Genomic DNA, 106,061 nt, shown 5'->3' with positions numbered 1-106,061 from the left:
CCCTTTTGTGCCTGAAGTGGGTCGTTGGGGTTTTTTGTTCTCCAAGAGTTTGAAGCTGCCCATTCCTAAAACTTGCCCCTGGGCGGGAACACCAAACCTCCCCTTCCAATTTACACAGATTATACTGAGTGCCATTAGACCAGCATAACCCCGCTCGTAGTTCCGGAGGACAGTTGATCATACGTTCGGTTCCTGTGGCAGTTCGACACTGCTCACACTTCCCCAGGGGACGCTCCCCCGGAGGTGCCTCGGGACTCGTTCCCTCGGCCAAGCACACGGCTAGACTCAGGACTGTCAGGATTCCCCACCATTGAATCCCTCTGCCACGCCCTTCGCCCGTATAAGAACATACGGCGGGGATTGCCATCTTCTCGGCAGCAAGGACTGTCTTCAGGGGCCCTTGAAGTCCTTATGGCGTACCTTCTCTTGAAAGCAGCCCACCGAGACGCTTTGATCGTATCTGTCCTACACGGTACTTTTATCGTCTTGCGACACTCGATTATTAAAGGTTCTGCTTTACAATCTAGTTTACCTCTCAACCCTTTTTGAAAAAACAGGAACCACTCGGGAGAGTCGAGTTCCAAGAGCCCCGCCTGGGTGGCAAGTATTAGGAAAAGGTTAGTTTGCTCTTGTTCCTTCTCTAGACACTTGGTACACAATCCCTTGGGTTTGTACCCTCCCAAACAGTGAGCCACCCAAATTTGGTTACAATAAGCACAATTGAAATGGACAAATGGAAAACAATAACAATCTGAATTAATGCAACTTATCTGCCCTTCACTTGTCATTTGTGGTGACGCCGGAGTTTAATTTTCAGCTCTCCCGGAGGGGTGGTAACTTTCCACTCGGAGGATTTGTAATCCGTTACTTTCTATGCCCAAGATGAGTGTGTCCAGCCCCTTTCGGTCGTCCGAACCGCGGTATCTGTTGTCAGGAGGACGAGAAATGGTCCCTCCCAGTGAGGGCTGAGGGGAAGCTCCTTCCACGCCTTGATCAGAACTTTATCCCCAGGCTGTATCTGGTGGATTGGAAATCCCAATGTTGCACTTTGGGGAATCAGTCCTCTTTTCCTCAGCTCCTGTAAATTTTTGTTTATGGAAATGAGATACGGTTGAATCTGCACATCCTCCACCTGAGGGTGTGCCACTGGCATCCCATGTTTATATGGCATCCCATATAACATTTCAAAGGGGGACAGACCTGTTTCAGAGTGCGGCATGGTTCTTATATTTAGTAGTGCAAGGGGAAGGCATTTGATCCATGACATTTTAGTTTCAATCATAAGTTTGGATAGCTGTGATTTTAGCGTCTGATTCATTCTTTCCACTTGTCCCGAACTCTGAGGATGCCAAGGGGTGTGATATTGCCATCTTATGCCTAATGCTTCTGATAGTTGTCTGATAATTTTGGATGTAAAGTGTGTGCCTTGATACAAATCGATATAATCTATTATCCCATATCTGGGAATAATTTCTTCTAACAAAATTTTCGACACCGTTTGGCCTGTGGCCCTTGCCCTGGGAAAAGCTTCCACCCAATGTGTCAACTTATCTACTATTACCAATAAGAATTTGTATCTACCGATTTTTGGTAGCTCAGTGAAATCCACCTGGATTCTTTCAAATGGCCTGTATGAGAGAGGGTGACCTCCCCAGGCTGATTGCTTAAATTTCGATCGATTTGTTTTCTGGCATATCACACATCCTTGCGCCTCTTGTTTGGCGAGTTCGAAGATTCCTTTGCACCCGAAAAATTTAAGAAATTGCTCGGCTAAAGCCCGAGTTCCCCAGTGGGTCTGTTCGTGCAGTCTCCGTAGTATCCCCCTTTGAGAAGGTCATCAATTACTAGTTTCAATCCCCTCCTCCCCTCCATCGGGATGGGATACTGTTTGACCCTTATCGGGTCTTCGGGGTCCTCTATTTCAATTTTAATAGGTTTAATATTTAGTTTTCCTACTTCCCCCTTTGAGTGCCACACTCTGGGGTTAATTTCCTCTTCATCTTTTGGAGTCAATTTAAATATCTTCACCAGCAATTCAGAATTTTTAACAACAATATTAATACCCAATGCAACAATCATGTCTCTTCCTAATAAATTGTAATCCGCCTCTTCTACAAGTAACAAATTTCCTCGGCAAATTTTATTTTTCGATTCTATTTCCACATCTTTTATTACAGACACCTTTAAAAGGATCTCCCTTGGCTCCAATTACAAAAACCTTTTCCCTGCTTGCCACAGACCCCTCTGGCAATTTTTGCAGAGTACTCCTTTCTGCTCCGGTGTCTACCAGGAAGCTTACCTCCTGCCATTGGGGACCCACTTTTAGTTTTATCAAGGGCTCCTTGGATGTTTCAGTCCCCAAATTAAAGAGCCCCAGACACCGCTAATCCTCCTGAAAGATCTTTTCATCTTTCATCCTTTTACTACAGTTTCGCTGAATGTGTCCTACCTTTTTACAATAGTAACACTCGGGAAGCTCTCTCCGTGGGTCAGGGGCTGCCTGGTGAGGACCTTTCTGTTCTCTGGGTAAAATTTAAACTTACCATGCGTTTGTTCTTGCTTCTGAACCTCTTTGACTGTGGCTACTAACACCTTAGCCTGTAGCTTTTGTTTTTCGTCCTCCCTTCGCATGTATATCTTTTGAGCTTCCCTCAGAAGCTCTTGGAGGCTTTTATCCTGCCATCTGTCAATTTTCTCCAGTTTCCTCCTAATGTCCTCCCAAGATTTTGCTACGAATTGTGTCTTGAGTAGGACCTCTCCCATGGGAGAGTTCGGGTCAGTCCCAGAGTATATCTGAAGACTTCGTCGTAGCCTCTCCACCCATTCTGTGGGCGATTCCTCTTTACCTTGGCATTCCCCGAACACTTTACTAATGTTTTAACCTCGGGGAACCGCCTCCCTTATTCCCTGCACAATTATATTTCTTAAATCTATCATACTTCACCTGCCCTCTTCTGTCTGGGCGTTCCAGCTCGGGCTCACACTGGGCCACTTTTGGTCGCCTGGTGTCCCCTGCAGATTGCGTCGGTTCCAATCCCTAATACCGGCTTGCTTAATCATTTCTCTCTCCTCCTGATTAAAGTGATCTCAGAATTGCCATTAGATCATCATACGTATAAATACTACTTCCTAAAAAGTCATCCAATCTTTCAGCCACCCCAAACAGCTCATCCAGCAACCGTCCTATCTCCTTTTTAAATGCTCGTACATCCCCTGAATTAAGGGGAACATTTACAAATCCAATTATCCCCGGGGCTGTCGGTATTTCCCTAAGAGGGAACAACCGGTGCTCATTCTCAATACTTTCTCCCCTCTACTCGCCCATCATTTTTGCTTTCAAACGAGTTCTACTTGCAGGAGGGGAACTGAGGTTTGTGGGGGTTTTTCCTTTTGTTGATTGTGGGAACTCTGCCGTCACCCGGTTACCAGTAGGGACCCCTTCAGTTAAAGTGTGAGGGTCCCGGCTGTGGCGGCCGGACCGGCAAGGACGGATAGAGCTGTCCCCAGCCTTGTGCCGGAGAAACCTCTGAGGAGACTCCTGTGGCTGCGGTGTTTTCAGGCAGGGAAAGGGGAAGGGCTGCCGGCCTTGCTGCCGGCACCAAGTCTCCCGCTTGAGACACATGCATCCCAGTGGGTTGGTCTCGGGGGCCCGAAGGTGCTGAAGGCACCACTTGATCTGGGGAGGACGGCCCAGCCGGTCCATGATACGGGGGAGGTAAGTGGTCAAGGGGTTCCCAGGATTCAGTTTTTGACTCACGTTTTTCTTTCATTGGGAACAGCCCTACACTGGCGTTTAACCAGAGCTTAGCATATTCCCTCTCCTCGGGGTCCTTGTTCTCCACATAAGAGAGCAACTCGTTACACGTCCACCTTTCAAATGTGCCCAACACAGGCCAAGTGAGGTGGTTTCTCAGTTCTTGCCCTCTCCAGACCTCGGTACAATACCAGATCATTTTTGCCTTAGATTTCTTTTTTCTCTCAGGGCAATTTTCCCAATATTTTAACATCCATCCCAAGGGACTTTCCGGTGGGATGTCCAGTGATCCCCTCTCTCTCTCAGAGGGACCCTTTTCATTACCCTTTTTCTGCATCTTACTTTTTCTTTGTCCCATATTGAGAAATATCTTACCTTTCCTGCGTTGTGTTCGTTCCGCCTTTACCAGATGAATCAAAGTTTTTGCTAATACTCACCTCGCAGTTAGCTCTACTGGGGTCTCTTGTATTCAGCACTTCGATTCTCTCCTGGACCTTTGCCTAGGTCCGTTGACTGAAAGGGTTTAATAATTCCCGAGCTCGATAGGACGTCCTCTTCCCCTTTCAGCCCCCTTGTGATCAGTCCCCCGGGACTCCCTTTAGTCCCAGGTTTTACAAACGTGTAGAGAGAGAACTTTCCCACACCGAATCGCTTCCTTCTCGGCCGGCCAATTCCCTCGCGGGAGGATGGAACCGCGGCCTTGAAGTCCGCACTCGCTCCGTGATCAGATCACGTCTCACACATGCTGCCCAATCACCAGCTCAACCCCACAGTACTTACAGCTCTTTTCCTGCGAGGGTGTCTTCATGCACTGTCGACTTTTTACGAGCTACCAAGCCGCGGTTTCTTGAAGGCTCCTCGCCTTCCCTGAGCTCTCTGTATCCGTCTCTCTCTCTTTTTATTTTGGTTTTTGCCTTAGCCTAAATTTGGTTCGGATGTCGGAACGAACTGCGGAGACTCTCGACTCACCAGGCCGCCGAAATCAGCGGGGGTACCCGTCCTGGACAGCGAGATTCTCCCGCAGCTTCTCCGATCCGAGTCACGGCACCAATCTGTTATAAATGCAATGGCAAAATATGATTAATATAGACAGTGATTTACTATAAAACAATTCAACCACAAACGTGAGAAAAAAACCACAATAAAATAGATCAGCGCAGCGCTGGGTGGACAGGGGTCTATGCCCAGAGGTACAGATTTACCCAAATCCACGATCGAGGGGTTTCAGGTCTGGGTTTTTATAGGGATTTTGTGTCCTGAGGCCAAATTCCAAGCAGGCACCATTCACCAAAGGTCCTTGATTGTTGGGTGAATGGATTTCCTGGCATTGGAGAATAGAGTTAATAGATGTCCGGGCAGAGTCTCCTCATATGTAAAGAGATTCTTGATTTCATTTTGGTTCGGGCCATCAGGATGGAGTGGTGGGATCCGGGTTGGAGCTGATGAATATCTTGGCTGGGCTTTTCCCTTTGTCCAGTCTGATTGCTTTTTCAACAGTGGTTTGCCGGGTGGGGTGTTCAAGTCTGGCGATGGGCATCTCCTCCGAGCTCGTTCCTTTGTCAGCCTGATTGCTTCCCCAACAGTGGTTGGCCAGGTGGGATGTTCAGGTCCAGAGATGGGTATCTCCTCCAAGCTCGTTTCTTTGTTAGCTTGATGGCCCGTGTCCTGCTCATTCTTTTCGGTTGATGGGCGCCGGCTAGGATCTTTATCTGGGTTTCTGCTTGTATTGTTATCTCCTGAATGGGAATTCACGACTAGATCTGGGAAAAGACTTTCTGGCCACACTGTATTTTCCATTTTATATTCTCTCATGTTATTATAAGTACAGATATATTTATTTAGGTCTTTACGAATTTTTATTCATAACTATATTTATTACAATTGGAAGGGTGGCAATCTGCATTCCTTGCACAACAGAGTGAATTAATCTGATGAAGCAAGGAATCAAACATGGGAGGAAGATGATTCCGGAAATTGAACAAGATATAAAGGACACTAACTTTTTCCACCAAGCCCCTTGCCCAAATATTTGGTCCCACCAGGAGGCTTGCAGAATCGAATTCCATTTTTGAACTGGCACGTGTGCTACTTTCTTTATTTCGGCAGCTAGTCTTTTTATTGTTTCTCCATAATCATCTATTTCCATGCAACACTCGGACTCATTGTATTTACCGCACACTCCTCCTTCCTCGGCTAACAAATAATCGAGAGCTAATCTGTTTTGGTACACAAAAGTTCTCATTTGTGAATGTTGCTTCGCTAGGAGTTCTAGGGCCTCTGAGGTGTGGTTGGAAACTACTTCTACTACCGCTTGTAACCTGATAAGCCTGTTGAGAAGGTAAATGGGAGTCCTGTAACCCCAACTGCCATCATTTGCCCAAGTGGCAGGCTCATAATACTTAATGATCCTTTCAGCAGGCCATTCTTCTTCTTTCCATTTCTGACTGCCTCCTGCCATTGGTAGTTCCTGTTTTAATTCCCTCTTTTGTCTATTTAATGTTTCAAAGAGGGGAGCTCCCAGCAATTTACTTTCTGTTCTGGGTAAAGAAAAAGGGCCTAATTATTCCGAGTGTGCAGGAGCCCTTCCATTTCTTAGGTAGCTCACCATATGCTTTCTTGCCACATATCCAGTAAATACTGTCAGGAGCTTCCCAGCCTTTGTTTGTTCTTGTCAGATCATCCCAATATTCTTTTAGGCCTTCTAGTGCATGGAAGGGATTGGCCCCAGAGTTTTTGTACCAACATAGTTCAATTATTTCAACCCATTCACAGTGATTACCCCGGGTGCGACTCCAATAGCCCGTGGGTGGTTCAGGTTGCCAAGTTTTTGATTTAATGTCAGAATTCACTGTGAGTGTGTTTATACATGGGGTATAACCTACTAAGTCTGTGAATTCTTTTCCCTCTCTGCTAATGCAGATGGTACCAATTATCCTTTGGTCTTTCACCCATCCCTCGGGTCTTCGTGTCGTTTTTGACATTTTTGAGCCCTCCCATTTTAGGAGTTGCTCTGGGGTGAGTCCCTCTCCCTTCCAAGGCCACCTTTAAACCACCACAGATCCAACAGTTAGATAGACCTAATTCTGTGGCTATTTCTTGCATTAGGTCTATGAAAAGATTCTGGTTGGGGGCTGGTAATCCCCAGTTGCTGTATTGTCTTTCTAATTGCTCACAGTGCTCACTAAGAGAGTTAAGTCTCTCTTTTTCTAGTCTCTTTTTCCGAATTTCTACTTCTCGCCTCTTTAATTCTAGGGTTAGTTGCTTTATTTTGCTTTCAGGGTCCATCCCTTCCTCATATCTCTGGAGAAGCAGAACACTTGATCAAATTGTAAACATACTCGGTCATCATCACTTTTTAACAAATCAAGAATTATCGGTTCATTACTAAAGAAGGCTTTTTCTTCATGTTTTAAATTTTTACCTTCCCAATACAATTTTCCTCCTATGGTACACATTTTTAAGTTTGCTTTATTGTAACACAAAGGGTTGACTTTATAATATGCTAAAAAGGTGGATTGTCTTTTTCCTCCTATCTAGACAGTTTTGTAGCATTGGCTACAGATTGGAATTGGAGGAAGCATTCCCACTTCTCTCTTATACCTGAAGTGGGTAGCTTTGGTTTTTCTTCTCATAGGAGTCTTAGACTGCCCGTCCTTAAAACCTGCCCCTGAGTGGTAACACCAGACCTCCCCCCTTTAGTTCACAGAGATTATACTGAGTGCCGTTAGACAAACAAAACCCCTTTTGTCGTTCTGGAGGACAGTCAATTATTCGTCCGGTATCTGTGGCAGTCTGACACTGCTCACACATCCCCAGGAGACGCTCCCCCAGAGGTACCTCGGGGCTCATTCCCTCGGCCAAGCACATGGCTAGACTCAGGACAATCAGGATTCCCCACTGTTGTATCCCTCTGCCTTACCCTTCGCCCGTATAAAAATATACGGCGGGGATTACCATCTTCTTGGCAGCAAGGATATTCTTCAGGGGCCCTTGTAGTCCTTATGGCGTACCTTCTCTTGAAAGTAGCCCACCGAGACGACTTGATTGTGTCTGTCCTGCACGGTACCTTAACTGTCTTTCGGCACTTGATTTTCAAAGCTTCTGCCTTGGAGTCTAGTTTATCTCTTATCCCTTTTTGAAAAAGCAGATACCACTTAGGAGAGTCAAGTTTTAAAAACCCCACCCAGGTGGCAAGTATTAAGAGACGGCTAGTCTCCTCCTGTTCTTTTTCTAGACACTTGGTACACAATCCCTTAGGCTTGTACCCTCCCCAACAGTGGGTTACCCAAATCTGTTTACAATAAGCGCACTTAAAATGTATAAATGGAAAACAATCACATTCAGGGTTGATACAACTTATCTGGTTATCACTGGTCATTTGTGATGACGCCGAGGTTTAATTTTCAGCTCTCCCGGAGGGGTGGTGACTTTCCACTCGGAGGTGTCGTAATCCTGTACTTTTTTTACTCGAGATGAGTGTGTCCAGCCCCTTTCTGCGGTCCGGACAGCTGTGTCTGTGGTCAGGAGAACGAGGAACGGTCCTTCCCAATGGGGGGTGAGGGGAAGCTCCTTCTAAGTTTTGACGAGGACTTTATCCCCAGGCTGTATCTGGTGTATAGCGAATCCTAGAGTGGCGCTTTGGGGAATTAGTCCTTGTTTTCGCAGGTCCTGTAAATTTTTGTTGATAGCAATGAGATAAGGTTGTATTTGCACATCCTCCACTTGAGGGTGTCCCACCGGCATTCCATGTTTGTATGGCATCCCATACAACATTTCAAAAGGGGACAGACCCGTTTCAGACTTAGGCATCGTTCTTATATTTAGCAGAGCAAGGGGAAGACACTTAATCCACGACATTTTTGTTTCTATCATGAGTTTAGACAATTGGGATTTAAGTGTTTAGTTCATTCTTTCCACCTGTCCTGAACTTTGAGGATGCCAAGGGGTGTGGTATTGCCATCTAATACCCAGAGCCTCTGAAATTTGTTTTATAATTTTTGAAGTGAAATGAGTCCTTGATCCGAATCAATACAATCTACTATCCCATACCTAGGGATGATTTCTTCTAATAAAATTTTAGACACTGTTTGGGCTGTGGCCCTTGCTCTAGGAAAGGCTTCCACCCAGTGCGTTAGTTTGTCAACTATTACTAATAAAAATTTATGTCTACCAATTTTTGGTAATTCAGTGAAATCTACCTGGATCCTTTCAAATGGTCTGTACAAGAGAGGACGCCCTCCCCAGACAGTTTGTTTGAACCTGGATCGATTCACCTTTTGGCAAACCACACATCCCTGTACCTCTTGTTAAGCAATTTCAAAGATCCCCTTGCACCTGAAAAATTTCAAGAATTGATCGGCCAGTGCCCGAGTTCCCCAATGGGTCTGTTTGTGTAGTCTTTGTAATACCTTCCTTGCCACTCCCTTCGGAATTAGTTCCCTCCCATCAGGTAACCACCATTTTCCCTGTTTCATGACTCCCCCTATCTTCTTGAATTCTTCAATCTCCCTCTCTGAAGGGAGCACAGGGATTTCAGGCGATTCCTCCGGAGTTACCTCGGGAATACTTACGGTGAGCAGAGCTGCTTGTTTTGCCTCTTTATCGGCTAGGTTGTTACCTCGGGTTTGAAACTGCAACCCCGTCTGGTGTCCTTTTACATGGACAACTGATATTTCTTCCGGCTCTCGGACAGCCTCTAGAATCTGTCGGATTATTTCCCCATGGATTAGGTCTTTTCCCTTAGTATTTATCAATCCTCTTTCTTCCCAAATCTTCCCAAAAGTATGTACCACACTGAAGGCATACCGTGAGACTGTGTAGTCTGCGCGTTCCCGGAACCTCTCCCTTTGGGTGAACCAAAACCCTTTCCCAAGATTTCCCCCCAAAAACCACTCTTACCCAATTTTGGGTTAACAGGAGTTGGGAATGACTCTTATGCGTTCCCCACTGGAACTTTCCCTTTAGAACTACGAGGTGAGCTGTGCTTCTTTCTCAAAAAGTCCCCCTCCTCTCCTGACAACTTTCCATTCGGGGTTTTTTGACAGGATTTTTTTGGGAATTTTCCACACGCTTCCCGCATGGCCGACCATTTTCCTCGCAGGAAGACAGAACTGCAGCCTTGGTGTCCACACTCACTTCATGATAAAATCACGTCTCATTCACGCTCAATTGCCCTGCTCAACCAGGCAATACTTACGGTGCCTTTTTCTTGCGTGGGTTCTTTGTGCACTCAGATTTTAAGAGCAAATTTTTGCCACGGTTTGGAAGATGTCCTTTTGGTCTTCTAGAGTTCTCGGAGAGCTCCTGAGCTAGCTCGTGACCTCTCTGGACTGTGGTTGTTCGCTGGCTGAACTTGGAGGAATCAGGGCAATAGAGATTGATTCAGAGTTCACCCAGTGCCGATCCCAGGCTCGACGCTTCAACCTTAACTGTGATGTGGTTGTTTCCATAACTAAAATTAACAAATTGTTCAATAAAATTATTATTGATAAATTTGGTTGCATTTCATTTATAACAATTACCCAATACCTCCCTGGTCATTGATAAAAAAATCTATAAATACTGGAGTCAGGAAAATAAAAGCTCTTTTTTTTCTATGACACCACTGAGACCTGTTTGTATGAATCAGTCCATGTCCTCTAGTGACACACTGCTACTCTCCAAGGGGCTCCATCTCTGCACTTTCCAAGATTCATGTATACTCCTGCACACACTGGTGTCTCCTAAGTCAGAGGTGCACTCCTGGATTCTGGACTATCTTCTTCCTTCAGTTCACTCTGAGAGAAAGCAGGAGCTGGGACCCTCTGAGCCACCACCCCGTGGAAGGGTGTTGAGGCCAGGTGGGCAGCCCTGTTAAAGTCACACGTGTCCTCTGGGTTGGCACAAAGGGTCTTGTTCTTGTAGGAGCCTGTCACAATTGCATCCTCAGCCAAACGTTCAATTCCATTCAGCTCATTCTGAAAAAAACCCAAAAAACATAGTGAAAGCCTGCAGATTTTATGACAAATTTTTCTTCAGTTAAAAGCTGAATATTTCCCTTCCCTCTCTTCCCCTTCACCTACATCCAACATGAACAGGACATTCAGTCTCCATGAAGTCTATTTATCATAGAATCCCAGAACAGTCTGGGATGGAAGGGACCTCAAAGACCATCACCCTCCACCCCCTCACCATGGGCAAGGACACCTTCCACATGTTGCTCCAAGCCCCATCCAGCCTGGCCTGGAACACTTCCTGGGACAAGGCAGCCACAGCCACAAGATGATATTTCCAGTATAATCTCATCATCACCCCTGTTCCATTACTGCCATGCCAGGCAGCACTTTGGAAGCCTTGCTTTTACACGTGATGCCACTCCAGCCAAGCTGACTCAGTGTGACAGCAGCACAGGCTGCCCTGGTGCCTCCTGGGCAGGAAATCTGCCATGGGCTGAACTGTTTCCTTACACAGGCTGCTGCTGCTGCTGCGCTTTCCTTGGCACTCAGAGAATCCACAGGCTTAAGAACAGCGAGAGGGGGACGGGCACTTATCTGGCTACGATCTGCTGAACAACTAAGAAGTTACAGTCAGTTACATTTTTATTGGAGCAGCTTCCTAACTCCAACAAATTCTTCCCAAGAGTTTAAGTCTATGGATCATCTCAGTCAACCAGTTTCTACTACAGAACTAACAGGAAGCCACAGATACAGCTCTCCAGAATGAGGGAAGGTTATAGAGCAGTTTAAATACTTCTAGGCTGAAGATGAAGAACAGAAGAGCATTTCCTCATCATGGCCTATGAGTAATTAAATAAAAAATACCAATATAAACAAAACAAAACACAACACACACCCCCACACATCCCTGCAAGAAACAGTTATTTCAGCTGCTACAGCAGGGGCTTTGGTGCTTCCGTTTTCCTTCCCTCTGAAATCATCTAGGCCTTGAATAATTCTACCTTATGTTCTGATTTGTCAAAGTAGAGGATTCATCAAATATAGAGAAAAATGGAGCAGCAGCTGGTAGGGGAAACAGACCTACATCTGTAAAGAAAAACCAAGAGGTTCTATCATATCCACAGTTCTTCCAAAACAGCCTATACAGCATTACTTAAAAGAGTTAATACCCAGTCTTAAAAGTCCTGTTCCTAGCAGGTGGCCAGCAAGCCAGGAGGAAATGGATTCAAAGACAGAAAAAAATGAAAAAACTACTTTTAAGATTTCAACTACATAACCTAAACCTACATAAGAAGACTCTGCCTAAGTTGCTCAGAGCTAACTTAGCCTGGTGTTCAGTTCTACCCACACCTTCCCTCTCCCTGCTCTGCAAAGCTGCTGCCTTTGGAGTAACAAATCTTCATTCAAGACATACCAAGAGATTTACCAGTGTGGCATCAGTGACTTTCAGGAGAAAGAAACAATCTTACAGTTTAAACAGGAATGCAGTTTCTACACATTCATCAGCTAAACAATAGCACAGCCAAGGTCAGAGCCATTCTGCAGCCCAAGTGCAATCCCTGCTGCTCACCACCCCTCAGCATTCCTTGATTCCATGCAATTCAACCTGTGGGAACTGTCTGCAGTTCCCAACAGCCTCTTCCACTCCTCTCTCACAAGGAGCCTGTCTATTCCCTGGCCATCTTTAGCCACAGAAAGGCAGAGCAACCTTGCAAAAGAATGTGTTTTCCTCTGCTCTAACTAAACCACCCCATCTCCTGGGATTTATCAGCATTTCAGGGAGCACTGTACAAGCAGCACACTCACTCCTCCATGACCTAAGCAACACTGTTGGCATGGCAACTCTGATAGCTTATTTCAGAATAAAACTCCAGATATGCTGAGCACAGAGTTCCCAAGACAGAAAAAATCAGCCACAAGTATGCCTCAATTTGGAGCTGCTTCACAGCAAACAGCACCCTAAGACAGGTAGCTTGTGGTTTTGTGTAAACACACTGAGTTAAGCCATTAAACTCATTAGCATATATAAATATGATATAGGCTTCCACATCATGAGCAGCATTGAACACTTCCCATGTCCTTATGCAACCTCTGCTGAAGCCTCTGTCATCAAGCTGCAGCACTAATTGCTTCCAGGCTGACAGATTTTTAAATTCTTCTAGCTTAGGAGAAGCTTAAGTACTTGGCAAAACAAGTCCCAATTTTAGGAAGCAGCTTTGAGAATTCCAAATGCAATCTCCCGTCTCAGACTCAAAACTCACATTATTTGTGGCTGAGCTGACTCGTCCACATAGGGGGTGAAACTGGGTAGGGGGTGAGCCACTTCCAAGCCAGAGCTCACAGTGCTGCGAGGACGCTGCGGAAGGAAAGGCAACATTAACAACTTCAGGATTCATTCCAGTCCCCACACCCCTCTGCACTCTGCCTCTCCCTTTTCCTCATCTTCTGCTCAGTTGCAGGTTTTCTTCTACAGAAAATTAAACTTGATGGAGACTTTGCCAGGATGAATTCCCTTCTGACACAGCCACAGCCCAGCACCTGAACACTGGCACCCAAAAGGCAAGGAACACTCCTCCTCCTGCGTGTCCTCACCAGCCCCGGTTCCTGTTATCCTGAGCCAATGTTTTATACATATTGAGGGTTATATACACACATTATCCTGCTCAGGCTGGGTATTCCAGCTGCTTCTTATTTTCCACAGATGCCACAGCTCTTATTTGACAGCCAAGGCAGTCCTAAGTCCATGATAATATTCATTCTCCAGTCCACCAACAACCACCAGACACAGAGTTTGTTTTTTTTTCAATTTTTCCATCAGAGGCTATCTCAGCACCATACAAATCCCTTAACAGCTTGTGAGGTCTGATGGCAATTGAGAGACAGGACTCTGTATGGTCCAAGCAAGAAGCATATTTATAGTTTCTACAGCTCAGTTTATATACTCCTACAACTTTGGGTAAAATTTTCCACTGCCAAAGTGATAACCACAATATTTATGTTTCTTAGCAACATAGGTTAACCAGTCTTGTGTGATTTTCTTTAGACAAAGCATAACATTCTTTCTGCTTGCTCCTTTACATTTCTGTTTGCTGTTCAAAGGGCTTCTGGACCACCAGGTGCAAGATGTTCATATCAACTGTACACTCATTTCTGCTCTACTGTTCAGCTGTCCCTCCACGGAGGTCCATAAGTGAAGAGAAGAGGTGGAATTCAGTCTGACAACACACTACTCGCATCTCACTATTTCAATTCCCTGAGATGGTTCGGCACAAAAAAGTTATATGGTGGGAACTAGCAGCGATTGAATTGATTCACTTGTTTCCATGCCAGAAGTTGATTTACTGATTGACTGTAGAGCTTAACATTTATACTTTTCAGCTGTAGCTAAAAATAGCTCATGGGCTGAAGCAATATTCATTGTAACAACCATATCAATGTTTCTCAACAATATTGCTTCACTATAAGCCATCAGGCCTGTACAGATACATACGGGTCTTACATGAACGAAGCCTACCAAGAAAAGCAGCCCAAACACACACATTTACACACTACTAACGGGGGCTTCCCTCTTCAGGGTACCACTGGCACGGGCCTTGCTGCCTGCCAAGGACTGAAGCCCAGCAGAGTTACAGCATCCACTCCTGACATGAGTTTAGCAGTGCTCTCACTTCTGCCCTCCAGCGGGGAGATTCTCCCAGGGAATACCTCACAAACTCACTCCTCTTGTCCATCATTTCCCAAACTGCTTCCTGAGACACCTTGAAACCAATAAGACAAACCCCTTCTTCCCTGTACAGGTTTTAGTAGCTCAGAGCAATCACCAAAGGTTATTCTTGAACTGCCCTTCAGTGGAATGGAATTAAACATCCTCAAATCTTCTGCCACAAACAGGATATTTTATTTCATTCAATCTAAGAAATTTCATTAAGAGGACAGCAGAGACTACTCTAAGGGCAGACATGAAAAGAAATATGGAAGCATTTGAGGACGAGAATTAATGTTTTAAGCAGCACAAAGAGACCGGTAAAAGAAATTTTATACTAATGATTCCTCATCGCTCTTCTCAGCTATATTAAACCTGTGCTTTACTGAACTTGTCCATTCATTTAACCAAACTGCTTTTTACCTGAAAAGAACGTTCCTGGAGCTTCCATAAATTTTAGCCTGGCTGCATCCCTCCCTCATTCCAGATTTCATTACCAAGCTTCACTTATAACAACATCCATACTGAGAAGATGAAATTATTTTCATCATCTTGATACCTAAAGTTTTCAGCTTTTATGTATTCTTCATTATTTGTAGATCTGTAGACTGTTAAAAGCCTCCGTGTAACTCCCAGTACTTTCTCACTTTTCTTTCCCACAGTGAACAGGCACTTATTGACACATTCCTCAAGTTTTGTTTTGTCTTGCCTGTTACTTCTCCAGGGACATTTTATTCTGCACCATGTCATCACTGGCACAATAAAGGTAGGGGAGGAGGGCAGAAGCCAGGCAGGAGATTACCTAACCCTAACCAACTGCTCCTCTCATTGGACAATATTGGCCAGATACTCAAACTGCCCAATCCTATCAATTCTAAACATCGAATTCTGAGTGCTCTTTTTTCCCATTTTGGGTACCTCAAGGCTTTCAAGACTTTGCTTTTAACATTATCATTCTAACATGGTCTGGAACAGTTGGTGTTCTGTTTCCAGGCATCAATCTCGTGACTTTCTATTCTTCTTTTCTCAGCTACAAGGAACATGGCAACACTGGGGGTTATCTGAGCACCTGTGAAACAAACCTGATCTCACAGGATTGATTCCCTTCAGACAGTGTCTTGCATCACTTCTCTAGAACAGCCCTAAACACCTGTAGCACAGCTGCTGCTTTTGATGCTTAGTTTAAGCCATTGGAAGCTACTTTCTGTCATCCTGTTGCCAGGATAAATATTCCATTGATACAACACTTGAATTCTTTTGATCTGCACTCTTCTGTTTCCTCACAAGCACTTCAAAACAAGACTTGCAGAATGCTGTACATGCCTTCTTTGCACAAGACAGACAACAAGGTCTTCCTTCAGGTTGTATTTTCCAATGTAATTCAACTCTTACACTTCTTTCTTACAGATTTAACTAAGGCCTGGCTTCTCTCCCCTTCCCTGGCTAACATTTTCCCTCTTACATTGCTCTTCTGCCCTCCAAACACTTCAGCAGGCCACCTCTGCCAATTCCTCTGCTTAGCAAGAACTTTCATTTCTTGATTTTAAAACTCCACAGAGATTTTAAACCTTATTCTAGCAATATCAGCTTGCTGAACTTGAACAGAGTACACATGGCCAGGGACTCATTAGAAGGAGAGTGATCGTTCACAAGGGCATGCAGTGACAGGACAAGGGGGAATGGCCTTAAGCTGAATGGGGGGTGGCTTTGGATAAGATACTGGGAAGAAATTCTTCCCAGGGACAGTGATGAGTGCCTGGCACAGGTTGCTCACAGAAGCAGTGGCTACCCCAGCCCTGCAAGTGTCCAAGACCAGGTTGGATGGGGCTTGGACCAACCTGGGCTAGTGGAAGGTGAAACTGGATCATCAACCCAAACAATTTCATGATTCTATCATTAAATCTGTATTTGCAACTGGCACAAACCACCAGCTTACACACAACTTCCTCTCTTTTCCCCATCCATTTTGAGCGTCCTTACCCTGCAAAAGATCTAAGGTCTTGCACTGAGTTCGTTCTGCAGGCTGGACATCACCTGCCCCTGCCTGAGGGGCTGCACATTCTCCTTGCTCAGCTCCCACTCGTGGCTGTCCTCCTGGGACATGACCACCTCTCCTTTAATCCTGCATTCACAAGAAACCGACACCTGTAAGGCTGGGTACTGACCTGAAACCTGACAGAGACGGCTTTCCTCAGCCCATTCACCCCGAATTTCCTGTGCAGCCAAAACACACCGCTTAGATACCAAACTTTTAGAGGGATTTCAGCTCTTAATTCCCCATTATGGGAAATCCCCATTAAGAAAAAAGAGCCAATCTTGACAATGAAGAAACGCACGCAGGCAATCTTGGCAGCAAAAGCCACTAAGATTAACCCGTCTCCCTCCCCAGTGATTGCTCCTTTCGCTCCCCCGAGACCCCCCCACCCTCCTCACGGGGGTTGCGCTCCGGCCACGGGGAGCCTCAGCCAGCCTTAGTCAGGATCCTCTGATCCTTCACCAGTCAGGCGAGGGGCTGCAGCAGAAGGGGGAAACAGCCGAGCCTCGACCCCTGCCCGGCAGGGACCCCCGCTGGCACAGAGGGGAGGCGAGGCTGTTGGTTTCCCGGGACGCACCGCCCCACGCCGGGACCGGGCACCCCGCGCTGTCCGGGCAGCCCCAGCGCCGTGCCAGGCAGAAAAAATACGGCTCAGAACGCCACAGCCACCCGCGCTATGTACCTCATCCCCTAAAGCCCCTCAAGGATCCCACACAGCCGCAGCCCCTCCGCCCTACAAGGCTCACCTCCCTTTCGCGGATCCCCCCACAGCCCCTCAGCCGCACGTACCTCACACCTTACAGCCCCTCAGGCCGCCTCTGTTCTCAGCCTCTCCCAGACCCCACACACCTCACAAACTACAGCCCCTCACGGATCTCCGAGCGCCCCTCAGCCCCGTGCACCCCACAGCCCTCAGCCACCCGCCCCTTACGAGTCCCGCAGCCTTCAGAGGCCCGCGCACCTCACAACTTAGAGCCCCTCCACCCCACAGGGATGTCACAGACCCCCACACCTCACGGCTCCCCAAGCGCTCCTCACGGGTACCGCCGCCACCTGTTCCGAGTACCTCGAAGCCCCCCAAGGACTCCCCCTGATCCACGAGGACCCTTCATGGCCCACAGCCCCTTAGCCCCCGCAGGGGCGGACCCCTCACGGGCCCCACAAACCTCAGCCCCGCGCACCTCACAGCCCCTGAGACCGCCTCAGTCCTCCACGGACCCCACAGCTCCTTAGGCCGCCTTAGCTCAGAGTCCCGCAAGCTCCGCGAACTCTTCGCAGACTCGCCCCTTACCCGACCAGACGTACCGCACACAATTCCCGGTCGGGGGAGCCACTCCCACCGACACACCAACTGCCCGCCAGCAGAAGGACTGGGAATTGCCGCCGCCTTAGTATTCAAGCAGCTCCCGCCTCCCCATTGGCCACGCCCCGAGCTCCGCCCCACCCCGCCTGAATGGCGCCGTCCTGCGTCGCCCCGGGGCATCACGGGAAATGTAGTTTTCGCTTCACCAAAGGCAGCCGGCGGGGAAAAATAAATAATTTCATAAACAATGCGTTCGCAGTTAATCTCATCTGAAAGGCATGCTCCTATTCCTGCTTGCGTGTATTCCTGCCCTTTCCCTCTGCTAACTGCTGTCACTCGCTGATTCTCTACGTTATTTTTCTGTTCTAAATTAATCCTCTTTTTTTTCCTGAGGCGCTCACTTCATGCAACTGGCGATGAGTTCTGCTTAGGTGTCACTAAAAAACTCACTTTTTGGGTGTCCCTGAAAAATGCATAGTTTGCCACTCCCAAAAGTGGCTCCCAGAAGTGTATGGTTGTGTTAATATGATGCTCAGGCCCGTTAATCACCTTCTCTCCTACAGGATTCAAAGAAAAAACTAATTAGTCTGACAGGCTGCAGTAACTTACAGGACCCTGTAAGCGTCCAACACCAGGTTGGACGGGTCTTGGAGCAACCTGGGATAGAGGAAGCTGTGGTTGTTATTGGTAGGGGCTGGAATGGGATGGACTTTAAGGTCCCTTCCCGCCCAGAAAATTCCAGGATTTTATGAATATCTCATCACTGCTTCACCACTGCCGGAGCACGATCGTGCAGTGAGACCAGTTTTTTCTTATTGACAGGGCAGAGGGAAGAGCTCAGCAATGACAGCCCGGGCAGAGGGTGAAGCCCTGAACAGCGCCACACGCTTACAGCCTGTCCTGCAGCACCCCCTCGTGCTCCTGTGGGGAACTGCATCGAGCCGGGACCGGCGGTTCGCCCCTCTCAAAGCTGAGATCTTCATAAAATCCAGCATCTACAGGGTCTCAGGAGTGCAGATGTCTTGCTCCCCTCTGCATTCAGGATCTGCAAAAACTGACGTATGAGGCAGCTGCAAAACAAAAATTACCATGGACTTGGACAGGAATATCCTGTCAGGAACATAGATCAGCTGCCTTCTGTTATTGGAAATGTGATGAATAACAGCGATATTTGACATAAAGAAAACTGAATGAGGAAATAGCATTTTTTTTCCACAACTACCCTTAACTCACAGACTCTGAAGGCCTTTCTGATGGCTGTGACTAATGAAGCTTTTGTATGCGCAGAAGAGACCAACTGCGACCATGGTGTTGATGGGTGGTTCTTTCTGTGTTACGTGGGCAAGAAACTCTTGACACACCCCGGATCGGGGACAGCGAGCGGGGCGGTGCCGGACGGGGCTCGGTCGAGCTGTGAGGGGCTCTGATGCGGCTGCACGTGTGTGTGTGTGTGCGTGTCTCTGTGTGTGCGATGGACAGTGACAAACACCGGTGCCAAGGGGTCGGAGGTGGCCGCAAATCAAAGTCGGCAATGCCTAGGAGGGCGACCCGGGCCGGCGGTGGCCCGGACCCGGCTGCTGCCAGCACACAAGATGGCGGGTTTGGGCAGAACTCACGTGATACCACACCTAAGATGGCGGCTCTCACCGGAAGTGATTCCTGCCAGAACACAAGCTAGCGGCCTTGGGTTGAAGTCACGTGATACCACATCAAATATGGCGGGCTAACCGAAATGGCTTCTGCCAAAACGCAAGATGGAGGAGTTTGGGCGGAACTCACATCGCCACACCTAACATGGCGGCTTATACTTACCGTGCCCTTTCCAATATGGCGGCACTGCGCGCATGCGCTTTCGGTAGGGAAAAAGTAGCGCCGGGAAAAGAGCCTATCCCGAGAAACGCGTCCCTGGAACTCTGAGTTAATGTTAAGTAAGTCTTGCCAAATTATTTTTATGAGGTTAAATTTAGTGAATCTGTACCAATAAACAGAAGCTCTGAAGCACAAGAAGCTGTGCTGCAGAACACATGCTGTGGCCATGCTGTGCCCCTGCCAGGACCTCTTCAGGTGTTCCTGTGGACCATCGGGTCCAGCTGCTGCCCCAGCACTGCCAGGGCCACCCCTGTCCCTCATCCCCAAGTGCAACATCAGGAGCCACCCATCAAGTGACAAGAATTGGGGCTGGGGGTTCCCAGAGGAGCTCCAGTGCCCCTTCCCTTCTCCCTGGCCTTCTCAGGGAGGATGGCTGCTCTGGAAAGTGCAGTGTGCAGGGGGAGCAGACCAAAGCCAGGCCTGGGACCATTTCCCAGCACTTCAGGGAATTTGTGCCCAGAGCACCTTGAACTCCTGTGCGCTCAGCACCTTTTCGTTGGGTTTTTATGCACTTGGAAACGGATTTCAGGATCTACCTGTGAATTCAGTGAATTGTCCTGGCCAGAGACCTTTTTGCTGACCTAAAAGTAGCTTTTAGACCTCAGACCCACAGGCTTGCAGTGTTTTCCAGTGGCAGTGGGAAACACGATGGAAAGATCCTGTTCAGTGATGCAGCTGCCCACAAGGGCCGAGTCAGCTGGGACAGCCCTTGCTGTCATGTGTTCTCCTCTCTCTTGGCTTTCCCATCTGGGATTGACTGAGGCTGCACAGTGCAATCCAGAGCATCTCCAGGCTGCTGGTGCTTGAGGCTGTGGTGCATGGTGCTCAGACAACATTCCAGCACATCTGCTCTGGGGTTGGATGTACATTTCCACAGGCACTCAGACTGGGAAAAGGTCAAGAATGTGGTGGGAAGGGCTTTCTCCCAGGCATGGACACACTCAAGGCAGGGATGATTTTTAAATTTGTTGTCTTTTGCTTCCCAGCCTAGGGCTAAGTTGGTGTTCCCTGAACTGGATGTGGAATGAGGAAGTTACTGTTGGGAGAGTGGGAGAAAGGGACACACTTGGCTGGTGTACCCCAGAGGGGCAGAGAAGTCTGACAGTGCCAATAAGAGTTTGTAGGTATTTAAGGAGCCCAGTGGTGCCAATATGTCTAAGGTGCCAGTGGTTCAGGGCAGAGGGGAGCAGGGGCTGATGGACACTGGCACTGGATGTTCAGTCATGGCTGGGAAGGAACAGCTGGACCTCCCCCAAGGCAGTGCTGGCTGTGAATTTGGGTCCTGTCTGGCCACAGAAAGGTGTGGCAGCTGGAGACTGGGCAGGTTTAAGGGCTGTGCTGTCATAGCCTCTTTAGTTCTTGTCCCTGTTTGTTCCTTCCTTGGAAAAGCATCCCTGGCTGGTCATTTCCTGAAAATGGCAGAGCCTGGCCCTGAGGTTCCTCAGCATTGGTGTGACCCACTGTCCTTGTCACCTGCCCTTGGCACAGTCACTGCCTTTGCTATTCCCTGTGGAAGGTAGGATCTGCCCAGAGCCAGGAGCACCCAGCAGGATACAGCCCCTCTTTTCCAGGAGGTGAGAGGTGGGGGGGGCAGGAGATGGAAGGAATGTTTTCCAGGCAGAGGGACTGAGGTCACTGGGAGAATTCCAGCTCCCAGCAGCTCTGCTAGTGCCAGGGAGACTCCCTGGGGCTGAGAAGAGAACAGGGCAGCACTGGGAACTCTGGGGCTGTGAACAGCTCCAGTGGACAAAGGAATGGCAAAACAATATGAAGAGTTTGAAGGAGAAAAACTAACCTGAAATTTGGCTTTTGGTGTTACTGTGTGTAGTCTGTCACCTCCAGGCATGAAACTGGACTTTGAACATGTCCATGGTGAGTTGTGTGTTCTGTTCATGGGAACACTGACCAGGTAAAGTGGGATGTAAAGGCTTGTGGCAGACCAGAAGGTGCCTTGACCCAGCAGGATCATGGTGAGTGTTGCCCTGGAAAACTCCAAAAGTAATCAAAATATGAACTCATGAAACTCGGGTTTTTAAAACTTTATTCAAGATAAAAAAAGATGGAGATGACCTTGGTAGAAAAGCACCTCTGAAGCAAAGCAGAATTAAAATACCTGTAACCAGAAAACCCAGGAGAAATGGCTGCTGGCTCCTGGAGTCCTGGTCTTTTTAGGCAGTTTTTATATTAGACTGAAAGGCAGTTTTTCCTTCTGGGAATGGACCTGCATCTCCCTGGAAGGGGAAAATGTGGGAAGAGTACAAGTGGGAAGACAGCTGTTGACATCAGCCCTTGGATTCTATTTGCTCCCAGCGGGTCTGTGCTGCTTGAGGTCCAAAGGAAATCAGTCCCGGAGTACCTGTGTGTTCACAGCCTGGATCTGGCCCAGTTTTCAGAGTTGCCGTGATTGAGGAACAGAAACAAGGAAAACAGGCTCTGTTTCTTTGCTCTCTCCATCTCTCTTCTCACTTCCCTGATGTGTTCCATGTGCAAGGGCCCTGAGCAGCATTCCTGGACAGCTGCCACCCCCTTCTTTACAAATAAAGGGCAAAGAACATCCTGGTGCAGAGGGGTCTTTAGGAAGTGCCAATCCCTGACTGTGTCTCCCTGTGCTTCTCCTGCCTGTTACCACCTGCACTGGAGAGACTTCCATGGCATGGGGTTATTCTAGGAAAGTGACCTTATTTAATTTGTCCAAAATTTATGTTCATAGAGGCTCAATTTCTGACAGAAAACACCATTTAAATTTTGCCTTTCCCATGTTGTTTCCAGCTGCTGCCAGGGGAAAAGATCTTGTGGCAAGGGGCAGCACCTGAGCAGGTGAAGTAGCATGTGGGGTCCCAGGGGAAACATACAACTTTCCTCTTATCAGTCCTTCCCCAGTGCCCCCAGAAAAAAGGGGGGATTTTTAGGAGAAAAGGCATTTAAACTGAGGGGAAAAACTTCCTTTCCCATAATCGTCTGTGTTTAAATTGAGCAGGAATCCCCTGTGATTTTAAGGGTATCAACTGAAGGAAACCCTGCCTTTTCCATGCTCTTAGGGGTATCACTTGACAGGGAATCCCCATTTTCCATTATTTTCCAGTTTAAATGGAAGGGGAAAGCCTTAACAACACTATATTATGTGTGTGAATTTAAAGTAACTCACCCATTTTCATCATCCTGAGGTTTGAATTGAGGGGAAAGACATGTTGTCCCTCCTTTTTAAGGCTTTGAATTGAAGGAAAAATCACCCTTTTTCTATCATTTGAGAGACTTGAAGTAAGGAAAATCCCTCTTTTTCCAATATTTTAGGGGATTCAGAGGGGAGAGCCCACTTATTACCACGGTATTGGTTTAAGAAGAGGCAAATATGCCCAGTTCCCTCATTTTAAGTTCAGTGGAAGGAAGCCTCCCTTTTTTCAGCCTTTTAAGGGTTTAAATCTGGACTTCAGGATGCTTTTACTTGTGCCCCTGCCCCTGATCTCTCACAAGGGAGTGAGCTCAGCACATACATAACCCTAAGGCTGCCTAAGTATCCCTTATATTTCTTATTTTTATTTACAATGTATATAGCACTAATTAGAGGTCCCAAGGGGCATTACATCATTTATACTGTTAACATTCCTCTCCATGATACTTAGTCACTGCTACTTAGTAATTACTAATAAATAGGACTTCAAGTTAACAACAAATTACTCAACTTACCTATCTACTCTGCCAAAACAAGCTTTTTTTTTGCCCCCTGCCTGGTCTAGTGGTCAATGCAGTTGTAGTATAAAAAAAAAAAAAAAAAAAAAAAAGCATCTATAGAGCCCTTTACTCACCTTGAAGTGAGAGGAGCCAAACAGCTACAGCTCTTCTCAGAGCTTTTATCCCTTATGGTAATTATCTCCTCCCTTTTCGTGAGCATCATGCGAACAAGAGGCGGGTCCTGTCAGGGGCATATTAACCCCAGCCCTTATTACATCTCTGGGCTTGACTGGCGAAAGGGCTCTCATTTTAATGAAGAGCCTCTTTCAGGTTATATCAGCGTTTTCTCAGGGAGCATTTAAGTTCACAATTTTGTGTTGAGTGTTCAGGGGTGGTAAATTGTTTTTGTAATTTCCTCCTTGGCCGGGCGCGCCCACTCTCCGTGAAGGGGGGCGGGAGAGGGGGCTAAGGAGAAGGTGCGGTGACAGGATCCCCTCGCGCCGCCTCTCACCGTTGGAAGTCCCCGGTGTCGGCCACCACCGTGGTGTGGTGCTTGAGCTGGTCCAGCGCCGACTCCATCTTCTGCCGCTTCACGGGGGACACCGACATGTCCGCGGCTGTGGGGGCTCGCGCGCCTATAAGGGACAGTGCGTGTCCGGAGGGGACCGACCTGCGCGCGCACCCGCGGCCCGCGCGCTCCCGCCGCCAATCCCAGCCCGGCTGCGCTGCAGCGACCAATCAGCAGCGCGGACACAAGACGGACGCGGCCGGGAGGAGCCGAGGCGGGGCAGCGGGAGAGAGAAAGATTCTGATTGGCTGGTTCGTGGGCCTGGAGGTCGGGTCGGGTGGTCGCCTTGGCAACCCTGGCGCCGCCACTGTCACCAGCGGAGCGTGTCCGGGGGTCTCCCGGCCTCTGCATCTCCCGGCCCCCGCATCTCCGGTCCCCAGGACCCCCCGGGGGTCTTCCCCACGGCCGGCACGGCGCCCGGCCCGCCCCCAAGCCACCCGTCCCTCATGGCCGCGCGGGGCCCGGGCGCCGCCGGTGCCGCAAGATGGCGGCGGGCAGGCCCTGAGCGGGGCGGCCGTGAGGGAAGGCTCGGAGCCGCGCCGGTGCTGCCCCGCGGCAGAGCTCAGCGCTCTGGTCTCCCTCCTCTGCCCCAAAGTTCGAAACGGCGTGTCGGCCACAGCTCCAGCCGCTGAGAGAGCCCCCGACCCAGCACGGCAGGTGTTTTGGACTCTTGGTTTGCCTGAAGTTCATTTGGGCTATAGAGGAGGTGGTCTTGTTAGTGTGGTGCCACTTGGAAATTGAACTCCCCTAAACATCTACAAAAGGCATTACCAATTATTTCAACTAAGTAACTTAATTCTTTAAGGAAAAGAGAAAACAAACCTTTGCCGCCTCAAACTGAGGATGGCTCTTAGCTGGAATTGTTGGAGAATCCATGTAACAGGCCATAAGTCAGGGGTTTATGCTGTTCCCTCTTTCTGTATTGTTCCACTTAGGACGGCTGCCACAGTAGTACCCCTTCCAGATGGGCATAAATGTGCTTTTGTACAGCCTTTTCATGCTTTCCCCGTTCTTAAAACACAGCTATCCAGGCTACAACATCCTTCCTGTTGAATGTCAGTCCCCAAATACAAAAGGAAATATGTAGTTTCACACATTTTGCTGAGTTTCTGAGACTCTCAGTGGCAAACCATTATGAAAACCCAGTGAAAGAGACGGAGATGGATTTATAAGTATAACTTAGCTATTTTAATAACTCTTGTACAGTGCATGGTTATATCATTGTCTCCTTCGCTCAGTTACATCAATGTACAGTACTTTATAGCAGTGTCTGCAGGCAGTATAAACAGAACAGATGCACAGCTCAGTCACTTGGAAATTTGTAAAAGTGACCTCTGCAATAAGGTCTGCTGAGATATCTGTTTTAGGAAATGCTTCTGTGGCTCCCAGCTTTACAGAGCTGTCGTGTACACTCCTGTTGAAATCCCAGATAAATGTAATTCCCTGTGATTTTCTTACCTCTATGCCCCAGGACTAGAAGGTGGTGTGTTTCCTAGCTCAACATTTCCTTTTATTTTCATTTTAGAAACTTTTTTTGCCTCCTGTGCTTGCCATCCTGCTTCCTTTCTCCACCCTAATCCAGAGCCAGGGCTTCTCAGGAGGATTGTCCTCTTCATCCCTCCCTGACAAGGTGAGTGCCCGTCTCAGATCCCAGCAGGGCTGTGACTAAACCCAGGATCCTCCTCCCCTGCCTGCACCCTAATTCTGCTGCTGCCAGCAGTGCCCTCTTTCAAATGAAGAAAGCAGATTGTCCATTGGAGACACTTAAGAATAAAGCCAGAACTGAGGTGCTCTGGTGTTCTCAGATTTAGACACAAGTTCCCCAGGTGCTGTTTTAAAGCTTTTTCCATTAAATGTGCAAGGACAGGCACAAATTTGGGCAAAGACTCAGCTCATGCTGAGGGAGAAAACCCAACTGTCATTGGGCTGTGGGCAGCTCTGGAGCTGTGTTTGCTTCACTGCTTTGCAATCAGGTTGGTCTGTCAGCTAAATAGAGCTAGAAATGCAATGTGCCAGACTTGCTGTGGACAGGAACTATGCTGCTTGCTTGAGTTTTGAGACTGTGAGTAAATTTTGGAAGCATAATCACTAATTCTGCCTCTAGGGAGAGAGATTTTCCTCACCCCTATTTACAGATTGTTATATACAAATACTTTATGAAGGAAAACAGGAAGTCAAGAGCATTGTCCTTTGCTAAGTTAGATTATTTTTTTCTTGAGCCCATTTATTTGGAGTTAAAGGTGCCTTTCCCAGTATGCTTTAGGATTTCAACTATTTGAGAATCATTTCAGCTGACTTCTTGCAGTGAAAATGTGAAGGTGGGCATGAGTGACCAACACCCCAGGAAGGGCTGTGGGTGTGCCTGGGTTGGGAGCAAATGGTCAGGGCTTATCGTGTCCTGGTTTGAGGCTGGGTTTGGCAACACCACAACATTCCAGTGCAGGATCAGTGCCCCAGGGAAGGGCTGCACAGCTGCCCTGAGCCCCTGCCTCTGCATCAGCAGCGGTGGGCAGGTGGAACTCACCTATTTCCACATTCAGATCCCTTTGTCTGTCACTCCTGCTTGTTTCTAGGCACTGAGAGCTCATTTCAGCTGTTCAGAGGCGGCACTAAATGGTCCAGGGATTTAAGGAAGCAGCCAGACTTTGGGAATGTGTGTTGCCATTCTAGCCTTGTCCAATGAGGGGGCACAGGGGGTCGGGAGGAGGACAGGGAGTTGTCACCAGGCCTGTGCTCGTGGGCAGCAGGGGACACCTGCACTGAGGAGGAAATGGAAATGGGGCTGCCTTAGGTTGCCCAGGGAGGTCGTGGCTCTCCATCCCTGGAAGTGTCCAAGGCCAGGCTGGACAGGATTTGGAACAACCTGGGCTTGTGGAAGGTGTCCCTGCCCATGGCAAGGGGGTGGAACAGGATGAGCTTTAATGTCCTTTCCTTAAACCCAAACCACTGCAGGGTTCCAGAGCCTCATTCCCGTGGGGCAGGCTCCAGGCCTTGAGGCTGGCCTCTCCTGTGCTGCGTGCCACGCCTGCTCTGCCAGCGAGGGGGTTGGAGCAGGGACAGCCCTCGGAGAAAAGCTCTGGGGGTCTTTGTTTGAATCCAGCCCTTGTCTACATCCAGCCCCGTGTGAATCCTGCTCTGATCGCATGCACGGAAAATTTCAGTATAAAATATATAGTTATAAAAAAAATACTTCATGCAAAATTAAAACACCTTTCCCAGTGGGACATGGTCTTATTGTCAACCCTTCCCAACAGTGTTCAAGGAATTGTCACTCTGATGGCAGCTGGACCCCAAGGGGAGCTCTGCTGCCTCCGGCCTGGGCCGGAAATCATTGCTTTCATTCCCTTTTTTTCTGCACTACTTAGGGCTAAGAGCTGAAATAAAGCAGAGAGACTTTAATTAGCAGAATCAATCCTTTCCTGGCGGCGCTTCATGATTTCTTGGAGCTCTGACTCTCCTCTGCTTTTCTGGAATGGAAACAAAACAGGAAGTTTGGATTTGAACTTCAAGCTGTAGTTAAATTACAGTATTTAATGAATGCTGCAGGAGTAGAGCTAGTTGCAGAGGGATAGTTGGTATCAGTAAAAAGCAGATGAATTAGTGGAAACAGGGAATCTTATGGATTTGGGGCCATTTTGCTTAAAAGACACTTCAGAATTTTTAGGTGTGTTTTATTGCTGGTGTGGGTTTTGGTTGTGTTGGGTTTTGTTCATTTTTTTTCCAGCTGTATTTCTTAAATTGGCTGTTTCATGAACTATCTGACACTGCTGGTGTCCATTCACCCCCACAGCCCCCACAGCCCCCCAGTCCAGCAGGAGTTATCCAAAAAAGCACTTACCTCCAGCTGGTTTTTCTCCACCGTGATCTTGCTGTACACTCTGTTTCCCTCATCACCACACACTTTCTTCAGCTCCTCTCTGTTGAGGGAGAAGAGCTGAGCTCCAGTGAGGATGCCCAGGTGTTCCACGGTCCTGGGGAGACACAAAGTGGGGAGATGATGGTTGTGCTGCACGTGGCCTCGTGCCAGAGGTGAGGAGTGGAGGGAGGAGGGAGATGGGAGGCTGGGAACTGCACTGGGACCATATCACAGGGCCTGGGGCTGTGCCAGGCTGCCAGCTGTGATTCCAGTGGCATGTCAGGCTGTGGGTTTAGTTCCTTAATTATTTTTCTCCAAGAAAATGTTTATAAAAGAGGAAGGGAGTGAGTTTGGGCTCTGAACATCCTGGTTATAGAGCCTGAGTTGAATAGGGTTGAAATCTAATTTGCAACACAGGCTCTGTGTAAATCCAAGTGACTTGTCCCAGGTGAGATGGTGCCAGCAGCCTCCCCTGCTCTTCTCCAGGGAAGGACGAGCATTTCTCGAGGCAATAGGGCAAATCTTACTCTTTGCTGAATGACTTGGCCTCCAGCCAGGCTTTGACTTCTTCAGTGCTGGATTCAAAGGTGAGGGGTACAAAAACTTGCTGAGGCTTTTCCACTTTGAAATTCCTGTGGGGAGGCTGAATTTTATTGTTTGTGATCTTCTTTAGCAGCTCATCATTCAGCTCATCCATTTGGTGAATAAGTTCTGTAGAAACAGGTAGGGAATGAAATCAGTTCTTCAGTCATAAATCCCATGAAATGTGTTTGTGGGGAAACTGTAAGGAAAATGGGGGTGTGGCTCAGCATTTTTATTTAAATTCAGCCCAGAAAAGTGGTTCCCATTTTTCTGTGCCCCTGTACTGACATTTATTTTCCTTCCATCACCCCTTGGCTGTTGCCTGATATGGAAGGACAGATCTGTGAGAATCTACAATTGAGAGCTGGGATTGAGACCTTTTCAGTCCTCTCAGCTACTTCTAGTCAGTAATTTGCTGATCCCAGAGCTCCAGGCTTTGCTCTACAGCAGAACAGAAGTGGCAGGAAGCACAAACTGGGAGTGAGCAACACACTCATGATGAGATGAGCTTGAAGGTCCCTTCCAGCCCAGGCCATCCTGTGATTCTATGAAAACTCCAGTGACACTTCATCCAGTGTCACTTTCCCCATGAAACTCCTGAGGACTGTGGAGAATAACTCGGTGTTATGAACAGTCATGTTCTTGTATTGTGGGGCTTTCCATTGTCCCAAAAGGGCTCCTGCTTCTAGGAGTGGACAGAGTGGGATAAGGGGTGAGGTGAGCAGGGCCCCTGGTCTCTCTCCTGCTCTGTGAGCGCCACAACATGTGCAGGGTGACGGAGGGATGTGGATCTCCTGTTTGGCTGGGAATTCTGTGGGACCACATGAAGGAACTGGCCAGGCAGGTGCTGTGTATGTGGCAGGGTATGAGCAAAAGGAAGGGGAGAGAAAGGGATTGACCTGAGCTTAGACACACTTAAATGTTTTGGAAGAGAAAGGAATCTCTCTCTGGGAGGAGGAGGAGGAAGGTCAAGCTGGAGGAATGAGATGATCACTCATTGCCCTGCCCATCCTGGGCTGCCAGAGAGCCTGGGAGGTGTCACAAGCTCCAGGGCTGCTCTCTTGGCTCTTGTCCTACCTGGAATGTCCTACCTCCAGACTCAGCGCTGCTCTATTTCTGATCACTGAAAGGTGCAGAGGAGCCCCTTGGGTAGGTCTGGACCCCAGAGCACCCAAAGCTAGGGGACCCCAGCATGGGACACAGAGTGGGACACACACGTACGTTCTTTGGCGTCCTGTGGAGAGTTGCGTGATAACATCTCACTGCCCCACTTATCCCCAGCGTAGCTGGCAGGCAGCTTATGAGTTGGACTGGATGGGCCATAGCCCCTGGGGCTCAGGTCTCCTTTGTACCTCTGGTTAGACTGGTTAGAAAGGAAAAAAAAGAAGTCAGGTTTTTTTCTGCTGTTTTTCATTTGCTTAAACTTTCTGCCTTGCACCCACAGAGGGACAAACTGCCATGTTGTCCTCATGCTGATGCAGGGCTGCTGAGACCGCAGGTGGAGCTGCATGGAAGAAGTTCACTTTGGGCTCTTCATTCCCAGAAATGAAGTCTGAAATTTGCACGAGGGAATTCCTAGACATGCGAAAACATGTTCAATCCCATTAGAAGGCAAAGCCTCACTGCTCCGTAGCTGGTATGTAAAGCGTGACCACTGCCAAGGGCCTGGAGCAGACTGGGAAGTTTTTTGACATTTTGATTAAACTAGCAAGGATTTATCTAGAAGCCTGCTGGGCCCCCTTAGGCTTTGTCCAAACTCTGCAATACCAAAATAGGGAAGCGATTCCATGCTTCCCTAGGATGTTTAGAAAACTCCAGCTCCACATTTCTGTAGTGCAAGTTGCAGTATTCACTTAATTCTTACTTTGATGGCATTTCCATCTGCCACCACTTGAGTGATGTGTACCTGCAGCTGAACTGAACTGGGTGAGGGAAGTGTCTGCTTTTAATTTAACCTCCAACAAAGATCCTGACAGGAAAAAATAAGGAAAACGGGAAGCTGCTGCACAAATTGGAAAGATAGATTGGGAAGACAATTGTGGCAAAATGGGAGTTTTATCACAGGAGACTCAGGAATCTCCTGACTTTTTCTACTTCTGAGGGTTCATCCTGGCTTGTGCACAGTATCCTAAGAAATCCAGGGAGGTCTAATGACAAGATTATTCCCAGAGGCAGATTGTGCCCTGCAGCTGGTACCAGTCAGGTACCACCTGACTACAGACCTGTTCGAGCTCTTCCAGTTTCACCACATCCAGGATATTGTATGGAACGTAACCAGCCTGGCCACTCCGGTTGAGCAACTTCCACCATTGCTTATTATCTTCCAACACCTGAGAGAGGGACAAAAATAAATCTGCTACTGGGAACATGGGATTTCAGGCATACTCAACCAGTGCATGCCTCTTCTTCACCCAGAAGGTGAAGTTGCCAGAAGGACATCGTTGCCATTTGATTAGATCTGCTGCTCTCAGATGCAATCCAGGATTGAAACTTTTCCTGGAAGGCATCAGAATTTATCATAAAGATGAATAGAAGAGCACTTCTGGGTGCTGAAGAACTCATAGTTGCTATGTAATGTCCCTGTTTCTCCAGATATTTTTTTCCCAATGACTTTCTGCTGTCTTTTTGTGTTAAATAAATAGCTATATTTTGCACAGAAACTTTTCCCCAGGTCACAGATCAGTGTTAGCCTGAGTCATGTCCCACATTCTCCAGCTGCAGGAAGAGGAAGGTTATGAAAAAGATGTTTTTCAGAGAAAACAATTCCTTGTGGAGGCAGGACTGGTAATAAGGAACACAGACCCAGCAGGGGATGAGCAGGGCACAACAGGGAGTTGTTGTCCTCCCTCCTCACTGTGGTTAAGATGGGACCAATGTGTTTGAGCTGAGGAAGTGACACAGCACAGCACAGGCAGCCTGTTCCAGCTTTGGATTGGAGCAAAGCTCCGTGTCACTGCTCAGTGACACCAGCAGGGAAAATGGAGCTGGTGCTTGCTGGTATCCTGAGCTCTCTCCTGCCCCTGGGAAGGGAACACACCTTTTCCCAGCAGTGGTCACGTACCTCCAGGATTTCATCCTTCAGCACCGAGAGCTCGTTGGCGTTTCGCGCGGTGAAATCGTAGCGGATTTTGGCAAATGTCCTGGGCACAGCCACTCCCTGGGCCTCGAAATTCCTGCAGGAGAGAAAAGCTGGAGTTTTAGAGGAGGCCCATCTGATTACAGGGCAAAGAAAATCGAGATTGGAGAAATGATCCTAATTCTTTCCTGACTGCACATTGCATCTGTACCACTTGATGTTCCTACCAGGACCAGTGATGGGGTGAATGATAAAAATAAGGTATTTTGCTGATATAATTGGATTTAAGGTATTTTGCTGTGGATTTGAACTCTTGTAGTAAACCTTATAAATCTTTCAGATTAGAACAGAAAGCCATGGAAAAACAATCTGGCTTGAAGGTTTTTTCCTAGACTAGAGCTGGTGACAGAAAAGTGGATGGTCAGCTGAAAAGTTGACTCAAATCCCTGAAAAGTGATGTGTTGAATCATGGCAGAGGGCTCATGTGGAATTTGGGAAGAGTTTGGTGGCACTTGGAGATGTGACAATTTCAAGGTGTGAGCTCATGTAAACAAGGAAGCAGGTGGAGCCTCTAAACTCTGAACTAAAGGTACTTTGATAAAGGTTTTGTTCCATGGAGTGACTGGTGATGGAAAATGAGAGTTGGAGTTGTTAAAAGGTGAAGAGCCATCCTGGAAAAACACCTGAGGCAAAGGGGTGGCCTGGTTGGTTCTGGGTTTGGAAGTGAACTTTCCAAGACTTCTGAAGAAAGGGGAGGGCTTTTTCCCCATTTTCTAGAATTCTGTCTCATCAGGAAGAGTTGTCTGAACCCGGTGCCCTGTCAGTTCCCTGGGGAAGAGGTGGCCAGGACTGGAATATATTGATTTATTCAGCCTCTCATCAGTGGGTTTGCCTTTGGTTGTGTCTAAAGCCAAGGAGGAGCTTCTGTTTCCAGTCAAACAAAGCTCCTTCCTCAGCTGAAATATTTTCCAGCAGCACTGGGAGCTCAGGCTGCTCTTCCCTGGCCCTATGTTTCCAACAGGGCGAGGTTTGTGTGTGCTCTTCTCTTAGGGCAGATTCCCCCTGTAGGCAGCTTCTGTCTGCAACCTGTGGTGGCTTTGGGATGAATGGAGAGGTCCTCAAGGGTGTCCAGAGGAGGCCAGGAGGGGGCAGGAAGTGCTCCAAGGGCTGGAGCATTACACAGACAGGCTGAGAGAGCTGGGAATGTTCAACCAGGAGAAGAGAAAGCTCCAGGGAGCCCTTAGAGCCCTTTCCAGTGCCTAAAGGAGCTCCAAGAGAGCTGGAGAGGGACTCTGGGGAAGAGTCTGGAGTGACAGGACAAGGGGGAATGGCTTCCCACTGCCAAAGGGTGGGTTTAGATGGGATATTGGGAAGAAATTCTTCCCTGTGAGCGTGGGGAGGCCCTGGCACAAGTTGCCCAGAGAAGCTGTGGCTGCCCTTCCCAGGAAGTGTTCAAGGCCAGGTTGGACAGAGCCTGGAGCAACCTGGGGTAGCAGAAGGTGACCCTGGCCATGGCAGGGGGGTGGAACTGGGTAATCTTTAAGGTCCTGTCCCACCCAGCCCATTCTGTACTTCCATGATTCCAACGTCTCTACACACACAGAGAGCCAAAGCGCAGTGCAGCATCTTTGGCCCCCGACCCTTAAGGTCACTTTGGTGGGCTGATCTTGGGAAACAAGACCTATGGATGGACTGATGAAGTCAGTCAATATTTTTGCCTCCAGTGGTGAAAACCACCTGGGATTCCTTTCCTTGCAGAGCTGCTGGGGGTTAAACAGCAGACGGTGCTCACGGGAATAATCCCTCGGCTGATCTTTATCTTCTCTTGGTGGTTATTAGTAATGGCAGGGAGTTGTTTCCAGGATGTCCAAACTTCCCAGTGTCACTATACGTGTCTGTGTGTGTTCACAAGGTTCCAAGGTAGGAGCTGAAGCTCCAGGGGTGCATATCCATTACCTATTGCCATGTGGAGTGACATTCTGTTTGAAGGCATCCCCAGCCTGTGTCTGCTCAGCCGTCTGGCCACGCTTGAGTGAGGAGTTCCGGTAAGGATATCCATTGGCTGAGGAGAGCTGGAAAGGCAGACATGGAGTCAGTGTTAGCAGGAAAGGGGAAAGCCAATTGGAGAAAAGGAGAGGGTTAGTGGGCAGCTTTTGGTCAAGATATTCTTCAGGGAAACCTGTGTCCCTGGAGCTCAGTGACATTGTAGGGTCCTGTTGCCTTGAATTGGGAGAGTCTGATTATTGCTGCCCTTTTCCAGCCTCATTTGCTTTCTGTATTTAACTGGAGCAACCAGATCCAACTGAGTTTTGAGCCAACTACTTGTTGCACACCACCACACCCCCTGCAGCTCCATCTCTCTGGAAAAGGAGGAGGGAGAGGGAAGAGAGTATCCTCAGGGACACAGGACTAACCTCCTCTTGCAAGTGTCCAATGTCTATTTCCCAGGGAGCTCCACGGAAGATTTCTGTGGGTGGTTCCCAGCCATTGCGGAATTTGGGGATGTAGGTGGGGATGTTCGCATCTCGGGGCCACTCAGCTCTAGGACACAAAGTGAGAATATGAGGTGACATTCACAAGGAATGTGTCTTTGAGAGCATTCCCTCAAAGGAGAAGCAGGAGCATCAGGGCATCCAAGCATCCTATCTGCCTGGAGAGCCCGAGGAGATGGCAGCTCTGTCCTCACCTGGATCTGGTCCATGTCTCCCCCAGGGAATCCCAGAGGTTTATCTCTTTGGGTGTCAGGTGTCCTCTCAGGAAATCGGTGGCATCTTTAGAGAGCAGTGGGCTGAGGACAGACCGGGCCAGCTCAGGGCCACCACAGCTATTGACAATCTGGGTCACACACAAACCAGACAAAGATGTCAAACCAGGGACACACAGAGGAGCAGTAATCAAAGACAAAGCTGATCCTTGGATCAGCTCAGTCACCTAAAGAAACATCAACCTTAGTCTTTGAAGGAGACTGGACAGCTCTGGGGAGCATGAGATTTTTTTGGATTGGAGTCAAAGCAAGATCGGATCTACAAATGAGCTGTTGTTACAGACAAGTGAAGTGTCACAAGCTGACACTTCAAAAAATGGAAAGTGTCTTGCTATTCCTGTGTCCTTTCTGCCTCCTTTTCCAAGTTGGGCTTTCTGCTTCCAAGCATTTTGAGTGCAAACAGTGAGCTGTGTTTGCCTGAAGGTGAGACCAGACAGATTCCCAGTAGGAATTCCAGCTGGCTGCCCGTTTTGTTCACATTAATTCTTTATTGACTGGATGGAAAGATTCATATTTGCTGGAGTTTCCTGTATTTAGTTCAAGCTGCAGGCCAGATCAGAGGCCAGAAATGACCGGCATCACTTCCGGATATCCCTGAGAAAGCTGTGGCCAGGCATGAGCAGTTTTCTAACCCTTCTGCACAATCTGTCTGCTTATAAGTGTGAAGTAGAAATAAAAGGAGAGTTCCCAATGAGACCTGGGAATAAGATTTACCAGTTCCAGTGGCCCAAATAGGAAATGCACTAACTCTGAAGCGCTGGGGTTCTGGATGTGCTTCCTTAATTTGGCCTGGAAAGGGAAAAGAAACACAGTTTAACCCTAATCTGAGTGTGCCTTCTCTTTTCTGTCACATGGGGGCTGTGTTGCTGGCTGATGAGAAGGGATGGGGGAGTAGGAATCATTCATTTTAATTTTGTGTCCATTTCTAATTCCTGATGAATTTCAGGAGGGGTGGAACACCCTCTCTGTTAAATCAGTGCCTTGGAAGGTAATTTGAACAGACACACAAAACCTTGGCTTATTTTGAAAGTCCTAGTGAGGAAAGGCCAGGCTTGTGGTTGCTTCTGCCTATTGCAGGGTTGAGAATCCCATTAATTCCATGAATGAAAACAACAGGATAGGTGTTTTGAGAGTCCCTTGGCAGATTGCTGACAAGGGAAAGTCTCCACCACAGTCTTGTCTGTGGCACCCGGAGCTGCCTTGGCTACTGAAAGGCTTCAAATCCACTGGTGTTTGAGGTGAACTGTGGCAGAATGGAGGAGCAAACACTTTACAATTTACTGTAAGAACTGGGTTTTGGTAGCAGCAATCAGCTGAGCTGTAGTGAGAAACCTCTCCAGTCTGTGCTTCCATTCAGCTGCTTCTCCTGTCCTGGTCTCCTGGCACTGCTGCCATGAAAGACAGGATCCTGCTCCTACTGAAATGCAAAGCATTTGAAATGCTGGAGTTTAAACATTAACGTGGAATGGGAAGTGGGAAACAACTGCTGGCAGTAAAGTGACCCAATGAACTGGCACTTCCCAGGGACTTAGCAGCCATGTGGTGAGGAACGTGGCAGGGTTCCACCATGGAGTTCCAACTCTGCTCCATGCTCAACCCTGGGCTCTTGCCAGATCAGCTGCGCCTTCTGATCCTGAGCACAAATCCTTCTCAAAGAAAAGGCTGGAGCTTGGTGTCCTGCATTAAGGTTGTTTACAATCTCTGGGGTTTCCTTATTAATGACTGCCCAGGAAGGAGCTTGGAGGACGTGTTTGCTGGACAAGTTTGGTCACAACTGACAGAATTCCTGCTGCCTTGTTAACCTCCTGATCTCTTGTGTTTCACTGAACAAGTTCAGTTCACTGAACTGTTCCCAGCTGGTAGCACTGGGAACATCTTTATGCTCTTGCTTTTCACCCCTTCCACAATACAGAGGGTCTGGCAGGGGAGAAAGAGAGGGGCCAGGAATATCAGGGAAATGGGGGATATCAGTTACTGTCAAGCAGAGACTTCCCAGGCTGGATCTGAAAAGACACAGGTGTTGCAACCTTCTGGCTGCTCTGTCCCATCCTGGACTTGATGCTTCTAGTTTTGTTTAACAGCTTGTCCCAGAAACCCTGCACAAGCCTCACACAGTGTTTGTCCTGAGTTCTGAAGAACCTGGAATTCGTACTCTTGTCCCCTGTCAATGTTTTCTGTTCAAGTTTCACTCTAAACACTCACTGTTGGGATAATGGGGAAAAACCCTGTCCCTGCTCCTCCATGTCTTACCAAGAGGTTAAAAGCCAATTTGGTTTTCTGGAAGCAGTCGATGAACTCGGCCTCGCTTGGGGGTCTTGCTCGGAGGGTCAGCATTCCCTCTGCCAGGAGAAGGGGCAGAGAAGGACACGTTAGTGAGAGCATCCCCTTTGGGGAGGTTCCATCTGCCTGCTGTGCAGAAGGTACAGCATAAATGGGTGTTGAGACCATAACTACTGAAATCAGGGGTTCAGGGAAAGGCAGATTCCCTCTCTATGCTCTGCCAGAGGTGCCCACACACAGCAGCACCTCCTGAACTGGTGTGCCTGGATCCATGGCTGTGCCACGGCATCGATCTGGCCCTGCTGGGCTAGGAGCTGATGTGTCCCCCCCACCTTCATGTGTGACCCCCCTGTGCTTCCTGTTTGTTGTGGTTTCTGCACTGCACCTGCTGGCCCTTTCTTCTTGTTCTTCTTCCCTTTTTTCCTTTGGTTGAGCTGTCGGAATGCCTCTGCAGCCTTCTGGAGCCGGGCGACAAACACTTCGATGTCATCCAGGGTGCAGTTCAGGATTTGCTGTGAGGACAGAAACCCAAGGGACCAATGTGAAAGCGAGCCTGGGCTGTGCACAGCTGGGAGCCTGAATCCCAGGGCCTGCTGCATTTCCATGGAGAATGAACTTGAGTGGGCAATCCAGGCATGAAATGCAGCTCAGTGCATCCCTCTGCAAGGGTCTGGCTGTGTGCTGTCCTTACCAATGTGACAAGTGACCAGTGCTAATGGATGGCTGGAAAATAACCCAGGGAGGAGCAGAGCTGGAATCAGCAGAGCTGCCTCAGGTCAGAGGACATTGTCACTGACATGGTGATGGAAACTTGCTTTTGGCCACCTTATCTTTATGCACAGGAGGTATCAATTGGAAAAATGCCCAGATGAAGCATTAAATGTCTGCTCATGGAGGGGCCCCTTGCTTCCTGCCTCTGCTCCTGCCCATGGACTGCAGTGTCCCTGTCACCCACCGTTTCCTTTTCAATCTTCTGTGCTAACATGGCACGGGATTCCTCATGGTCATGAGAGCCAGAGCTTCGTCGTTCATAGTCTGCAAACAAGGGAGAGAAAAATATATTTACTATCAGAAGTTGGAAATGGATTCCATGAAAGACAGGGATCCATGGGATGGTAGCTCCCAGCTTGGGTGTTTGTTCTGGGTTATGAGGGCACCTCAGGAATAATGTTTGTAATAGGTGCTAAATCCGAATCAACCTGCAAAAAACCCAACCTCGAGGTACCTCCCTGCTTCCAGAAGCCACACGCCCAGTATGGGGGGGATATTCCAGTGGGAACAATCACTGGGGTGGTCCCTGATAGAAAGCAAGTGGTGTCAGCTCAGGGCAGGGGTTTAGAAAGGGCTGGCACAGCAGGATCTGCCAAGTGGAAGAAATGAGGAGGCAATTTTGACAGAGGACCTTGACAAGTCCAAGGCATCTCTAAGTGTGGGGATGAGGTGCCTTATCGGGACAGGTTTTGTAGGAAAAGTGGGAAGGCATTCCATGGAGCAAGGATCTTGGGAAACAGGCATCACTCAAGGCTTTCTCCTGTCATCTGCTCTCCTGCCAGGCTCTGTGCACTCAGAGCCAGAAATTCTTCCTGGAGGAATTCCCAGCTCTGCTGATGTGCGCATCTTTGGAAGGGCATAGGTAAGAGTGGCTGCTTTTCATCAGAATAGAGATGTTTATTCATAGTCCAGCTCAGAAATAGAGATACTCCTTTTATGATGCAGAACTGGGCCTGAAATAAGTTCTCCATTCAACATCCAGAGCAGTTGCTTGGCTTCAGAAGCCATCCTGGAAAAGAAGTGTTTTGGATGTGTGATAGTATCCTATTACGTGTTTCCCTTGAAACTAGAAATGTATGCTAAGAGAAGGTGGTATGTTAGGCACGGGTAAAAAATGCTTACAGTTTGTTCATCACTTTGATCTTTTGTCAGAGAAAGAGCTTATTTCTGTTCCTAGGAGCTTATTTCTGTTACTTCTTTCTCCAAAGGAAAATACCAAGTTTTTTCAGGCCAACTCAAATGGGCTGAAGTCAGGATGGTGTTGGAATCAGTGTTCAGATGAGCACATAAGAGGGGTGAGTTCAGATCTGCATTTCCACACTTGACTTTACAAGAATTCATGAAAACCAGTTGATTTTTAAGGGTGAAGTCTTGGCCTCTGTGAAGTCAGCAGAGCCAGGAATTTGTCTTTCTGAACAAATGTCTTGTCTGTACATTTTAAGATCACCAACACCTGGTTCAAATTTCACGTGATGGCTTATGAGGGGCTTTTGCTTTTTTGGCATTTCTGTATCCCCCAAATAAGAGTGTTGTTACAAGGAGTCTCTGGGAGTTTTATTTGTTGAGCAGAAGATGCCCAGGGCATACACCACAGACCACTTCAGGAAGGTTGGCTGTCTGCGTTAGTCTCCCATCCCCAGCACAGACTTCCTGAGCACTCCCAGTACCTGGATCATGCTGGGAAGGAGGTGCCACCCTATTCCTGTTCATTGCTGAGCCTCGCATGTCGTGCTGGATTGGGATAGGAGCTGGTCCTTGAGGAGGGGGGAGGATGGATTGTCTCTGCTTGATCTTTTCCTGGTTTGCCCTACAAGGAAAATGACACAGAACAGCCCCATCAGCAGCTGCACGTCCCGTTTCCAAGAGACTGAGTGTCTAAACTACTGAAAACAGGGGTTTATTGTTGTTGCTTCCAGCTGTACCCCACAGCACTTACTTGAGTGTCTGTGGCCGTATCTTCTTCCCATGTTTGTGGTCTGCCAGGGCACTTTCTATGTCCTCATGAACCATCTCCGCCTCAAGGATAAAACAGGGATGTTTTTTAGGGCTTGGTTTAGGAAGGATTGGAGGAAGGGGGAAAGGGCAAACAGCAAGAAGTGTGTTTTGTTCTGTTTCACACCAAGCAGGAGGGCTCTGCTCACCTCCACCTCATCACAGTTGAAGAAGTGGATGTCAGGTTTGTGCTGCTCAGAATCCTGACACACGAGCAGGAGGATGGAGGAATAACGCATCTGATTGAGCACTGTCTGGCAGTGCTGCACTGTCGGCAGGGGGAAGTCCTCCAGCTCCTCCTGCAAGAGAAAGGGGAAGGTGTCAGGCAATGGGGATCTATTAAACTGAAGGGGAATGGTCCTGTGTGGGAACTCCTGGGATCCTTGGGCTGATCTTCCTTAGTTTGTCATTGCTAAAACAATCCTGTTCCCACGCTGCAGGGCTGACTCTAATCCAGGAGAGGATTTTGGTAGCGATTCACCCTTGTCTGTGTTCTTTAGGACTTGCCCCCTCCCAGGCAGAATGGAAAGGGCACTCACTGTACCCCACACTTCAGTCTGGGATCAGTCCCACAGGGCTCCAGGTACCTGTGTCTCACAGTCCAGGAGCCGGATGGACTTGTCATTCACTTGCAGCAGCATCTCCTGTGTCCAGATCTTCTCTTTGGAATTGAGCAGGATGAGTTTCCGGATTGCGTCATCCACTGTCGTGATGGACTCACTCTTGTCCATGATGAAGGTGGCCAAGTGCTGAAGTTGGGGAGAGAAAGAAGATAAAAACACATGCAAAATATTTGTTGGGGTGTGTAAATTGGTAATGAAAGCATCTCTAGAGGCTTCAACTACCGTTTGTAGTTTCTCAGAGCTCAGGAGTAAAGGCGTTGCAGCACAACACAGTTTTGGTGGTTGGTACCAGCTGGTTGTGGCAGTGAAAGATTTGGGTTTCATAATGGGTTTTCATAACCATTTTCACCACTTGTGTATTACTCTCATCAATTCCAGCAGGTCTGATCCCTGTCCAGTGGGGCAAATGCTTCACATACATAAGTTACTCCCCAGGCCCCTCTGAACATGGCTTGGAAGTAGAACTATGGCAGTTGAACTAATGCTTTGCTTGCCAAGCTATAAAAGCATTTGTATTTTGCTTGTCTTGTGTAGCAAACCTGCTTGTATGGGATTTGTTCCAGGCAAAGAGCTCACACAAGCCATGGGCAAGTGTTGGTCCTCTGTGCCAAGTGGGATCCATGCAGTGTGTGGGGTCCCATGCTCTGGGAACAGTTACTCTGAAGAGCTTCTATACTGCAAAGCCTGCAGAAGCTCCAAACCTGGCAGCTCACTCTACACCAGCCCTTTAAGCCCCACTTAGAGTTGGGGTTACCTTCCCCCCAGAAAGCACCCAAATCAGCCCTCACAGTAGTGAAAATGGGTGTTGCTGACTTGTAGCAAGCTTTGGTTGGTTATCCTGGTTTTCCTATCTCTTTTCACCTGTCCTGTAAACCCAGCCCATGGTCTTTTCCCATCAGCCAGGCTTCTGTGCTGTCCTCCCCTCCTTCACTGCCCCATGTGTGTGTGCACTTGGGCCAGGAGCAGCTCAGCTACAGCCTAACCATCCAAGCTGCTTTCCCATCCCTGCTCCAACTGCACCCTGAAGTGTGTGGTGATCCAAGCCTTGCACCTGGCACCTGTATGTACAGAGTTTGTGTAATGGGGCACCTTTGGGCTGCTCCTGGGGCTCCATGGGAAGGGAATGTTGGGCAGGGAGGCAGCTGTGGAAAGGAGAGATGTGTCACATCTGAATGTTTTGTGACCACCAGCAGTAGGTGAAGGCCACTCCACAAGTCCAGGTGGGTAAATGCTGCTCCCTGCGGATGGTAGAACTGATTGTGTCTGTTTGCAGAGGGGACTGCAAGGCAGGAAAAGCTGGGACTCAGAGCAGCCATGCTGTTTGCCCAGCTGCTGTCCCTGGGGCAGTGACAGCACAGCCAGGCCACATGTTCAGGTGATGGCAGGGAAGAAAAAAAAACAAAGGAAGGAAAATGAAAATGGTCCTGTTTCACCTTGTTCTTTTGTTGCCTAGCTGTGTTCTTGGTGAGAAGGGAAGGGGAATATGCCTGACTGTCAGAAAGCAGCTGAAGCTTTTACCAACTTTCTCCAGAGAAAAGCAGGAGGTTTTTGGATGGATGAGTTACAGGCCCAATCAAGGCATCTGTGCAATCCAAGGGCCTGCAACCCAGCCAGATCCCAGCTTTTTCTCTTGTCCCTGGAATACTGAAGGCCCATCTACCAGCATGACCCTCTCATGCTGGTTTCCTTGCTCAGTAGTGTACAGAACAGGCACTTCAGCAGCAGTGGCTAAGCTGGAGAGCCAGGAGCAGATTAACCCTTTAGGGACAGATTAACCCAGATTAGGGACACCTAGGGGGTAGAGCTGCACTGGGGGGCCAGGACAGCAGTGTGGCCACCCCAGAAGTGGTCCTGCTGGGCATTCAGAGTTTGTGGGGAGGACAGCAGTGAAATGCCTGCTTCTCTTTGATGCACACATCCTATAGTTTGGTTTCAAAGCAAGAGCTGGAAAAACAGGACGTGTTTTAAAGCAAGTCCTAAATTGATGGGAAATTTGTAGTAAAGGGATGAGTTTTGCCTGGATTTTCTCCCTTTGAATCCATATCTTCCTCCCTTCTCCAGTGATCAGACATAACCTTTTTAGGGATCAAGTAGCTTCTTTCTGGTGCTGATGCATTCATGAGCTGATTCAGTAACCCTGTGGGTTACTGAACATGTGCATCAGTGAGCCACGGAGGAGGATGAGAGAGTTGTTGGGAAAGAATTCCTTTCTCCCTGTAGAAGTCCAGGTAAATGTAAAGTGGGAAGCAGATTAAGAGGCAGCAAAAACTGATGCTGCTCCAGCATGTCCTGCTGTGGGACTGGAACCCTGGAGAAGCTGTGGATTTTGGGGTCTGACACAGACCAGATGGACCCAAGAGGGATGAGTGCACTCAGAGCACAGAGCCTTGGATGCTTGTGAGGAAGCACAAGCAAGAACTGTTGTTGCAGTTGGCTTCACACAAGGTGGATGCAGGGAAAAGCTTGGATTTAAAGCACTGGTAGACCCAACTAACTGGCAGAAAGTCTTTAAACATGCTCTTGGGCATTAGGGGTGAATAAGGGTTTGTGGTGACCCATTTGCTGTTAGATGATTCCCTTCTTGCAGGAAGAAGCAGAGGACAATGCAAGGCCCATTCTTGTGTTCATCAAGCAAAGGTATGGGGCGAGGCACTGTCTAAATAGAACTCCTGGCAGGTGTGCGAGCTGAAAGCTGAGATTAGCAATGCAATCACAAATGAAAAACATGCTGGGTGTATGTTACTGTAATTGTAAAATAGTGTTTGGGAAGGTATTTGCCAAGTCAGTTTTATCTGTACAGAGGTGACAAGCCCTCTTCTTTCAGAGCAGTGAGGAGAATGGGTTTACTTAAGATGACAGGCATTTTTATCTCTTTGATAAGAGATAAATTTTATTTTATTAAGAGATATATTTTATTTTATCCACCACCTTTACAAGCTTCATAAATTCCTTTGCTGTTTACTGTTCAGTTAGTTTTCATGGAGGGGGAGCTACTTGTCTGACTCAATCATCAGAATATTTTTCTGCTTTCCATTTTCTGTAGATATGGGTGGATTGAGAGGGAGAAGCTTGCTGCTGTCTTTGTTTTATCCCTTAAAACCCCTTTTCGTCCAGATGGACATTTAAATACAGCGGCTTTTACTAGAATGGGCAATGACTCCATCCACCATTAAACTTTGATCAGATTATTTCAAAGGATGTAAAATGCCTCCTATGAGAAAACCTCATTCTATCTCACTACCTGCCACCGCAATCCTGTTTGCCTTGGTCAAAGTTCAGGGGAGAGACTCACAAATGGGTGGCTTATGGTGTAATTAATGAAGAATTCATTTACATGTCACCGTTTAAAGTCCCTTCTCTGCATCCATGAGTGACTTCTGAGCCACTGAGTTGGTTTCTCTGATGGAAACCAGGACCTCTTTCCAAACAGACACTTTACAAGTCTAAATGTAGGCTTTTAAAGGGCCCCATCTCCTAAATATGAACCTCAGGAAGTGTTTTCCTGTCTCGCCTTGCTCAGTTTTCAATGATGAATGACCTCACCTCGTCCATAGAGTCCTGCACCTCCAAGTTGCATTACAGGAATTACCAAGCTCAGGATGGCCAGGCTGGCTTCTCTTTTTGGGGTGGGTGGGAGATGGATTTGGCTTACTGCCTGTCTTGTGTGAAGGGGTTTGTGTTACCTGAGAGGACACAGTAGCTGAGGAGAGCTGAAAGCTGATAGTCCATGTGGTCTCTGTTGTTTGGAAAGCTGAGTTCTGGTAACCACCACGGGAACTCTGCTTTTAACCTGTCTGTGCTGATCAGAAGGGTTTGAAGCACAGGGTGACAGGAGGGACATTTCCTGCTCCCCTTCAGATACAGAGAAGGGAAAACACAGCAGCTTCTACATTTCCTCTTTCCTTGTACAGAATTTCCCTTGTTGATTTAAATCTTTTTTTCTCCCCATTTTCCTTCACTCAGTGACTTTAGATTTTAGTGGTAAAGGGGTTCCCAACTCCCCCTTGGCCTCCTAAAGGTCTAGGACACAGGGACCCCATTACACTACAGGCACCTATCACTGACCTTGGCCTCTCAGCCCCTTTAGCAACTCAATTGCGTGTGTGTGCTCACCTGGACATGGTACTGGGAAGTCTCATGCATAATGACGTTGGAGTTGGAGTATTTTTTCCTTTGTTCTGTAAGAAACAAGAAAAGAAACATTGGTTGTTTTTCTTCGGGTCTGAGAATTACAACTCTGTGTCTTTCTCACAGTTCCTGAGCTTCCAGCTCGGGCTCCGCGGGAGTTGCCAGCAGGTGTCTCTCCAGAACAAGCACTGTATTTCCTTGAGCTTTGCCTTGGGGATTTCACCTTTCTCCTTGGCCAGCCAAGAGCTTTTAAATCGAGCTCCTCTTGGTGCACTGGGCTGAGCACAATCCTTGGTACTGATCACTCGAAGATATCCCAGCGATAAGGATCACGAAAAGTTGCCGCTGCTCTTCCTTGGAGCCTGGCAAGGGCGGGTAGAAGCTAATTCAAGCCGATTTCTAAAGCTTTTTAACACTTATCCTAACACTCTTTAGGCTGTGCCATCAGTTTGGCAGGACACACGAATACTTCACACCTTGTAGCTCCACGCCTGGCTGAAAACACAACACTGTTTTGCCTCTGTGCCTGATTGCTGACAGACCTGGAGCGGTGGCTGTTCCCCAGTAGAAGTGATTTATTGATTTATTGGTGGGAATATTGGCAGAGGCATTAATGGAGACTGCAGGGCTCTGAGCCCATGTCTCACCAGCACCAGCTCAGAGGTGGAGTGAGCATGGTTCAGAGGAAAGACCTCAGACACCCAGCCCAGTTCCCTGCTCAGCCATTCCAGACTGACCTTGAATAAACGAATTAACATTGCAGCGCGGCCCCTTCCCACCTCAGGCTGGCAGGAAAGGCTCAGTGGCACTTTCTGGTTGCTGGGGGTTTAATTGCAGTCTGTCCTACTTGAAATGTGGGGCAAGGTCTGGGATAGGGCACAGGCAGTGCATCCCACAGGGATTTGGGGCTGATGTGAGGCACTTTTTTCCTCTCAGTAACCTCAATTTCCTCCCCGAGCATTTCTCATGTAAATAGATGACACTGATGGAAATGAGAACACCGCATTCGTGTGGGATGGAGACAGATTTGGGTTTTAAGACATCCCTTCCCCTCCTTTTCCAAAGGGAGTGGAAAAGGATGAAGTGGGTGGTCTGGAAACAAAGGGAGTTTACATTCGGACAGGCAAATGTCTCCAGCCCTGAGAGGAAGGGTGCAGAGCTGTGCTGGGAACTGGTAGTCCCTGAGGGAGGGAAGGAATACCAGGGGAATGAGGTTTCCATTGGGAGGCTAACTGCTGCCCTGACCACTTTCCTGGTAGGAAAACAGCCCATGGAGCTGTAGCAGTGGCCAGGGCAGCAGTTGGTTGCTCCCAGACTCTCTGGGATCCCTTCAAATGCCTTTTTCCCTTCCTCCAAGCTCAAAGAAACTGCACGTGTCGCAGTCCGGGGAGATCTCAGTATGCACTGCTGAGAAAATGTTCAGAGAAGCCCTTGGAAGTTTTGGGGACTGGTCTAAACCTCAGAACTCTGCATAGCCCAACTTCCCATCACCTGCACTCAGTGAGTGCAAGAGAGCAAAGGCCGCTGTAGCCCTTTGCAGTGTTGGGACAGGGAGAAATGCAGATGTTTCCCCTCCCTCTGTTGATTTTTCCCTGGGGGAATTTCTGCATTACCTCCACAAGTCACAGAACTAGAACAAAGTGCCTCTATTTTGTCTACTGATGTCATTCAAGTGATGTCCCAGAAGCTGCCCAGGGCAAGAAGTGGGGTGTTTCTGTATGTTCTCCTGAAATCCCTTCTGTTTCCTTGGCTTCTACCTGGCCCCCACACCCATGGAAACTTTCCTGTTTGTTTTTCCTGCTGGCACCCGCAAATAAGACCACGAGGTCTGGAACCAGCCAGACTTTCTGGGGACAGCAGGGTGCCGAAACACCGAAATCTGCTTCTTTCCTAACACTTAGTTTTGATTTAAACACAGGAAGAATTAAAGATCCAGGCTGCAGATCATGAAAGAGTCAAGTTTGAGCCACATCTGTCCAAGGAGCATGGGTGCTTTAAAGAAAATGAGTATTTTTTTGGTTTATTTACTCAAAACAATGTGCTGAAACACTGCAAGGCTTTCCAAGATGCATCATTATTTGTCTTCAATTAAATCTGACTGGTTGGGCTGGGCTGATCCCAAAATGCTTTTAGGAAGAAGTTCTTCCCTGTGAGGGTGCTGAGGCCTTGGTGCAGGTTTTCCAGAGCAGCTGTGGCTGCCCCATCCCTGGACGTGTCCAAGGCCACGTTGGACCGGACGTGGAGCGACCTGGGATAGTGGAAGGTGTCCCTGTCCATGGCAGGGGATGGCATGAGATGGGCTTTAAGGTCCCTTCCAACCCCAACCATTCTGTGAATGATGCCTATAGCAAAATCTGTGGCTGTTTGACTCCTCAGCCAAGGGGATTTTCCCTTGCCCAGGTGAACTCCCTTGGCCAGCCATACCTCAGAAGGCAGGTCAGCTGTCCTGTGTGGCTCCACCCTGCCCTTCTGCACAGCCTTGTCCCTGACTTGCTGAATTTTGTATGAGTGCATGCTGGCCTGTTAGCAGCAGCAGCAGCAGCTCATTTCCTCTCACTTCATCTGACACCTCACACCGGGACACTTGGCATTTCTACAGCGTCCTGCAACAGGACCTCTGCACCTTCAGGTGTTATCTGACCCCTAACCTGGCCCCAGGATGTGGAGAATTTGCATAATTCCCATAATTCCCATGTGATAGATGAGCATTGCAGGAATATAGTGATGATTTCCCCAAATTAGCTCAGACACCCATCTGCACCTCTGTTTATTTCCTGCTATGACCTTCAGAGTCTGTGGCAGTGGAGGACTCTGGATATAACACAGGCAAAGGGCAGGGAGAGCTCCAGGGCTGTGGCACTGGTACAACAAACATCCAGAGGTGATAAAGCTGGCATGAGCTCTCAGTGACCACCACTGTCCTTTTTCCCTTTTGTCTGCCAAGGGAGCCAAAGAGATGGGAAAACAATACAGCTTTGTCCCGTCCTTTGCATGTCTGGCACGGAAAAAACCCAACTCATAGCATGGGTGTCCTGGCAGGTGCTGGTGGGATCTCCTGTGGCCTGAGGAGCAGTTGTGCTGATCCCAGACACTTGCTGTATGTATGGGATGGGGGATCCAAAAAGCTTTGAGTGCCTTGAGCTTGGATAACACATGGGACATGCACACCCACTGGTAAATTGTCTCATCTCTTGCCTCTCAGGGTCTGGCCCAGTGATCCCTAAAACAATCCTTTGAGAGGAAAAGCCCCTATAAATGGTTCTTCAATGGAATTCACTTCAGTTCTTTCCTAACCAGGTAACTTTAATCTTGCCTCACACTCAGAGGAGTGGGGAAAATGGAAACAAATGTTATCTACCACTGGTATCTTACAGATAAAAAGTGCTGTGGGAATGGCATTTCCATTTCAGGAAATGGGAAGAGCTGAGACCATTGCAGAGGTACAAGGTGGTACCTGAGGGCTCAAAACAGTGCTGCACTGAAATCCCAGCAATGATACTAAAATCTTGGCTGGCAGGGAAACAGTCCTGTTTGGCTTTATGTTAAAGAGTGGAAAGGATGAAAGAGAGTAATAAATGAGGAAAAAAAGCAGGATCAATGCACATCCTGGAGGGCTGGGGTTATCAGCTTGGTCCAGGAAGCCAAAGCACATCTTTAGTGCCAAGTTCCCTCCCCATTTCCATGCAAAAACTTATTTAGCAGGGAGCTGTGACGTGGCTGCAAACGCTCCGTTCAATGAGCACAGGAGATCAGCTAGTGGGATAAACTGCCTGTGGGACCAGCTTATAGCCAGGATAATTGGTTAAGGTCTTTGTGAATTATGAGCAGTGCCAAGGAGGGCAGGAGCAGGCTTGTCTTTCTCCAAGCACAGCTTCTGTCAAGTTAGAGGGGCACAGCACCCCCAGTACAACCTGTCAGTGGCCCCTGCCTCCCCTCCAGGCACATCTTCCTCTAATTAATTAGTTTTACCACACAGGATCCTACCTGATCCTCCCTGTCCCTCCCCACATTTGTTTACAGCTGTTGCTGGGCAAAAGGCACAGCAGAAGACAGGGGGATGTATAGACAAGTACAGAGCAGTCTTTGAGGAATGAGAGGTATTGGATTTGTTTTCTTTGGCAGTGCCATACCAAGGACCTCTCCTTCATTGCCTGATTCACACTGCTGACCTCTCCAGCCTCCACATCCATTACAGCAGCCTAAGGGAAGTCCTGGCAGTTACTTGAGAAGCTTGCCAGTTCCTTATATAATCTTTACATTATCTATACGTTATCTAGCAGTGCACAAGCTGTTTATAGGAACCTGCCAGCGTAGCATGAGCTGCTCTGTGCCAAATGGCAGGTCAGGACCAGTCTGCTGAGGAGAAATGGGGCAGCAAATGCTCTGTGTGCTCATGGCAGCCACAGAAACCTGCCAGGCTGGCTTACAGAGTAGCAGTATGGAATAACCTCCATTCCAGGATCCCAGTGTGGGGCCAGATGTGGCAGTTGAACACAGCATCTGCCACGTTCCTGCTTCCTCACACATGTAGGAGGATGGGATGTTCCAGATTACCCAGGGTTAGTCAAGGATCTGGTTTTGGGCCTAACCTGTTGTGCCTGAGCTCCTGACGGGAGAATCTGCAGTTCCTGCCTTGCTCCTTCCCTGTTCTCTATGGCCAGCACAGAGACAGCTCCATTTTGGGATATCTTTGCAGTTTAGGGAGCATTGAGCATGTAGCTGTTAGATCTGTGGTACTTGCTGAACTGCTGGAGCTGGAGCTGGTCTGTACTGGCACCTGTGGCACTGGGAATGTCTGCCTGGTCGGCTCTCACTCATTGCTGGTGTGTGCAGATGGATCTGGAAGCTCTTGGAGTGAATGAACAGCTCTCATTGAAGTGTGAATGGGCTGTGGCAGCAGGGAGCAGCAGCTCTGGGTTTCACACAGCTGAATTCCTGCTCGGCACGCTTCATATTTGCCACGGCTCAGCCCCAAGTGCTCACATTCCTGGTTTATTAGCTGAAGACACAACCCACTCTAGGAAAGCAAATAAAAACCTGGCTCAGCTCCTGGGTTGTGCAAGGACTGAGTACATGGAGGAACAGTGTGTGTTTGTGTTCACTGTGTCTGGCGGCACGGTGTCCATTGGGCTGCTTGGAGCAGGATAATCAGGGCATTGAGGAGCTATAGTTCACCAGTAGAGATATTTCCTTTCACCTTTACAACCAGACCTGGAAGAAACCTGCCAATTTTCACCAGAAAACCCAAAGTAGTGTTTTCTCAACTTTCTGTAGGTGGTAATGAAATTTTTTGAATGTTAGAACATAGTAAGATTGAGGGGAGAAAAAAATGCATAATGAAAAGTTCTTCCCTTTTTTTTGTTGTTATTTTTATAAACTACCACAACTTTCGATCCCAAACTACTTGGGCATATCCAAAACCCCAGTTCCTTTTAGGAACAGGTTCCTCTTTGTGAGCTCTAAGCAGTTACTCCACGCAAGGACAGAACCTGTGCTCAGCAGTTTCACGTGGCAAAGAAAAAGGGTCACTGGAGATGCTGAGCAGCATCAGAGGTAGGAGATCCCTCTCCACAGCATCTCTGTCACTAACTGCCATCCCAGTCTCCTGGCCAGCAGCACCTGGAGCAGTGTCTGCTCCTCCCAGCAGCTTCCCTGTCTCATCCATCACTGGGGCTTGTTCTGCAGGAACTAACAGGATTGTTGGCTTCCAGTTTTTCTTCCATCCCTGTTTCCAGTTGGTGTATTAAATGTCCAAGGCCTTGAATAAAAAGGTCACCCACACACTCAGTATCAAAGGGGAGCAGGATAATCTGAAGCTGGAATCTCAGGTGGGAAAGGGGATGTGAAGAAGGGAGCTGGAATGGCACTGTGGGAGAAGTGGGGGAGGACAAGGGAGTTATTCAGGGCTGGCAGCAGAGGACATGAGGAATTCATCAAGAAGGCTGAACCTCAGGCTTTTTCTCCAGTATGATGAAACCTTTGAAGACATGACAATGAGCGACAGTGTTCAGATGTTGCCCAAATCCCTGTGGATTTAGGCATGAACACGGTCCTCTTGACCCAGCAGTGTGGCTGAGTAGGCTTGGGTTTAGCCACTGTTCCTGCCAGGGTTGTCTCTTGCAGACAATACCAGTGTGTGTTAAATCCTGCACAAATCCTCTCTAAAGGTTGTGGGCAAGGAACGGTCCCTCCATGCTCCTGTCAATAATGATGTGACAGCCATGTGGCTTCCAGCTGGAACTGTGAACAAGCTCATTGGGCAGGGTGTAGGAGAGCCAGCAGCAGGGAATTACAGTCTGGGCACTGTGCTCAGGGCTGGAGGGTCTCATCTCAGAGACCTCTCCATGTGGCTGGGACTGGAGGCCCCACTGGGATACAAGGGAGGTCTGTGGAGACCCCCAGGAGTTGGTTTATGACCATTAAACATAATTTACTCCTTCTCCATTGGTGTGTTCTGCCTGGCCAGCACCAAGCAGCTGCCTGTGGCTCAGGGGTGATGCTGGACCAGCGGAGCCTCTCTGCCTGTGGCTCCCCAGGGAGATGATCCCTGTCCTAGGGCCACACTGGGCAGGAAGTGGCTCTTCTCTTTGTGATAGTGCCTCGTGTCCTGTTACAGTGCTGCAGCCTGGCTTGGGTTACAGGTGTGCAGTGTCAAGTGATTGGTGTCAGCACTGCACTTCTCCAGCCTAACTCATTGCTCCAAAACCCCTTTTCCAGCCCCCTGCCCTATCAAGTCTGGTTTTTTTCCCAGAAATGAGCGCATCGAGGATGGGTGGGCAGGTTGGAACCGGCTGGCTGGGTCTCACAGGCTTGGCATGGGGGGCTGGAAGGAGGCTGAGCACTGCAGGGACAGACAGCAGCCAAACAGAAATGAGCTGCTCCTCCCCACAGCCCTACAAAAAATCACTGCAATCATCAAACTGCCCTCAACTTCCCCTGCTACACTGCCTAATCCATCCTGAGAGCCAGCCAGTGCTGTTTGACAGCTCTGGAAGCAGCTGAGGGGAACACCTGCAGAAGCCCACCTGGAGTCACCCCAGAAAGGGGTGGCAGCAGCTTTCCTGCTATGGGAAGTGCTGTGCAGAAATGCTTCCTGCCAGTCCTTCCCATGGGTTCTTCTGGAGCCTGGTTTCCCCCCCCACAGGCTTTCATCTGGGCTCGGAACAGACGCCCGTAAGCAGAGAAGGAACCTAATTTATTTATGGTGTGCATTAACATTTATTCAGCTGGTGGCTGTGTGGGGAGAGAAGTGGCAACCTGAGAGGGGCCAGCCATTCCCTGCTGCCAGCTGAGGGAGGACTGCTCCCTGCAGCCACATACCCCTCCAGAATGTGGAGCTGAATGAATGTGGCGCTGTGGTACTAAGTGAGGAGGAAAAGATGAGTGTCCTGCTCCCATGACAGCCAGGAAACTCCACTGAGGATGGCAGAGCAGCTGGAAAGCATATAAAACTCTGGTAGGGACAGAGCCAGGGGAGGGTATCTTGGGGTTTTAAGCCAGTTTCATTGTAGAATTCCCTTTGGTCATCTCTCCACATCCTTCTGTGCTCACCACAGTGGAGAATACACAGTGGAAGGCAACATATTTGGTGATCAAAGCGATTTCAGCAGGCCAAGTGTGACACCAGAGCCTTCCCCATCCATCAGCAGCCGTGTGATGAGTCTGTGTCCTGTGAGGAGCTTGACACTATGCCCTGGAGCCCCACCAGAGTGAAACTCCACCTTCACCATCCAAGTGCCTTCTGTGCACAGCCTGAAGCTGCTTCTGTGTTCCAGCCTCACCATGACAATTTTAAATATCCCTCTTCAGGGCCCCCCTGAGGTGGGTTTAATATTCCCAGTCAGTCCCTGTTGATACTGGGGACACCTTGGCCCTCAGGTAGCACTTGTGTACTCACAGTTGGCATCCCTGTCATGTTAGGCCAGTATTTCTGTAGAAAAAGCATCTTTAGAAAGCTAAACCCAAGGCCTTGTTCACCTAGAAATAATATTTAGACACCTGTGTGCATTGGAGCCGTCATAACCCAGTGAGCTTTTAATGAGTGGATGCCTGTGGGATGGGAATTTGGGAGTCACTGCACTTGCTTCTTGGAGGTCTGGCAGTGTACACAGGCTGAGGGTCCAGCCTGATTGCACTGGAGGAAAATGGAAATGTGAGAAGTCTTGTCAGTTCCAAATGTCCCTCAGCAGTGTTGTAATCACATAATCAAGGCCAGCTCGGCTTGGTGTGATTTGTTTCATTATGAAACTTAATTCTCCCTGGAATTTTAGTTCTTGCTTGCCCTCTACCCCCAAATGTGCCAGCTCACAGCAGAAATTAATGCTGGGGGAGGGAGGATTCAAGTGGGAAAGGGACCAAGACATTTAAATATTGGTTTACACGTGCTGAATGTCCTTTGCTGAATTAGTGGGTGGGTTTCAAGTGGTGCCAAGCAAAATCCCTCTGGATGTGCTCATGCCAGGAGCTGGGCTGGCCAAGAGGCACTGATTTGTGCAGGGAATGCCTACAGAGCTTGTTCTGCATTTCAGTAGTGGCAGGGAAATAGCAGGCAGCTGCTTTACTCCTCCTGAGGATTTGGCCCAGGAACATACAATCTTCATTTCAGGTTTGCTGGAATTTGGTCAGAGAGGTCTCAACCCTGGTGAATTTGCTTTTGAGGTGTGTTCATAAAAGAAAATGTAGAAGATGAAATCCAGTGTTGAAAAGTGCTTATTTGAGAGCTGTGTTTGTTTCCAAGGCAGTCTGTCGGCCCTTCCCTGCACTGGCTTTTGTGGCACAGGATTGAGGGGTGCTCCCTATGCCATAGCACCATTAGATTCCCCCTCTGAAGCTCTGATGGCTGGAACCCTGGGCTGCCTGCACCCTTGGGTGCCAGCCTACAAATCTGCTTGGCTTTAATACCATTGTGAGCTCCCAGGTTCATTTTTGCACCTCTCTGTAGGGCTGTTTACCTGGCAACTACAGCCCTTCTGCCCCTGATGTGCTGCAGTGTCAGTGCACAGCCAAAGGAATGTGCACTGCCTTGGAGGCAGGAGGAGTTTGTCTGCATAAGCAGCCCTGTATGCACCCCAAATTTCCACACCTCATCCTCCTGCTTCTTTATCATGTGTCCTTCCATCTCCAGAAGTGACTGACACATTTCAAACCCTTCCTTGGCACCTGCCCACCCTGCAGCTTCCAGGCCACAGACAGCCCAAATTTCTGCTCTGCCATTACCCTCATGTTTAATTTCTTGGAAGGTAATTGACATTAACAATAGCCACTGTTTAGCACTAAGTGCAGCCCCTGCCATCCCAATTCTCCCCAGGTGAGGTTGGTCTCTCTGGACACTGCTCCACATGGATAAACCTCCAGCCAAAATCCAGCAAACAGAGTCACTTCCCAGGGACGGATAAACCACCTTGGCAGCTGCCAAAGACAATCTCTGATCAAATAGAAGATCTCCAAGGAGAAGGACACACAGCCTATGCCTTCCCAATAAAATACCTAAACGTGCTCAACCCAAACAAGCTGCCTCTCGGACTGTGCACAAACACCCATCCTGCCCATTCCCTGCACTTCCAGAAAGCCAAAGGGCACAGAATTTTCATGGTTCACCGAGTAGTTAGAAGAGGATAATCATTAACCTGCTGAGGACAGTTTTTCTTTTGTGAGGCCCTTTATCAGGTGATCTTGCTAACAGACCTAGGGAGGATCTGGGTAGGGGAAACAACATTCTGTTCCCACAAAATCCCAACTGTCCCCAGCATGGGAGGTGTCGGCACAGATGTGAGGTGTGTTTTTGCTGCCAGGTCAGGCCAGCCTGTTGTGTATGGAACTCTGGATTCATGTGGCTTTGATTGAGTTCCAGCCTAAAGCTCCCCAGCATCCACATCCAGCTTTCCAGAGCTGCCTTTGCCATGGGAAACTTTGGGTATGTTTGCAGGCACGACTCACCGTACAGGTCCTTTGCACTCAGCTTGGAGGCTCCCTCGGCTTTGCCCATGCTGCCACTGGAAAAGAAAGAAAGTGCAAATCAACCATCATCTCCCAAATATTTTTAACATCAGTTTTCACACAGCAGCTCTGCAGTTGCCCAGAGGGACCAGCCCTTCCCCTCTGTGCAAAGCATTTCCTTGTGGGCTGTGCCGATGGCTCCCTGTGCAACCCTACCCGTTATCCACACCGCAGGCACATGTCACTGAACCCAGCAGTGGAAACAGGACACGGAGCAGCCCATCCAGGCCTGTACCCACTAGAGTTACCTTCACAATGTCCCCTGGAAGGACAGCACACCCAGAGGCTGGGTTAAGGACAGTGGTTCCCAGTGTGCCATAAGTGGGGTTGTTACAGGGAGACCCCCTCCATGTTATTCCTGAGCCCACCTGAACCTGAGGCTGTGCAAGAGCCAAGGTTACAATCCTACCCCAATGGACATGTTGGAGATGTACCCCTTGAAGGCAGTGCTTGGATATAGAACATATCCCATGTAAGAATGTGGAAGGGTGGAATTGTGTGTAAACAGCTGAGTTTTAAGTGCCACAGGTAGGGCCACCCCCTGTGCCTGGGTTGTGGGTAGGAATGAGCACCCAGGATCTCCTGGGTGTTTTCTCTGGCAGAGGAAGATCCAAGCAGGATCTGAGGTGCTGCGGTCAGGCTGTCCTGCACAGAGCAGTGAGCCCATGGGTGCCCAGGGGCTGCTTTATGCTCTGTCACCGTGTTCCCCTGAGGGCAGGCAGTGGTTCAGGTGCTCATACCTGAAGAGCAGGAAGGAGGGAGAGAGCTGGTGGCTCTGGCTCCATTAGGAAGTTGCCATGGGCTGCTGTAGCCCGAGGCTGCAGGTGGAGAGGCTCCTGGTGTCCCTCTGCTCTCTCCATCTAATGTGCCACTATCAAACCCCAGTGCACAGGGCAGGTGATGTGTGAGGCAGTGCCAGCTTATGAGGTGCCCAGGAAGGGTGAAACAAACATCAGGGACTTTGGGGATGAGTGGGACTGCTTGGAGTATCCCCTGAATGGTAGGAAGGAGTGGTGCAGGAAGATCCTTACTTTGATGGGCTGGGGTTGCTGTTGAGGGATCCCTTGTGACTCATGTTGCTTCACAGGCCAGGCAACTGCAGCAGAAGCACAAGAGACAGGGTCAGTGGTTATAGAACAGGCTCTCAGGTGATTTATCCATGTGCAACCTGCCCTCCCTGCCTCCAAGCTGGAGTCTCCAAGAAGATGGAGCAGTCAGGTGAGTACAAGGCTGTTTCCTCTCTGCTCTCAGTCACCTCTCACTGCTCTGACCTAGGCTGAAGGTGACACATCCCACAATGCTTTTTCAAAATCTACTTCCACCTCTTCCTCTTGCTTTTCCATTCCAGGCACACCCCAACTTTGTGACATTCCAGCACACCTTTTTCTAGCAGCACTGTCCTGCCTAAGGTTAAACAGGGATTGAGATGGCATTTGCCTCCATGGTCTGTCCTGGATCCCTGTGCCCATGTGCTCATGGCTGTGTGTCCCAAGTAATTTTTCATGCCTAGAGTGCCACTAGCTTTTGTTATGTGGTAATTTTAAGCTCTACACCAGCTGTTAAAGTATCTTTACGAGGGGATTGCCCACATAAAGAAAAATGGGATAACTGAATGCTGTTCCACTAGCAGATCAAGGATGAAGGAAAATATACTGAGGTGAATGGTTAGTGAAAGGCAGACAGGATCAACATAGGTTATTTTCATCTTCTTTCCAATGTGAATTAGAATGTGGGAGAAGATGTTAGAGAGATCCAGGCACTGTTCTGACAGCAGAACTGCAAGGGAAAAGAAACAAAACCTGAAAAAAAGATTTAATAAGATCTCAAGGAATGTTTTGTTTTGGTATCCAAGCTCTTCCGCTCTGCTCCGTGTGTAAGCTGATGGGAAGCCAAAGCAAAGTCCTAAAATTTTTTAAGTCTCTTGTAAAATTCACGGGCACTTCTGTGCCTGCGTCAGACTGTGCTTACCCCATGATAAGGTTGCCAGAATTCAAAGGTTTGGCTTTGAAATACTTGTTGCTGGCCTAAAGGAAGAAATTCCTCAGTGTCCTCAGTGGGACTTCCTGTAAGGGAACTGCTGAGTGCGCTTGGCATGTGCCAAGGGCTGCCATGACAGCCATGGGCAAGCAGTGGAGCTTCCTCCAAGGGTTTGTCTTCACTGAATCTAGGCTAAAGTGTGTGTAATCCCCAGGGAATACTTTGGAGTCATCCTTGACACCTGGGATTTCCCCTCTGGAGGCTGACTATCTGCTGCAGGGCTTGTTGTATCATCAGCAGGGCTGCCCTAGATTCCTTACGTATCCGTATTTATTCCTTGTGTTGGAAGGAACACTTGTGGTATTTTTCTCTGTGTGTTTCACCCTGAGGTGAGGGCAGAGACAGTTTTCTCACTGATCTTATCAGAACTGTCAGTAGGATGTCAGAGGGATGCATTTATGGGGATGCTGGTGAAGTACTTGGCTGTGTGGAGGAACCCAGCATGTTTTGGGCTCAGCTGTACAACTTTCAGCCTGTTTTCTGTCACAGTAACACACTCAGCTCAGAGACATTTCTAGAAAGGACTCTTAAGAGCATTTTAGTAGCTAGTATGTTAAATTCCCCCTTGTTTCTTGTCTCTCTTGTGGTTGATACTGAAATCCCTATGCATACCTATAAGAGGTATAAATTCATATCTACATTAGAATAGAAACTTGGTGGTCTGCCAACCCCTCTGAGTGTAATAAAACCCATCCCTGTGTCCAGGCTTGGGTACCTGTGAATTTTTCCTCTGTTAATAGCTGTCTGCTGGTTTCCTTTTACAGTCCTCAAACTGTTCCTATCTCCTGGATCTCTTTGTGCATTAGCATAAGGTACCTGGGAAAGAGAACTTGGGCTCTTTAAAACCTCCACTCTGCTCTGTTTACTCTGCACCATCCAATCACTTTGTGTCCCACAGCTGAAGATAGCTGGGAGTATTTCTGCATATTAGTTCTATATGTGTTTCTGCATATTTTAGCTTCCTTTCTCTTACAGCCCCAGGGCCATGTCATAATGTACTGAAATCCAGGTTACTCCAGCAGGAATGTGTCACCAAGTTTGGCCCATGGAGCTCAGATCTGGTCCCCAGCCCCAGCTGTGAATCACCAGCAGGAACCAGGCATCCAGCTAATGTCACCCTGTTTTTTATTTCTCCTTCCTAAGCTGTGTCCAAAAAATAAATCTCTGGGATCGGCTCTGTGAGGAGCTCATCTGGTGCAACTGAAGGTGGCTGCCAGAGCTACAGACCCCATGGCAGTGGCAGAGGAGTCTGGCTTCATGGGTGAAGCAGGACCAGCTCTGAATTCTTCATCTCATGGTGGTTAATGAAGTACTGATGGGGTCAGCTGGGCTCCCCAAATGATAAGCTAACCTGGAAGGCCGTCCTCTCTTCCAGGGTGCCTGTGTCCCAAAGAGGCTGTGAAACTGGAAGCAGTGCATACACCTGCCAAGTTAGCAGGTCCTTATCATGCTGGGCTCCCTTTTCTTTGTTTATTCCTGCTATTTTCCTATTTGCCCTTTGCTTGGCTCTCTCTGCTGCTTTTGGTTCGTGGCTGTGCTCGGCCTTGTGTTGGTCACAGCGAGGGCGTGGTGTGGTGCTGGCCAAGTGAAACCAGGATGGAGCCTCATGCCAAAGCTTTTAATTCAGTGTTAATTGCCGGATATTAATTGAATTTGAACTGGAAGACTGCAAGGGGGAAGGGCACATTCCTAAGGGGTTGGAGACTTTCTAATGAATCTGCTAAATCAAGAGGCAACTGGGCTTGTGAAAGGTGAAGGAGGGCTAAGAGCACATCGCCTGAAATGTGGATAGAACCAAAGACATGAGAGATGAAGCCATGGGCTTCCTCTAGGTTCTCTCTCCCCTTGGAGCATCCTTAAGAGCTCCCACAGCCTGCAGCCTCAGCCAGATGTTGTCTTCTCCCTGCCCTGATTAGAGGGTTCTGATCTCCCCCTTATCTCCCAGCAGGCGTGGCTGCTGCCTCCTCCTCCAGCCAGAGGAGCGTAGGAAGGGAGGCGAGATGCAAGCATCACCATGCAATGTGTGCCTGTGCAGGTGGCACCTTGGACTCAGCCTAATCAAAGTCAATTTCAAGACCATCACCCCGCCTTTTGCTGGTGCAGGGCAGTGTCTCTGCATGGGTCACTCAAAAGCTGAGCCTTGCACATGAGCATGGTGTGGAATGAGTTACAGGCTCCAGGAGCTAAGCCAGGCTCATTCTGCTGCTGCTGCTGGAGCAAGGAAGCTAAACTGCATGGCCAAAGCCTGGCACCTTGATCTGGCCCAGGCCAGGAGGTCCCAGGGGACTTAGGGAGGCCAGCACAAATCAGTGCTGAAGGCCATCAAGGTGGATGAAGACATGTTGTACTTTAAAGCACAGGAAATCCCACTCCCTGACTTTCCGGCCACTCTTATACTTGGAGGTCAAATATCCTCCCAAAGACACATGGAGCTGTGACAGGAGCCTGGCATTGTCTGCACCACATTTCTGTACTTTTATAGAAAATGGAAGCTGGCCATGCATTGTTTTGGCTTTCTCTGAGTCTCTTTGAAGAGGCAGCTGTGACATTGGTCCCTCTTCTCCAAGGGTGGAGAAGTGCTTTGTGAAGGGAAAGAGTAATATCTCTTTCTCCTCTCTGGGCTGATCACTGCTATTGTTGTACTTTATTTTTGTTAGGTTCTCCCTTATCTGCTGTGGTCAGACTTCTTATAGTGTGTGGAAAGGACATGAAAAATTCTGGATTTGGGTAAAGATTGGATAATGTGCAAATGTGAAATACTAGTGAGGTTTTTAGGGCTATTATTATTTTCATCACTGTTAATAACAGCAGCATCTGGTGTTTGTGGGTTTTTCTCTTCATGGATCTAAGACCTTTAAGACTGAGACTGGGTTTGTTGGTATCAGAGAATATTAGGATGTGATTGTAGAAGCAGGGACTTATGCTCATCCAAACACAACAGTTTTTGCTGGAACAGTAGAGAAACATGGCAAAACCCCCAAAAACCTTAAGCTAAGTGACCTAGGAGTAAGAGAAAGTTTTTCCAAGCATATTCTAACCTAGTTCTAACAGACCTTGTCTGTTTTCATCAGTCATCCCACTGAAATCTGCCTGGGGCAACAGGACTTCCAAATCTCCAGAACTCCATCAGCCATGCTGAAAGGAGTCCCTGCACCAAGAGGGGATGGGGCTTGGGCACTGGTGAGATCCCTGGGATGGAAACACTCCCTAGGATCCTGCCTGGGGTGAGGGGTCCAATGCAACCCTGCTGTCTGTGTGTGTATCCTGTGCCAGGGGGATGGGCCAGGCAGAAATGCTGGATTGGCAGCAGCCTTGGGAGTAACATAAAGCGTCAGGGAGAAACATGAGCTGGCCACCACACGATGTTATCTCTTAGACTTCCCAGGCCCACAAAGCACCGTCTGTTAGGGCTGCTGGGTGTTTTCCTACAGGAATGTCACGCTGGAGAAAGCTGTTTGATGGGCTGTGGTGTAAACCTTGGGCTTCTTGGACTCACAGGAGAGCAAAGGGAGCACAGGCACTGTGGTGCATGTGTCCTGCACTGCTCCTGCTCCAGACAGCTCCCCCAGTCCCTGGGAGTGTCCTACCAGTTTCCACAATCCCTCCTGTCCTCTCTGATGGTATGGAAGGAGCTGGCAGGTAGGGAAGGCCACAATCCCACATCAATCCACTAACAAAACTGCTTTTGGGCATTAGTGAGGCGCTGGGATATGTATGCTCACGGCTCCTCATGACACCAAGAGTCCTAAATTCACAGAAACTGGTTTAGGTCTCTCAAACTGGTTGTGAGAGGGACCCCAGGAGCCTGTGGTTGACTTGAGGACTTCACATGGGTCTCTGGTCTGCTGGTCCAGCCTCCTGGAACCACCCTCCTCCTGCTTTTAGTTGCTTTTCTGAACCTGCCCGTAAGGATGGCTTCAGGGCTCACCAGAAGAAACTCAGAGTCCCTTCCAGGAACATGCACTCATAAATAAAAATAATCTTTGGGTTAGTCAGAAAGCATCAGGAAATGCAAATCCAGAGCAGAGAGGCTGACAGCCAAACAGAGGAACAAGTTGTTTCTCCTTGGAGAAGCAAGCCAGGATCTTGTCCCATCCAAAATTTCTAAACCCTGCTTTTGCAAAATCAGGCCCTGGTTGTTCAGCAGGACCAAGTCAGAACTTTACCACTCTGTTTAAATGGGGGTGATTCCTGCTTTGGAAAGAGGAACACATCTAGAGGACACTGCCTGGAGAGGCTGGTGGCCACAGGAGTCCCCATTGTTATCTGTGTTGTTTGAGATGCCTTTACAGCACCCCAAGTTTGGGAAAGTAGCAATTCCTCTGCTTTTTTCCTTCTTCCACCCTTTCAAGTTACCTTTACAGTGACTGAGCCACTCGGGATCATGGATCCCTTTGGAAAGACATTAGCCTATGGAAGAGGGGAGCGTGTGTGTGGAGCTCCAGGGTGTGTGCGGCTCGTGCCACGTTCCTGCAGAGGCAGTCCCCACGTACAACCTGCCAGGTGCCTGAAGGAAACACTCCCTGCTCTGCACATCAAATTGTTCACATTGTGGAGATTCTCCAGAAGACAAGCACCTGGTTAAATATAACCCAGCCCAACAGGTCTGGGCAGAGAGGAACTAAGTGTTCTTCAGCCTCCACGGCAGAAGTGGCAGCAGCTCATTTGGGCTGACACATCTCAGTCCTACAGCCACCCCCGTATCAGTTTTGGTGGATCCTGACCCCTCCCTTTGAATCCCATCTGGATTTACTGTTGGCCTCCAAGGGGCTGAAATTGAGCCTTGGGAGCTCAAAAAAACAAACTGACACTACAGAGCAAAAGCACCAATATTTACAGATTCTTGATGGGATATTCATGAACTACCTGCAGAGACAATATGTCCATGGTGATCTGCAAACAGACCTTATTTTAGCTCCCAGTCTGGAGTCCAGTGGCACCAGAGGCCCTTGATGCCCACAGGTTGGAGCAGGAAAGGAAAGATCTGAACCAAAAATGAGGAGCTTTTATGTTCCTGCCAGAAAGTAAAACCTTCCTCCCAGAACTACAACCAAAAGCAAGTCTGGACAGTGCTCTGCCTATAAATACCTAGGGAAAATGCACAAATAGCCACAGTCTCCAGGATCTTGGGAACAAAGTGGAAGCTGTCTCCACTACCCCTTGGAAAGACTTGTTTGTAGAGTCCTGGTGCTGCATCACAGCTCCTGGATTTACACCTTTCCTCTCAGTTGGAGGAATCCTGCGGGAGCAGGGTGGAAGGAAAATGGGAAGCAGGTTTGGGCTTGCCATATGTCTTGCCAGGGGTTCCAAGGTGAGCATAATCCATGCTTGGGCTGCAGCTTAGAAAGCTGGAGAGACAGGCCCAGAAACAGCACATTAAATATTAATGGATCCTTTTGGAAAGATGGAGGGAGATGAATGAGCATTCCTTACCTAAAACCTCATTAAATGGTTTAAATTAAAAGACCTCAGTTCAAAACTGCCTGACTGGGAGAAAGTGTCATGTGAGTCACTTGTACTCCCCAGGAAGAAAAACCAGCATGATGCGTTCCCTCGGCTTCCTGGGAAGAGAGGAGTTTTGTGAGGAATTTTGTAGCTTTTTCCCCTCTGTCCTGTTTTTGTTTTGTGTCCACACCTTCTGTGAGCTAATCCTGTCCCTAGCACCACCCAGCTCCTGGGAGGTGGGAGCCAAGGAGCTGTGGGAGACTGGAGCTGGCCATGGGACTGTCTGGGCAGGATGTAAGGGAAAGGCTGGAAGGCTCCAGTGCTGCCAGGACCTGTGGGTGTAGCATGCCTGGTGTCCAAAAAGTTCGCTGAAGAAAGTGCTGGTAGTTGTCATGCTGAAAGTTTCTCTGCCCTGCATCCTTATTCACCCCACAACCCACCAAAATTATCCCTTTTTCCCAGCTTGGTGCTGTACTCTGGGCACTGGATCACCAGCAGCAAGGGGTTTAAAGCTGTGATTTTTAGACATGGGAAGGATTTCACACTGTAGATGAAAGGGAAGCTTTTTCTTTTCTCTGTGTAAAAATCAGGACTCAGAGATCAGCCAGTAAAAATAGGGAGTGACTCTGCCTGTGTGTGACATATTCCAGAGCAGGACGGATAACAGCTGAGCCCAGCCTGGAGGAGGGCCTTGAATTGCCTCTGTGTTCAGGCAGAACACCAAAATCCTGAAACTGGCTGTGTGCTCATGTCCCTGGCTGCAGGTGCCGGCTCTCAGAGCTGCTCCTCACGTGCACTAGAATATTTCTGTAACTTTTCCAAGCTTGAAGACATCTGTGGAACAAGTGGGAGACTCAGTGAAAGGCTGGCACTGGTGGGGGTTGCAGGCTGTCCATCCCTAGAAGTGTCCAAGGCCAGGTTGGACAGGGCTTGGAGCAATCTGGTCTAAGGGAAGGTGCCCCTGCCCATGGTAGGGGGTGGCACTGGATGGGCATTAAGGTCCCTTCCAACCCAAACCATCCCAGAATCTGTGAGGATGGGCTAAAGCTGGGACTTCCCACAGTAATGTCACAGCTCTGATGGAGAGAAACACAGTGAGTGTTGTTTGTCATGGTGGGATTTCCAGGAACACAGCTCAGGACTGTCACATCCGTGCTGGAAGGAGGTGCTCTGTTTATGCAAAGCACCCACAACAAAACTGCTTCTTCCAGAAGCTTCAAAGATGTGTGGTCCAGCAGGGACCATGCTGATATCCCCTGGGTGATCCTGGTTTGTCTGGTGGGAATCAATCATTTCTCACTAGGTGTGGGTGTATAGGTAGGGGACAGGTTGGCCTTGCTGTTTGAGCTAATCACTCAAGTGTCTTAATTTTCCATTAAATGATTGCTGTAATATGTAAGTACACAGTGCCCTCCTCACATCAATCTTGTGTAATCCTATGAGCCAGCCTCAGCAATCCTGCTTCCTTACTCCTAACAGGACAGCTGTAAAGCCTGACAGATGCATTTAGCAGGCAAATTCATTTTCCAAAGTAATTCCCAACCTTTAGCTCCAGGCGGAGCCTGATACACCTGACCATCCTTGTCTGGCTACTGCCACTCCAAACTGGGCTGAAATGCACCAAGCAAAGATGGGGGGTATGGCTGGTTCCTCATCCCCTAGGAGGAGCAAGAGGGAGTCTTGTTTGTCAGTGCACTCCCCTGTGCTGACTGGTTCATGAGCAAGACAGAGCTGCTGAGATGCAAGGAGCCTTTCCACCACCTCCTCCTAAAGGAAGGGCATTTTTGGTCACTCCCTGAAATGCTGATTCACTTCCCTGGCAGAAATTCAGGCATGTAACAGGGCAGTTGGTGTGCCAAGAGCTTTTTCTCTATCAGAGAAAAGCTGTTATTAGGCTGAGAGCCACTTTGGGTCCATGTTTAGCTTCAGTTTGTCTCCAGAAATGTCAGCTTAAAGTCTCTGGGGTTAAATGAGGATTGATAAATCTGCACTAAGTAATTGGTCAATCTGAACTAAAAATCCTTTTCTGCCAATGTAGGAAGGTCACAGCATCCCATCTTTCCCCAAAGAAAGGGAGAGGGCCACAGCCCATCTCCCTCTGCCTATACCAGTGAGGAGTTATTCCACTATGCTCCTGTTCCAAATCTCTGCCCAAAACAAAAGGGCCTTGGGAAGCATCAGTAATTTTCATTACTTGCTGTAAAACTCATCCTGGGCTTTCTGCTGGGAGGGTGAGGCAGAAGATTTAAGGGAGGAGATTCATCTCTTAAAAATCTCATTTGACATTTACAGCTTTTCCAGCCTTTTTAAGCTAATCATGACAACATTCATTGCTATCTCTTCCCATCCTATTTTGTGCTTCCTACTCATATCCTGTCCGGGTATTTTTGGCTATTTGTAACAATTCATTTGAGCTAAAACTTGGCACATGGGAAATTGGCTCTGAGTGTCACTGCAGGAAAACAGCCTGACACCAGTTTAACCAGCTCAGTGGTGGCTCCTGGAGACATGGTGGGGCTCAGGTCAACTTTTGGTCTGAAAACATCACTTGAGCTTTTTTAGTAGTAGTCTAATGTAGCTTTTTCCTTCTGTAGTTGGTATTTTCATATATATTTTCATGGTAGATAAAATTTTAAATGGAAAAATGGTGATTTATCCCTTCCCATTCACCTCTGAAAGGCAGAAATGGCAGTTCATGTTAAAGGACTTCTGCTGTCCATCATTGATTTGTTTTACATGCAAAATGCTGAGATTTTTGGAATTTCACAGAGTTTCCTATAGGAATGATAATATTCATTGATGGTACAAAACATGTTCTGCTTCAAAACACACCCAGCTGAAGGATGCCCTGCTCTGTTTCTGGGGTCAGAAGACAAGATGTACAGTCACAGGAAATCACTAGGTTGGTTTCCAATGTTTGGGCTTTCAGTAAAGCTGTGGATGAGAACACAGAAGGGTTTTTCAGCTTGAACATCCAGTTACCCAGTAACCAAAACAGTCCCAGGAGAGATCATTCCAAAACCAAAATAAACCCCATTCCCTTTGCCCTTTGTTTTGTATAGAATAGAAGGATGTGTGAGGCTGGGTTTATCAAAATAATTCAAATGGCAGTTTCTAATCTTGCGGTGCAGAAATGTTTTAACAATCTTGCCACAAAAAAAAAAAAATTAATCTCTTGCAAGGGCGAGGAGGAAAAAGCACAATTGGTCCATGCAGAGGCTGGGATGGGAATCTGAGCTGGGCTAGAAGGAACCAGACTGATTCCAAGTCTGGGAAGGGGGAAGAAGAGTTTCTTTGCAGTGCCTTAAAAAGGAAAGGCTTCCCTGGCCACTCCTGTGTGCCCATAGGGTCTTTGGCATGGAGATTTCCAGTCCCAAAAGGCTAAAGCTGTGCAGGGCACATGAAGGACAGGGTTTCTGCTGTGGGAACCACGGCACTGTGGAGCAGATTTGTGGGAGGTTGTGCTGTCTCATTCTTGGAGATTTTCAAGAACAGCAGGAGTGAACTGTGCAGCTTGTTCTGATTTCAGAGCTGACCCTGGTTGAGGTTGGACTGGAGACCTCCTGAGGTGCCTTCTGGCCTGGATAACCCTGTAATCCTCAGAGGAGAGGGGAAAGGAGCAAGAAAGCCCTTTTATGACAGGTGGGCAAGGTGTGTATGGAAGGATCAGGAACTGCTGGCATGCAGTGGGGCCAACACAGGCCATGTGGGTGCTCCTGCAGCCAAAGGGGTGCCAGGTTGTGCTTACCATGACGTGGGGTTTAAAAACACTGAATTCTTCTTGCTGGCCTGACTGTCATTAGGGTCTGATCTTTAAATGAGCCACCTTAAATGGTGTGGTGTCCCCTCTGGAGCAAAGAAAGGTTGGCAGAAGCAGAGTTGTACCTAAACATGCACACTGGAGAACCTGGTGTATTCTGGCAAGGTCGTTCTGAAGGGAGGGGCAGGCAGCCCCGAGAGCACAGGAGTACCTGTGGTTTGAGAAGGACAAAAGGCTGTTCCTGGTGCTCCCCAGCCAGCTGTTCCTGAATCCTGCCCCAGGGGCCTTCAGCTGAGCTCACGGATGCTCAGGGATGTCATGATCTACACAAGTCCTCCTTTAACTTAAATTGTCAGGAGAGGATTGCAAGAGAAGAACCTGTGTGCCCATCACCCACACAGCGCTGGAGTGGAGCACGGCCTCTGTCAGCAGCATCCTGGCAGCCACAGGCACGTGGGAAGGGCAGATCATGTCGGAGGCAGCTCTGGGAAAACACCAGGGACTGCTGAGGGTGGTGGCAGCCCAGATCTCCCCCGCAACCTTCTCCTGCTTTACATCATCCTTCTCACCTCTGACTGCTCATCAGGTGTTGGCAGGCAGGGAGAAGGGATCAGGGAGCAGAAGTGTCTCCAGGCTCGTGCCAGGCGTGGAGCAGATGTTCTGGGACCTGTTTGGTCTAGTTTGCATATGGCTGTGGCATGACTTTGGCTGCTTGGCTGGTTTCAGGCCTCCCTTCCTGGGCTGAGACTAAACCTGTACAACTTCCACTGAGCAGTCAGTAAGGCCAGAGCTCCTCTCCTCCCTTCCATCCTCCCCTTGGCTCAGAGGAGCCAGGCACAGCTGTCTGGATGAGGGGTGGTCCATCACCTCTCCCATCACCTGCCCTTAGTTCTGCTTGGTGGCAAGTTGGGGGCACACACAGCTGCAGCATTCACAGATACCTGGACAAGAAGCCAGGAAGAGGATGGGAGCACAGGAAGCCTCTCTGCAAATTTTCCCAGCCTCCAGCAGTGGGAGTGAAGAGCTCCTGGTACCCTTTTCCATCCCTGAATTTCTCCAGCTGCGTTTGGCCAAGCTGTGTAAACTTTGGACATCCTGAATGGCCTGTGGCAGGATGTTCCATGCTTGGCTCTGCATGGTGTTCTCAGCCACCTCCTTTTGTTCCTCTGCACTCACCAGCTGCTGGTTTCATGGGATGCCCCCCAGCTCTGTCAGCAGGAAGCAGCTGTTCCCTCATTCCCTGTCTCTGTGCCACAGGCTGTATCACAGATCTCAAGGAGAGCAGCACCTCAGTGTCCCTCTCCCAAGCTGAAGAGCACTGGAAGTTTCAGGGCTGAAGACACAGATACAGGGCCTGTTCCTGGTTTTCTTTTTAAGCTCAGAACAGATACAAGAGGTGCTTCCTTGTCAAGAGATTGCTTGGGCAGCCGATGGCTCAACCACACCTTGGGTGTTACCTGCTCGTTCTGGCACAGACCAGCAATGAGCACAGCTCTGGTACATTTGCTCTCAATTTATCCTGTTGAACCTGCTCTTGCCTCGCTCTGTGCAGCAGCTTCTCTGACAGAGACACAGCTTTTCTGTCTTTTCTTAAGCTACTGAAACTTTATCAGCTTATTTTCCAAGCAGCAGCAAACCTGACAGTCTTGAAGTTATCCCTGACAGCCTTTCATGCTACTTTTACACTCCTGCTCTGCACCTTCTGTTGCAAAAAAAAAAAGGGGGGGGAGAAATTCAACCCAATATTTTCCTTGTGTTTTGACTCTGGCTTGAATGCCATGTTGGAGTGAGCATGTACCTGGATGCTGAACTAGAGTCTTCCTTCACCAGCTGGGTTCCCTGCTCTGGAAACTGCAGGGGCAGCTGGACATTCCTGACTTACTCTCTTTGGGAGTCATGGAAACATATAATAAGTAGACAGAATCACAGAATCAGCCCTTTGACTTCAGTGGGTCAAACTGTCATTTCCATGGCTCAGATGTACCACTCCCCTCCTGCAGTCTGGCAGGGTTTCTGTTCTCCTGAGCTGGAAAAAAGAGGTGAATCAGGAATGTGCCTGCCTGTGTGACCAGCTCCCAAACCCATCAGGAGATCAGGCAGAGATGCTGGTGTGCAGGTGCCCGGTGGTACAAGACTCCTTCCCCCACCAGCCTGAGGGCGTGGATTCTTCTTATGGGGAAGTGGATCACACCTGTTAAAGTCCACATAACTCAAATCAGAGGATTTGTTTGAGTGAAGTCTGGGATACCCTCTCCATCTCAGAAATCCTGCCTGTGTCACATATCAAGGGATAGCGTGCAAAACCTTTTGTGGTGGTACCTGGACTGAGGAGCTACCCCTACTACCTAACCGTACCTCCACACCTGCACAGGCTGCCTGGGTACATGTTATTCCTCTTCCTTTTTCAAGGACTTTTGAAAGTCCTGTATCTCAGCCCAGAAGCAATGCTGAGAGCACCAGGTACCAAAAACAGGACAAACTGCCTGGCTGTGTGAAAGTCAGAGTTACAGGTTAACCTGCGGGAATGGCCACAGACAAGGCCATTTGCTTCTGCCCCAGAGGAAGACATTAATATCTTCCCAGAGAAAAGTGGTTTTAATTAGTGCTCCCTTCTGCATAGAGCCAGGCTCTCCTCCTCTGTCTCCTCAGCTGAACACAGCTATAATTAGGAGGCAGCAGTGTCAGGAATGAGAGTAGGCTCCAGCCTATGATTTATTAAGGGATATCGTGGGTGCAATTACCTTTCTCTCTTCTACTCTCCCTGGTGTTTTTATGAAGTGAATTTACTGATGAAAGGATTGTCTCAGGCACAGGCAAATGGACACCTCTGTGTTTATCTCAGCACCAACAGCAAAGTCACTGCTTTTCCTCCATAGAGTCACCATGGAAAGCCTCAAGCCTGACTTATCATAATACCATAAATTTGATGGTTTGGGTTGGAAAAAAGTTCCATTTCCCTGTCATGGGCGGGGACCATGCCCTGTCCCTCCCTTCCACTATTCTAGATTTCTCCAAGCACTGTCCAGTCTGGCCTTGAACACTTCCAAGGATGGGGCAGACACAGCTTCTCTGGGCAACCTGTGCCAGGACCTCAGCACCCTCACAGGAAACAATTTCTTCCCAATGTTTAATGTAAAGCCACCCTCCTTCAGCTTAAGGCCATTCCTCCTTTTCCTGTCTCTCCATACCCTTGTGATAAGGGCATGGAGGAGTTTGGAGGACTTGGAAGAGTTTATGTCCACAAGTCACTGTTCTGGCTGGCAGCAGTGGTGGGACAAGGATTGACCCAAGGGAGTCCTGATGGTGGCAATGAGGAATGAGTGGCAGACTAGAATGAGCCACTGGCATGTCCACAGCAGTAAGGTGTGTCCGGTTTGGGATTCACTTTGTATTTGCTGGTGAGGGAATCTGGAGCTACCCATGATTTTAGGAGTCAGCTCTAGTTCCAGCAGCCAACACTTGTAGGGCATGAAGAGATTCTCAGCTCCCAGATGATTCCCACTTCTGTCCATCTTGAGCGACAGGGAAGTTAGGTGTAAACACTCTGGGGGAGGGTGGTGTTGACTCAGCCTGATCCTAATCATCATCCCACCAACAGCACTATTTCACTTTCTGAATCGGCTGTGGTGCCTGAACTTTGGTTTATTGCTGTTCAGATGGGCTGCACTTTACTTTTGTAGGATATAAATCTAGAAAGGCTGAGACTGATAAGACAGAGGAAGGAAAAAAGAAGAAAGAAATAAGGAAGGATTGAACTTAAATTCCAATTATGAAAGCTTTTGGGGGTCAGTGCCCCAGCCAGAAACCAAAAATAGGGAAGAATTTGCTGTCCCATTCCAAGACAGTGCTGAAAGACCTCAGCCCACAAATGTGGAGTGTTCCTGTTCCACCAGCTGTGGAAAGTTCTGCCTTCACCTGGGGCAAGGCTGGGTTGGAGGCCCATGAGCTGTAAGGGTTCATTTGTGCCACACCTGTCCATCATGACAGCCAAGGCTGTTGCAAAATTCCCATCCCATCATCCCGAGGGTGCTCAGCTCCTCCATTCCAGCTGGAATTGCTGCTAGAAGCTGTGGCAGTGTCCAAGGAGTGGGAAAGGAGAGGTGAATAGGTGGACTAATGCCTCGACAGGTGAAACCCCAAGTGTGGACTGGACTGGGGAGTGTGCCCCTGGCACCGCAGATGAGGATTTCTCACATGTGAGATGTGTTTGCCTGTTTCAGCAGAACAAGGAGAACCTTTGTGGGAGATGCTGGTGAGAGGGGTTGATTTGGACCCTCCTCAGAAGGCAGGGATGGAGGTAAGGGCATGGAGCATCCCAGGCAGGGTCTAGCTCCATGCCAGACAGGCTGGAGCAGCCCAACCTCTGCCATCAGCCTCTTGCCTTGTGAGGGTCCCCTGATCACACTGTGCCTGCAGGAACAGGCACCTCCAGGCCTCACTTGGTGCTTCCAACCAAATCAGGGCCCCAGCAGCTTGTCTGGGCACTTCAGTCCCTGTCCCAGGGCAGCTGAGCAGGCAGAGCCTGTGATTCCCCACTTCTTCTGGGGGTTGGAAGCTTTTGTTCTGTTCCTTGGCAGATCCTCAGTGGCAGTGAGCACGTTGCAGTAACGCCCTTGGGAGCACTTGGGGAATGGGAACAAGGGCTGGGCTCTCTTGGGGAATTGCAGCTCAGGTGAATGGGAAATATCTCCAAACTGGTCCAGCTCAGCTACACACCCTTCCCTCCATTCTTAACTGCAATCCTTCCTAATTTATCTGGATTACCAGGAAGTAAAATGACAGGACTTTTCTGGTTACCCCCCTAGCATTGTGCATTTCAGTTTTGGAGGTGGTACTGTCGCCAGCCCAGGAGAAAGGAAAACTCTTGCTGCCTTGGGAAAAGACAAACCCTCACCTGTGTGCAGAGACAGCCATGTCCATGTGGGAGCAGCTCTCCCTGGATCCCTGGATTCTCCCTGAATCCTCAGGATTCCTTTCCCTCTTAATATCTAAATATTTTAGGGATGGGTGACAGCATATTTTTCACTGAGATTGACATTTTAAACACAGTGCAAGCAGAGATGCTGCTCACAGCCTCCCCACTCCATGAAAATCTTTCTGCTCTGCTGAGCTGCTGCTACAGTCTTGTGGGCAGGTGGAGATCCAGACCAAACTGTGCTCTCAGGCCTTCTGGGTCTCCTTGGATCTTGTCTCCTGCATCTCTCAGGTGCTGTGCAGTGCTTGGCACCATTTCTGATGGTGCAAGGAGTCTCCCACAATGCAGTCAGATGAGCAGGGAGGGTTTCTGGACCCTTCCCCTCCCTTGGAGTGGGAAACATGAATACCTCCTGGGCAGGCAGGTGGGTATTTTTCTGGGCACTTGCTCTGCCTTGGCCAAAAAAGTGGCTCAGGAGACTGTGCTGGCAGAGCCAAGTGCTGCTGGATCTGCCGGCATTCCACGGGAGCTGCCATGCCAAGCAGACTCTGAGCTGCTGGTAAAGCTCTATCGGAGTGCAGAAGGTCATCCCTGTCGCTCCAGGAAGTCTGTGGACTTTACTTGGCACTTCTGCTTGGGGGTCACTAGGCTAGGCTCGAATATTTTCCAAGGGTGATTATTTTATTGCCAATGGCACCAAACTCGCAGGCTAAAGGCTGTGCATTCCTGTCCACCTGGGAGCGAAGGGCAGCGTTGCTGACTGCACTTGCGGAATGGAGTCATGAGCCCTGATCAGCCCTGTTCAAGGACAAAACCACTGAGTCTTCTTCAAAACCACAAACCTGCCCTGACCCAGCACTTTGGAGACACCATGGCATGGAAGGAAGAAAGCCAAGAGTGTGACAGAAAGTGTTCCAAAGCAGAAACCCCGGATTCAGCTCTCTGGGAATAATACTCCAAGAGTCCCCCACGCACTCAGGACTTATTTCATATGGATGTTTCTCAAGCCCACACAAGCCAACACATTTGTTCTCCCTTTTTCACTCCTTTCTTTTTTGCCACAAGGACTGAAACCTCCCAAGTCCTGCAGTGCATTAGTGTCTCTTCTGAATCTTTCTTTTCCAGAATGATCCTGGGACCCTATAAAAAGCGTTTTGTTTTCCAGCACATTCCAAGCCATCTCACCCAGGGACAGATGCCAATAAACCTCTGGCAGGTTTGGCTCTGCAGCCATGCCCCAGGCAGGGTCTCGTCTCAGGACCTACAGCCTGGTTGAGTGACCAGAGCAGAACAAGCAGGCCAAGGTTCCTCCTGTATAACCCTTCCCTGTCTCTTCATGCCCTTAGATGAATCCAGGCAAGCAGCCATGACAATTTGCCACAGCCTGACAAAATGGTGGCTGCTGTGACATCACCACAGACAGCATCTGCTCTGAAATATTCCTCACAGAATCATCATGGTTGGAAGAGACCTTCAAGATCTTCTAGTCCTACCTACCCTTGACCTGTCACACCATGTGAGTTGGACAGATGGAGACCCAGGAGCAATGATCTGCAGGGCTATTTCAGGCTCAGGGCTGGGCTTTGAGGGTCTGCCTGATGGTGAGTGGTTTGCAGTCAGCAAAGGTGGGCACTGAAGGCATATTCTGTCTGCTCCTGCAATACTTATCCTGTGGCTCAGAAGACATTTCCTCCTGGTGCAGAGAAGGATCCGGGCTGCCCTTGTCTCTCATGGTGTCTGTGCCCACCCTGACATCAGGGGTGATGGCAGAGGGGCAGAAAGCCAAGGACTCAAAGCTTGTCTTGGCAAACTGCTCGATGGCCCCACGTGGGCAGTCTGTGCACGTCACAGCCATTCTCCAGCGTCACTCACAGCTGCTCCCTTCCCGGGACTTCACCAACAGACAGTTCAACAATGCTGGTGCTAAACTTTTCCTCAGGTGCCCACAAACATCCTGGGCTCCTCTAAGCTCTGTGATTATATGACAAACCCACCCTGCCCTGCTGAGTACAGTGGAGTAGATCCTGCTCTAGACCACCTGGAGGGCTGGGATACAGTTGGAAGAGCACCAGTTCCTTCCCAAGGCTTCAGCTGTGGAAACCACAGAACAACGTGGGCCTGACCACGGTAGAACTGAGCTGTAGTGCTGTCCCAAATATCAGTTCAAGCCTTGGTTTTAAACATGGCAAACGAACAACCTTTGCCTCTCACAGTCACCTTCCCACAGTGGATCCCAAGTCCCTCTTCCCAGTCTTGTTTTAAAGGGCTTCTTGATCCAGCACTGCTGACTGCCCTTTCTGTCAGTGAAGGACTAATTTTCCTTCTTAATCAACTGAAAAGTCAATCACGGAGCAGAACGGAGCCAGGAACGCGCTGTTGCCTGCGGCATCCGCGGGTGAAACCCTGCTGAATCAACTGGGGGCTGAGCCTCTGGCTGTCACTTCTTTACCTCAGAAAAAGTCCTTTTTTGGGGCCCATCCCAGGCAAGTTCTGGCACTCCTGGATGAGCAACTACCGATGGATCTGATCCCTGCTTTTGGAGCAGCCCAGCAACACAAGTGTTAACTCCCTGTTGCCCTAATTACAGCAGGGAAATCACCGGATTTTACTACTGTGCTGTGTCACAGTTATTTCCAGTCTTTGAAAATAATGTCAGTCACATCATGTGTCCCTGAGCCTTGTCGGTCACATCATTTGTCCCTGAGCCTTGTCCTCAGTGGAGTTTGCACCGGCATTTTCCAGGAAAATAAGAGAAAGGGGACGGGAATGCTGTGAGTCCTTAAGGTAGATGAAATCTCTTCAGAAGGCAGAGCTGTCACGCGAGGGAACGGGGCAGCTCCGAAATCGGGTGATTTCCGTGCTGAAATCGGGTGGCGGATCCTGCCAGGGTGAGGGGTGGGGAGAGCTCGCCCACCGGGAGCAGCAGCTCTTTGAGGGGCCCCGCGGGATCCGGCCGGGAATTCTACACGTCCCCAAAAGAGGAAACCCCGAGGTTTGCAAACAAACAGCTGCTCAAAACTACGTCTCCAGACTTCATTAGGAGCAGAAAAAATGGCTCGTTCTGTGCCAAATGGACGTTTTGCTGCCAAGAAAGTGCCACCTACTGGATCTCACCCGGCGGGGAATCATCAGGACGGGAAACAAATTCAGAAAACACAATGCTGGGAAAAGTACGTTTTTTCATCTTTTTTAACTAAAACAACATTTAACTGCATAGATATTGTCCCAGTCACAGCCCCTCTCCAGCCACGCTCTCTCCACAGCAGAGTCAGACAGACTTTTGAAGCGGACAGAAGTTGGGGAGGGGGATGAAGTTTTAGGATTTGCAAGAGAAACTCACCGGTGCTGAGAAGCCGCTCTCGTCTCTCGCAGTTCGCTCAGCTCCCGTGGGTTCTCTCCCAGTTTTCCGTGCTTTCCTAGTTAAATCCTGCTGCCATTCTCCAGCAGTCAAGCTCCCTGTCCTCCCTGCACAGGCTGTGAGCCCGATGCCCCGAACTGAAGGAGAGTGGGAGGCAGAGCCCACCCGGCACCCCGGCCTGGGGGTGTCTGTGCCGTGGCTCCCCGCTGCCCTTTCCTCCCGGTGCCGCTCGCCCCGGGTGTCTGAGAGCAGGTGACAGAGGTTCCTTGGCAGAGGAGAGAGGAGGGGAGGGATGTGGAGGCAGCGAGAGGTGGAGCTGGGACCCGGAGCAACAGGTTACTGTATAACCAGGAGCCGGTGGCCCCGGGAGCGCCGGGGGCTGCTGCAGCCTTCGCCCACTCCCCAGGCAAGGCGACCAAAAGCCCAGGAGCCCAGGACGTGTTAGGCTTTGGGTTCCTCGCTCCGGAGAACATTTTGTACCCAATGGGAAGGTTGAAGGTGGCGAGGGGAGGTGAAGGAGTGCTTGGAGCTCAGTTTTCCATCGCCGGTGAGGGAGGGGACGTGCTGCCCGACCGCCTCATAGGGGGAACAAGGCACCTTTTGTGCGGCCCAGGGCTCTCCTCGGCGGCTTGTTTTCCTCCAGCATCGCCCCTGCCTGCTCTCTGTCCCGACGTCTGCGGCAAAGAAAGGTGTTGGGAGATGGAGAAGGCAAAGCGTCCTTTCTCTCACAATCCCCAAAGCAATTGGGGGTGCGGAGCAGAGTCCCCTTTGGGGTACCCCCTCTGTGGCACTGTGCTCTTTGGGTTTATATGGCCATAAAGCTCCTTGTTCTGCCCCAGCTCTTCCGTGAAAGACGGTAGGTTTAGATGGGTTATTGGGAACAAATTCTTCCCTGTGGGGATGCTGAGGCTCCGGCACAGAGAAGCTGTGGCTGCCCCATCTCTGGAATCGTTCAAGGCCAGGTTAGACAGGGCTCAGAGCAGCCTGGGATAGTGGAAGGTGTCCTTGGCAGGGAAAATACCATCTGGCTCAAACCGATGTGTCCACGGCAGGGTGGGATCCTTCTGGTTAGCCATTCCTGTCCCAAAACAGAGACTTTTGAGAGTGTTTTATGGAAGTGCACGTGTCCGCAGGCCTCCCCACCATGCCCACACTGTGTGTCGAGCCCCTGCCATGTACATGTGAAGCGAGACCCGGTGTCGCTGGCCCTGCGAGGAAACAGCTGTCACTGTGACACTAGGCAAAGAAACAAGGAAAAGCTTCCCCCTCCGGACTGCGGCCTGGGAGAAGCCCAAACTCCTTAGCTTGACATTTGCCGAGTTGCCCGCTGCTGTGGGTTTCTCTGAGGGGCTTATGCCCAGCGCAGGGTCTGGCCCGGGTCCAGGCGCTGCACGGAGGAGCCGCCCCGGTGAGTTCCTGCGGGAGGAATGCGGCCGGGTGAGCCGGGCGGGCAGGGGGAGAGCAGCTCCCTGCCTGACAGTCGGGATTTCGGCAGCTCGGGTTTGACAGGACCACGACCTCTCCTGCTGCGGGACAGCACGAACCGATACTCGGTGTGGCACTCCCACCCAGTGCCCCGTCATCCTCCTCGCCGGGATCCCAGGAGATACAGTGTGAAAATACGGCCAGCCCTAGGAGAAGCAGGATATTGTGAAAACACGGCCAGCCCTAGGAAAAGCAGGATTTAGGGAATGCCTGCCGTACCAGGCAGGAGAAGGGATATCAGTCCAACACAAGGGAAATGCAGTAGGAATGTCAGCTGTGCTGGAGCCTGGTGAGCCTCAGCAGCCGGAAGATTTTGTGCAGGACATCCCTAGACCCTGAAATGCATCACTGGGGTGTTTCAGGAGGATTGCTGGTCTGGGCTGATTTTCCCAGAATGCAAACAGGGAATTGGACAGGACTGTGTTTTAAGGCACTGCTTCCTATCCAGCTCCACATTCTCAGTTAAGACAGGGCTACTGTGAGCTGCTGTGCCCCACAGCAAATCTCTTAACTGCTCTGCAGAGGCAGCAACTTTTCCTCTGGGCAGGGAAGAAAACCACAGGGGAGCTTATTACACCTTCCCTGCTGTCCCACCTGGCAGCTGACAGTGCCGGTGGGGGTGGGCCAGAGGCAACTGGAGAATCACGGAATGGTTTGGCAGGAGGGAATCACCCTGTGGTATGGTGGCAGTTCCTGACGTGGCTCCCAGGTGTGGAACCAACTAAGTGCATGTCCTCAGCCTCCCTCCTTCACTGGAGCACCAGGCCATTCCAGAGGGACATCATATATTCATGGGGCCATAACACCCTATCTCAGTATCTCAAATTTGGAAATCCTGGAAGGCTGACTTGCCTTTCGGGATCAGCCTTTTAAATCAGGCTGGCAGCAGACACCCCTGTGATGGCTCGAGAACAAAGACTTGTCGAGTAAACACCACCCAAACCCAGCTCCTCAAAATATGTGTTCCTCTAAATTTTTAATGCTGTTTGCATCCAACTTGCTTGTCCTGTTTCAGAAGGGCTGGGCCTCGTAATTAAAAGCTCCAGCGATTGTATGTCTGGCAAATGTCATCAATGGCTTCACTATGTGTGCCCTGCTTCTCCAGGCAGTGGGAACGGTTTGGAAAGGAGCTCCTGGTTAGGGAAACTCTCTGAAGCTGATTCACTTTGGGTCTTTGTACCAGCTCAGCATTGAGAGATGCCTCCATGCAATCAGGGACACCAACACAAGGACAATTCCCATTGAAAGCCTGGAAATACCTGGGATGAAGGAATTGTCTGAAGCTTCCAGACTTCATCCTTCATCAAGGAGCACAGGGCTCTCAGCAGCAGCAGTACCCCATGAAAGAGTTCACGGACAATTTTATCTGGAATTGGAAAACTGAAACCAGACCTGTCCTGCCCTTGTGAGAATGCAAGTCCAAGTTGGTGCCAACTGACCCCAGCAGGCACCAACAGCCAGACAGGACTCTGAACAGTTGCAGCCATCAGGCCCTGCTCTGAAACGAGCCCAAAATTCATGTTTGTTATCCTATGTGCAAATTTACCCCATGCCTCTCTATCACCAAGTATTGGTACTCTCTGCTGATCCTTGTTTTGGGATTCTGGGTGATAGGGAGGGAGCAAAGGGTTCACCATGTTTTATAATTCGTATTTAGTGTTTATTTTGTTTGTGGTGATCACCCCAAGAAGGTGAAGCACAGGGGCTGTGACTCAACATTAACCTGTGTGACCCTGTTTGCTCTATCACCTGCATTCAGGTAAAAATTCCACTTTGCAATATTCCCTTTAGAACCTGTCAGTTGTTCTGTGGGCAGACCTTTGTGTAAGGTAGGTGCAAACACCAAGAAAAGTTTGTGCTTTTTTTTTGTGCCCATCCAGGAAGTTTTGCTTGTGTGCTTTGATCGTTTATGGGGCAGGGACAGCTCGGTATGTTGGTCACTCCTTGGAACAAGCATGTGATGGCACATTCCATCATGCCAAGCAAATCTGGAAGGACAAATAGGTGGGGGCTCCATTCAGGCAGATTAAGCACAGAAACATTTGGTCGTTCAGTTTCCGGGGTGCTCCTTAGCCCCAGTTCTGCTGCTGTGTTGTTTCTGTGTGAGCAGCAAAGGGTGGCTGTGCCCTGGCTTAGCAGGACCTGTCCAAGGGGATTTGTGCCAGTGGGTACTCTGGTTGTGACTGCCAGGTAGTGTAATGTGGACAAAACTTGCTGTTACCTGGCCTAGGAGTAGAAAGGTTAGGGTTGGAAGGGACTTAAAGCTCATCTCCTTCCATCCCCCTGCCAAAGGCAGGGATAGCTTCCACTAGACCACGCTGCTGCAAGCCCCATTCAACCTGGCCTTGGACACTTCCAGGGATCCAGGGGCAGCCACAGCTTCTGTGAGCAACCTGTGCCAGGGCCTCAGCACCCTCTGAGTCACAAATTTCTTGTTAATATCTCATCCAAACCAACCCTCCTTTCGTTTGACAGCACTTCCCCTCATCCTGTCACTAAATGCCCTTGTGAACGGCCCCTCTCCAGGCTTCTTGTTAGCCCCCTTTAGGTACTGGAATCCTTAAGGTTGGAAAAGCCCTCTGTGATGATCAAATCCAACCACTGAATGACTGAGGAATGAAACTGGGCCCTTCCACAGAACTTTTGTGTCTTTTGCCCCTTTCTACCTCCACCAGAAAGCAAAGAGCAGCATGGCTGAGGTACCACAGGCCTGCACCCAATTTTCAGGCCCTTGTGAATGCAAATTAGCTCAGACCTTCTCAGGGCAGGAGAAGGGGCTACACACAGAAGCAGGATCAGGATCAGAAGAGGCTTTCACACACATCCAGGCTTGCCCAAGTCTTCCTCTGGGTGACTTAGCTGGAGATCTGAACAAGATGCTCTACATTTCAAACGCTCCTTAGATCCAAAACATCATTTATTTGAATGAATAAATAAATATAAAAATAGGAAATTCTGAATAGAAAATAGGCTTCTTCAAAACACCAGGAACTCCCAAAGCTTTCCATTACAACATATTTTTGAGACAGTAAAAAACTCTGCACTTGCACCAGTTAGAAAAGGCTTGACTGTACTAATTTTTGAAAAGTTGCAGAAATAAGCACATTTAACACCAAATAGAAATAAAGCTGCTAACATTCTGTTGGACTTTTAAACAGGACAGAAGAGAGAATGGTGAATGGTTTTGTTCATATTAAAACCATCCTGTTTAACCAAACATCCCCTCAAATAATGTGTAAGAACTGGCTGCCAAACCTTGTGGCTTGGCTCTCCAGGTATGCACAAAACCCAGTTCTACTCTCCCCCACTGGGATACATCAGGTTCTGCCCTACTAAAGTCAGGGAAATTACCACTGAGGTCTGGAAACACAAATGAGAGCAGCAGAGCAGCCATGCCCTCAAACACGGACGTGTGCGTGGCAAAGCACAAGTGAGCCCTGGCCTGATTTGTTTCTGTGTCATTTGGGCTGCATGTTGCTGCTGTGCCATGAAAATTCCCACCATGCCAGCAGCACTGGCTCCTATCCTGTGCTGGGAATGGATATTTAGTACTGATCCCTGGTGAATGCCAGAGTGTTAAGTGTTTTGCAATTAATCCCTTGCCTTTGCCATAAATAAGCCAATGGTGGACAGCATCACACAGCTCCCAGGCAGGATATCTATGTCCCCAAAACTTCTAATTTAAACAGATAGAAGCTTTACAGGGTATTTACATACATAGGAATTCCATAGTGGAAATAAAGCCCCACTCATTCAGAGAAGGAATGTGTGTCAGGTATGTGGGAAGGGGCCGGGCTCAGCTGACAAAGGCAGCGATGGCCGTGACCTTGAGCCCCGACTCGAGTCCGTAGGCCGAGAGCAGCAGCGCATTGAGGAGCACATCTGCCCACAGCACGTAGGTCTGCCACAGCAGCAGGTACACACACAGCACCACGCTGCCCACCGTGAGCCCCAGGCTCAGCCCCAGCGGCGCCTCTGCTTCTGTCAGGTTACCCTTGAAACCTGCAAGGAAACAGAAACCCAAAGTCCAGTTTGTTCTGACAAGAGCTCAAGCTGTAACTCGAGAATATTCCTGCTCAAAAAAGGCTCTGGTTCAGACCTTGCTCTTTCTAGAGTCCTAAAAAAGCTCAAAATATGTTGAAATACCAGCCTGAATTGAGGCTCTTCCAGCAAACAGAAAGCCTAACACCAAGGGACAGTCCATTTCAAAACAGGAAAACTAACCAAAGTTAATCTAAATAAGTTCATCAGTTGATAGAGACAGCCAGGGCACTTCTTCTTACCACAGAGAATCACTTCTGAAGCTGCATCCTTCTGAGCATTCAGTTTCAACCATCAAACTCGCCCTGAGCTGCCCAGCCCTGCGTTCAACAGGGTGACCTTGGTGGTCTCCTGGATTCCAATCCTCACTTTCAAGTCTTATTCCCTGCTAACCTATTCCTGTTTCAGATGACTGTCATTGTAGAGAAGCTGTCTTTCTCTGTTTCCTGCAGCTTATTTCCAAGCCCAGCTCAGTAGATTTTGGTGTTTAACTACATTAGAGTTGAAACCCACTTCTTTATTCATGGATCAGGCTCCAAGCAAATACACAGAGAGCTTAAAGGCATTGGAATAAATCCAACCCTAGAGCTAGTCAGGGGCCCTACCCTGTATAAATGTCTTGAGAGCATTGAGCAGATTTTAGAAGTGCTTTGGGTTTTTTAAAAATTGGACTTGAAGAAGTTTTAGCAAGGTCTGGACAAGGTCAGGAGGCACTTCCCACCCTTCTGTCTTAGTGAAAGGAATGTGTTGGTGCTTGCAGGTGTCATCACGAGTGAAAGGAAAGGTGTAGGGGGTCTCCAAATATCTGCTCAACTGACAGACTCCCTTTCCAAATGATTCATGTTTACAGATTACATTCCATTTGCTCTGATAACATGACCTACCCAAGTACAATCGAGGCACTTCCAGAATGGCCATAAGAAAAAGCACAGTAAGATCAGGAGCCAAAAGATCATCTGGATAACTGAAAACTTGACCTGGAGAATAAAGCAGAGTAAATAAAGCAGGAAAACAAAGCAGGACAAAACCCAGCTGTGCATCAGCACAGCTTGCTCTGGGGACAATACCTGCGACTTACTTTTGTAAATAATCATTGCAAGAGTCACCAAGAAGTAGAAGATGTAATAAATCCCATTTACATAAAGCAGGATCTGTAAGGGAAGCGATGACAGCTGAGAACGGTTGTTAAGGATTTCTCAGTGACGAGGTGGGATCTATTCCATAAAATCACCATTTCCCAGTAACCCCAAAATATACTGCACTCCCTCTTTATACTGAATGGTCCAGCTATGCCTGGCCTGTCAGGAGGGTTCAGGAAGGAACTTGAGGCTGTGAACACCACAGGCTGGGATAAAAGCTTGCTGTTTCGGGCTTGGCTTTAGTTCCTTTCTTAAGGAATTTTATTTGGTCTGTAGTGGGGCATCTGTTAGCCTGAGGAAGTGGGGGGGATGCATGTGTACATTGCCCCAGACCTCTTAGTCAGCCTTAAGGAAGTTGACAGAGAGTTGGCAAACTCCATCAAACTTGTGTTTGGAGAAGAGGTGGCTCTGTGTAGCAGCCAGGCCTTGTTCCTGCCCACAGCATGGAAATGCTGTGCTCTGTACCTGTCTGAGCTCAGCTTTGAGATGCAAATTCCTAAGAAACAGCCCCAATTCACTCCCCTCTCTCCCCCAGCCCTTTTCAAATCATACGAATATCTCCAAGCAGGGATTTCATCCCAGGCATCTTTTACAGGAACTGCCCATCCCGTTTCTAAACCCACCCACACGCCGTGGATGGATTCCAGTTCCCAGAGCAGCTCATTTTATTAACGTAGAACCAGGTTTTGGGGTTTTTCCAGTTGAAGGAAGGTGGAGCAAAAAATTACTAGATAGGTTCTAAGCATGGAAATCTCCAGAGCCAAGGGTGTCTCCTCCTAGGAGTTTACTTGGATCTCAGCAGGAGTAAAGGTGGGGTGACTTACCATAAGAGAGGAGGAAGTTACTACTGAGAGCTGCTTTTACTACCCCTTGTCAGCTGTGTCAGCTGTCTGTGAGCTGTGATGCAGGGGGTGTGTACACCAGTCCATAAATACAATTTTTAACCTCCTTTCCTAAGAAAATGGGTTAAGTCATGACTGCAGAGGGGCTAAATGGGTTTCTGCAGGAGTCCCTCAGGGGCAAATCTCAGCTAAACCCACACAAAACATCTTCCCTTGGAAGCCATGAGGTCCCAGTTGTGCTTCCTGGGGATGACACTGATGGAATATTCAGGAGTACAAACCCAGCGCTGTGCAGAGTTACTGGGCAGAAGACAGCAATCCACTTGAGGTAGTCTTTTCCAGGATTCTTGCATGGTGGGAGCAGTGGTACAGAAAGGATACAATCTCTGATGTTCTTCCTTTCCACGGAGAAGGAGAAAATAAAGAGAAGAAAATAAGTCTAAATCCAGAAACATTCTAACAATGGTATCTAATTCTGGGAGCAATCTCTTTTTTCATCTCCCAGGAACATTTATTGTTTTCAAGATCATGGTCTTCAGGTTCTATTAATAACCTTTTCAACTAGATGAAGGCTCAAATAATTTGGGGAAAATCCCTACTGGGAAAAGCCCCTTTCAGTGAGGAACTTTAGGCTCTTTTAAAGCCCGAAGGAGTGCACAGACATTATCCAGAACTTGTTCATCCTGTCCTTTCCTAGCAGATGACACTTCATCCCCTCTAACTATGCAGGAAGGAGGTGAACATGGGATCCATTTGCTTGTAAATTGTGAGAAAGTTTGTGGAGAACACAGGGCTCCCAGGCTTCTCTAAATACCATCCCTCCAAATGTCATCCCTCCAAACCAGTTCCCTTCACAAAGTCATTCCACATCCAACCTCAGTGTGTTCCGATGGCCCACAGAAATCAAACCAAGTATTTACAATGATCCAACCAACACATGTCGCTTTTTTCCTTATTATTTTCTGCAAAAATCACAAAATTCCCGTGCAAAATTCCCATGATGCCACCAACCTATTAAAGCACCTCTTGCATTCCACATTAACATTCTCGGTCTCTCTCAGACATGAGGAATTGCACAGTTGGGATTTCTGTTCCAGGAAGAGTAAAACCTGTGGAAGTCCATTTCATCTGTCTCCTCAGGGACAGCTTCTCATTGTCACAACACCATTCTCATCCCTGGATTCCAGGGTCAATGCCCTCTTCACCTCAGAGTTTTATGCATTTAGGCCCAAATTAAGTCCCCCTACCTCCAGGCAGCTAATTAAGGTGTCCAGTTTGGGAACACAGTGGGAACAGGCACATGATTTTAAGCGATTCATGTGTCTGTGATCCAAAATGTCTCCTGGACCTGATCCTCTCCTCTCTGTACAGGGACTGGGGGCTCCCAACACTCACCCTGTCACTTAGGAATGACAGGACAAGGGGGAAATGGCTTTGATATTGGGAAGAAATTCTTCCCTGGGAGGGTGCTGAGGTCCTGGCACAGGGTGCCCAGAGAAGCTGTGGCTGCCCCATCCCTGGAAGTGTCCAAGGCCAGGTTGGACAAAGCTTGTAGCAACCTGGGACAGTGAAAAGTGTCCCTGCCCACGGCAGGGGGTGGGACTGGATGGGCTTTAAGGTCTCTTCCGACCCAAACCATTACATGATTCCATCATTCCATGTTCACTCAATATCCGAAACTGCAGCTACACCGCTGATGCTGAATTGTATCACAGTCAGAGTCATGGGATTCCCACAGGGAACTCCGAGTGAATTCCCTCAGGGCAGTTCCCCAACTTTATATTTGAACTCTTTCCTTAGTTCTTTCCTAGGAGAGGGCAGTGAGCTTCCTGCAGCTGTTCCAGGTCAGGATGGCAGCCACTGCTCCTGAGGATGTGCTGCCTCCCTCAGAGCGACTGGGACATGGCACAGGGATAAACCCTGAAACCCCACAGCACCCCCGCCAGAGGGACTCCGAGTCAAGAGGAATTACTGTATCACCTGAATATATAATTTCAGTGCTTTACCCAACAAAATCTTGGTTATCTATCCAGGCTGGTGTTGATTTTAGAGTGAGTGACACTGAGAATGGAGATCTGAGATGGAACATGGCCCATTTTCTAACAAAATGGTTTCATTTTAAACATAAAACTATATTAAAGGCAGCAGCTGTGGTTAACATCACCCAGAGCACCTCATTGTACAGACCCGGGATTAGGATTTTTATTAACAAGTTCGGCAAAAATTTTCTAAGCCACCTTTACCTACCCAAGACATAAATTCACCGTTTTGGAAGAAAACTCTGACCTCTGTGAAAGACTTGGAAATTAATGATTTTAACCACACTAAGGATGATTTCTTTCCCCTCTTCATTCCAGCAGTTCCTAAATAGAAGCAAAGATCTGGATTTCCCGGGGTTAAGGTGCTCCTCAATCCGCACATGCGCCAGGCCCCTGCTCACGGCGCCACCGGGATTTGCCTCAGCTTCTCGGGGTTGTCGCGATATGCCAACGGGGCCGGGCTCGATCTCGGCCCCGCCTCGCTCTAGTCGTGTCCCCCCGCGAGACGTCACCTCTAGCACGGTGGGAGACATCCCCCCGGTGCCCCGGAAAGGACTGTCGTGTCGCTGTCGTGTTGCTATCGCGACACGGCTCACCTCGGCTCGGCACCGCCATCTTGACACCCCCGCCCGCCGGTCCTCCGCCGTCCCGGCAGCCCGCGCGCGGCCACTCGCCCCGCCCACCCGCCTTCGGGCGCGATCGTAGCGTTCGGCCCGGTTCGGTCGCTTTCGGGCGGATTCGGGCGCTGTCCGTTCGGGCGTCTCCGTTCGGGCCGGCGAGCGGAGCTCGTGTGCAATCGGAGACGACTCGGCACACATCGGCGCTACTCGCTATCGCCTTCGGCTGAGATCGGAAACGGCTCGAGCGCGCTCGGGACTCTTCGCCTCGCCGGGCCGCACCGCTCGGGGACTCGGCCGCGTTCGGGCGGGCTCGGGTCTCACCCGATCCGTCAGGTACCGCTTCGGGCCGCGCCGCGCGGACTCGGCCGCGCCCCATTGGACAGCCGGCAGGGAGCGCGCGAGCCGGCCGCCTTCGCACGGGGCCCGAACGGTTCGGGCCGCTTCGGGCCTCATCGGAAGTCGGTCGGAAGGCCCCGAACACGCTCGTCAGCGCTCGGGCAGGCTCGGCGGCGCTCGGCTCGCCGGTCCCCCCCGCCCGCAGGACCCCCCTCAGGCGCGCCCGGGGGGGCGGCGGGGCGGGCTCGGCCACCCCCGGCCCCGCGCATGGAGCACAGCGACCGCGACTCGGCCGCCGGACAGCTCGGCTTGCCCGCGGGACCCGGGCAGCAGCAGGAGCCGCCACGGGCAGCGGAGAGGGAGGCGGAGCCCGAGGAGGAGGAGGAGGCGGTAACGGTGATGGCGGCAGACGCCGAGCACATCGAGATGGGAGCGCCTCCAATGCCAAGCGCCGACGAGGCCGCTGCCGCCGCTGCCTTCGCAGGTCAGGGCGGGCAGCGCTCCCTCAGCCCGCCCGGGGCTCCCCCAGCCCGGGCTCCGGCCCCCACACAGCCCCCGAGGCTCGGGCTGGGACAGCGAGCTCCCTCAGGGACAGCGAGCTCCCACCCCCTCACCGAATCCCACACTCCGCCCCTTCACACTCAGTAAAGAGCAGGAGCCGCCCGGTGCGCCTGAGGCACGGCCCCGTGTCCCGTAACCAAACGCCCCCAGTCACGCAGCAGGGTCGTGCAGCCGAGCTGCGGTGCCACAGAGTCCAGAGCCCATCGCCCCGGCTGTCTCTGTCCGAGAGCCTCTTGTTCTTTCACCCTCACCCCACGTGGAAACCCAAAGATTTGAGCCAGACCAAGCGCTGTACATCACAGAAACGCTGGGCTCTACGTCCGGGCAGTTCTTTACTGGACAAAGTGCACAGGCCATGGCACCATCAGAGTTAGTACATGACAGGGGCAGAGTCTGTTGTTCAATCTATCCTGATGTTTGCCAGTCGTCCCTATTTAAATAAAAGCACCACAGCTTGGAGTATCCCTACTACAGGTGCAATACTACTTTATTCCTTCATCACATGCTGATAGTGACTGCCCTGGTTTCAAGGAGGTTAAAGCCTGTTGAACCCAAAGATTAATAGAAATCAGAATGATAGTGTTCATAACAACTTACAGGTGCCATTAAAAATAAAATTAATTTTGAATAGGAAGGAAGAAGGATTGTTTTGTTGTTGCTGTTCAGCTGTTCATCAGGCTCTGTGCATGCAGCAGAACATTAAATTAACCCTGTTTTACATTCCAGAAGTCACCACAGTGACAGTAGCCAACGTGGGGGCCTCTGCAGACAATGTTTTCACCACATCTGTGGCCAATGCAGCTTCAATTTCAGGACACGTGTTGGTAAGTCTGTCCTTTCATTTGAGGGCATTTGACAAAGTTTCTCAGTGTAAATGAAGATCCATAGTAAGGTCAAAGGCTTGTTTTCATTGTAATATCCAGGCTTTAAGCCACAAACCCCATTAGCTGGGGGGGTTTTATTCCCATTTTTTTACCTTTCCACCCCCACATACTCATTCTGTAACAGAAGTGGTGGCCTGAAACATGAAATCTTTGAATTTGCTTGTCTGAAAACTCAAAAATTAACCTAATAAATACCATACTGATAGGAATTTTGCAGTACCTGTGGGTTACTGAAATCTATTTGTGTTGAAGTATTCTACTCAATTTAAACTCTTTATTTATTCTGTAGTCTGGGAGAACAGCCCTCCAAATTGGGGACAGCTTGAACCCTGAAAAAGCCACTCTGATAGTGGTGCACACAGATGGCAGCATCGTTGAAACCACTGGGATCAAGGGGCCTTCAGCACCTCTCACACCAGGTATTAGACAGTCTGCTTATGGTGGGTCCCTCTTCCAGAGGGATGGCTTCTATTCCACTCTACTTGTCTTCCTGGAATCTAAAAATATGTGCATAATTTTATGAGGATGGTTTGCCCTCTCTTAAAACCATAAAGTTGTTCAGGTTGAAAAGCCCTTTAAGATACCGAGTCCTCACACAGAATTTTGTGTATTTCTTGGGAATGAAAGAATGCTTTTTTTTAAAAAAAAAAAAATTCTGGTCAGAAATGTGTTTAATTTTCTCATTCTTTCCCTCAAAAAGAAGCTGCTTGAAAAATCTTGCCCTGCTACTGGGCTTTCTACACCCATCCCACCCCCAAGGGCACACGGATCATTTTAACATGGTTAATAAAAATCCGAGTCTCCCAGTTCTGTGCGTGTTCTTTCCAGGGGTTCTGGAACATATTTTCTTGTCGATTCAGGCCACTGGCTGACACTTTAGTGTCGCTGAGGTTTTGTTTGGGGCTGCCTGCCAGTTTCCTTGCTGCCCACGAGATGGCAGAGCAAACCTTCAGTGCTCTAAAACTCTGCACAGGATGTGCTCGGCAAAGGGGACTCTCCAGCTAGCTCCTTACACCAGGGCTTACAGGTTGTGTAAGGATCAGTTCACAATCTCAGCATTTATTCCCTGTTAGAGCCTGTTTCCTCAGGTCCTCTTTGCTTAATTATCAGCCCTTCTCAGTTTGTTCAGGCTGAGTTTTTTGTGCTGCTCCAATGTGGGGGGGTTCCAGCTGCTCAAGTCAACTCCCTGGCACCTCACCCAGCTGAGCATGGGATGGAACACCACTCTGCCTTTCGGTTGCTGTCACCTTTCTTTTCTCTTTTCTCCAAGGACCACAGTCTCCTCCTACCCCTTTGACAGCTGTCCAGGGGAAGAGTGGAACCAAGTACAACTGGGACCCATCTGTGTACGAGAACGAGCTGCCGGTGCGGTGCCGGAATATCAGTGGCATTCTGTACAAGAACAGGCTGGGCTCAGGTAACTGCCACCCGGGCTGAGGGGTGACACAGCTCCTTCTGTACTCTTATTTTAATCAGGCTGTTCTTAAGGGCTGATCATGAGAGAAAAAAAAAAGAAGAGAGTTTCTAAGCCAGTCTGGTGCCTTTTTGATTTTTATTGTTCCCTTTTGTTTTGCTTTTTATTCAGAGGCTTTTTAGCTTTTTCTTAAACCTGTGGACATCCAGGCTGCCAGGCATTGAGTCTCCTCAGTAACAGGCCAACTCCTCTAGTGATTTTTTGTCTCATGAGTAAACTTGTGTTTTTGCAAAGCTCTGAAGAGTCCCTGCTGGAATGCAGATAGAGAGTTTGTCTCTTCATGGAGTTCCCGAGCTCCTCCTCTTGTCTTTTATCCCTGTGGGGAAGTAGCAGCAGAAAGTGCCAGCAGCCTGGCTGCCCAGTGGAGTGCTTGCTTTGTGGACAAAAAGTTTTCTTCAACACAAAAAAGAAATTTAAGTGCAACTTGAGAAAAGACTTAAATTTGTGGTATTTATCCAATAAAGAATTTTCTTTTTTTGTGGAGAAGTAAATTTTTAAGACCCTGAGTTGGAGCTCTGACTATGCCCAGTCATTGTCACAGCCATAATAATAAATGGACGTAGTTACCCCAGAGCAATGGGAAGCAGCCAATGGGCATAATGGTTCTTACAGATTACCTGCTAGTTTGCCCAGCAATTTCTATGCTTTCCTCCTTAGAGAAGTGGCAAAATTCCCCTTAACCTGGACTAACAGTGTATTTTGGTGCTTTACTTCAGGAGGCCGTGGCAGGTGCATTAAGCAAGGGGACAACTGGTACAGCCCCACAGAGTTTGAAGCCATGGCGGGGCGAGCCAGCAGCAAGGACTGGAAGAGGAGCATCCGCTACGCTGGGCGGCCCCTGCAGTGCCTTATCCATGTAAGGTTCAGTTTGCTCGCTCCTTTCTGCAGGAAGGGGCAACTGGAACCAGGTGCTGATGGCACCAGGATGCTTAGCTGGGTTGAGGATCAGTGATGTAGGGGAATTGTTTGTGATGTGTCTCAAATTCAAATAGCACACTGGGAATCGTGCTTATACTGGAAAGAGTTTCTGCAGGGTGAAGCCTAGCCCTGAGCTCTGCTGCAGGAATTGAGCTCTCACCCATGATGCTGTAATTCAGTAACCTGATCTCCTTCAATGTCTTTGCCTGCCACTTATTCTTCACTTTCACCATACATTATTTGGATCCTTTATTTGAGTCTCCTGGGGAACTTGGCATTGGAACACTAGGCTGACAGTTGATTTCTGTGTGGGCAGAAATCAAGTCTCAGATTCATACATCCTGGCCTTTGGGTATGGAAAAGTTTGGTTTTCCTTTTCTCTCCTTTGACCCTCTCACCCCATTGCTCTGGTGTGGGAAACTGACTTCTCTGTTACTGTACAGCATCCAGGAGGGAATGGGTACCACTCCAGGAGCCATCCACATTTTTTGGCAGGATCAAGGTGTGCTTTGGATGATTTTGGTGGCTCTCATACTGAACTGGTCACTTCTGATTCCAGGATGGGATTTTAAATCCCCATGCTGCCTCGTGTACTTGTGCCGCTTGCTGTGATGACATGACACTGGTGAGTGGGAGGCTTTACATCCATTACTTTATTTTTGTTGGACAAATTAACCAGTCGAGCTGCCACAGCCCTTGGGTGAGCAGGTCATGCATGTCCTGGGAACTGAGTGCCTTGACACATGAGTATTCAGAGACAAGTGCTTTGTCCCTGCCCCATGGAGAAAGGAGATAAGGAACTGCTGACATTGTTGCAGAACAGCCTCAGTAAAGCTAGATCATACTTACTGGTTTTTTCTTTTTTTTATTTTTTTTTTTCTTTCTCCTTTTCTAATTAATATATCTATGCAAAATGCCTTTTGGGGATATTAATGCTATTTATGATTTTGACTCGAAATTCACAATGTTTTGAATTGGAAAAATATTTTTGTAAAGAAGTAACATCAAAATCTTATGATGGATCAATATTTTAATTTTGAAACTGCTTGGGGTTTTTGGTTAGTTGATTTGGGGTTTGATTTTTTGCTAGTTTGTTTCAAAAATGAAGTTTAGGTCCTGAAGTAGAAGCAGAAGACTTAACTTGACCTGGTGCTTTGCCTTCCTTTTCTGCTATGAACTGACTGATGTGCTTGTTTTCTAGCCTGGAATTTCTTCCTCTCTTCTCTTCCCCCTTTTTCTCTTTTCTTCCACCACCTTGGCCAGCAGTTGATTATCTATCCAGTTCTACTCCTTGAATAATAGTGGAAAGAGGTTGAATTTGTGCCTCTTCAGCTGGAGGGAGCTGAGCTTAACTTTTTTTTTTTTCAAAGTTCTTTTTGTTTGGAAAACGTTTAAGTGCTTTGGTTTGTCATTGCAAACCACATATCATCCATGGGGATCTGTGCTGCTGTTCTTGGAAAGATGAGAGTAAACCCAAAGTCTCCAAAGAGGTCCCTCAGCTAATGCCTTTTTCTTTTTTCTTTTCATTTTCTTTCTGATGTTTTTCTACCCAGAGTGGCCCTATACGACTCTTTGTGCCATACAAAAGGCGGAAAAAAGAAAATGAAATACCTGCAACTCCAGTGAAGAAGAATTGCTCCAAAAACATCACTCTGCTTCCAGCCACTGCTGCAACGACGTGTAGGTTCTTTTCTCCTAGTAAAAATTGCTTCCTTTCTTTGGAGAGTTGCCCTTCTAGGTGTTTTGTGTCTGTTAGTGGCCCCTTGGAGATATTCAGTTGAGAAAAATGTCCTTTTTTTTGGTCACATGCTTTTGAGTGGATAGTTTTATTGGCTTAGTGTCACTTCCTATTTTATAGAAAGTAGCACAGTGTTGCCACATCAGGACACAAGTTGAATAGGAAAAAGTGCAGCTCTAGACCTCCAGGAAACTCAGGCTTAAGCATCATGACATTCTTGTGCTATGAACAGTAGGCTTCATATTTTGTGCTGAGAGAGGCTTGGATTATGTCCTATGCCTGGAAGTGTTCAAGGCCAGGTTGGATGGGGCTTGGAGCAACCTTGTTTAGTAGAAGGTGCCCCTGCTCATGACAGGGCAGTGGAAGGAGATGACTTTAAGGTCCCTTCCAAGCCCAAGTATTTCAGGATTCTATGGTTATAGTCTATGATTATATTTCCCCCTGTACCAGACTAAGTGGGAGAAAATTATGGGGTCCTGGCCTGGATCCATAGTGGATTTCAGGTAGTTTTTTTGCAAGTAACAAACTTTCCTGTTGGAAATTTCCGGTTGGAATTAAGTTTTGGGGGAGGCTGGCCCTTCTCTGCTCTGACAGAAATCCCCATTCCATCCCCTGAGCTTCTCTGTGTCCCTTAGAAGCTGGAGTAAGATTTGTGTTATTCCTTGCAATATGTAGAAAAAAAGCCTGTAAGCAGCTGGAGTGAAACCCCCAGCCTGAAAGTCGTTAATGAAGGAGGCAGAAGGTGTTGCTTTGATCTGCACATCCCTCTCCAACATTCAGCACACACTTTGTTACTTACTGGTTTGATTGGCAAATCATCTGTGTGAGAACAGGAATTAATTTGCAAGCTGATCCAGCTCACACATCCCCAGTCACATCCATGTGTCCTGCTCTCTGCACACTGGCATAATCTGCACGGTAACAGTACAAAGGGAGTGAGGAGGAAGCAACAGAAATCTAAAAAAAGAACAAAAAAAGTAAGCTTTTGATTAGATCATCAGCAACAGTAGGAGGAGAAACACACAAGGATTCTGCAGAGTTGTTTTATGGCTTTGGTTTTTTTAGTCCCCAAATAGGTTTAATCTGTACTGGTTTGTTATGTGAAGTGCTGTGAGGCTGCTCGTTCTCTCATGCTGGCACTGGAAGAGAGAACTTGTTTTGGTGGCCACATACTTCACCAGCCAGGAATCTGTAGCTACTGTATTCTAGGATTTAATTATTGTGAGCTACAGAATCAACCCATCAGCAATTAATGGTACCAGTTAAATAATCTTCTTTAAAATGGGTCTTAAACATTCTGAAGCCACTCAGGTATAATTATCCAGAAGGATTTTGTGCCTTGTTCCTTGCATTGGCTGAGCATATTCTATCACCTCATGTAGGTAAACAGCTAAAATTGTCCAGCTATCATGGAATCAGCTGTAATCCACAGGTTGTTACGTTGGTTTAAGTAGCAACAATCACTCTTGCTAAAATTGTCATAAAGCAGCCAGAAGTTGATGGGGTGTGTGGCCTCACTGAATCATAATGGGAGGTTTTAAGTTACAGTTTATAAAGTAATTGGAAAGGTGGTGATTTGGGAGGTATTAAGTTGTAAATTAATATTTTGGCCTTGTGCCCCCAGAGCCTTGGAAGGACAGCAGAGCCTTCCAAAGCCCACTGGGGCTTTTATTCCCTTTCCAGCTGCACTGGTCACAGGTGTGATCCAAACTCTGTTATCCCAGGCTGCTGATCTGTGAGTCTTCTGGGCTTGTATGGTGCAGCACAGGGATATCAACAGCTGGACAGGCTTGTCCTCTGCACTGACTGTTAACTATGAAAGTGCTTTAATGTTTCCAGTCACCGTGACTCCCTCTGGACAGATCACGACCTCCGGGGCGCTGACCTTTGACCGGGCGTCCACCGTGGAGGCCACGGCCATCATCTCAGAGAGCCCGGCACAAGGGGATGTTTTCACTGGAGCCACTGGTAAGAGCTCAGGTGTCTCCTCAACAGCCATGGGGAGGAGTAAAAGAGGGTTGGATGCCCACTGCTGTACGAAGGAACATTTTGAATGCAACACAAAGGATTTATTTCTCAAGGGAGACACTACATAAGGCACTGTCCTTTCTGTGAAATCATTTCAGCAGTTTGAGATCTTAGCAGTTGCACCAAAGGAGAAGCTTTGCCCTTGAGAGCTGCTAACGTTCACCTCTGCTGAGTTCCTGGGATTTATGTTCATCTCTGTAATTTTTTTTTTTTACTCCTCATTTAACCTAAAGTACTACAAAAAAACCCCCCAAACTAGGTGAGGGTTTAAACAGAGTGAAAAATGCCAGGATAAATCAAACAAAATATAAATGCATGACATACATTTGAGTTCTCTGTTTGAGTCATGCTTTGGGTTGTGAGCTCTTCTGGGGAAATGATCCTGCTCTGAGAACCAGGGTTTGGAGCCCCGTGATGATCATGGATCTTTCACTGTGTGGGATGGAACCAAGGAACCTGTGGCTCTAAAAGTGAAAGCAGAGCATGGTGGAGCCAGGATCAGGATTCCTTGCCTGCTGACTGTGAGATCCTGCTGCTGTTTCATATTTTCAACCCTTGGGAATTACCAGAGTGTAGGAACTTGTATAAAATGTAAAAAAATAGGGGTGAATGCAGTGTAAGAAACACCTGCCAGGTGTGTTAGTGATTCCCAAGGCCCTTGTTCTCCTGCAGTTCAGGACACCAACGTCCAGCAGCCTTGCCGGGTGTCTCATCCAGAGCCTCACTATCCCAGTTACCAGGACAACTGCCAGATCTCACCTTTCCCTGAGGCTGCCCTGCCAACGTCTCATCCCAAAATCGGTACGTTTTCTCACTGTGCTTTAATTTCCTCCCATCTTTCTCAGCAAAGGTAAAGATTAGGGCAGAAAATTAAACTTTGCTCTATTTTGCTTGTGAGTTTTACAGATGCTAAGATTTAAGCAAGCAGGTTTCCTCTCTGTGGGAAGTTTTTTGCTCTTTATTGAGAACTTTGATTTGTTTATTCTGCCAGAGGCAGCTGCTGTGATTCTGCATCATGAGTCGTCTTGCATTCCCTGCCTGTCCTAAACTGCTTGCTTCTGGATTTTGGTCCTCTTTGGGCACTGTGGCTGAACATTTATTTAGTGTTTGGTCTGAGGAGAACAAACCCCATTAAAATCATGTCATAGAAGCTTTTCTAGACATCCTCACATGGCTTTATGGCTCCAGTGGTGCATGCTGGGGGTACTTGTGGGCAGGTTTTGGTGTCAGTTTTCAATCCCCTCTGTATGATCTTTATTTATTTGGAGCAGCACAGGATGTTCCTGGTCTCGAGTCAGATCTTCTTAAGTTTAAGACATAGTCAGATCTTGATGTTACTAATTAAACATTGATTTTTTTTTCACCGGTGAATACTTTCTCTTGCCTGATGTACTTGTGCCAAAATGAGGAATCGGAAGTAATTCCTGTTTGATACGTTATCAAATGCCATGCAGGGATAAATATTGTTCTGGAAATGGAGAGTGGGAAAGGCCCTTGTGCAAACAGACACTGATAAAAAAGACTGGTTTATCTCGTACTCATATCTAAGCGCAAATAGTTACATGCCACTCATTAGCAAATTCACTAAAATTACTGTTTTAATTAAGGGTATTTTGAGGTAAGAAGTCTGCACAACCCTGAAGCTGGTATTACCTTCTTTTTACTAGTAAAGAATTCAGTGAGGAGTGTCGAGGTCAGTGTTGGTAGATGTGAAAATCTTGGACTGAATTTTATGGCGGATGGTGAGTATTTATTGCTAGAGTTACATTTTGGAAAAGCAAATTCAGATAACACTTCTTCCTGGAATGTTTCCTAAGCTGAGCTTACACTGTGTATGGTGGAATTCCGGGGTCTGGATTTAATTTTGTCCTACCTTGATTTCCCAGTGTACATTCAAACCTAATGTGAAAAGTAGCTGGTTCAGCGACACAATAACTGCTGGGTTGTTAAAGGGCTTCCCAACCCATGGTTTTGGGAAGTCCACCTTTGGAATACACTCACTTGAGGGTAATGGTGGCTATCTCAGGTTAAGTCCAGTGCTTGGCCAGGGTTATGCAGAGGTCAGAATTCAGGAAGCACAGAGAGAGTGATGTGGATCAGTACCTGAGTTTTGTGGTTTTCAACTTGAGCGTTGACATCTGGGTAGGAACATCAGGATGTTTCTGTAAAGTATTGGGTCACTGAGTGACTTACTCTAACCTTACCTAGCCATGGCTGAGGGTAACGTTGTTGGCAGTGGTGGAATTGTTCCTGGGAATGCTTCTTTCACTGCATCATGGTGCTTCTCCACAGCAGTGCTGGGAGGTGTTAAACTCTTCACAATCATCCAGGTCAAGAGGAGGCATTCTTGTCCGGTGGGTTTGCCAGTGCCCATGGGCTTGTTTTGCACAGACCTGCACTTGATGTTGCAGAAGGAATGATCTGTTTTCTGTCTGTATTTTCTCTTTTGTTCCCTATGTCCAGTGTTGACCTCTCTGCCTGCCCTGGCAGTGCCCCCTGCGACACCCACCAAAGCCATGTCGCCGTCGGTGGTGAACGGGCTGGAGGTGACGGAGCAGCGGAGCTGGCTCTACCTGGAGGAGATGGTCAATTCCCTGCTCAGCACAGCCCAGCAGCTGAAGACTCTGATTGAGCAGGCCAAGCAGGCCAGCTCCTCCTTCCGTGAGGCCGCTGTCACACAGGCCAAGATCCAGGCTGATGTGGAGAGGAAAGAGGTAACTGTGCCACAGGGGCGAGGGGGCTCAGCCATGGGCACCTTTGGGGCTGAGTGGTGGAGGGGAGTAGTTCCTGGCTGGAGCAGTGATACTGGAAATAGTTTCTCCAAGCCTTTAAAGCAATGTTAGCAAGAGAAATCTTCCCAAATTATTTGTATCATGGGGAAAGGAATAAAGTGCTCTGGGATTTCAGGAGCTGTGGGCAGCAGGCTGGTTGTACAGACTGCTTGGTGTCACGATCCTGAGCTCTCCCATGAGCTGTCCATAAATTTATGGGATGTGGGCACTGAATCCTAGTCTGAAAAAGCTGGTGGGTGTTCAGCTGTGCAGTGGCTGCTGTCAGGTGAGTCAGGCTGTTGAAGCCTTTCAATGGGATATGTGGAACAGCTTATCCCAAAGTTTATGGGGAAGTGTTCTGTCCCAGTGTAAAAGAGGGAGTTGGGGAGGATTCTTTTTGATAGATTTCTCAGATGAAAATAAAGTGCAAATGTGACAATATTATAATCTGAATATAAAGAAGGGTAAGTGTCCTACTGAAGGGGAATAGAAAAGAGAGCAGAGGATGGAGAAAGAAACAGAAGGCAGGGACAGCGTTACCACAGGAACTCCGGCGCTCTGTCAGCGCCAGCTGAGCAGGCGGAGGTGCGAGCTGCAAGCCACGGTGAGCCCCCGCCGCTTTTATGAGTGGTTGGGCACAACCTTCCACGGGCAGCGGTGGCTGTGAGCCGCCTTGTGCGGCCCTTGTGAGCGGCAGCTGCAGCCTTGGCTGCGCCGGTCGCTGCGGGCTGGTGCTGTGGCAGGTTGGTGGTTGAGGGGGTTGAGGCTGGGTGCAGGCGGGTGCAGCTGCGCCTGGGAAACACGGTGGAGGCAGCTGGCAGCGCCCCCTCCCTCGGGGAGGCAGCGGAGCACGAGGTGTTTGTGGAAACAGTGAAGCAGGGCAAAGCAGGGAAGCAGGACCACAGGGAGGGAAAAGTGAGGGGTGGGGGGGAAGAAGGACCAAGGTGACCCTCCAAGTGAGCTCTTGATGCCTTCAAGACACCCAAAGCAAAATGGCTCGCTGTTTTGTCACAGCGGCTTTTATGTGCTAAGGCTCCTTCCACAGCCCAATTTCCTGGGCATTCTTCGTTGGTGTCTGGGTATTTCCCCCAGTGGCAAGTAGGGCAAGTTGTTCACAGCCTTATCAGGAGGCTTTTTCTGTCCTGATTGGCTGTCAGGGGAAGCCTTCCTAGGAACAGGGTTGCCGGTACATGTACGGTCCTTACAGGAATCCTTCACCTCATGTGGGAGATTCGTTGAGGCATAAGTAAAAATCAAATTGATCCCTCTCGGGAAGATAAGCAGTAAAGTTTAGAGGTGCCTTGCTGAGAGCTGTGCAAGCAAAGCTGACTCACACAAATCCTGTGGTATTTGGCAGGCTGCCTGGCCTCATAGGAGCTCTGACTGGTTCCCATCTTCTCTCTTGTGGCCAGGGATTATCCACAAGGACTGCCCTCTTCTCCCTGCTCTTCTCTGTAACTGATACATGGTAGGGGTCTCAGATCCTTCTGACCACCAGTTCATGCATGCACCCAAGTATGGCTCCATACTGAATGTGCTCTCCTCTCCCACAGATCCACAGCTGCTGGTGTGGACTGGGGAGAGAGAGGTGGGGGGCAGTGCTGGACCTGGTGTTGCCGCCGGTAGCAGCTGAACTCCCTTCCCAAACACCACATTCCTTCTGGTGCCATCAGCACTGTGCTAATGTCAGCTTTCCACTGAATCCATAGGCAGGAGTGTGCAGCAACAGGCCTGGAAGAGAGGCGTGGGAAGACTTTGCTGGAAGCTGAGGACCCCTAGGACAGTCCTTGCAGCCTCTTTGGTATTCTTTGCCACGTTGGCTCTGCTAAACTCTTCTGTACGCTGCATCCTTGATGTGCAGGTGTGTGATATATTGGGAGTCTAATCCTTCCCTGCTTCCCTCCTGCAGAACAGGTGCCGGTGCTGCTGCCCAGATTTGGGCTGACTACTGCTAGAAAGCTGCACAGAGTGTGGGACACTGAAACACTGGAAGCTTTGGCACAGTTCAGAGATAAACAGCTGCTTTTGTTTAACTTCACTCTTTTTCCAGTCTGTGTGCATCTTCCCTTCTGTTTATCCTCACAGTGGTTTCTGGAATGGTTGTTCAGTCCCTTCTCTACACCCTCTGATCCAAAACCAGCTTTCTTTGATGTTCTTCTAGTTACTTTTTGTCCTGGGAATGGGAGTTAAAATCCCTCCTGCATATGGATCAAAGCTGACTTGACATGGGAAGGATGAGCACGTGATTGTTTCCAGGGGAAATCCCTTTCCCAGGAACTACTGCATCCCCAGTTACACCACTTGTGTCTCACCATTCTCAATGTGTAATGGGGACCTCCACACTTGTGCAATGTGGTGAAACCACATGCTCATGGTGGTATTTTTTATCATCCAGACAATTCTAAGCTGTGCTAGCTGCTGGAACTATCCAGGCAGTATCACAAGTATCTATCTCTGAATGAATTCCTGCTTGTGAAATCCGTATTTGGACAAAACTCTGTGTTTCTGGATACAGGGAAGCAATTGCACTAAAGGTCAAAGAATTGGCTCTGTGGTTTTGTGTTGGTTAAAGGGCCTTTCCCAGTTTCCTAGTGATTGTAACATGAGTCTCTTTCCCACTCTGAGTATGTGTGTGGTCCCACGGCTTTTTGGGCAGTGAAGGTATATGAGAGGCAGATAGAGGGGTCTTCCTGCCCTTCAGATTGGGGATTTTTTCTGGACCAGTTTAATACAAAGGAAATGGGTGCTTAATCACCACTTTCTTTGTTCCACTGACAGAACTTCCAAGGGTGAGCAAACAGGGGGAAGCTTTTCCTGGGGGTGTCATTGTGTGGGAGCTGCAGAGTGAGGCTGGGCCACAGATGAGATGATAACAGTGCTGCAGACTCAGCTTTTCCTGGAAGAGTGACTTAGTACAGAGCTGTATTGTAGAGATCTGATAAAAACAGGCTGGCTCCCAACTGGATACACAAACCTAGTGTCATGTATGTTATACATCAGTCACTATAGTGTGTTTCGGTATTAAATTTGTTATTTAATGAGCTTTAGAGTCATTAAATATCACAAATGAGCTGTCCTGCTCCTATAGGGCAGCAGTTAGGTTGCCTTAGCTTTAAATATCTGGAGCTGTGCTCTGTGCGGGTCAGTGTCGATGTGTGTGGGACTCACACAACTCTGAAGTGTGTCTGACACGAGGGGTTTGCACTCTGCCTCCCTACTCATATCATCTCAGCCCTGTTTCAGGGCCTGGGGACATCTTATCCCTTCTGAAGGAACTGGTCCAAGTTCTGGAGCTAAAGCTTCATCAGCAGGGAGGTTTTTTGGCACGTAATTTAGTAATTTGGCAGTTCTGACATGCACTCAGTTGCTCTCTTTGTACTTCTTAATCTCTGTAAATTTGTTCAAGGGTCATGGTTTGTGGGGCAAATTTCAAGACTGAGGATCTCCTTCAAATTTTGTTTCCATCTTTCCCACAAGTCATTTTGGTTCCCCTGGGTAAGTCCTTGGCCTCACTGTGCCTCAGATGAAAATAACACTTCTTTCCCAGAGAGCTCATGTGCAAGTTTGCAAAGTGTTATATCCTCTGAGTAAGGTTACATTTGTGTAACTTAGAAGTCCTGGGGAATGATATCCCAAAAGAAAAACAAACCATGTGCCCTCCAGCTCCATGTTTATATGAACTTCCAAAATGTGTCATGATATTACAAAAAATGGAAATATGGAGACATTTATAAGGTTTTTCTGAATTGCAGCATTCTGTGTGGGATGAGTTAACTACAACTTCTCTGGTGGAATTTCATGTTAAAAAACAGTTCTTGAGTATCATTAATAATTAGGCTGTGGCTGAGTATCGAATCCCTTGGCTAAAATCTCCATGTTGGCTTTACTGCATTTTTTAGTAAGGGAAAGCATTTAGGAATTTAGGGTGAGTGGGGAAACAAAGGCTGGGTGTCTCTTGCAATAGATATTTGACATTTGCAGATCAGCCAAAATGAGGAGATTAAAGGCAGAACTGACGTGTGATGGTGTGCTTGGGCAATGTAATTTTTTTGAGTGTGCATTAATCCATTGTTTATATCAGATAAACTTTTGGATGGGGATATTACACATACTCACCAAATTCTGTGCCAGAATTGCTGGGGGATAATAAAGAGATTCAGGAAATGTGTTAAATGGGTTTTCTGTATAAGTTGAAGAGAATCAGTGTTGAAATCCCACAAATTTTTTAATTGGAATAGCTTTCTGTAAAGCAGGGATGCTTCTGGAGCCCTGCTCATTTGAAAGCAAGGTGGAAAATTAAATCAGCAAACAGCTGGGGCATCTGAATGCTTTTTTAGAAAGATTAAACCAATTCAAGGCTGAAGAGTATGAAATTAATGTAAAAAGAGTTGGACAGTTAAGAAATATGTCTCTTGTCAGCAAACAGTGGCTTGTCTACTCCAAACTAGCAGTGATACTATTGGGAATTGGGTGTTATGGGTTTTGTGGAGCTGTTTCTGTGAGAAATCTGAATGTGTCTGGCTTGCTCCTCTCATATCACACCTTTTCTTTCTCCATGGTTTGTGCATGGCTGGAGTTGCCTTGTCAAATAGGGAAAAACCAAATCACACCCTGGCAGGCCAGAGCAAGAGGTTTCCCTGCATCCACCTCCATCTACCTGGAGTTTTTAAACTTAATTTCTGTCATGGTAATATCAAGGTTTTGAAGGTTGTGGTTTCACAGGAGAACAAATATTGTGCTCTCAGGTCATACACTTGTAAGTTAAGCCTTTAATCTCCTTATGTGTTGAGTCAACTCCTGGATGAACCTGCTTGGCCTGGAGGAAGGGGTTCAGCTCTTTTTGGACTTTTTAACTGTTCCAAATACGTTTTATCCAGGGTTAGCACATAATTAATTTAGGATTGGATTTGTATTTCATTGGTTTGGGACTCCTGTCCCCATTGCTGAGCATGTTGCTGCTGCAATAGGTACAGCAGCATCTGGTTGGACTTGAACTGGTGTGACATGATTCTGCCAGGCAGCCAAAGCGGGCTGTGAACATCACCTCCAGAGGAGTGATGGAGTCACAATGTGTTCTAAAGCCCTCTCACTCTTCCGTTGCAAAGAGGAGTAATTGTGGTTAGTGCTGCTCCTAAAGTCTAAGGTGTGTTAATTTTGTTCAGGCTTTTTTCCCTGCTAATCCTTTTTGTTGGCCTGTACCTTCCCTCCAGACTCCTTTACCTCTCAGTGGATTAGGACCATGGACTTTACCCAAAATTTGGCCCCGGAATGTGCCACTTGGCCCTGTTACCTTGGCATTTTCCTTGTGTTTCCTGTGCGAATTTCCCCAGTTCCTGTGTACAGGGGGGTTGCAGTTAAACCCCCCATTTTAAGAACAAGTGTGTGGCTGGATGGAGTGGGGAGCTGGGCTTGGAGGAAATGCTGTACTGGACTGGCAGTTTGTCACCTCAGGCCATTTTCTCACAGGCCCCTTGCCCTGTCTCCACATCAGGTGACAGTGTTCCTCTCCTAGAAGGGAGAACTGAGGGTCCACCCTGTCCTCTTGCAACTGCATTGTCGGGTTGGGCAGACACAGCTCAGCATGGGGACCCTCTATCCCAGCGCCCTTTCCAACCCCTCACGTTATGCTCCAGCCGGGAAATGACATGTCTGGTGTGTTTTCCTTGCAGCAATACCAGAGCCAGTTATTCCAACAAACAGAGGATGTGGATGGGAAGACAGAAATCATCATCAAGGTAGGCTGGGGGTGGTTTGTGTTGTGAAGAGCCTTTTGGTCTTTGTCTTATTAAAGACACAGAGGGTTTTGCCATTGCTGTGGAATCCTGTGCTCTGTGTGTGGCCTTCTGGCAAGGGATCTGAGCCCTTCATAGTAGGGCCAGTGCTCCAAGCAGTGTTTCCTCTTTCCCAAGCATTCCAGTTTTCTATGCTCCTTCACTGTCACCTGGCCAGGTTCATCAGTCTCCCTCATCACTGAGTGGTGGTGCTGCAGCTCTGGTGAGCTGGTGTTACAGAGCTGTGACAGGAAGAGAACTTGCTTCCTTTCTGTCCTGTGAGCTGGTTTTCATAACTCTACAATTTCCTCTGGCTTTTGGAATGGGAGTTAGTTCTGGACCCATGACTGAATCCCTTAGAGCTATGTTGCTCAGTTGCCTTTCAGATCTCCAGGTACAATCACGCCTTGTGTATTTAACACATTTTCCAGTAACTGTACAGGTTACAAACAGCCCCAGTCAAATGTCCCCTCAGGGCAGGCTTTGCAAGTCCCAGATCGAAGCTTTAAGCCATTTTTGGTGTGCCAAATCCACAGCTACACATCAGGAGCACAAACACAGTTCAGTCTCACCAGCTGCTCACTGCAGGTACATGGAAAGGTGTGAGAGGGGGTGTTAATCAGAGCACTGATTTTTGGTGTGGTTGTGCTCAAAGAGAGAAGGAGCCTGGAGAAACTAAAGAGCCTACGATACAGCCCAGCAACACTTCCTGTCACTGCTGCTGACGTGCTAATGATTTGTCAGGAGTTTAATGAGCTGGAAGTGGAATGCTCTGTGAAGTGCTTATTTTGGTGGCAGTTCAATGATGTTTCCACCTAAATATACAGGTTATGTTAATTGATGTCAACAAGATAAGATGAAAGCGATAGACACAAAAACATCCCTTAAAGAGCAGGTGTGATTTTTCACCTGTGTATCCCATCTCACCTTGCTTCTGGATTTAAGTCCTTGCTCCTGTCTTCTTAATTTGACTCCTGTTTCCCTCGTGGTGCACTCCTTATGTAGTCATGACCAGGAAAGGACCAAGGAACGTATCCTGTAGGAGCAGATCCCTTTTTCCTCTCTAAAACTAGGAGAAAATACCTGAAGGGTCTCATCTGTACTCTTAGTCTGTTGTCCTTCCTCAGACCTTCTCTTGGACATACACAGGATTATAAACCAAACAAAACCACCAATGAAATCTGCCTTTAAACCTTTAAATTTGGGATAAACTCAGAGCTTGTGTGTCAACAGCCTGTGCACAGCCTGACTTGTCTGGGTGGGATACACCCAACTCCTGTTGTTACCTGACTGATGGATACCTGACCTATCTGGAGGGAGGTTTCCATGGGGTGGTAGGGATGGATTTCCATGACCACTCAGTGTCCACACTGAGTTTTGGAGGGCTTTCTGCCCAACAGAAGGAAAAACAGAGGTGCATTTCATTTTCCAAAGTGATCCCTGCTACAGAGCAAGGAGAGTAGGTCCCCGAGGGTGAGGCCACTGGGCCTGTTTGTTGTGGGTTGGTGTGCTGTTTTGGGAAACGGGAGCTTTCCCATTGCTTTGGTGTTCCAGCTGGTCACAGCAGCTCTGTTGCACCTCAGTGACACCTCAGCCCTGGTTTGTCACTGTGTGACATATCCCTCCATCCCTTCCCACAGCAATCCTGCGTCAACTGTGGACGGGAGGCCACCAATGAGTGCACGGGGTGCCACAAAGTCAACTACTGCTCTACGTTCTGCCAGCGGAAGGTATCAGCTTGTGACCTGGGATTCAGTTCCCTGGAGAGGGCTATGTGACCCTGGGGACAGCCAGGCTGCTCAGGCAGCCTGATGGGTGTCAGCACGGAGGGAGGAACAGGCAGCAGAGCCAGGCAGTCAGAGCAGAACCTTGCATGGGCCAAGCACTCCAAACCCACCCTGCCAGTGGGATCACCAGCAAGGCTATAGTGATGGGACAGGTGTGCAAGTCAGGACAGGGTTAAAAGGGTAGAGGAGATCCCCAGATTTGCATACACCTTCCCAAAGGTGATCCAAAAAATCCAAGTAACAATAGAAATGAAGCATGGAACTGTGGGGAGCTTGGAGCACTTTTACAGCCCCTTCCTGCAGCTTCCTGGTGAGCTGCTTACTTCCTTCCCTGCTGTTCCTGCCATGCCACTGAGGACATAGTTCTCCTTTCCATTATTTGTGATGCTGTAGGTGATGCAGTGGGACAGACTCTACAATTGTGAACTTGGGAGGTGGGAAGAGGTGTGAAGTACACCTGGAAGCTGCTGTGTGTCATGTTTCAGACCAGTTCCTTACAGCAACCATTGGCCCCTGCTTGGAGAGAAGGATGGTTCAGTTTAGCCAGTTACAGCTCTGCTGGGTGGCCAGGTTCAGGCTGAATCAGCTGTCCTGAATTCAGTCAGTTCCAGGAGGAATCTGTTCCTGTCCTAGCTGAGCTAAGATCCTGGCACAGCTGTCCCTCGGGAGTGCTCAGTGTCGAGAGCTGCCTTTCAGGAGAGGCTTTAATTTAAGGTTCTGAGTCAGTTTTAGTAAATTTTCCACCTGACTGACACTGATACTGTGGATTGTGGTTTTTGTGGAGATGGCAGCATTCTGCTTAGTCCAATTCCACCTCTTGTAGTGATCCAGTGTGTGGCTCCTTTGCCCTTCATTATTGGTCTGGTTTGTGGAGAGAGAGTTCTTCTCACACAGTGAGGGCCCTTCTCCAAGAGCCCATTCTGCTCACAGCCTTTCCCTCTGCTCTCCCCTGGCAGGACTGGAAGGACCACCAGCACATCTGTGGCCAGACAGCCACGGTGACAGTGCAAGGGAGTGAGGTGCACGTCCCGGACAATGTCATGGAGAAGGTCACTGTGTGAGTGCTCTACCTCCGCAGCCGTTCATGGACACACGGGGCCGAATGGATCGGTGACCAGCAGGAGCGGTCTGTCCTGTGCCAACAGCACTCTCATCACTAGCAGACTCATTTTTCATTGACTTTTTGATACTGTGACAGCATTTGTCTATTCCCAATCCCCTTCCAAAGATTTGGATAATACAGAGACTGTGAAAATCTCATCTGGAGCCCTCTCCCTTCCGTCCTGGCCCCGACTGGCTTTGGGAGGCTTTGCCTTTGCCTGACTGGATCCTCCACCATGTGGATTACAGCAGTCTCCTCATCTCCCTTGAGATGGATCTAAAGTAGGTGCTGCAAGGAGATCTGCCAGTGCTTCCTCCTACCAGGACCTCCCTACCTCTCATTAGAGAAGAGAAATGAATCTTTGGTTTATTTAATTGCCTTGAAAAGTTGGTACAGGTTCTTAGTTTGGCATTGAAACACAGTTTTTCCTGTGTTCCTTCCGTGCTGGGCAAATCTGGAACACATTGGAACTTCTCCACTTAAATATAATTGAAAAATAACATGTTGTTAAATAAAATGCGATGAAAGCACAAGTGTGCCCAGTGGTTCCCCTTAATTCCCAGGGCAGCACTTTGTGGTACAGGTACCTGCACAGGTGAGTGCACCAACAGGCACATGTGTGTCTACTGTCTGTCTACCTGGGGGGTATTTTCTCCACAGGGAAGCACAGGTTCATTCCATGGCATGCCTGGAATGTCACTCATAGCATCCAGCTGGCCAGAATCAGATGGAATCAAGCCCAAGGTGAGCACACGTGGATACGGGGCTGTTCTGTCCCTGCCCTATTGGAGGTGCTAATTAGAGATGTGCTGATCAATAGGGAGTTACTTGCTTTGTTCACTGCAACAAAATAATTTTAATTATTAATCTACTACTTTAATAATTAAGTTAGTCCTTTGTTTGTTAATTAAGTTGTGGTTGGAGACTTCAGAGGAGTCTTGACAGGCACAGAAGCCTCTGATTGTTTGGTTGGGTTTATTTTTATCTCCAGGTATAGCCCCCGTTAGCAGTCACAACCCCATGAAGGGTCACTATTGTTTGCTCTGGCTGAGGGGTCACTTGTCCTGCCTCTTGTTTGCACCAGTTTGGTGATGATGGATGAGGGAGGATGGTTGTTCAGCTCCTGCTCCAGGCAGGGTCACCTGAACCACAGAGTGACCCAACCCAACATCACACACACTGTCAAACGGAGAAACTTCTATCCTGCGTTACGGGAAACTTAGAGAGAAAAATGCCATGGAAAAGACTCAAAGGTGAACTCCATGGAAAAGTTTAGAGGATTCTGACAAATCTATTCCTTCCCCTGTGCATGTTAAAGGTCTGTTAGGTTGCATTCCATGTGTTCCAAGGCACTAGGAGCTGGTTTGCCATCTCTTTCAGGGTCTCAGAAGTGCCCTTGGTGGGTTTGCCAGCGGCACCAGCTCCCGAGGGACATTGGTCACGAGTCTCCCATGGAGTGAGGTGACAGGGCTCCCACAGTCAGTGACAGGTGATGAGTGTTACTTCCTGGCTGTCTCCTGGGAGTTATTCCTCCTAATGCAGAGCTGAGCAGGCCCAGGGGGCATCACTGCAGTGCCATCGAGGGCAAGGAGCTGGTGGCCACAGAATGCAGCTCTTCCAGAAGGAAACCATGCTTCCAGTGAAAGCCAAGCAGGAACTGAGGCCGGATGTGTATGAGACGCTTTGGGGTGTGGATGGTCCGAGACACGGCAGAGACCTCTATAGTCGAGTTAGATGTTAGTAGTTTATTTCAGGGCGTGGGAGAGAGAGAGAGAGCCTGCTATGAGCCAACAGATAGAGCTCAAAGCAGGCTCAGAGGGAACAATACAAAAGGGGGTAAAATATGAATACATGAGTTCAAGACTTAAGATTGCTATGAAAGAGAGTAACAGAACAGAAGTGAGAGAGCTGGGAAAAAAGGGTAAAGAAGAGCAGGAAAGAGCAGGAAAAAGAGAGCAGCAAGAGTGTAGAAAGCGTGAGGCAAGAATGCTAAGAGAGAGAACTCTCTTTTACAATTGCTTATATAATCTATACATTGAATATTCTATTCCTTCACTAACCAATCTTTCTAAGTATACTAATACAGTAATATTTGTGTGTGACCTATAGAAATTGCTGCTTTTGCATGCTTTTAGTTATCTCAGGGTCCTTCAGAGCTTTCCTTATAAGGCTGGGGAGAGGGGTCTTAGCTTAGTTTTACTGGGGGAAAGAATGTGTTCTGGCATACCAGAGTGGTTTCTTTGAATTATTCAAACCGTGCTTTCATTTGTATTTCTTCCTTAGCCTTTCTGGCTAAAGAGTCGTATTTATAATTTCTTTCTAATTCTACCTTCCCAACAAGGATGGGAACAGAAATTACCTGTGATACTCCTGGGAAGGAAAAAACAGGCAACTCCTTCCATTCCCATAGCAAAATGCTTCCCAAAGTAATACTAGAGTGTTTGGAATGGTTTCTGCTCACAGTTAAATGCAGATTGCCTGTTGTCTAAAACTTGGAGACAATTAGTTAATTGGGAAGACTGTCTTAACTGAGCCCACAGTAACACATCTCATTTACTGGGTTTCTTGCATACTGCATTCAGATGCAGCAAAGACAGCTCCAAAGTAGCACCTCTGGAAAGCCCCCAGTGCCCTGCTATCTGGGGCAGCTGTGCCCCAACCCAGTGAATGACAGCTCAGAAATGCACCATATAATCATGTGGGAACTGTCTGTTTGCAGATGAGAAATTGAGCACTTGCTGTTTTTAGAAAAAGGACCACTCAAGACATCCCTTTTCTCTTCTGCTTCCAAGCAAATTCCCTCCTGGAAAGCAACAATCCTGTACAAAATCATTACTCATAAGACTGTAATTTTCTGAAATATTCTTTTTCTACTCTCCAAGCCTCAGTGACAAGCATCACCTGTCCCAGTGGCTGCTGTGTCTGTCGCTGCATGCAAGTTTACATAAAGGTATGAAGGATTTTTTCCTGAGGCTGGAAATGGTTTTTGGCAGGAATCATGTGGCTTCACAGGAAATTCTGGAGCACTAGCAATAACATTATGGTGCCTCTGTAAGACCCTTGTTAAACACGAGTGAAATCAGTTTTTGGGTTTAAAATTATCAGG

General features: G+C 48.5%; 4 protein-coding genes across 26 annotated transcripts; 1 reads left to right on the top strand and 3 right to left on the bottom strand.

Annotated features, from left to right (window-relative positions):
- Positions 1–4,834: 4,834 nt before the first annotated feature.
- On the bottom strand, positions 4,835–18,136 carry LOC111944911 (mitotic checkpoint serine/threonine-protein kinase BUB1 beta-like). Its single transcript, XM_086893268.1, has 5 exons — positions 18,132–18,136; positions 17,733–17,814; positions 12,951–13,045; positions 11,200–11,305; positions 4,835–10,710 (listed from the first exon to the last, which is right to left on the bottom strand). Exons 1-5 carry the CDS (start codon positions 18,134–18,136, stop codon positions 10,477–10,479), a joined length of 522 nt encoding a protein of 173 aa, XP_086749394.1. The 3' UTR covers positions 4,835–10,476.
- Positions 18,137–23,972: 5,836 nt separating this feature from the next.
- On the top strand, positions 23,973–103,488 carry DEAF1 (DEAF1 transcription factor). 17 transcript variants are annotated; one of them, XM_086894591.1, is made up of 16 exons: positions 24,005–24,103; positions 25,362–25,466; positions 54,992–55,122; positions 85,209–85,306; positions 85,656–85,785; positions 86,637–86,783; positions 87,557–87,696; positions 88,318–88,383; positions 89,312–89,438; positions 91,336–91,464; positions 92,197–92,325; positions 93,192–93,266; positions 93,988–94,238; positions 99,965–100,030; positions 101,707–101,796; positions 102,810–103,488. In XM_086894591.1, exons 3-16 carry the CDS (start codon positions 55,110–55,112, stop codon positions 102,912–102,914), a joined length of 1,566 nt encoding a protein of 521 aa, XP_086750717.1. In that variant the 5' UTR covers positions 24,005–24,103; positions 25,362–25,466; positions 54,992–55,109; the 3' UTR covers positions 102,915–103,488. The 17 variants fall into 17 exon arrangements, 13 of the variants coding, with proteins under 13 accessions (XP_086750723.1, XP_086750717.1, XP_086750722.1 ...); XR_015288486.1 differs by lacking the exons at positions 24,005–24,103; positions 25,362–25,466; positions 54,992–55,122 and adding exons at positions 84,103–84,405; positions 95,849–95,883; positions 96,005–96,156; XM_086894592.1 differs by lacking the exons at positions 24,005–24,103; positions 54,992–55,122; positions 93,192–93,266 and adding exons at positions 24,128–24,493; positions 42,368–42,417.
- On the bottom strand, positions 25,002–73,989 carry LOC111930487 (EPS8 signaling adaptor L2). Of its 2 annotated transcripts, XM_086894587.1 has the most exons (21): positions 73,402–73,989; positions 54,936–55,000; positions 53,845–53,900; positions 43,894–43,958; positions 39,745–39,906; positions 39,307–39,456; positions 39,102–39,181; positions 38,833–38,972; positions 37,350–37,429; positions 36,780–36,906; positions 36,365–36,453; positions 34,829–34,903; positions 34,037–34,185; positions 33,765–33,891; positions 33,307–33,422; positions 31,336–31,447; positions 30,497–30,604; positions 29,496–29,637; positions 28,220–28,403; positions 27,675–27,807; positions 25,002–27,303 (listed from the first exon to the last, which is right to left on the bottom strand). In XM_086894587.1, the coding sequence occupies exons 2-21, from the start codon at positions 54,977–54,979 to the stop codon at positions 27,232–27,234; spliced, it is 2,211 nt and encodes a 736-aa protein (XP_086750713.1). In that variant the 5' UTR covers positions 54,980–55,000; positions 73,402–73,989; the 3' UTR covers positions 25,002–27,231. The 2 variants fall into 2 exon arrangements, with proteins under 2 accessions (XP_086750713.1, XP_086750714.1); XM_086894588.1 differs by lacking the exon at positions 54,936–55,000 and having other exon boundaries at positions 73,402–73,663.
- TMEM80 (transmembrane protein 80) lies at positions 77,804–83,869 on the bottom strand. 6 transcript variants are annotated; one of them, XM_023928521.2, is made up of 5 exons: positions 83,478–83,869; positions 81,208–81,324; positions 80,024–80,096; positions 79,830–79,922; positions 77,804–78,906 (listed from the first exon to the last, which is right to left on the bottom strand). In XM_023928521.2, the coding sequence occupies exons 1-5, from the start codon at positions 83,781–83,783 to the stop codon at positions 78,701–78,703; spliced, it is 795 nt and encodes a 264-aa protein (XP_023784289.2). In that variant the 5' UTR covers positions 83,784–83,869; the 3' UTR covers positions 77,804–78,700. The 6 variants fall into 6 exon arrangements, with proteins under 6 accessions (XP_023784289.2, XP_086750724.1, XP_023784290.1 ...); XM_086894598.1 differs by having other exon boundaries at positions 83,562–83,867; XM_023928522.2 differs by having other exon boundaries at positions 80,024–80,117; positions 81,308–81,324; positions 83,562–83,695.
- Positions 103,489–106,061: the final 2,573 nt, after the last annotated feature.

This window comes from Cyanistes caeruleus, chromosome 6, assembly GCF_971803275.1.
Source record: "Cyanistes caeruleus chromosome 6, bCyaCae1.hap1.1, whole genome shotgun sequence".
Classification (NCBI taxonomy): domain Eukaryota; kingdom Metazoa; phylum Chordata; class Aves; order Passeriformes; family Paridae; genus Cyanistes; species Cyanistes caeruleus.
The sequence above is the reverse complement of the archived record's forward strand: the minus strand, read 5'-3'. Positions and strand labels throughout refer to the sequence as shown.

Coding starts and splice junctions, on each gene's coding strand:
- TMEM80 (XM_023928521.2), bottom strand. CDS start 83,783: ATGTGTGCCGAGTCGTCTCCGATTGCACACGAGCTCCGCTCGCCGGCC. Junction 81,325..83,477: donor TGTCTCCCACCGTGCTAGAG/GTGACGTCTCGC, acceptor CTCCGTGGAAAG/GAAGAACATCAGAGATTGTA. Junction 78,907..79,829: donor AGTGCCTCGATTGTACTTGG/GTAGGTCATGTT, acceptor GTTTCCTTGCAG/GTTTCAAGGGTAACCTGACA.
- DEAF1 (XM_023928513.2), top strand. CDS start 84,189: ATGGAGCACAGCGACCGCGACTCGGCCGCCGGACAGCTCGGCTTGCCC. Junction 88,384..89,311: donor GCTGTGATGACATGACACTG/GTGAGTGGGAGG, acceptor TTTTCTACCCAG/AGTGGCCCTATACGACTCTT. Junction 93,267..93,987: donor ACTGAATTTTATGGCGGATG/GTGAGTATTTAT, acceptor CCCTATGTCCAG/TGTTGACCTCTCTGCCTGCC.
- LOC111944911 (XM_086893268.1), bottom strand. Junction 13,046..17,732: donor CCGACCGGGAATTGTGTGCG/GTACGTCTGGTC, acceptor TTCCTTCCGCAG/CGTCCTCGCAGCACTGTGAG. Junction 11,306..12,950: donor TCAGCTCAGCCACAAATAAT/GTGAGTTTTGAG, acceptor GTAACTTCTTAG/TTGTTCAGCAGATCGTAGCC.
- LOC111930487 (XM_086894587.1), bottom strand. CDS start 54,979: ATGAGTCACAAGGGATCCCTCAACAGCAACCCCAGCCCATCAAA. Junction 43,959..53,844: donor GAGTGCAAAGGACCTGTACG/GTGAGTCGTGCC, acceptor TGTTTCTTACAG/AACAAAGGAAAAAATACTCC. Junction 34,904..36,364: donor AATTGGCTTTTAACCTCTTG/GTAAGACATGGA, acceptor TTCCCTTTCCAG/GCCAAATTAAGGAAGCACAT.